At 45.5% G+C, this 121,896-nt stretch overlaps 3 protein-coding genes and 1 pseudogene across 3 annotated transcripts; 1 reads left to right on the plus strand and 3 right to left on the minus strand.

Annotated features, from left to right (window-relative positions):
* Positions 1-23,969: 23,969 nt before the first annotated feature.
* On the minus strand, positions 23,970-29,102 carry LOC112214973 (G-protein coupled receptor 26-like). The gene is made up of 3 exons (XM_024374002.2): positions 28,017-29,102; positions 27,711-27,824; positions 23,970-24,584 (listed from the first exon to the last, which is right to left on the minus strand). The coding sequence occupies exons 1-3, from the start codon at positions 28,682-28,684 to the stop codon at positions 24,347-24,349; spliced, it is 1,020 nt and encodes a 339-aa protein (XP_024229770.1). The 5' UTR covers positions 28,685-29,102; the 3' UTR covers positions 23,970-24,346.
* A 34,141-nt stretch (positions 29,103-63,243) lies between these two features.
* On the minus strand, positions 63,244-81,618 carry LOC112214890 (annotated as a pseudogene).
* A 78-nt stretch (positions 81,619-81,696) lies between these two features.
* On the plus strand, positions 81,697-96,690 carry LOC112214751 (activated CDC42 kinase 1). Its single transcript, XM_024373742.2, has 15 exons — positions 81,697-81,997; positions 87,498-87,682; positions 88,106-88,176; positions 88,265-88,450; positions 88,711-88,863; positions 89,153-89,283; positions 90,016-90,162; positions 90,339-90,465; positions 90,703-90,849; positions 91,075-91,169; positions 91,579-91,818; positions 94,517-94,590; positions 94,784-95,298; positions 95,393-95,488; positions 95,691-96,690. Exons 2-15 carry the CDS (start codon positions 87,520-87,522, stop codon positions 95,892-95,894), a joined length of 2,349 nt encoding a protein of 782 aa, XP_024229510.1. The 5' UTR covers positions 81,697-81,997; positions 87,498-87,519; the 3' UTR covers positions 95,895-96,690.
* A 2,529-nt stretch (positions 96,691-99,219) lies between these two features.
* Positions 99,220-114,488, minus strand: LOC112214752 (phospholipid scramblase 2). The gene is made up of 8 exons (XM_024373744.2): positions 114,331-114,488; positions 109,164-109,244; positions 106,765-107,123; positions 106,565-106,607; positions 106,219-106,439; positions 102,990-103,151; positions 102,621-102,782; positions 99,220-102,464 (listed from the first exon to the last, which is right to left on the minus strand). Exons 2-8 carry the CDS (start codon positions 109,174-109,176, stop codon positions 102,405-102,407), a joined length of 1,020 nt encoding a protein of 339 aa, XP_024229512.1. The 5' UTR covers positions 109,177-109,244; positions 114,331-114,488; the 3' UTR covers positions 99,220-102,404.
* Between the last annotated feature and the right edge of the window lie 7,408 nt (positions 114,489-121,896).

Consider the following 121,896-nt stretch of genomic DNA (forward strand, 5'->3'; position numbering starts at 1 on the left):
GCTGCTCAACTTACCCTGTCCCGTGCTCAACCTACCCTGTCCCGCTGCTGTTTCAACTCACCCTGTCCCGTGCTCAACTCACCCTGTCCCGCTGCTCAACTTACCCTGTCCCGTGCTCAGCTTACCCTGTCCCGTTGCTCAGCTTACCCTGTCCGTGCTCAACCTACCCTGTCCCGTGCTCAACTAACCCTGTCCCGCTGCTCAGCCTACCCTGTCCTGTGCTCAGCTCAACCCTGTCCCGCTGCTCATCTTACCCTGTCCATGCTCAACTTACCCTGTCCCGTGCTCAACCTACCCTGTCCCGTGCTCAGCTTACCCTGTCCTGTGCTCAACTCACCCTGTCCCGTGCTCACTTACCCTGTCCGTGCTCAGCTTACCCTGTCGGCGTGCTCAGCCTACCCTGTCCCGTGCTCAACTTACCCTGTCCCGTGCTCAACCTACCCTGTCCCGCTGCTCAGTTCACCCTGTCCCGTGCTCAACTCACCCTGTCCCGTGCTCAACTTACCCTGTCCTGCTGCTCAAGTTACCCTGTTCCGTGCTCAGCCTACCCTGTCCCGTGCTCAACTTACCCTGTCCCGTGCTCAACTTACCCTGTCCCGCTGTTCAACTTACCCTGTCCCGTGCTCAACCTACCCTGTCCCGTGCTCAACTTACCCTGTCCCGTGCTCAGCTTACCCTCCCCTCCTGTCCGGTGCTCAGCTTACCCTGTCCCGCTGTTCAAATTACCCTGTCCCGTGCTCAACCTACCCTGTCCCGTGCTCAACTTACCCTGTCCCGTGCTCAACTTACCCTGTACCCCCCTGTCCCGCTGCTCAACCCACCCTGTCCCGGCTGCTCAACTTACCCCTCCTGTCCCGCTGCTCAACTTACCCTGTCCTGTGCTCAACCTACCCTGTCCCGCTGCTCAGCCCACCCTGTCCCGCTGCTCAACTTACCTCCCCTGTCGCTGCTCAGCCTACCCTGTCCCGCTGCTCAGCTTACCCTGTCCGTGCTCAGCTCAACCAACCCTGTCCCATGCTCAGCCCACCCTGTCCCGCTGCTCAGCTTACCCTGTCCCGCTCTCAGCCTGCTTACCCTGTCCCGCTGTTCAGCTTACCCTGTCCGTGCTCAGCCTACCCTGTCCCTGCTCAAGCTCACCCTGTCCCGCTGCTCAGCTCACCCTGTCCCGCTGCTCAACTTACCCTGTCCGTGCTCAACTTACCCTGTCCCGTGCTCAACTTACCCTGTCCCGTGCTCAGCCTACCCTGTCCCGTGCTCAACTTACCCTGTCCGTGCTCAACCTACCCTGTCCTGTGCTCAACCTACCCTGTCCGCTGCTCAACTTACCCTGTCCCATGCTCAACCTACCCTGTCCCGTGCTCAGCCTACCCTGTCCCGTGCTCAGCTTACCCTGTCCGTGCTCAGCTTACCCTGTCCTGTGCTCAGCTCACCCTGTCCCATGCTCAACTCACCCTGTCCGCTGCTCAGCTTACCCTGTCCGTGCTCAGCTTACCCTGTCCCGTGCTCAGCTTACCCTGTCGCGTGCTCAGCCTACCCTGTCCCGTGCTCAGCTTACCCTGTCCCGTGCTCAACCTACCCTGTCCGCTGCTCAATTCACCCTGTCCCGTGCTCAGCTCACCCTGTCCCGTGCTCAACTTACCCTGTCCTGCTGCTCAGTTACCCTGTTCCGTGCTCAACCTACCCTGTCCCGTGCTCAACTTACCCTGTCCCGTGCTCAGCTTACCCTGTCCCGCTGTTCAACTTACCCTGTCCGTGCTCAACCTACCCTGTCCCGTGCTCAACTTACCCTGTCCCGTGCTCAACTTACCCTCCTGTCCCGCTGCTCAACCCACCCTGTCCGCTGCTCATTTACCCCTGTCCCGCTGCTCAACTTACCCTGTCCTGTGCTCAACCTACCCTGTCCCGCTGCTCAACCCACCCTGTCCCGTGCTCAACTTACCCTGTCCTGTGCTCAGCCTACCCTGTCCGCTGCTCAACCTACCCTGTCCCGTGCTCAACTTACCCTGTCCCGCTGCTCAACTTACCCTGTCCCGTGCTCAACCTACCCTGTCCGTGCTCCTTACCCTGTCCGTGCTCAGCTTACCCTGTCCCTGTGCTCAGCCCACCCTGTCCCGTTGCTCAGCTTACCCTGTCCCGTGCTCAGCTTACCCTGTCCTGTGCTCAGCCTACCCTGTCCTGCGGCTCCTTACCCTGTCCGCTGCTCACCTTACCCTGTCCTGTGCTCAGCTTGCCCTGTCCGTGCTCAGCCTACCCTGTCCCGCTGCTCCTTACCCTGTCCGTGCTCAGCCTACCCTGTCCGCTGCTCAGCTCACCCTGTCCCGTGCTCAGCTCACCCTGTCCCGTGCTCAACTCACCCTGTCCGTGCTCAACTTACCCTGTCCGTGCTCAACTTACCCTGTCCGTGCTCAGCCTACCCTGTCCCGTGCTCAACTTACCCTGTCCCGTGCTCAGCCTACCCTGTCCTGTGCTCAGCCTACCCTGTCCCGCTGCTCAACTTACCCTGTCCCGTGCTCAGCTTACCCTGTCCCGTGCTCAGCCTACCCTGTCCCGTGCTCAACTTACCCTGTCCCGTGCTCAAGCTCACCCTGTCCTGTGCTCAGCTCACCCTGTCCGTGCTCAGCTCACCCTGTCCCGCTGCTCAACTTACCCTGTCCCGTGCTCAACTTACCCTGTCCCGTGCTCAGCTTACCCTGTCGCGTGCTCAGCCTACCCTGTCCCGTGCTCAACTTACCCTGTCCCGTGCTCAGCCTACCCTGTCCGCTGCTCAGTTCACCCTGTCCGTGCTCAGCTCACCCTGTCCGTGCTCAACTCACCCTGTCCTGCTGCTCAACTTACCCTGTTCCGTGCTCAACCTACCCTGTCCCGTGCTCAACTTACCCTGTCCCGCTGTTCAACTTACCCTGTCCCGTGCTCAACCTACCCTGTCCCGTGCTCAGCTTACCCTGTCCGCTGCTCAGCTTACCCTGTCCCGTGCTCAACTTACCCTGTCCCGCTGCTCAGCCCACCCTGTCCCGCTGCTCAACTCTTACCCCCCTGTCCCTGCTGCTTACCCAACTTACCCTGTCCCGTGCTCCACCCTGTCCCGCTTCACCCTGTCCGTGCTACCCTGTCCCGCTGCTCAGCCTACCCTGTCCCGTGCTCAACTTACCCTGTCCCTGCCACCCTGTCCCGTGCTCAGCTCACCCTGTCCCGTGCTCAGCCCACCCTGTCCTGCTGCTCAACTCACCCTGTCCCGGCTGCTCAGCTTACCCTGTCCGCTGCTCAGCTCACCCTGTCCGTGCTCAACTCACCCTGTCCCGTGCTCAGCTTACCCTGTCCCGCTGCTCAACTTACCCTGTCCTGTGCTCAGCTACCCTGTCCCGTGCTCAACTTACCCTGTCCCGTGCTCAACCTACCCTGTCCTGTGCTCAGCTTACCCTGTCCCGCTGCTCAGCTTACCCTGTGCGTGCTCAGCCTACCCCTGTCCCGTGCTCACCTACCCTGTCCCGCTGCTCAGCTTACCCTGTCCGCTGCTCAGCCTCACCCTGTCCTGCTGCTCAACTTACCCTGTTCCGTGCTCAACCTACCCTGTCCGTGCTCAACTTACCCTGTCCCGTTGCTCAGCTTACCCTGTCCGCTGCTCAGCTTACCCTGTCCGTGCTCAACCTACCCTGTCCCGTGCTCAGCTTACCCTGTCCGTGCTCAACTTACCCCCTGTCCGCTGCTCAACTTACCCTGTCCCGTGCTCAGCCTACCCTGTCCGTGCTCAGCTTACCCTGTCCCGTGCTCAGCTTACCCTGTCCCTGCTCCTCACCCTGTCCTGTGCTCAGCTCACCCTGTCCCGCTGCTCAGCTTACCCTGTCCCGTGCTCAACTTACCCTGTCCCGTGCTCAGCCTACCCTGTCCGTGCTCAACTTACCCTGTCCTGCTGCCCTGTCCTGCTGCTCAGCCTACCCTGTCCCGTGCTCATCCTACCCTGTCCCGCTGCTCTTACCCTGTCCCGCTGCTCACCCTCACCCTGTCCCGTGCTCACCTACCCTGTCCGTGCTCTTACCCTGTCCTGCTGCTCAACTTACCCTGTCCCGTGCTCAGCCTACCCTGTCCCGTGCTCAACTTACCCTGTCCCGCTGCTCAACTTACCCTGTCCCGTGCTCAGCCTACCCTGTCCGCGTTCAGCTTACCCTGTCCCGTGCTCAACTTACTCCCTGTCCCGTGCTCGCCTACCCTGTCCCCTGCTCAACTCCCCCTGTCCCGCTGCTCAACCTACCCTGTCCCGCTGCTCAACTTACCCTGTCCCGTGCTCAGCCTCCCTGTCCCGTTGCTCAGCCTACCCTGTCCCGCTGCTCAACTCACCCTGTCCGTGCTCAACTACCCTGTCCCGTGCTCAGCTTACCCTGTCCTGCTGCTCAAGCTTACCCTGTCCGTGCTCAACCTACCCTGTCCGTGCTCAATTACCCTGTCCGCTGCTCACTTCACCCTGTCCGTGCTCAGCCTACCCTGTCCCGTGCTCAACTTACCCTGTCCCGTGCTCAGCCCACCCTGTCCGCTGCTCAACCCACCCTGTCCCGCTGCTCAACTCACTGCCAGCTACCCTGTCCCGCTGCTCAACTTACCCTGTCCCGTGCTCAACCTACCCTGTCCCGTGCTCAACTTACCCTGTCCGTGCTCAGCTTACCCTGTCCCTGTCCCGCTGCTCAGCCTACCCTGTCCCGTGCTCAATCTTACCCTGTCCTGTGCTCAACTTACCCTGTCCCTGTCCCGCTGCTCAACTCACCCTGTCCGTGCTCAACTTACCCTGTCCTGCTGCTCAGCTTGCCCTGTTCCGTGCTCAACCTACCCTGTCCCGTGCTCAACTTACCCTGTCCCGCTGCTCAACTTACCCTGTCCCATGCTCAGCCTACCCTGTCCCGTGCTCAACTTACCCTGTCCCGTGTTGCTGCTTACCCTGTCCCGTGCTCAGCCTTACCCTGTCCCGCTGCCACCCTGCTGTCCCGCTGCTCAACCTACCCTGTGTCCTTACCCTGTCCTGTGCTCAACTTACCCTGTCCGCTGCTCAGCCTACCCTGTCCCGTGCTCAACCTACCCTGTCCCGTGCTCACCTACCCTGTCCCGTGTGCTCAACTTGTCCCTGTCCCGTGCTCACTCACCCTGTCCCGTGCTCCACCCTGTCCTGCTGCTCAAACACCCTGTCCGTGCTCAACCTACCCTGTCCCGTGCTCAACTTACCCTGTCCGTGCTCAACTTACCCTGTCCGTGCTCAGCCTACCCTGTCCCGTGCTCAACTTACCCTGTCCCGTGCTCAACTTACCCTGTCCTGTCCCGCTGCTCAGCCCACCCTGTCCCGTGCTCAACTTACCCCTGTCCCGCTGCTCAGCTTGCCCCTGTCCCGTGCTCAGCCACCCTCCTGTCCCGCTGCTCAGCACTACCCTGTCCCGTGCTCAGCCTACCCTGTCCCGTGCTCAACTCCACCCTGTCCCGCTGCTCAGCTTACCCTGTCCGCTGCTCACCTACCCTGTCCGTGCTCAGCCACCCTGTCCGGTGCTCACCTACCCTGTCCCGTGCTCAGCTTACCCTGTCCCGTGCTCAGCTTACCCTGTCCCGTGCTCAGCCACCCTGTCCGTGCTCAACCTACCCTGTCCGCTGCTCAGCCACCCTGTCCCTGCTCAACTTACCCTGTCCTGTGCTCAGCTTGCCCTGTCCCGTGCTCAGCCTACCCTGTCCCGCTGCTCAACCTGTCCCGTGCTACCTACCCTGTCCCGCTGCTCAACTCACCCTGTCCGTGCTCAGCTCACCCTGTCCCGTGCTCAGCTCACCCTGTCCCTGCTCAGCTTGCCTGTCCGTGCTCAACTTACCCTGTCCCGTGCTCAGCCTACCCTGTCCCGTGCTCAACTTACCCTGTCCGTGCTCAGCCTACCCTGTCCCGCTGCTCAACTTACCCTGTCCGTGCTCAAGCTCACCCTGTCCGTGCTCAGCTTACCCTGTCCTGCTGCTCAGCTTACCCTGTCCCGTGCTCACCTACCCTGTCCCGTGCTCAGCTTACCCTGTCCCGCTGCTCAACTTACCCTGTCCCGTGCTCAGCCTACCCTGTCCCGTGCTCAACTTACCCTGTCCCGTGCTCAACACCTTACCCTACCCTGTCCCGCTGCTCAACCCTTACCCTGTCCCGTCCTGCTCAGCCACCCTGTCCCGCCTACTCCCTGTCCCGCTGCTCATACCCACTACCCTGTCCCGCTGCTCAACTTACCCTGTCCCGTGCTCAACTTACCCTGTCCCGTGCTCCTTACCCTGTCCCGTGTTTCAGCTTACCCTGTCCCGTGCTCAGCCTACCCTGTCCCGCTGCTCAGCTCCCTGTCTGCTGCTCCTACCCTGTCCCTGTGCTCAACTCACCCCTGTCCCGTGCTCAGCTCACCCTGTCCCGTGCTCAACTTACCCTGTCCCGCTGCTCAACTTACCCTGTCCTGTGCTCACCTACCCTGTCCCGTGCTCAGCTTCACCCTGTCCCGTGCTCAACCTACCCTGTCCCGCTGCTCAGCTTACCCTGTCCCGTGCTCAACCTACCCTGTCCCGTGCTCAACCTACCCTGTCCGTGCTCTTACCCTGTCTCGCTGCTCAACTTACCCTGTCCGCTGCTCAGCCTACCCTGTCCTGTGGTGTTTCAGCTTACCCTGTCCTGTGCTCAGCTCGCCCTGTCCTGTCCTGTGCTCAGCTCACCCTGTCCGTGCTACTCACCCTGTCCCGCTGCTCAACTTACCCTGTCCCGTGCTCAGCTTACCCTGTCCGTGCTCAGCCTACCCTGTCCCGTGCTCAACCTGCCCTGTCCCGTGCTCAACCTACCCTGTCCGTGCTCAACTCTACCCTGTCCCGTGCTCAGCTCACCCTGTCCCGTGCTCAACTTACCCTGTCCCGCTGCTCAACTTACCCTGTCCGTGTTTCAGCCTACCCTGTCTCCGTGCTCAACTTACCCTGTCCGTGTTTCAGCTTACCCTGTCCGTGCTCAGCTTACCCTGTCCTGTTTCAGCCTACCCTGTCCCGTGCTCAACTTACCCTGTCCGCTGCTCAACTTACCCTGTCCGCTGTGCTCAACTTACCCTGTCTGCTGTGCTCAGCCTGCCCTGTCCTGTGTTGCTCAGCCTACCCTGTCTCGTGCTTACCCTTGCTTACCCTGTTCGCTGCTCAGCCTACCCTGTCTCCGTGCTCAACCTACCCTGTCCGTGCTCAGCTTACCCTGTCCCGGCTGCTCAACTTACCCTGTCCCGTGCTCAACTCACCCTGTCCGTGCTCAACTTACCCTGTCCTGCTGCTCAACTTACCCTGTCCGTGCTCAGCCTACCCTGTCCCGTGCTCAGCTTACCCTGTCCCGCTGTTCAACTTACCCTGTCCCGTGCTCAACCTACCCTGTCCCGTGCTCAACCTACCCTGTCCCGTGCTCAGCTTACCCTGTCCGTGCTCAGCCACCCTGTCCCGCTGCTCACTTACCCTGCCCTGTCCGCTGCTCAGCCTACCCTGTCCCGTGCTCAACCTACCCTGTCCCGTGCTCAAGCTTACCCTGTCCCGCTGCTCAGCTTCACCCTGTCCCGTGCTCAACCTACCCTGTCCCGTGCTCAACCTACCCTGTCCTGCTGCTCTGTTACCCTGTCCTGTGCTCAGCTTACCCTGTCCCGTGCTCACTTCACCCTGTGCCCTGCTGCTCAGCTTACCCTGTCCCGTGCTCAACCTACCCTGTCCGTGCTCACCCTTACCCTGTCCCGTGCTCAGCTTACCCTGTCCGTGCTCAACCTACCCTGTCCCGTGCTCAACTTACCCTGTCCCGCTGCTCAACTTACCCTGTCCTGTCCGCTGCTCAGCCTACCCTGTCCTGTGCTCAACTTACCCCCCTGTCCCGCTGCTCAGCTTACCCTGTCCGCTGCTCAACTTACCCTCCTGTCCTGCTGCTCAACTTACCCTGTCCCGCTGCTCAACTTACCCTGTCCCGTGCTCAACTTACCCTGTCCGCTGCTCAACTTACCCTGACCCGCTGCTCAGCCTACCCTGTCCCGTGCTCAACTTACCCTGTCCCGCTGCTCAAGCTTACCCTGCCCGCTGCTCAGCCTTCACCCTGTCCGTGCTCAGCTCACCCTGTCCCGTGCTCAACTTACCCTGTCCTGCTGCTCAGCTTACCCTGTTCCGTGCTCAACCTACCCTGTCCGTGCTCAACTTACCCTGTCCGCTGCTCAACTTACCCTGTCCGCTGCTCAGCTCTACCCTGTCCCGTGCTCAACTTACCCTGTCCCGTGCTCAAGCTTACTCCCCTGTCCCGCTGCTCAGCTTACCCTGTCCCGCTGCTCAACCTACCCTGTCCGTGCTCAGCCTTACCCTGTCCCGTGCTCAGCTTACCCTGTCCGTGCTCAACTTACCCTGTCCTGTGTTTCACCTACCCTGTCCCGTGCTCAACTTACCCTGTCCTGCTGCTCAACTTACCCTGTCCTGCTGCTCAGCCTACCCTGTCCCGTTCAATCTTCCACCCTGTCCTGTGTTTGCTCAGCTTCCCTGTCCCGCTGCTCAGCTTCACTTCCTGTCCGTGCTCAACTTACCTGTCCCGTGCTCAACTACCCTGTCCTGCTGCTGCTTGCCCTGTCCGTGCTCAGCCTACCCTGTCCGTGCTCAACCTTACCCTGTCCGCTGTTCAACTTACCCTGTCCGTGCTCAACCTACCCTGTCCGTGCTCAGCTTACCCTGTCCCGTGCTCAACTTACTCCTGTCCCGCTGCTCAGCTTACCCTGTCCCGCTGCTCAACCTACCCTGTCCGTTGCTCAACTTCACCCTGTCCCGCTGCTCAACTTACCCTGTCCCGCTGCTCAACTCACCCTGTCCCGTGCTCAACTCTACCCTGTCCCGTGCTCAACTTACCCTGTCCTGCTGCTCAATTACCCTGTCCCGCTGCTCAACTCACCCTGTCCGTGCTCAACTTACCCTGTCCCGCTGCTCAGCTTACCCTGTCCCGTGCTCAGCCTACCCTGTCCCGTGCTCAGCTTACCCTGTCCCGCTGTTCAACTTACCCTGTCCTGCTGCTCAACTTACCCTGTCCCGTGCTCAGCCTACCCTGTCCGCTGCTCAACTTACCCTGTCCCAGCCTGCTGTCAGCCCTTACCCTGTCCCATGCTGCTCAACTTACCCTGTCCCGCTGCTCAACCTACCCTGTCCCCTGCTCAACTTACCCTGTCCCGTGCTCAGCTTACCCTGTCCCGCTGCTGCCTACCCTGTCCCTCTGCTCAGCTTACCCTGTCCTGTGCTCAAGCTTACCCTGTCCCGTGCTCAACTTGCCCTGTCCGTGCTCAACTTACCCTGTCCTGTGCTCAGCTTACCCTGTCCCGCTGCTCAGCTTACCCTGTCCCGTGCTCAACCTACCCTGTCCCGCTGCTCAAGCTCACCCTGTCCTGTCCCTACCCTGTCCCTGCTCAACCCACCTGTCCGTGCTCAACCCTGTCCGGTGCTCAACTTACCCTGTCCTGTGCTCAGCTTACCCTGTCCGTGCTCAGCTTACCCTGTCCCTGTCTCTGCTGCTCAACTTACCCTGTCCCGCTGCTCAACTTACCCTGTCCGTGCTCAACTTACCCTGTCCCGCTGCTGCTCAACCTACCCTGTCCCGCTGCTCAGCTTACCCTGTCCGTGCTGTACCCTGTCTGCTGCTCAACCTACCCTGTCCGTGCTCAACTTACCCTGTCCCGTGCTCGTGCTTGCCCTGTCCCGCTGCTCAACCTACCCTGTCCTGTGCTCAAGCCTACCCTGTCCCGCTGCTCATCTTACCCTGTCCTGTGCTCAACTTACCCTGTCCCGTGCTCAACTTACCCTGTCCCGTGCTCAGCCAACCCCCGCTGCTCAACTACCCCCTGTCCGTGCTCAACTCAGCTTACCCTGTCCGTGCTCAGCTTACCCTGTCCCGCTGCTCAGCCTACCCTGTCCGTGCTCAGCTTACCCTGTCCCGTGCTCAGCTTACCCTGTCCCGTGCTCCAGCTACCCTGTCCCGTGCTCAGCTTTACCCTGTCCCGCTGCTCAGCTTACCCTGTCCGCTGCTCAGCCTGCCTGTCCCGTGCTCAACCCTACCCTGTCCCGTGCTCAACTTACCCTGTCCCGTGCTCAGCCTACCCTGTCCCGTGCTCAACTTACCCTGTCCCGTGCTCAACTTACCCTGTCCCGTGCTCACCTACCCTGTCCCGCTGCTCAACCACCCTGTCCCGTGCTCAACCACCCTGTCCCGTGCTCAGCTTACCCTGTCCCGCTGCTCAGCTTACCCTGTCCCTGTGCTCAGCTTACCCTGTCCCGTGCTCAGCCTACCCTGTCCCGCTGCTCAGCCCTCACCCTGTCCCGTGCTCAGCCACCCTGTCCCGTGCTCAACTTACCCTGTCCCGCTGCTCAACTTACCCTGTCCCGTTCAACTGCCCTGTCCCGTGCTCAGCCTAACCCTGTCCCGCTGCTCAACCTACCCTGTCCCCTGCTCCCTTACCCTGTCCCAGCTGCTCAATCCTTACCCTGTCCCGCTGCTCAACTTACCCTGTCCCTGTGCTCAACCTACCCTGTCCCGCTGCTCAACTTACCCTGTCCCGCTGCTCAACCTACCCTGTCCCGTGCTCAACCCTGTCCCATGCTCAACCTACCCTGTCCTGTCCGCTGCTCAACTTACCCTGTCCCGCTGCTCAAGCCTTACCCTGTCCCGCTGCTCAAGCTTACCCTGTCCCGTGCTCAGCTTACCCTGTCCCGTTCAACTTACCCTGTCCCGCTGCTCAAGCCTACCCTGTCCCGTGCTCAGCTACCCAACTGCTCACTTACCCTGTCCCGTGCTCACTTACCCTGTCCCGCTGCTCAACTTACCCTGTCCCGCTGCTCAACTTACCCTGTCCCGTGCTCAACTTACCCTGTCCCGTGCTCAACCTACCCTGTCCGCTGCTCAACTTACCCTGTCCGTGCAATCTTACCCTGTCCGCTGCTCACCTTACCCTGTCCCGTGCTCAACCTACCCTGTCCCGCTGCTCAACCTACCCTGTCCCGCTGCTCAACTTACCCTGTCCTGTGCTCAATTTACCCTGTCCTGTGCTCAACCTACCCTGTCCGTTGCTCATGCTTACCCTGTCCCGCGTGCTCAACTCACCCTGTCCCGTGTCAACTTACTCCTGTCCCGTGCTCAACCTACCCTGTCCCGTGCTCAACTTACCCTGTCCCGCTGCTCAACTTACCCTGTCCCGTGCTCAACCTACCCTGTCCCGCTGCTCAACTTACCCTGTCCCGCTGCTCAACTTTACTTCCTGTCCCGTGCTCAACCTACCCTGTCCCGTGCTCAACCTACCCTGTCCCACTGCTCAACCTACCCTGTCCGCTGCTCAACCTACCCTGTCCCGCTGCTCAACCTACCCTGTCCCGCTGCTCAACCTACCCTGTCCGCTGCTCACCTTACCCTGTCCCATGCTCAACTTACCCCCTGTCCCGTGCTCACTTACCCTGTCCCGTGCTCAACTTACCCTGTCCCGCTGCTCAACTTACCCTGTCCGTGCTCAACCTACCCTGTCCCGTGCTCAACTTACCCTGTCCCGCTGCTGCCTACCCTGTCCGCTGCTCAGCCTACCCTGTCCCGCTGCTCAACTTACCCTGTCCTGTGCTCAACTTACCCTGTCCCGTGCTCAACTTACCCTGTCCGTGCTCAACTTACCCTGTCCGTTCAAGCCCACCCTGTCCCGTGCTCAACCTACCCTGTCCCGTGCTCAACTTACCCTGTCCCGTGCTCAGCTTACCCTGTCCGCTGCTCAACTTACCCTGTCCCGTGCTCAACCCTACCCTGTCCGCTGCTCACCCTACCCTGTCCCGTGCTCAACCTACCCTGTCCCGCTGCTCAACCTACCCTGTCCGCTGCTCAACCCTTACCCTGTCCGTGCTCAACTTACCCTGTCCCGCTGCTCAACTTACCCTGTCGCTGTTGCTCAACTACCCTGTCCGCTGCTCAACCTACCCTGTCCCGCTGCTCACCTTACCTGTCCCGTGTTTCAACATACCCTGTCCTGCTCAACCTACCCTGTCCCATGCTCAACCTTACCCTTCCTGTCCCGCTGCTCAATCTACCCTGTCCCGCTGCTCAACCTACCCTGTCCCGCTGCTCAACCTACCCTGTCCTGCTGCTCAACCTACCCTGTCCCGTGCTCAACTTACCCTGTCCCGCTGCTCAACTTACCCTGTCCCGCTGCTCAACTCACCTGTCCCGTGCTCAACTTACCCTGTCCCGTGCTCAACCTACCCTGTCCCGTGCTCAACTTACCCCTGTCCCGCTGCTCAACCAACCACCCTGTCCCGTGCTCAACTTACCCTGTCCTTTGCTCAACTTACCCTGTCCTGCTTGCTTACCCTGCCCTGTCCCGTGCTCAACCTACCCTGTCCCGTGCTCAAGCTTACCCTGTCCCACTGCTCAACCTACCCTGTCCCGCTGCTCAAGCCTACCCTGTCCCGCTTCACTTACCCTGTCCCGCTGCTCAACTTACCCTGTCCCGCTGCTCAAGCTTACCCTGTCCCGCTGCTCAACCTACCCTGTTCCTGTGCTCAACTTACCCTGTCCCGCTGCTCAACTTACCCTGTCTGCTCAGCCTACCCTGTCCCGCTGCTCAACTTACCCTGTCCCGCTGCTCAACTTACCCTGTCCCTGTCCTCAACCTACCCTGTCCCGTGCTCAGCTTACCCTGTCCGCTGCTCAACTCACCCTGTCCCGCTGCTCAACTTACCCTGTCCCGCTGCTCAACCTACCCTGTCCCGCTGTACCCTGTCGCTGTTCTGTCCCGCTGCTCGACCTACCCTGTCCCGCTGCTCAACTTACCCTGTCCTGCTGCTCCTTACCCTGTCCCGTGCTCAACCTACCCTGTCCCATGCTCAACCTACCCTGTCCTGCTGCTCAATTCCCTACCCTGTCCCGCTGCTCAACTTACCCTGTCCTGTGCTCAACTTACTCCTGTCCCGTGCTCAACTTACCCTGTCCCTGCTCAACCTACCCTGTCCCATGCTCAACTTACCCTGTCCCGCTGCTCAACTTACCTGTCCTGTGCTCAACTTACCCTGTCCCGCTGCTCAACTTACCCTGTCCCGTGCTCTCAACCTACCCTGTCCCGTGCTCACTACCCTGTCCCGCTGCTCAACTTACCCTGTCCCGCTGCTCAACTTACCCTGTCCCGCTGCTCACTTACCCTGTCCCGTGCTCAACATACCCTGTCCCGCTGCTCAACTACCCTGTCCCGCTGCTCAACCTACCCTGTCCCGTGCTCAACCTACCCTGTCCTGTGCTCAACCTACCCTGTCCGTGCTCAACTTACCCTGTCCCGCTGCTCAACTTACCTGTCCCGTGCTCAGCTTACCTGTCCGTGCTCAACTTACCCTGTCCCGTGCTTTCTTACCCCCTGTCCCTGTCCCTGTGCTCAACTTACTTCCTGTCCCGTGTTTCAACTTACCCTGTCCTGCTGCTCAACTTACCCTTCCCTGTCCCGTGCTCAACCTACCCTGTCCCGTGCTCAACCTACCCTGTCCCACTGCTCAACCTACCCTGTCCATGTTTCAACCTACCCTGTCCTGCTGCTCAACTTACCCTGTCCCGCTGCTCAGTTTCCTACCCTGTCCTGCTGCTCAACCTACCCTGTCCCGCTGCTCAACTTACCCTGTCCCGCTGCTCACCTTACCCTGTCCATGCTCATCTTACCCTGTCACGCTTTGCTCAGCTTATCTTCCTGTCCGTGCTCAACTTACCCTGTCCTGCTGCTCAACTTACCCTGTCCGTGCTCAACCTACCCTGTCCGCTGCTCAACTTAACCTGTCCCGCTGCTCAACCTACCCTGTCCCGCTGCTCAACCCACCCTGTCCCGCTTCAACTTACCCTGTCCCGTGTTTCAACCTACCCTGTCCTGCTCAGCTTACCCTGTCCCGTGCTCAACTTACCCTGTCCCGTGCTCAACCCACCCTGTCCCGTGCTCAGCCTACCCTGTCCCGTGCTCAACTCACCCTGTCCGTGCTCAACTTACCCTGTCCCGTGCTCAACTTACCCTGTCCCGCTGCTCAACTACCCTGTCCCGTGCTCAACTTACCCTGTCCCGCTGCTCACCCTACCCTGTCCGTGCTCAACCTACCCTGTCCCGCTGCTCAACCCACCCTGTCCCGCTGCTCAACCCACCTGTCCCGTGCTCAACTTACCCTGTCCCGCTGTTTCAACTTACCCTGTCCCGCTGCTCAACTACCCTGTCCCGCTGCTAGCAACTTACCCTGTCCTGCTGTTTCACCTTACCCTGTCCCGTGCTCAACATACCCTGTCCCGCTGCTCAACCTACCCTGTCCCATGCTCAATCCTACCCTTCCTGTCCCGCTGCTCAATCTTACCCTGTCCCGCTGCTCAACCTACCCTGTCCCGCTGCTCAACCTACCCTGTCCCGTGCTCAACAGCCTGCCCTGTCCCGTGCTCAACTTACCCTGTCCCGTGCTCAACTTACCCTGTCCCGCTGCTCAACTTACCCTGTCCCGTGCTCAACTTACCCTGTCCGTGTGCTCAACCTACCCTGTCCCGTGCTCAACTTACTTACCCTGTCCCTGTTTCAACTTACCCTGTCCGTGCTCAACTTACCCTGTCCCTTTGCTCAACTTACCCTGTCCCGCTGCTCACCTTACCCTCCCTGTCCCGTGCTCAACCTACCCTGTCCCGTGCTCAACCTACCCTGTCCTGCTGTGCTTACCCTGTCCCGCTGCTCAACCTACCCTGTCCCGCTGCTCAACTTACCCTGTCCCGCTGCTCAACTTACCCTACCCTGTCCCGCTGCTCAACCTTACCCTGTCCGCTGCTCAACCTACCCTGTTCCTTGCTCAACCTACCCTGTCCCGCTGCTCAACTTACCCTCCCTGTCCCGCTGCTCAACCTACCCTGTCCCGCTGCTCAACTTACCCTGTCCCTTGCTCAACTTACCCTGTCCCGCTGCTCAACTTACCTGTCCAGTGCTCAACTTACCCTGTCCCGCTGCTCAACTTACCCTGTCCCGCTGCTCAACTTACCCTGTCCCGTGCTCAACCTACCCTGTCCCGCTGCTCAACTTACCCTGTCCCTGCTGCTCAACTTACCCTGTCCCGTGCTCAACCAGTGCCTACCCTGTCCCGTGCTCAACTTACCTGTCCTGTCCCGCTGCTCAACTTACCCTGTCCGTGCTGCTCATCTCTACCCTGTCCGCTGCTCAACCTACCCTGTCCCGCTGCTCAGCTTACCCTGTCCCGCTGCTCCTTACCCTTCCCTGTCCCTTGCTCAACCTACCCTGTCCCGTTTCAACCTACCCTGTCCGCTGCTCAACTCACCCTGTCCGTGCTCAACCTACCCTGTCCCGTGCTCAACTTACCCTGTCCCGTGCTCAACTTACCCTGTCCCGTGCTCAACCTACCCTGTCCCGCTGCTCAACTCTACCCTGTCCCGTGCTCAACTTACCCTGTCCCGTGCTCAACTTACCCTGTCCGCTGCTCAACCTACCCTGTCCCGTGTTTCAACTTACCCTGTCCCGCTGCTCAACTTACCCTGTCCCGCTGCTCAGCTTACCCTGTCCCGCTGCTCAACTTACCCTGTCCTGCTGCTCACCTTACCCTGTCCCGTGCTCAACCTACCCTGTCCCGCTGCTCAACCTACCCTGTCCCGCTGCTCAACTTACCCTGTCCCGCTGCTCAACTTACCCTGTCCATGCTCAACCTACCCTGTCCTGTCCCGCTGCTCAACCTACCCTGTCCCGCTGCTCAACTTACCCTGTCCCGCTGCTCAACCTACCCTGTCCCGTGCTCAACCTACCCTGTCCCGTGCTCAACTTACCCTGTCCGCTGCTCAACTTACCCTGTCCCGCTGTGTTTGCCTACCCTGTCCCGCTGCTCAACTTACCCTGTCCCGCTGCTCAACTTACCCTGTCCCGCTGCTCACCCTACCCTGTCCCGTGCTCAACCTACCCTGTCCGCTGCTCAACCACCCTGTCCTGCTGCTCAACCCACCCTGTCCCGTGCTCAACTTCACCCTGTCCCATGCTCAACTTACCCTGTCCCGCTGCTCAGCCTACCCTGTCCCGCTGCTCAGCCTACCCTGTCCCGCTGCTCAACCTACCCTGTCCCGTGCTCAACCTACCCTGTCCCGTGCTCAACTTACCCTGTCCCGTGCTCAACCTACCCTGTCCCGCTGCTCAACTCACCCTGTCCCGTGCTCAACCTACCCTGTCCCGTGCTCAACCTACCCTGTCCCGTGCTCAACTTACCCTGTCCCGCTGCTCAACTCACCCTGTCCCGTGCTCAACTTACCCTGTCCCGTGCTCAACTTACCCTGTCCCGCTGCTCACCTTACCCTTCCCTGTCCCGTGCTCAACCTACCCTGTCCCGTGCTCAGCCTACCCTGTCCAACTGCTCAACTTACCCTGTCCCGCTGCTCAACTTACCCTGTCCCGCTGCTCAACTTACCCTGTCCTGTCCCACTGCTCAACTTACCCTGTCCCGCTGCTGAACATACCCTGTCCCGCTGCTCAACTTACCCTGTCCCGCTGCTCAACCTACCCTGTCCCGTTCTCAACTGACCCTGTTCCTTGCTCAACCTACCCTGTCCCGCTGCTCAACTTACCATGTCCCGTGCTCAACTTACCCTGTCCCGCTGCTCAACTTACCCTGTCTTTCCCGCTGCTCAACCTACCCTGTCCCGCTGCTCAACTTACCCTGTCCCGTGCTCAACTTACCCTGTCCCGCTGCTCAACTTACCCTGTCCGTGCTCAACTTACCCTGTCCGCTGTTTCAACTTACCCTGTCCAGTGCTCAACCTACCCTGTCCCGCTGCTCAACCTACCCTGTCCTGTGCTCAACTTACCCTGTCCCGCTGCTCAATTTACCCTGTCCCGCTGCTCAACTTACCCTGTCCCGCTGCTCAACCTACCCTGTCCCTGTGTGCTCATCTTACCCTGTCCCGCTGCTCAACCTACCCTGTCCCGTGCTCAACCTACCCTGTCTTGTCCATGCTCAACTTACCCTGTCATGTCCCGCTGTTTCAACCTACCATGTTCTGCTGTTTCAATCTACCCTGTCCGCTGCTCAACCTACCCTGTCCCGCTGCTCAGCTTACCCTGTCCGCTTCTCAACTTATCCTGTCCTGCTGCTCAACTTACCCTGTCCTGCTGCTCAACTTACTTCCTGTCCCTGCTGTTTCAATCTTACCCTGTCCCGCTGCTCAACTTACCCTGTCCGCTGCTCAACTTACCCTGTCCCGCTGCTCAACTTACCCTGTCCCGTGCTCAACTTACCCTGTCCCGCTGCTGAACATACTTCCCTGTCCCGTGCTCAACTTCTGTCCCGTGCTCAACTGCCCTGTCCCGCTGCTCAACCTACCCTGTCCATGTTTCAACCTACCCTGTCCCGCTGCTCAACTTACACTGTCCCGTGCTCAACTTACCCTGTCCCTCTGCTCAACTACCCTGTCCCGCTGCTCAACCTACCCTGTCCCGCTGCTCAACCTTACCCTGTCCCGCTGCTCACCCTACCCTGTCCCGTGCTCAACTTACCCTGTCCCGCTGCTCAACTTACCCTGTCCCGCTGCTCAACTTACCCTGTCCCGTGCTCAACTTACCCTGTCCCGCTGCTTTCAACTTACCCTGTCCCGTGCTCAACTCACCCTGTCCCGTGCTCAACTTACCCTGTCCCGCTGCTCACCTTACCCTGTCCCGTGCTCAACTACCCTGTCCCGTGCTCAACTTACCCTGTCCCGTGTTTCAACCTACCCTGTCCCGTGCTCAACCTACCCTGTCCCGTGCTCAGCCCTACCCTGTCCCATGCTCAGCCTACCCTGTCCCGCTGCTCAACTCACCCTGTCCCGTGCTCAACTCACCCTGTCCCGTGTTCAACCTACCCTGTCCCGCTGCTCAACCAACCCTGTCCCGTGCTCAACTTACCCTGTCCTGTGCTCAACCTACCCTGTCCCGTGCTCATTTACCCCCTGTCCCGTGCTCAACTTACCCTGTCCCGTGCTCAACTACCCTGTCCCACTGTTCAACCTACCCTGTCCCGTGCTCAACGTACCCTGTCCCGTGCTCAACCTACCCTCCCCTGTCCCGCTGCTCAACTTACCCTGTCCCGCTGCTCAACCTTACCTCCCTGTCCGCTGCTCAACTTACCCTGTCCCGCTGTTTCCTTACCCTGTCCCGTGCTCAACCTACCCTGTCCCGCTGCTCAACTTACCCTGTCCCGCTGCTCAGCCTACCCTGTCCGTGTGCTCAACCCACCCTGTCCTGCTGCTCAACTTACCCTGTCCCGCTGCTCAACTTACACTGTCCCGTGTTCAACTTACCCCTGTCCGCTGCTCAACTTACCCTCCTGTCCCGCTTTCAACTTACCCTGTCCGCTGCTCAACCTACCCTGTCCCGCTGCTCAACCTACCCTGTCCCACTGCTCAACCTACCCTGTCCCGCTGCTCAACTTACCCTGTCCCGCTGCTCAACTTACCCTGTCCCGTGCTCAACTTACCCTGTCCCGCTGCTCAATCTTACCCTGTCCCGCTGCTCAACTTACCCTGTCCCGTTTGCTCAACTTACCCTGTCCCGCTGCTCAACTCACCCTGTCCCGCTGCTCAACTTACCCTGTCCCGCTTCTCAACTTACCCTGTCCCGCTGCTCAACTTACCCTGTCCCGCTGCTCAACTTACCCTGTCCCTCTGCTCAACCTACCCTGTCCGCTGCTCAACTTACCCTGTCGCTGCTCAACCTACCCTGTCCCGTGCTCAACCTACCCTGTCCCGCTGCTCAACTTACCCTGTCCCGCTGTTTCAACCTACCCTGTCCCGCTGCTCAGCTTACCCTGTCCCGCTGTGCTCAATTTCACCCTGTCCCGCTGCTTCATCTTACCCTGTCCCGCTGCTCAACTTACCCTGTCCCGCTGTTTCAACCTACCCTGTCCCACTGTTTCAACTTACCCTGTCCCGCTGTTTCAACTTACTCTGTCCCGCTGCTTAACATACCCTGTCCCGCTGTTTCAACTTACCCTGTCCCGCTGCTCAACCTACCCTGTCCCGTGTTTCAACTTACCCTGTCCCGTGCTCAACTTACCCTGTCCTGCTGCTCAACCTACCCTGTCCCGTGCTCAACTTACCCTGTCCTGTGCTCAACCTACCCTGTCCCATGCTCAACTTACCCTGTCCTGTCCCGCTGCTCAACCTACCCTGTCCCGCTGCTCAACCTACCCTGTCCCGCTGCTCAATCTTACCCTGTGCCGTGTTTCAACCCTACCCTGTCCCGTGTTTCAACCCCTGTCCCGTGTTCATCTTACCCTGTCCCGTGCTCAATCTTACCCTGTCCCGTGCTCAGCTACCTGTCCCTGTGTCCTGTGCTCAATTTACCCTGTCCCGTGTTTCAACTTACCTGTCCCGTGCTCAACTTACCCTGTCCCGTGCTCAGCTTACCCTGTCCTGCTGCTCAACTTACCCTGTGTCCCGTGCTCAACCTACCCTGTCCCACTGCTCAACCTACCCTGTCCCACTGCTCAACCTACCCTGTCCCGTGCTCAACCTACCCTGTCCCGCTGCTCAACTTACCCTGTCCTGCTGCTCAACTTACCCTGTCCTGCTGCTCAGCTCACCCTGTCCCACTGCTCAACTTACCCTCCTGTCCCGCTGCTCAACTTACCCTGTCCCGCTGCTCAACTTACCCTGTCCCGTGCTCAACTTACCCTGTCCCGCTGCTCAACTTACCCTGTCTGTGTTTCAACTTACCCTGTCTCTTACCCTGTCCTGCTGCTCAACTTACCCTGTCCGCTGCTCAACTTACCCTGTCCCGCTGCTCAACCTACCCTGTCCTGCTGCTCAACTTACCCTGTCCCGCTGCTCAACTTACCCTGTCCCGTGCTCAACCTACCCTGTCCCATGCTCAACTTACCCTGTCCTGTCCGCTGCTCAACCTACCCTGTCCCGCTGCTCAACCTACCCTGTCCCGCTGCTCAGCTTACCCTGTCCCGCTGCTCAACCTACCCTGTCCCGCTGCTCAACTTACCCTGTCCCGCTTCTCAACTTATCCTGTCCCGCTGCTCACCTTACCCTTCCCTGTCCTGTGCTCAACCTACCCTGTCCCGTGCTCAACCTACCCTGTCCAACTGCTCAACTTACCCTGTCCGCTGCTCAACTTACCCTGTCCCGCTGCTCAACTTACCCTACCCTGTCCCACTGCTCAACTTACCCTGTCCCGCTGCTGAACATACCTGTCCCGCTGCTCAACTTACCCTGTCCCGCTGCTCAACCTACCCTGTCCCGTTCTCAACTGACCCTGTTCCTTGCTCAACCTACCCTGTCCCGCTGCTCAACTTACCATGTCCCGTGCTCAACTTACCCTGTCCCGCTGCTCAACTTACCCTCCCCTTTCCCGCTGCTCAACTTACCCTGTCCCACTGCTCAACTTACCCTGTCCCGCTGCTCAACTCACCCTGTCCACTGCTCAACTTACCCTGTCCCGTGCTCAACTTACCCTGTCCCGCTGCTCAACTTACCCTGTCCCGCTGCTCAACTTACCCTGTCCCGTGCTCAACTTACCCTGTCCCGCTGCTCAACTTACCCTGTCCGTGCTCAACTTACCCTGTCCCGCTGCTCAACTTACCCTGTCCCGCTTCTCAACTTACCCTGTCCCGCTGCTCAACCTACCCTGTCCTGCTGCTCAACTTACCCTGTCCCGCTGCTCAACTTACCCTGTCCCGTGCTCAACCTACCCTGTCCCATGCTCAACTTACCCTGTCCTGTCCCGCTGCTCAACCTACCCTGTCCCGCTGCTCAACCTACCCTGTCCCGCTGCTCACCTTACCCTGTCCCGCTGCTCAACCTACCCTGTCCCGCTGCTCAACTTACCCTGTCCCGCTTCTCAACTTATCCTGTCCCGCTGCTCAACCTACCCTGTCCCGCTGCTCCTTACCCTGTCCCGCTTCTCAACTTACCCTGTCCCGTCGGCTGCTCAACTTACCCTGTCCCGCTGCTCAACTTACCCTGTCCCGCTTCTCAACCTACCCTGTCCCGTGCTCAAGCCTACCCTGTCCCACTGCTCAACTTACCCTGTCCCGCTGCTCAACCTACCCTGTCCCGCTTCTCAACTTACCCTGTCCCACTGCTCAACCTACTCTGTCCCGTGCTCAACCTACCCTGTCCCGCTGCTCAACTCACCCTGTCCCGTGCTCAACCTACCCTGTCCCGTGCTCAACTTACGCTGTCCCGATGCTCACCTTACCCTCCCCTGTCCCGTGCTCAACCTACCCTGTCCCGTTCTCAACCTACCCTGTCCCACTGCTCAACCTACCCTGTCCCGCTGCTCAACTTACTCTGTCCCACTGCTGAACATACCCTGTCCCGCTGCTCAACCTACCCTGTCCCGCTGCTCAACCTACCCTGTCCCATGCTCAACTTACCCTGTCCCGTGCTCAACTTACCCTGTCCCGCTGCTCAACCTACCCTGTCCCATGCTCAACCTACCCTGTCCCGCTGCTCACCCTACCCTGTCCCGTGCTCAACTTACCCTGTCCCGCTGCTCAACATACCCTGTCCCGCTGCTCAACCTACCCTGTCCCGCTGCTCAACTTACCCTGTCCCGTGCTCACCTACCCTGTCCTGTCCCGCTGCTCAACTTACCCTGTCCCGCTGCTCAACATACCCTGTCCCGCTGCTCAACCTACCCTGTCCCGTGCTCAACCTACCCTGTCCCATGCTCAACTTACCCTGTCCTGTCCCGCTGCTCAACCTACCCTGTCCCACTGCTCAACCTACCCTGTCCGCTGCTCAACTTACCCTGTCCTGTGCTCAACCTACCCTGTCCCGTGCTCAACTTACCCTGTCCCGTGCTCAACTTACCCTGTCCCGCTGCTCAACTCACCCTGTCCCGTGCTCAACTTACCCTGTCCCGTGCTCAACCTACCCTGTCCCGTGCTCAACTTACCCTGTCCCGCTGCTCAACTCACCCTGTCCCGTGCTCAACTTACCCTGTCCCGCTGCTCACCTTACCCTTCCCTGTCCCGTGCTCAACCTACCCTGTCCCGTGCTCAACCTACCCTGTCCCACTGCTCAACTTACCCTGTGCTGCTCAACTTACCCTGTCCCGCTGCTCAATCTACCCTGTCCCGCTGCTCAACTTACCCTCCCCTGTCCCGCTGCTCAACTTACCCTATCCCGTGCTCAATAAAATGCAAATGAATTACTTAAAAATCATACAATGTGATTTTCAAGATTTTTGTTTTAGATTCCGTCTCTCACAGTTGAAGTGTACCTATGATAAAAATTACAGACCTCTACATGCTTTGTAAGTTGGAAAACCTGCAAAATTGGCAGTGTATCAAATACTTGTTCTCCCCACTGTGTGTATATATATCTTTGTTAGAACACTATATCGCCCTTGAAGGAGTGATGCTGAATGTAAAAAAATACAAATAAATGGCCCAATTTACCTCACTCTCCCCTACATATCCTACTGCTTGACATTCCTATTGTATTATTTGAGGTGTGGTGGCACAAACATTGAACCTCTGGCACCTGCAAAACAGTTGCTGATGAATCTGTCAACATGAAATCCCCAGATTGGCATTAGATATTAGATATGCTTCTACATGTCTTGTCATATGGCCATAAATATATCAAAGGATGCTTGTTATTTGACAGCTTTATTGCACATTTTTCACCAACAGCTTTACTCACACACTGCCAAAGTACAGCAAGTGGCATAGGCCTGCATAATGAAACACACGTGTGCTTGGTGCATCTAAAAAGAATCAGGTTCTGATAAAGCAACTATTGAAAAGCCAAACAGTCATATATTGAATTCTGGCACGAACACAATAACGTGTTTTAAAGCACTTACTTCAACATAACATAACATTCTTCTGCTATAGAACGTCTCTTTTATTTGAAGAGCATTTAAACAAATACATATTATGGTTTCTCATACAGTGCAAAATAGTTTGATAAAGATAACATCCGGTATTTATAAATATCCATATAAACATTTCCAGCAATCACCTGGCAGAATAAAGTATTACAATATACACAATAGTACAAATCCATTTCAGTCAAAATTACCTTAATACCTGCAGTACATTCAGTTACAACACGCTACCATAGTAAACATGATGGCATTTGCCTTTGGCTGTTATAACTAGTAGCTCTGAGAGAAATACAAAGTGCATCAATATCCAGTGATTGATGTGAAATTGTGAGCAACTGCAGTAGTAGTCTAAAACACAGTCCATAGGCTACATAACATGGCTATCTAGTTGGCAGCATTTGCCACAGCAAGTACCATTCATTGAAAAGTTCACATTTTAACTTCAAGAAATGAATTGGTGCCCCTTGAAATTGCACCAGTGCCCGAATGGCTACTGGTCAGCCGCTAGCTAAGCTTTCCCATCTTCCACTCTGTCCAGTTGACAGTACATAACCTCGGACACCCAGAAAGGACATCTTGCGAAATTTGCCAGATCATCCATTAAGTTCTGGGGGAGACGTGTTATAAAATATATTAATGAGACCAGCAAAGTCTCCACCCCTCTATATGAAAACTCTCAGCCAGTTTACGGGCAAGTCTGTGGCCCAAAATGTCCCCTCCCCTTCAGAAATTCGAACGATGCGAGCACCTGCAAAATCGTGATTTGTCCAAGTGGTTAGTGATGAAAAATCAGCGTACCGGAACAAAATTCCTCGTTAGTCATGGCATCCCACAGTCTGTCAACAGCTTCTACTACCATTTATGTTACGTGCATCTGTCCACGAGAGATTAATAACCTTAATAGCACGTTCCTATATTCTATATGGGTATCAAAAGGTCTGTAAATGTGGCTATGACATCTCCTTTATGAAGAGGTTATTATGTTATAAAAGCCCACTAGCATTCAGACTCTTGTGGAGTGATCCCTCCCTTTATGAATCAACCGAACCCCTGGCTGATTCAATAACATTGATTCATTTGATTCTGGCTCTGGGCGTGTGTGTGTGTGCGTGTGCGTGTGTGTGTGTGTGTGTGTGTGTGTGTGTGTGTGTGTGTGTGTGTGTGTGTGTGTGTGTGTGTGTGTGTGTGTGTGGTCTGCCTGCCAGTGAATCATGGATCATCAGACTCCCTTGTTTACCAGTATCGTCTGGAGCAAATGTCCCTGAACGCGATCATTCTCTGTGCAGTCTATCCGTCTTGCCCTCTCTTCCGCTGTCTACCCCGCCTGTTTTTCTGCCTGTCTCCTTCTATCCACCTCATCCACCTCTTCCCCTCCCACAACCTCCCTCTCTCTCTTTTGCTCTCTTCCTTCTCTCGCTCACCTCCCCTCTTTCCATGAGGAAACCTTTATTTTGGGTCTGTCTGTCTGTGGTATATGTGTTATGTCCATAATGGTGACATTAACTGATCCTCTGGAGAGAGTAGTCGTTCTCTGTGTCCAGAGAGCTGTTGTGGCCAGATGAGGGGTACAGGTCACGGCGCAGCAACCGGTTGACAACGGTAACCAGGACCTTCTTGTACTGTAGACGCAGGAGGGAGTAGGCAAAGGGGTCGGACGCCGCCTTGCTGTATGTCAGGCACTTACTGACAATTCCCCAATGGCGGTTGATTCCCACGAAGGGAAGCAGCTCGGTCAACCTGAGGAGAAGGCAGAGGTCAAGTTAGAGTTCGCAAATAGCCTTTTAGAAAGGGCAAAAGTTATCCAATATTCAAAGCATGGTATTTATCTTGCAGGCAGTTGTTCTGTTTGCTTTTGAGAGTGTTTGGTGATAATTCAGTTGGTATTCTATGAAATGCCATGAGGCTCTAAGGTTACAAGGTAGAATAGAATAAATTAGGATATACGGATGGGCCAGAAAAACAGCTATGGCAACAAGCCTTATACATTAGGAAAAAATAATGTATGAATGTATTTCTTCAAAATAAATATGTATAAACTGAACATTGCTACAAAATTCTTGCCCATAGGTACAGTGGGGCAAAAAAGTATTTAGTCAGCCACCAATTGTGCAAGTTCTCCCACTTAAATACATAGAGAGAGGCCTGTAATTTTCATCATAGGTACACTTCAACTATGACATACAAAATGAGAAGAAAAATCCAGAAAATCACATTGTAGGATTGAATGAATTTATTTGCAAATTATGGTGGAAAATAAGTATTTGGTCAATAACAAAAGTTTATCTCAATACTTTGTTATATAACCTTTGTTGGCAATGACAGAGGTCAAATGTTTTCTGTAAGTCTTCACAAGGTTTTCACCCACTGTTGCTGGTATTTTGGCCCATTCCTCCATGCAGATCTCCTCTAGAGCAGTGATGTTTTGGGGCTGTTGCTGGGCAACACGGACTTTCAACTCCCTCCAAAGATTTTCTATGGGGTTGAGATCTGGAGAATGGCTAAGCCACCCCAGGACCTTGAGATGCTTCTTACGAAGCCACTCCTTCGTTGCCCGGGCGGTGTGTTTGGGATCATTGTCATGCTGAAAGACCCAGCCACGTTTCATCTTCAATTCCGTTGCTGATGGAAGGAGGTTTCACCTCAAAATCTCACGATACATGGCCCCATTCATTCTTTCCTTTACACGGATCAGTCGTCCTGGTCCCTTTGCAGAAAAACAGCCCCAAAGCATGATGTTCCACCCCCATGCTTCACAGTAGGTATGGTGTTCTTTGGATGCAACTCAGCATTCTTTGTCCTCCAAACACGACGAGTTGAGTTTTTACCAAAAAGTTATATTTTGGTTTCATCTGACCATATGACATTCTCCCAATCTTCTTCTGGATCATCCAAATGCTCTCTAGCAAATTTCAGACGGGCCTGGACATGTACTGGCTTAAGCAGGGGGACACGTCTGGCACTGCAGGATTTGAGTCCCTGGCGGCGTAGTGTGTTACTGATGGTAGGCTTTGTTACTTTGGTTCCAGCTCTCTGCAGGTCATACACTAGGTCCCCCCGTGTGGTTCTGGGATTTTTGCTCACCGTTCTTGTGATCATTTTGACCCCATGGGGTGAGATCTTGCGTGGAGCCCCAGATCGAGGGAGATTATCAGTGGTCTTGTATGTCTTCCATTTCCTAATAATTGCTCCCACAGTTGATTTCTTCAAACCAAGCTGCTTACCTATTGCAGATGCAGTCTTCCCAGCCTGGTGCAGGTCTACAATTGTGTTTCTGGTGTCCTTTGACAGCTCTTTGGTCTTGGCCATAGTGGAGTTTAGAGTGTGACTGTTTGAGGTTGTGGACAGGTGTCTTTTATACTGATAACAAGTTCAAACAAGCCAGAAATCTTGCTTGTTTGTAGGTGACCATATACTTATTTTCCACCATAATTTGCAAATAAATTCATAAAAAATCCTACAATGTGATTTTCTGGATTTTTTCCCTGATTTTGTCTGTCATAGTTGAAGTGTACCTATGATGAAAATTACAGGCCTCTCTCATCTTTTTAAGTGGGAAAACTTGCCCAATTGGTGGCTGACTAAATACTTTTTTGCCCCACTGTATATGCAGGAGTGCCAATGAAGCAGTTGAGTGAGAATAGTAGAATACACAAGGTGCAATTTGTAAATTTGGTTATGCATCAGCAGTTTTACTCTTGTTATGTCAGTCACTGATAGTCAGTCAATTAGCCCATGTCAGCTAACATTTGTTTGGTTGCTAAGTTACTTTAGTGGCCAGCTATCTAAATTACCGTCCGGGGGACCCCCATTGATTTTGTTAGTCAGTCTCATATTAAAACTGCAAACATTTATTTCCACCCCATGGCAAAATGTGTAGAATTTCAGGAAATTAACTTTAAAATAGCAACATTTTCTCTACAGCCCATGGCAAAATGTGTAGAATTGCACAAAATTAACTCAAAACTAAACAAAATTCTCTCCATTATCAAGAGGGAGACCACTAAACTGTTTTGCGTGCAATATGTGTGTGGGGGAGGGGGGGTGCTGATTTGAATCCCCGAGCTGACTAGGATAAATCTGTCGATGTGCCCTTGAGCAAGGCACTTAACCCTAATTGTTTCTGTAATTATTTATATTTTTTTAACCTTTATTTTACTAGGCAAGTCAGTTAAGAACAAATTCTTATTTTCAATGACGGCCTAGGAACAGTGGGTTAACTGCATGTTCAGGGGCAGAACGACAGATTTGTACCTTGTCAGCTCGGGGATTCGAACTTGCAACCTTTCGGTTACTAGTCCAACGCTCTAACCACTAGGCTACCCTGCCGTAAGTCGCTCTGCATAAGAGAGTCTGCTAAATAACTAAAATGTCAAATGTAAACTACAATGCTGTATTCCCTCTAGGCCAAGCTTTTCCAAACTCGTTTTTTGCTCCATGACTACACAGCTGATTCAAATAATCAAACTTCATGACGAATTGGTTATTTGAATCAGCTGCTCTATGTCATGCTGTGTGTTGGTGGAAATGAATGCCTCTGTGTGCTAACTGTCGTCTCATGGTGGTCCAGTGAAATGACGACAGATAATTGATGGTTTAATGAAGGATGTATCAGATACAGATGGAGATCATAAACGCGCAACAACAAAAAGTTATTGGCAAAGTTATTAAACAGAGTAAACCCTGTGATGATAGCCTTTACCTTTACTGTTCATAAACCCAATTGTATTATCAAAGTGTGTTCACCTGGGGATGTGTTCATCTTATAACCTCTATAATAACCCCTTTAATGATGTGTTTAAGGTAGGTGAACGACACTCCTGTTTGTTCAGCTGCCTGTCTCCCCTTGACTGGAAACCGACTTACCTTGTAATAACATAGGGAGCAAAACAGATGATGAATGACCCAATGAAAATGCTGATTTTCTTGGTGGCTCTCTGTTTCCTTCTCTTTTGTTCTACCAGACACCTTTGTTTCACACTGAAAATAGGAATAAACTGATATTAGTCCAGCAGAATAAATGACGAAACATTCTACATTTGAATTTTAAAAGATGAACACCTACAGTAAGCATGTTTCCCCAGGATTGAATCTATAGCTTACTCTAAAGCTAACATTGCCCATTGTAACGGCAATTGATCGCACACCTCTTAAGTAAAGGAGCATACGTACGATGGGTGAATATCCACCAGCAAGAACAGCGTCTGCATGGTTATAACGTCTATCCTCTTGCAGTGGAAGCGTGCAACTTTTAGCACCTTCAGATAGGTGAAGCACAGGATCAGCAGGGAGAGCATGAAACTACTGGCGTGGAAAACGACGGTGAAAATTGTAAACTTGATCCTGTCGCTCTCCTCGCTCAAATGCAATGTGCACGAGGCGTAAATGTGGCTATAGTCAACCCAGGAGAACAGGAGGGCGATGAGGGAAAACGTGAGGGAGTGGAGCCACGAGTAGCACATCATGATCACCGCATCCTTGTAGCGCATTTTACTGGAGTAACTCAAGGGGAACACCACTGCTATCCAGCGGTCTATACTGAGTGCTGCCATACTCAACATAGTGTTCGCAGTCAAAAAGGTCTCCAGAAAGCTCACTGTATGGCAAAGGCAATCCCCAAAAGGCTGGTGGTTTCTGACAATCCCCACCAATGTCGATGGCATGTTTAAAAGGGTGATAAGTATGTTGCAAAAAGACAGGTTCATGATGAATATACCCGGTACCTGTCGGCGGATCTCGGTGCTCTGGACAAAACATAGCAGCACCAGCAAGTTCGACAACAACGAGACAATTGCGACCACAACAATGAACAACGTGAAGATAATTTCCGCAAAGTCCATGTCTCACTTGAAAAAGTCCACTTGCGTTTTGCATGCACCTGTAGATAAGATACACTTAATATCCACCATGATTGCACCGTCGTTTATCTCCAAGGTCGTCATTCCAGAATTTAACTCCTACAAGTTTCGCCGTCTCCAAGTTGGTGGAGCGCTGTCCAGAGTGCTGAAGTGGGGAGACCGCGCGCGCCCCACGAGCGCCAGACCATTTCGTTTCTTTAACCGTATGGAGTTTTCTACTCCCACACCACACAAGTATTTGTAACAGAATTTGATGGCATGTGTAACTGAGCGTTTGGGTAACACATGGGCAAATGTTTCGTATCTCCGCTCCCTTCTACGACTACCTCAGCATGAAAACAGTGTGACTGCGACGCACGCCACTGCCTTTGTGCGCAGAACATGCGTACTAAACCAGATGACTGTTTGGAGCCTGCCCTGTCTTGTGCAAATTCGTTTGAATGTTAATGTTACAATTAGCTATCACGTGACGAAAAATAGAACGTCATCCATGGAGTTTTACAACATTGGGAAGTTATTTTGGTTCCTCCATTGATTCATTCGTTATTTTAGTCATTTACGAGTGTGTTTGTGAGGTCATACACATCAGAACACAGATATGATTATTTTTAATTCACAGAAACAACTTCCCTTCATCCGTATCTATTGATGACACTTTCCCAAGTCGATAGTGGCGAAGCGACACATGACGCAATGATAGGCCTACATGAGGGATATCCAATAATTTGGCGCGTCTCCCGTTGCCAAAGGGCACCCTGTGCACATTGGAGGGGCGAGTAAGGAAACAGGCTAATATATCTGTTTTACTCTTATGAATTATTCATTAACCCTGAGCAATTGTGTAAGGTTGTTACAATTGAAATATGTCTCACGTGTTTAGTAGTAACAACAAAAATGCATATCACCAATAATGTCCTATAAGGAATTAATGGTTGGAAGAGAAGGCACATAACTTCCTTGCTTAAAACCATGCAGCCACAATAGTTAGATTCCTTCATTATAATATGATGTAGTATTTCACTGGAGATGGACATGTCAAAGAGAGGCATACCAAAAAAATGATGACTCTTACCTCATCTGGAGGGAAAGTAGAGCACATCCCTAGCAGCCTACTAGCATCATTTACATGCCAGAGACTAATTAACTCATCACTGATGCTAATGAAGTAAATGTTATATGGGGATCTGAAAAACCCATCCTGATGATGATGATGATGATGCTGTGCCACCTTACTACTATAAGCCTCATCGGCAGCCTCAATGATGTAAGTACAGGATATTTTATCAAACATAAAGTGAAGTTTAACAGCTTTGTTATTACCAAACTCCAAAATCCAGAATAACAGCACTGTAATGGACAACAGACTGATACCAGCCAATGGGGTCCAATAAAGGTCAGTCTCTTATAGCTCTGGTTTTTGCTAGTCCAATTGTATTTTTAATTTTTGTTATTATTCCACAAGGCATAATCAAATCCAGCCCCCACAGAGTCCATCTGGCTGTTATCATTACAATCAATAATATGGTAAATGTACTGTTAAAATATAAAATACAGTATGCAATACGATGTACTGTTGAAATATAAAATACAGTATGCAATACCATGTACTGTTGAAATATAAAATACAGTATGCAATACCATGTACTGTTGAAATATAAAATACAGTATGCAATACCATGTACTGTTGAAATATAAAATACAGTATGCAATACCATGTACTGTTGAAATATAAAATACAGTATGCAATACCATGTACTGTTGAAATATAAAATACAGTATGCAATACCATGTGGTGTTACAATATAAAATACAGTATGCAATACCATGTACTGTTGAAATATAAAATACAGTATGCAATACCATGTACTGTTGAAATATAAAATACAGTATGCAATACCATGTAGTGTTACAATATAAAATACAGTATGCAATACCATGTAGTGTTACAATATAAAATACACTATGCATTACCATGTACTGCCGCTATTGTATGTATAGGCTCTGCAAATTAATATTAATCTTTTGTACCAGTTTTTATGAGCTGCACTAAGCCAAATTCCCTACCACTTCAGTTGGTATGACAATGAAGTATTCAATCTTGAATCTTGAACATTTCCAGTTCTGAACCAGTCTGCTAGTTACTGTAGACTAGTAATATCACCAGCCCCAATGAGGTTAAGGTACTATAGTTCACATAACTCCTCAATAGCAGTAATGAGACACAATTTGAAGGGTCCTGGGGTAGTGTGTGTGGTATTGCACAGTTCACGTAGTTGGATTTGTTAGCCCAGCTATTTAAAGACAACAGGTCTGAAGTAATAACAGCTCTGACTTTACACTGACGGTGACCTCGTTAAAGGAGGGCTCTGCTATTTGATTGATGGTCTTTCTTCGTTCACAGGATCTATGAGGACTTACTGAAGAGTGAAAGTGCATAAATCCATAAAAGACGGTACATGTTTGACAGGCTAGTCTAATGGGGATTGCACACTTCCCACTGGGCACACACTGGTTGAATCAACGTTGTTTCCATCCCATTTCAATGAAATTACGCTGAACCAATGTGGAATAGACGTGGAATTGACGTCTGTGTCCAGTGGGTTGACATCACCCCACTTATCAATAGTGGATGTGTAATGTCCCCTAAGCAAGCAGGTGGATTCACACAGTTGGCACCAACTAAAAATGGATCCCGGAAATGAAGAGGTGTCTGTCAGTCAATTCAATGCATTGAGTTTGCACTTCTATATTGCTTGCAATGTGCATCACGGTGTTCAGGCTTTCTTTCCATTCAGGTGTGAGACAATGTACTTTAGCTGTTTTGTAACCATGGTTGAGCTTCACACAAACCAATAGACATGGCACCGTAGTAGAGTAACTAAAGTGCTTCAGATGACCAAAAGAAGTGGCGTTATTTCCCTGTTATTCCCCGAAGGCTGACAATGTAACTGGGATGTCAGTTGGTGTGTACCTATACTGTAGCAACCTTAACATAGAAGCCTTTTGTGAAGTACATGAACGTACACTCTAATAAAAAAAAGGGTTCCAAAAGGGTTATTCAACTGTACCATAGGATAACCCTCTGAAGAACCCTTTGTGGTTCCAGGTAGAACCCTTTTTGGTTCCAAGTAGAACTCTTTTGGGTTCCATGTAGAACCCTTTGTGTAAAGGGTTCTACATGGAACTCCAAAAGAGTTCTACTTGGAACCAAAAAGGGTTTTGACATACAATCAACACCATCCTAAGGCACTGATTTGACATACAGTGTATCTTATGCCATTCGAACCTGAATGGAAAGTAATAGAAACGTAGCCAATGGGAGTGCAGCTATAGACCTAGGCTAGGCCAGAGCCATGTACTGTACAATTTATGTAAATATTAGTCAAAAGTTGTCACACCTACTCATTCCAGGGTTTTTCTTTATTTTTTATTATTTTCCACATTGTAGAATAATAGTGAAGACATCAAAACTATGAAATAACACATACGGAATCATGTAGTAAACAAAAAAGTGTTAAACAAATCCAAATATATTTTAGATTTTTCAAAGTAGCCACCCTTTGCCTTGGTGACAGCTTTGCACACTCTTGGCTGTATATGTATATATTTAGCATATAAATATATGGCTCTGGGGTAGGCTAATGTTTATTGGCAGCTCTGTGTATTGTTTACAGGAAATAGCAGCCAGGGACAGATGGCCTGCCTATAGCATATCTACCTTACAGAGCAGTGTATGACACCATACCTGAAACCCCAGACACTAGAACAATAAACTCATAACAGCTTCCAAGTCTAGCATACTGACATTTAACTGCCTATACATAGATGTGTGACACTTTATTTAACCTTTTGTTTATTTGTCACTTGACTGTGAACAAGACACCGGGTTGTCATTTTTAATAGCTACCTTGAAAGAGGCAAATGGCATAACAAAGACTTGAAGAAAGACTGGAAAATAACAATCCATTAAAAATAATGAGGTCCTTGCATTCTATATTTAAAGGGGAACTCCACCCCAAAATTGGACTTTGATCTGGGCCACATTCAACAGGGCACAACCATTTGAAATGTTCAGACGGATAGATATTTTGTGTAACAGCCTTGGCTCTCTGATATGTGGCGTGAGAAATCCTGTCATGTTCATTACATGTTCGCCCTCCTTTGACTGTTGCTTCTCACCTTTTGAGAGTACTTCGTATCATTATTTTACCCCAAACTGTCCTAACTAGCCTAAACAATCATAGAACAGCACAGTACCTCAGCTCACAGAAAAATAGTCTTAATAGCCATATAACCTTCACTCCAGCCAGTAGTTTTGGAGTGAGTGTCTCTTCTGTGTTTTATGAGACATCTGGTGTGAAATGTTATTGAAAATCAAAGCTTAGTACTGCCTAACAGTGTGCTGGCAGACAAAGCAGTGTGAAAATAGCTCTCATGAGTCGCCTCCAGCTGCTACAGGTAAGCTGTGTGAGTTGTTTTGATGAGTCATGTTCCCATGGCAACACGGGAGTCAGAGAAGAATTTGTGTTTTGATGTCGATCTAAATATCTTTTATAGTCTTGTTATTCCCACTGAGACAGATTTTGAGACCTCTCTTAGGTATCTCTGTTGTCTCAAATTCCTATGTCACCAGCTCACCCCTCATAATCTTGAGATGGTGAAATTGAAGCAATGTGTGTTAATCTTTACTGTATCTAAGCAACAGGGGAACTTTTTTGACAGTATTCTGTGGCACGAAGAATATACTGTATGTATGACAAGTGGCACAGGTAGAGAAGTTTGTTTGTATGCCACAAGCCTGAAGGCCTATAACCACGCCAATATCTAAACATTACACATCATATTTTAATCATATTTGCATACTGCGTTCATAACAGTTCTCTAATTAAACGGTACTATCACTAGCCTCTAATAAGGCACGATTCTCTCTAATAACCCAATTCGTTTTTTGTAAGTTACATGCATGACTACAGCCTCACTCAACTCCTTGCTGATTGAAAGGTTTGGTCAACCACAGGTGGCCAAAGCCCTGTCAAACCATTGCTTTGTTCACCTGGCAACCCTCTTTTATGTGGAGACCAAACAGAGTGGAGAGAGAGCTAGCAGGTAGGGGTGGGCAGGAGGCATAAATAATGCCTTTTCAGTTGGATCCCTTCGACCCGGCAATAACACAGTGTGGTCACTTTTGAAAGGGATCCTTTTTGTTGTTGTTGATGACTCGGTTTACCTACGTTATTCATTTATTTCTCCATCTGTCTATGTGTTGCATTCTTCAGTCAACTCTGGCTAATACTATACGTCTGCATTAGCCTACTCTCTGCCTTGACTGGTCATAACAGTTGAGTCATCATACAGACAGTCATTTTAATTGGCTAGAATTAGGTCACATTTCTGACTCACCATATTTACTGTGTCCTCTTGGTTCCCTGTGGGGCATTGAGTTGATATAAGTTCATGCCATGATGGACGTTGAAGTGAGTACATTCAGCGACTGACCATTAACAGCAAACATGGAAGTGAACAAATCAAACTATATTCAAAGAGCATTAAAACATTTAGATGATTAAAGGCTTGAACATCCTCATACACTTGACAGGAAAATGGACAACAAAAGACGTTCAAAACACAATTAACACAACTCCGAAGGTAACTGGAAAACCCAGTAGCAGCTACACGGTGAAAGAGGACTATGAGGGCTGAGCTCAGAGCTCAGTGAGTTTACAGTAACAGTGTGTAAATGGAGATTGTGGGAACAGATTGACAGTGGGCCATAGCACAGAGAGGCAGACACGCTGCATTCATTATCACCAGGAGACAGGAGCTCTTTGAAGCCAGCCCAGGCACCAACTAGCAGACAGGAGTGGCATGCAGGCAGGCAGTGCAAACAGCTTCTGCAGAAGGCAACGAAAAGGGCCTCATAAAAAAAAAATAGACCAGTGATGGAGAAAACACCACTAAACAGCTTTAAAAAGGGGATGGTGTAATGACATAATGAGGCACTTGGGATTATGTATGTCTAACGCTATTTGTGTGGGAGTGACAACGTTTTGAGAGTTTTATTAACGGTCGCACGGAGACCGTCAAAGTTTGATGTGTTTGTTTGAATACAGATTGAAATACCGATTGTCCACCTGAAATATTTGGCAGATGTTAATTGCCTTTGAAGAAAGGTTCAGTAGGCTATATTACATCTGGGGGTGCAACAGAGGGAGTGGAATGCAAGTGCGGGATGTCAACGCTGTTATCTTCTTCATGATACTGATCCCATTCATATTATGACTTAATGACTTATGGCCTAACAACCCCCTGCAATTATATCATTATGTCGAACGGAGCTCCATGTAACATAGATGAATGTTGTTCTTCTGTCTGCATTACATCATAGAGTCATGTTTTTTTAAGCATAGAAATATAATTCTATGATTGGAAGACTGCAGATTAGATTTAATGGTGATTGATTACTTATGCCTGACAGGTGTCATTTCATTATGATTGAGTACTAATGCCTGACAAGTGACATTTGATGATGTTACCTGAGCACTGGTTTCTGATCACGGTCCTCGATAGTCTAGCGTTGTTTTCTGTGGGCTCGTTGTTCTGAGAAATTCTGTTTTATTTGGCTTTTACAACCTCTGACAGTAAATTGTCAAGGGGAACAAAGGCAGAGCAGGTGTGCTTTGAAAGAGCCCTCCTCTCACTTCTCTGTTGTTCAGCGGAGATGTAGGAGTGTTATCATTTCACCACCTGTTTACCCCCACATTCACAGGCCCACACAAACACACACACCACACACACACACACACACCACACACACACACACACACACACACACACACACACACACACACACACACACACACACACACACACACACACACACACACACACACACACACACACACATATTTACTGGGCTGCAGAGTAAAAAAGAAAAATGATAAGAAACATCCCTCAGCTCTTCCCATAATAAGCATTTTGCACATCTGCTCTGCTCGTTCTCCCCCCATCTCCTTCTTTACCTTTTCACAACGTACAGTATACAACGCCACCCAGGGGGAGGAGATGTCCTAGCGGGCACTTATACACTGGCCTGCATCTAACACAGAATAACTCCATTGACAGCCACGCCACTTAAGCCATCCATCAAGATATCCATCAACGCCACAGAGACATGGCCACTCTGTTCCTGGGTCCGACTGGCCCCTGTGAAGTGCTGGGCCACTGTTACGTAACGGGGGAACAATGCACAAGTCATATCCCAAAGCCACGGGGCACCACTCACTACTATACAGACTTCAACGCTACCACTCCCTACTATAAAGACTTCAACAGTACCACTCACGACTATCAACACTTCCACTCACTACAATACAGACTTCAACACTACCACTCACTACAATACAGACTTTGTTGGTTCCGTTTTTCTGTGCTCCGTTTTATTTACTTAACAAATAAGGAACACTCAAAATGTGCACTTATAAATCATAACAATTTTTATCAAAATACAGCTGTAGACAGATGTCAAAGATCAAACATCACACATACAACTGATGTCTCTCATGAGTTCTGCCCCATAGGAAAAGTCCAAGTTGCTTTTATCATGCTTGTAGTCAACCCCCATGTGATGTCATTGCATACGTCATTACCTGCTGCTCCTCACACAAGCCCATGAATACACAGCTATACAAACTTGCAAGAGAATAGTTCGAGTTTTCTAAGACCTCAGCAGTAAATGTCCACTCCCCCAAGTTGATTTATAGAGGTATGTCTGACTAGCCTCTTATCTCTTCTACTCCCCTGCAGGGCTCTTTGTTTATCTTTGAAATGCTTTCTCACAGACCCCCCATTTCTTAATAAGAGGCAGAGACGTAGACTGTGGAACAATTCTAAAACCTTACAATGAATATATATATTGTTAATCTGTAGTCTAGGGCCCTATAAATGTAGAGGAGCAGTGTTCCCATAGCCCCTCCCCTTCTATTAATACAACATAAGCATAATCAATTATTATAATACATCAAACATTTTGTGCAGCCCTTATCATGACCCCAATTTGACCCCATCAACTTTAACACTACCACTCTCTACTATACAGACTTCAACACTACCAACACTTCCATTCACTACTATGCAGACTTCAACACTACCACTCACTACTATACAGACTTCAGCACTACCAACACTTCCAATCATTACCATACAGACTTCAACACTACCACTCACTACTATACAGACTCGACACCACCACTCACTACTATTGTCACGACTTCCGCCGAGGTCGGTCCCTCTTCTTGTTCGGGCGGTGTTCGGCGGTCGACGTCACCGACCTTCTAGCCATCACTGATCCATTTCTCATTTTCCATTGGTTTTGTCTTGTCTTCCTTCACACCTGGTTCCAATCCTATCAATTACATATTGTGTATATGTCCTTGTCGGAGATTGTTTTGATTTGTATGTGATGTGCTATTTAGTGTTGGTGTGCGACGGGTTTTGTACCCACTTTGTTATTTTGTACATTTTGGTTGTTTTGGAGTTTTGTCCGTACTTATTAAACAACTCCGTTTATACCAAGTTCACTCTCCTGCGCCTGACTTCCCTGCCACCAACACGCACCCCTTACAGAATCTCCGACCACCGCACGAACAAGGAGAAGGTACCCCGGCCATGGAGGTGGAGGAGCGCGTCCAGGAGCATGCGGTTATGCTTCACCATCTGGGCGCTGCCATGGATTGCGTTGTCCAGACAATGGACCGCTGGGAGAGACGGGGAGTTCTTCCAGCGCCTCCACCAGCACAACCGGGGTCTCTCCTGAGTGCCCCTTTCCCGCCTGAGCCCAGTGGGATCCGTCTCTCCTTGCCACAGGAGTACGACGGGAGTGCTGCCAACTGCCAGGAGTTCCTCCTTCAACTAAACCTCTATCTGGCCACGGTCCACCCAGCTCCATCGGACCATGAGAGGGTGTCTGCCCTCGTCTTGTGCCTCACCGGGAAAGCCCTGGAGTGGGCCAACGCTGTGTGGAGAGAGGGAGATGCGGCTTTGGACCATTTTGAGGAGTTCACCCGCCGTTTCCGGGCAGTCTTCGACCACCTGCCCGAGGGCAGAGCTTCGGGTGAGTGCCTCTACCATCTGAGGCAGGATATGAGTTTGCCCTGGAGTTTAGAACCCTGGCTGCCGGCGCGGGATGGAACAACAGGGCCCTGATCGACCACTACCGCTGCAGTCTGCACGAGGACGTCCGTCGGGAGCTGGCCTGCAGAGACACCACCCTCACTTTCGACCAGCTGGTGGACCTGTCCATCCGGCTGGACAACCTGCTGGCTACTCGCGGATGTCCAGATCGGGGTCTGGTGGTTCCATTCTCCCGCACCCCCTCTCCGATACCCATGGAGCTGGGAGGGGCGGTGCGCAGGGAGACCGTAGGGGGTTTCTGCTCGTGCACCATCTGTGGCCGCAGAGGTCACACTGCTGGTCGGTGCCGGGTTGGTTCCTCTGGGAATCGAGGCAGCAGGCAGGGCGCTCTGGTGTCACTCCAGGTGAGCTGGCACCATTCTCACCCAGAGTCCTCTGTTGCACATATGTTTGTATCTGTCACTTTTTTCCTGAGTTTTACCCGCATTTCCAGCATAAGGCGCTCATAGATTCAGGCGCGGCAGGGAATTTCATTGATAGAGCGTTAGCTCATAGTTTAGGGACCCCCATTGTTCCCGTGGATGTGCCCTTCCCCGTTCACGCCTTAGATAGTCAGGGTTAATTAGGGAGGTCACCGATCCTTTGGGCATGGTGACGCAGGGAGGCCACACAGAGAAAATGTGTCTTTTCCTTATTGACTCTCCTGCGTTTCCCGTGGTGCTGGGCCTACCCTGGTTAGCTTGTCATAACCCCACTGTTTCTTGGCCACAGAGGACTCTCACAGGGTTGTCGCAAGAGTGCTCAGGTAGGTGTTTAGGGGTTTCCGTTGGTGCTACTACGGTAGAGAGTCCAGACCAGGTCTCCACCGTGCGCATTCCCCCTGAATATGCAGATTTGGCTCTCGCCTTCTCTAAAAAGAAGGCGACTCAATTACCACCTCATCGACGGGGCAATTGTGCGATAGATCTCCTGGTAGACGCTGCACTTCCCAGGAGTCACGTGTATCCCCTCTCACAGGCGGAGACAGAGGCTATAGAAACATATGTCTCCGAATCCCTGCATCAGGGGTACATTCGGTCTTCCTCTTCACCCATCTCCTCAAGTTTCTTTTTTGTGAAGGAGGAGGGAGGTCTGCATCCATGTATTGACTACCGGGGTCTAAATCAGATCACGGTGAGGTATAGTTACCCGCTACCGCTCATAGCCACAGCAATAGAGTCAATGCACGGGGTGCGCTTCTTCACCAAACTAGATCTCAGGAGCACTTACAATCTGGTGTGTATCCGAGAGGGAGACGAGTGGAAGACAGCTTTCAGTACCACCTCTGGGTGCTGAGTACTTTGTCATGCCATACGGGTTGATGAATGCGCCATCAGTCTTCCAAGCTTTGGAAAACAAGATTTTTAGGGACCTGCACGGGCAGGGTGTAGTGGTGTATATTGATGACATTTTGATGTACTCCACTGCAAGCATCTAGCATGTGTCCCTGGTGCGCAAAGTGCTTGGTCGCCTGTTGGAGCATGACCTGTACGTCAAGGCTGAGAAATGCCTGTTCTTCCAACAGTTCGTCTCCTTCCTAGGGTATTGCATTTCCACGTCAGGGGTGGAGATGGAGAGGTACCACATTGCAGCCGTGCGTAATTGGCCGACTCCCACCACGGTAAAGGAAGTGCAGCGATTCTAGGGTTTGCCAACTACTACCGGAGGTTTATCCGGGGTTTTGGTCAGGTAGCGGCTCCCATTACTTCACTGCTGAAGGGGGGCCCGGTGCGCTTGCAGTGGACAGCTGAGGCGGACAGTGCTTTCAGTCACCTGAGGGCTTTGTTTACCTCGGCTCCCATGCTGGCCCATCCGGATCCCTCTTTGGCGTTCATAGTGGAGGTGGACGCATCCGAGGCTGGGATAGCGCTCGGGTACGCCACTGAAGCTCCACCCTTATGCCTTCTTCTCGAAGAAGCTCACCCGGGGGAGCGAAACTATGACGTGGGGAACCGGGAGTTGTTGGCTGTCGTCAAGGCCCTGAAGGCGCGGAGACATTGGCTTGAGGGGGATAGACACCCTTTTCTCATCTGGACTGACTACCTCAATCTGGAGAACATCCGGGCGGCGAGGAGACTGAGTGTCCAGCTAGGCGTCTGTAAGTTCTGTCTGCTGTCCGCGACCGGCTGATCTATTGGGCCCACACATCACCCTCCTCTGGTCATCCTGGGATCGGTCAGACGGTGCGCTGTCTTAGTGAGAAGTACTGGTGGCCCACTTTAGCTAAGGACGTGAGGGGTTATGTTACCTCCTGCTTGGTGTGTGTCCAGTGCAAGGCTCCTAGACACCTGTCGGTGGATTTCCTAAACGATCTTCCACCTTCACAGGGTAACACCACGATCCTGGTCGTTGTAGATCTTTTTTCTAAGTCCTGTCCTCTCTTCCCTTTGCCCGGTCTCCCTATGGCCCTACAAACTGAGGAGGCCCTGTTTACACACGTCTTCCGGCACCACCGGGTGCCTGAGAATATATTGTCTGATTGGGGTCCCCAGTTCACATCAAGGGTCTGGAAGATGTTCATGGAACGTCTGGGGGTCTCGGTCAGCCTTGCCTCAGGTTTTCACCCCGAGAGTAACGGGCAGGTGGAGAGAGTTAACCAGGATGTGGGTAGGTTTCTGAGGTCTTATTGCCAGGACCGGCCGGGGGAGTGGGCGGCGTCCGTGCCCTGGGCAGAGATGGCCCAGAACTCGCTCCGCCACTCCACTAACCTTTCTCCCTTCCAGTGTGTATTGGGGTACCAGCCGGTTCTGGCTCCTTGGCATCAGAGTCAGACCGAGGCTCCTGCGGTGGACGACTCGTTCCGGCGCGCGGAAGAAACATGGGACGCTGCCCATGTCCACCTTCAAGCCCACCGTACTGAGCCAGAAAGTTGGCGCAGACAGTCACCGCAACCTGCCCGAAACCTGCCCCTCCGCCTGCCCTGTCGGAAGCTGGGTCCGCGGTTTGTGGGGCCATTTAAAGTCCTGAGGAGAGTGAACGATGTTACAGGTTACAGCTTCCCCCCGATTACCGCATCCATGTGTCTCTCCTCAGGTCGGTGGTGGCTGGCCCACTCCAGGAGTCTGAGGTGCGGGAGGTTCCTCCACCCCCTCTGGACATCGAGGGGGCCCCAGCGTACTCCGTTCGTTCCATACTGGATTCGAGACGTCGGGCGAGGGGCATGGAGCCGCGCATCAGGCGGGGGCTGAAGCTGCGCGTCGGGCGGGGGGGTACTGTCATGACTTCCGCCGAAGTCAATCCCTCTCCTTATTCGGGCGGTGTTCGGCGGTCAACGTCACCGACCTTCTAGCCATCACTGATCAATTTTTCATTTTCCATTGGTTTTGTCTTGTCTTCCTTCACACCTGGTTCCAATCCCATCAATTACACGTTGTGTATTTAACCCACGGTTTCCCCTCATATCCTTGTCAGAGATTGTTTTGATTGTATGTGATATGCTATTTAGTGTTGGTGTGCGACGGATTTTGTACCCACTTTGTTATTTTGTACATTTTGGTTGTTTTGGAGTTTTGTCAGCATTTAAAACAACTCCGTTTATACCAAGTTCTTTCTCCTGCGCCTGACTTCCCTGCCACCAACACGCACCCCTTACAACTATTCAGACTTCAACACTACCAACACTTCCATTCACTACTATACAGACTTCAGCACTACAATTCACTACTATACAGACTTCAGGACTCAGCCCGGAGTGAGTAAGAGGTCCTACTCCAACACTGCTAAGCAACACTGCTGAGCAACACATTATAAAGGCCTACTGTTATAATAATTTGGGATGTGTTATAAATGGTTGAGGAATGTTGGAGTGTGGTTCGCAGTGTGATTTAATATAACATAAATATTGTAGTGTTATTATGAGCATGTTCAGCATATAAATCAATGAACGACTGCGTCCAATAAGGACCAGTGTGTACTGTAGCTTTTCCACTGGCACAAGCTTAGGCTACCTAATTAGAACTGTTGCTTGAGAGAAGAAAAACTGAACCTGTTCCATGCTTCTTGGGAGGTCCTAATTATTTATTCAAAGCAATTTCATAAAAACTGACTAATGTGATTTAGTATTGGCAATGGGACAACTTTAGGTTTCGTACGGACACTTTTTTGGCTCTAAATTTCACACAGGCAGTCATCAGAAGAATGATTCTACCACCGTCTCGGATGTCATTACTTTTTCAGCAGGACCATGCAGTATTAACCAATGTTACACAAGTCTAATCAGGGAAGTAAGTTAAGGCTTCTAGAAACCTCTGCCGCACCACCAACCAATTTCTCGTTAATCTTTAATTAAGCACAAGGTGCAGCATTGATTCATCTGTTCTCGACGGGTGCTATTTCCAGCCGTCGTCACCCACTTTCCTGCACTCTCTAGGGAAGGAAGAGGGGAGTCTGTTAAAACAGGAAGGACTATAAAAAATATCCTGGTAAAATGTGATTGTGTTGAACAGGGCTACTTACAGAAAATATGGACTTATTTCTGGACATGATGGCCAGCTACAAATACAGATTTTGCCCTAAAATCAAGGTGTTGGGAAATGACTTTCAGAAGATGACCCAGTCTGGTATTCAATCCAATCTTGACTGCAGAAATATTGAAGCTAAACAGAGCACATTTTTGCAGCACAGGAGCTATGGAAGTGGTGGGGGTGACTTAACTCATTCCTCGTACCTAACCTATATAATACTGTACATGTCATCATAACTTGATGATTTACATTTGGGTAGGATGTTGGCCTATAGAACAATACCACCTTCTCTACAGTTTAACATCATTATATTTTCAACACCATCTCACGGTAGCCTAATGCAGAGCAGCATATACCCACTCTCCTCAAACTGCACTGAATATTTCTGGGCGTTGCATTCGAACCAGTGTGTGCCCATCTCCTCAGCTATGTTAAAAGAGTGTGTTATGCACCTAAAATGTTTTATACTTCAACATGAAGTGGCCTCAAAGGACCCATTCTCTCTAGCTAACATAATGTTGTACTGGTAGAACATAAAATGTACAATCTCTTTAAACTGCTGTCATATGTTGAATAATTATCTCGGAAAGGGAATATACAGTGGGGCAAAAAAGTATTTAGTCAGCCACCAATTGTGCGAGTTCTCCCACTTAAAAAGATGAGAGAGGCCTGTAATTTTCATCATAGGTACACTTCAACTATGACAGACAAAATGAGAAAAAAAAATCCAGAAAATCACATTGTAGGATTTTTAATTAATTTAGTTGCAAATTATGGTGGAAAATAAGTATTTGGTCACCTGCAAACAAGCAAGATTTCTGGCTCTCACAGACCTGTAACTTCTTCTTTAAGAGGCTCCTCTGTCCTCCACTTACCTGTATTAATGGCACCTGTTTGAACTTGTTATCAGTATAAAAGTCACCTGTCCACAACCTCAAACAGTCACACTCCAAACTCCACTATGGCCAAGACCAAAGAGCTGTCAAAGGACATCAGAAACAAAATTGTAGACCTGCACCAGGCTGGGAAGACTGAATCTGCAATAGGTAAGCAGCTTGGTTTGAAGAAATCAACTGTGGGAGCAATTATTAGGAAATGGAAGACATACAAGACCACTGATAATGTCCCTCGATCTGGGGCTCCACGCAAGATCTCACCCCGTGGGGTCAAAATGATCACAAGAACGGTGAGCAAAAACCCCAGAATCACACGGGGGACCTAGTGAATGACCTGCAGAGAGCTGGGACCAAAGTAACAAAGCCTACCATCAGTAACACACTACGCCGCCAGGGACTCAAATCCTGCAGTGCCAGACGTGTCCCCCTGCTTAAGCCAGTGCATGTCCAGGCCCGTCTGAAGTTTGCTAGAGAGCATTTGGATGATCCAGAAGAAGATTGGGAGAATGTCATATGGTCAGATGAATCGAAAATATAACTTTTTGATAAAAACTCAACTCGGCGTGTTTGGAGGACAAAGAATGCTGAGTTGCATCCAAAGAACACCATACCTACTGTAAAGCATGGGGGTGGAAACATCATGCTTTGGGGCTGTTTTTCTGCAAAGGGACCAGGACGACTGATCCGTGTAAAGGAAAGAATGAATGGGGCCATGTATCATGAGATTTTGAGAAAACCTCCTTCCACCAGCAAGGGAATTGAAGATGAAACGTGGCTGGGTCTTTACAGGCCTCTCTCATCTTTTTAAGTGGGAGAACTCGCACAATTGGTGGCTGACTAAATACTTTTTTGCCCCACTGTAAATACATTTTTATGGTCGATATAGATTAATAATAATTAATACAATTACCAGCACACGTTCAACAATTAGACAGCGATTTCAACAGTGTTAAGATAACTAGATAATCAACTCTATGACAAAACCTATTAAGATCACCTTGGTACAGTTTCTACAGTTAAACCAGGCCTGAACCTTTAGCTGTGTAAAATCTGTCTCAAACCAGTGTTACAGTCACCCCTCATAAGACAAACAGCACAGTGTACAGTAATTGCTCTCTGTTTTGACGTTACTATTTGCCCACCCCTGGTCCACATGTTGCTGTTTGACTTTTCCACACTGGCTGCCAGATGTGTCCACCCCCAAGCAAACACAGCCTGCCTGACCAGCTAAAACACTGTTTTGGGTCAGTGTATTTGGAGAGGCCGTGCTTGATCAGTGGTGTAAAGTACTTAAGTAAAAAATACTTTAAAGTACTATTTAAGTCGTATCTGTACTTACCTATTTATATTTTTGACATATTTTACTTTTACTTCACTACATTCCTAAAGAAAATAATGTGCTTTTTACTCCATACATTTCCCCTGACACCCAAAAGTACTCATTACATTTTGAATGCTTGTTCTGGCCATCTCTACTGCCTCTGATCTGCTTCCTTTGTAAATTATGTCTGACACCATGCCCAAACGTGCACCATCGTGCGTCCGCAAATTGATTTTGTCCCCCCAACAACAAACGAGATCATGACACACAGGTTGAAATATCAAAACAAACTCTGAACCAATTATATTAATTTGGGGACAGGTCGAAAAGCATTAAGCATTTATGGCAATTTAGCTAGCTAGCTTGCAGTTTCTAGCTATTTTGTCCTATTTAGCTAGCTAGCTTGCTGTAATTTGTCCTGGGATATAAACATTTAGTTATTTTACCTGAAATGCACAAGGTCCTCTACTTCAACAATTAATCCACACATAAAACGGTCAACCGAATCATTTCTAGTCATCGCTCCTCCTTCCAGGCTTTTTCTTCTTTGGACTTTATATGGCGATTGGCAACTAACTTTCATAGTAAGGTGCATTAACACAACCGACCTCAGTTCATCTTTCAATCACCCACGTGGGTATAACCAATGAGGAGATGGGAGAGGCATGGGTATATGTTTCTAAAAGCCAATGAGGAGATGGGAGAGGCAGGAATTGCATCGCGTTCTGCGTCACAAATAGAAGCAACTTCTATTTTAGCACCTGGAAACGTAGATGCTCGTTGGAGTGCGCGAGCAGTGTGGGTGCAATGATTGAATAACATGTACTTGTACATTTATTTAGCAACGCTCACACACGCGACGCGATCGTTGTGGTCAGCATGTGAGGGTTGGAGTGTGCCCCTGGCTATCCATAAATCATTTTTTAAATAAAATGGTGCCGTTGTAACGTTCTGGGTGTAGTGGGTGAGAAGTCAGGCGCAGGAAGCGAAGCAGAGAGTTCAGGGTAGTGCTAATTTAATGCACAAAACGGCAAACATAAGCCAACCCCACGAAAACACAGGGCGTACAACAAAACAAACGCCCCAAACACGGGGACTTAAACTGTCCAGCAAAACCCATGAAATGGGAAACGCGTAACCCACAGACGTGCACACAAGTTACATAAAACAATCCCGCACAAAGAGCAGGCGGGCCGACTGGCCCAACTAATCAGCAAATACACAACAGGTGTAACCAATAAACAGACAAGGAGGGGGAGGAAAGAATCAGTGGCAGCTAGTAGGCCGGTGACCACGACCGCTGTAGCTGTAGAACTTTTTGAGGATCTGGGGACCCATACCAAATCTCCATACCAAGTCTCCTGAGGGGGAAACGGTGTTGTCGTGCCCTCTTCTTGGTGTGTTTGGATCATGATAGCTTGTTGGTGATGTGGACACCAATGAACTTGAAATTCTAGACTCACTCCACTACAGCCCCGTTAATGTTAACGTGGGCCTTTCAGCCCTCCTTTCCCTGTAGTCCACTACAATCTCCTTTGTCCTGCTCACATTAAGGGGAGAGGTTATTGTCGTGGCACCACACTGCCAGGTCTCTGACCTCTGATCTGATCTGTTTGTTGACTAGGCTTTCGAAGACCTTAGATAGGCAGGGCAGGCTGGTAATAGGGGTTGCGACAATGGCCACTGTTGTGTCGTCAGCAAACTTAATGATGGTGTTGGAGTCATGCTTGGCCACACAGTCGTGGGTGAACAGGGAGTACAGGAGAGGACTACGCACACACCCGAGGGGCCCCGGTGTTGAGGATCAGCGTGGCAGATGTGTTGTTGCCTACCCTTACCACCTGGGGGTGGCCTGTCAGGAAGTCCAGGATCCAGTTGCAAAGGGAGGTGTTTAGTCCCAGGGTCCTTAGCTTAGTGATGAGCTTTGTGGGCACTATGGTGTTGAACGCTGAGCTGTAGTCAATGAACAGCATTCTCACATAGGTGTTCCTTTTGCCTAGGTAGGAAAAGGTAGTGTGAAGTATGATTGATATTGCGGCATCTGTGGATTTCTTGGGTCGGTATGCGAATTGGAGTGGATCTAGTGTTTCCGGAATGATGGTGTTAATGTGAGCAATGACCAGCCTTTCAAAGCACTTCATGGCTAACGACGTGAGTGCTACGGGGTGGTAGTTATTTAGGCAGGTTACCTTCGCATTCTTGGGCACAGGGACTATGGTGGTCTGCTTGAAATGTGTGTATTACAGACTCGGTCGGGGATTAGGTTGAAAATGTCAGTAAAGACCCTTCCAGTTGGTCCACGCATGCTCTGAGTACATGCCCTGGTAATCCGTCTGGCCCCTCCATCTTGTGAATGTTGACCAGAACATTGCCTATGGAGAGTGTGATCACACAGTCGTCTGGAACAGCTGATGCGCTCATGCATGCTTCAGTGTGGTTGCCTCGAAGCAAGCATAAAAGGTATGTAGCTCGTCTGGTAGGCTTGCGTCACTGGGCAGCTCGAGGCTGGGTTTCCCTTTGTAGTCCATAATAGTTTGCAAGCCTTGCCACATCTGACAAGAATCAGCCAGTGTAATAGGATTCAATCGTAGTCCTGTATAGACACTGTCTGTTTAATGGTTCGTCTAAGGGCATAGCAGGATTTTTCACAAGCGTCCAGATTAGTGTCCCACTCCTTGAAAGCGGCAGCTCTAGCCTTTATCTCGGTGTGGATGTTGCCTGTAATCCATGGCTTCTGGTTGGGATATGTACGTATGGTCACTGTGGGGACGACGTCATCAATGCACTTATTGATGAAGCCGATGACTGAGGTGGTATACTCCTCAATGCCATTGGATGAATCACGGAACATATTCCAGTCTGTGCTAGGATTATTATGTGTCCCTGGGCTACAGGTGGGCGGCACTTTCACCTTACTCACCATGTTGATGTGCCTGTGATTCCACAAGGAATGCAGGTGCAACACTGTTACAAGGTCAATGCAACGTTATTGAACTGCGATGTTTGGGGGAGATGATGTAAAAAGAGCTGTCTACGTCAAAGTGTAGTAACCAGCCGCAGTTCTGATGCCATGGAAACGCCACCCCCAGTCTGGCATCTATGGTAACCCCTTTCTCCGTCCTGCATCAAGTGGATTTAACAAGTGACATCAATAAGGGATCATAGCTTTCACCTGGATTCACCTGGTCAGTCTATGTCATGGAAAGACCAGGTGTTCATAATGTTTTGTACCGACAGTGTATACTGCATGACAAGGTGTGTATACTATGGCATGAAGTGTGTTTGTTACTGTTCTGTGGTCCGCTCAGTTTCTATACTGTCTCCAATGGCCTGGTAGGATTTATGATATTAGGTGGCATCTGGTGGCATCCCAATGAGATAAAAGACCGAGAAAGCGTAGCCTGCTGTCCAAGCGTGAGGTCATCAGGTCGTCAGTGTTGTGACAGGAAGAGTTCTCAGGTTTGCAGTGAGTGTGAGTGTTTGTACAGTGTCTATGAAGGTGAACGTGAGCTGTTCCCGTTTTTCCCCAGAACATTCATTTACATGCATTGGATGGGTAGGCAGTCAGGCAAGCAGACAGAAGGTAGATTGTGAAGTGGCAGAGACAGACTGAGTTTCTTTGTCATCCTTCTTGACTTTCCTCTGTCACCGCTTTCCATTAGAGCTGTCCCATTAAAAAGCCCACCAAGGCAATATGTGACTAGTCTACAGCGCCATCAGAAAGTATTAATATCCCTTGACTTGTCCCACATTTTGTTGTGTTACAGCCCAAATTCAAAATGGATTCAATAGATTTTTTTCTCACCCCTTTACACAAAATACCCCATAATGACAAAGTGAAAGTGTTTTTAGAAATGTTTGCACATTTATTGAAAATGAAATACAGAAATATCTAATGTACATAAGTATTCACACCCCTAAGTAAATACATGTTAGAATCACCTTTGGCATTGATTACAGCTGTGAGTCTTTCTGGGTAAGTCTCTAAGAGCTTTGCACACCTGGATTGTACAATATTTCATCATTGCTAGACAACCATTTTCAAGTCTTGTCATAGATTTTCAAAACAATTTAAGTCCAAACTGTAACTAGGCCATTCAGGAACATTCAATGTCATCTTGGTAAGCAACTCTAATGTATATTTGGCCTTGTGTTTTAGGTTATTGTCCTGCTGAAAGGTAACTTTGTCTCCCAGTGTCTTTTGGAAAGCAAACTCAACCTGGTTTTCCTCTAGGATTTTGCCTATGCTTAGCTCTATTCTATTTCTTTTCATTCTAAAAAAACTCCCTAGTCCTTGTCGATGAAAAGCATACACATAACATGATGCAGCCACCACCATGCTTGAAAATATGAACAGTGGTACTCAGTGATGTGTTGTGTTGGATTTTCCCCAAACATAATGCTGTGTATTCAGAACTTAAAGCTAATTTCATTGCCACATCTTTTACAGTTTTACTTTAATAGCGTATTGCAAACAGGATGCATGTTTTGGAATATTTGTATTATGTACAGGCTTCATTCTTTTCACTCTGTCATTTAGGTTAGTATTGTGGAGCAACTACAATGTTGTTGAACCATCCTCAGTTTTCTCCTATCACAGCCATTAAAATGTGTAACTGTTTTAAAATCCCCATTGGCCTCATGGTGAAATGCCTGAGCGGTTTTCTTCCTCTCTGGAAACTGAGTTAGGAAGGACTTCTGCATCTTTTTAGTGACTGGGTATATTGATACACCATCCAAACTGTAATTAATAACTTCACCATCCTCAAAGTGATACTCAATGTCTGCTTTTTAATTGTATTTACCCATCTACCAATAGGTTCCCTTCTTTGCAAGGCATTGGACAACCTCCCTGGTCTTTGTGGTTGAATCTGTGTTTGAAATTCACTGCTTCTCTGAGAGACGTAAAACCTCTTTGGGCTAGGTAGGACGCTAGCGCCCCAACTCGACAACATCCGGTGAAATTGCAGAGCGCAAAATTCAAAATACAAAAATCGGAATATTAAACATTCATGAAAATACAAGTGTCATCATCATTTAAAAACTTAACTTCTTGTTAATCCAGCCTCTTTGTCAGATTTCAAAAAGGCTTTACGGCAAAAGCATACCATGTGATTATCTGAGGACAGCGCCCCGCATACACCAGCATTAAAAACATTTTCCAAACCACCAGAGGCATCACAAAAGTCAGAAATAGCGATAAAATAAATCACTTACCTTTGAAGATCTTCCTCTATTTGCAATCCCAAGGGACGCAGCTACACAACAAATGGTCGTTTTGTTCGATAAGGTCCTTATTTATATCCCAAAAAAAGTCAGTTTAGTTGGAGTGTTCGATTCAGTAATCCACCCGTTCCACATGCATACAAAGGAATCCCAAAAGTTACCAATAAACTTAGGTCCAAACAAGTCAAACAACGTTTCTAATTAATCCTCAGGTACCCTAATATGTAAATAAACAATACAATTTAAGATGGAATGTAGTATGTTCAGTACCGGAGATAAATAACGAAGTGCGCACCCTCATCCACACGTGCCACAAGACTACAGTCCAAAATGAGAGCCACCTTGAAAAAACACAATTACTTGCTCATTTTTTAAATAAACAAGCCTGAAACCCTTTCTAAAGACTGTTGACATCTAGTGGAAGCCATAGGAACTGCAATCTGGGAGGTATTCCTTTGCATATCCCATAAACAAGCATTTGAAAGGGCTGTGACCTCAAAACAAAAACAATTCCGGATGGATTCTCCTCGGGTTTTTGCCTGTCATATCAGTTCTGTTATACTCAGACATTATTTTAACAGTTTTAGAAACTTCAGTGTTTTCTATCCAATGCTACCAATATATATATGCTACATGCATATCCTAGCTTCTGGGCCTGAGTAACAGGCAGTTTACTTTGGGCATGTCAGTCATCCGATCTTCCGAATTCTGCCCCCTAGCCTTAAGAAGTTTTAACCAATAATTGTATGTGTGGGGTACAGAGATGAGGTAGTAGTCATTCAAAAATTATGAACCACTATTATTGCACATAGAGTGAGTCCATGCAAGTTTTAATGTGACTTGCTAAGCACATATTTACTCCTGAACTTATTTAGGCTTGTCATAACAAAGGGGTTGAATACTTATTGACTCAAGACATTTCAGATTTTTATTTTTTATTAATTTGTAAAAATTTCCAAAAACATAATTCCACTTTGACATTATGGGGTATTGTGTGTAGGCCAGAGACACAAATTCTCAATTTTATCAATAAAAAAATGTGGTCTGTCACACAACTAAATGTGGAATAAGTCAAGGGGTGTGAATACATTTTTAAGGCACTGTAAGGAAGGAAGGAAACTCCAATAGGAAGAATGTTAGCCTAGCAATATTTTTCACATCTTGTAGAGCCTCAAGGGCTTTCTAAACAATAGACAGTCATTTAACAATTTCATCCCGTAAAGACACGTCAATCCATAATCTCAACAGAGCAATTTAATAGGATGAGAGAGACTGCTGGAATAGATGATAAGCAGTTACCCATATTCACTGAGGGAATATTTTTGTGCTGAATGTTTTTTTAATGTAGCCAAGGTTTTCATTTCTGAGTCGAGTTCTCCTTTAAAACACAAAGTAAAAGTGACAATCAATTATGGAATTACATTTGCTTATATTTTTGGCCCCAAAAACGATTTGGAAAGTTGAAAATTAGAACTTCCTACTAGAGCCGTTGACACGAGCAGTGAAGCTAATTGGATGGACGACAGAGAGGTCACTATCTATGAGCCCTGGTAGCGCATCTTAAACAGAAATATGATGCAACTTGGGACACAACCTGTGTCAGAACAACAAACGACCGGGGTTCGTGTTGTGTGCAAGTGTTGCGATTGTTTCTGTGTTTTGTGGTTGTCTGGCTCACAATAATTGTTTGTTTGAGTTAGTGTGGGAGGAGAAAGTTAGAAATTATGATGTGGTGGAGGAACTTGATGAAACTATATAGCTAAAGAGAACCCTTTAGGGCTAGTTGTGTTTTTCAGTCCAGTGTTTCCTCATAATGCAACATATATGCATCTAGGTATTCCATAGATAACACTACTTCCTCTATCTGAACAGTGTTCCTTACCGGTGCTGGTTCTCATTTGAGAAGCAAACCATCTTGAGGTAGCTTGGCGCCAGATCTGCTTGTGCGCTTGCCAACTCCATTGCCCATTGTCAAGCCAAACATGTTTGGCATCATGAGTGAAAAGCAGTTGGCATATGATAGCACTAAAAGACTGTCAACCAGGCTAAACTTGAGGTGTTATTCTCACAAACATGAACAGATGGAGAAGAAAAAGTGTGTCTGTAGCATACTGTACTAATGACATGATGCAGTCCCACTTCACGGTTTATATTCTAAACATAGCACAGAGCCGGAGGCACAATGTTTTGATTCTTCAATTAACATAAAGGACGGGATCGAAAGGAGGAGTGTCTCTCAGCATAACTCTGTACAGTCTCTCTCTCTCTCTCTCCCTCTCTCGCCCTCCCACTCTCTCTCTCCTAAGGGAGAGGGGGGGCACTGTGCAATGGCTACCGCTATAGGTTTCAGGCTGCTTATCACTTTCTCCCAAAATACATCATCCAGGAGGATCCTCTTGATGGGGCTGTGCATTTCGGCAGACTGTGATATGGGCATTTCTTGTAGAGAATCCTTCCCCTCCAGAAGTCTGTCAAACATGATGACAACACCACCCCAATGGGTGTTGCTGGGCAACTTCAATGTGGTGCTCTTATTCTTCTCACTTTGCTTGGTGAGGTAGATTGTTGCTATAACTTGATGACCCTTCACATACCTACGCATTTCCTTGGCTCTCTTGTAGAGTGTATCCATTATTTTCAGTGCCATGATGTCCTTGAGGAGCAGATTCAATGCATGAGCAGCACAGCCAATGGGTGTAATGTGAGGGTAGGACTCCTCCACTTTAGACCAAGCAGCCTTCATGTTCGCAGCATTGTCTGTCACCAGTGCAAATACCTTCTGTGGTCCAAGCTCATCGATGACTGCCTTCAGCTCATCTGCAATGTAGAGACCGGTGTGTCTGTTGTCCCTTGTGTTTGTGCTCATGTAGAATACTGGTTGAGGAGTGGAGATGTAGTTAATTATTCCTTGCTCACGAACATTCGACCACCCATCAGAGAGGATCGCAATACAGTCTGCTTTCTCTATGATTTGCTTGACCTTCACTTAAACTCTGTTGAACTCTGCATCCAGCAAATTAGTAGATAAAGCATATCTGGTTGGAGGGGTGTATGCTGGGGGAAGAACATTCAGAAATCTCTTCCAAAACACATTGCCTGTGAGCATCAGAGGTGAACCAGTTGCATACACAGCTCGAGCAAGACATTCATCAGAATTTCTCTGACTACGTTTCTTCTTTGAGTCAAAAAAACATTTGATTCCAGGAGGACCGTGAGCTGTTGCTATCGATAAGGTGTCTGATTCATCATTTTCAGCTTTTCCTTTTACAATAGCTACAGTGAAATGTCTCCACACATCAGATAGTGCCCATGGCATTTTCCTGTGAAGACTAGAAAAAAATGAGTTAAAAAATAATGACATACAATTCCATGTACAGATAAATAGTTAAGCAGTTAGATTAAACAAGTCCTTTGTAAGATAAATGTTTTAAAATGAAACATGTATGGAAACAAGTGAATTAACACTCCTCAGTTAGCAGGCTCAAGCAAGCTAAAACCCACATGGTAGCTAAAACTAACTAGCAGAAATTGTTAACAAGTTAGAAATTATTTAAATGCACTTTACTGTAGGCTACTATTTACAAGTTACAAAAAAATCATGTATGTCGTATAAAATATATTCACCCCACCCAGTACTGTAATCTAAATTTACCAGAAAGCATGTAGTCCTTGGCTCAGACAGGGTAGTAGTGTGGGCTTAATAGCATCTCATTAGTGTGCAAGATCTTGAGAATCAGCTGTACATGTGATGGAAGAATGCACTGTGCATTGAGGGTTGTAATTCCATTGAATTGGGGATAGTTTAACCAAAATATGCTACAAGACCTAGAATTGCCTTATGTGTATCCCACAAAAAAGGTTCACTGTTATAAGCTAACTTTTTTTGATGAATTTACACAAAATTCCACAAATTCCTGGGCTTAACTTCCCATGGAAAATTTCCGGAAAAATGTAGGAAATTTACCGGGAAGTTTCCGACCCTTTGCCACCCTAGTCCAAGCACACCAAGACAGTTGTGAAGAGGGCACGAAAAATCCTATTTGCATTACTGCTTGGTATGGCATTACTGCACAGGGTTCAATTCTCGGGCAGACTCTCTTCTCTGTATACATCAATGATATCGCTCTTGCTGCTGGTGATTCTCTGATCCAACTCTACGCAGACGACACCATTCTGTATACTTCTGGCCCTTCTTTGGACACTTTGTGCCTACCAGGTACAACCCCCAGACGAGCTTCAATGCCATACAACTCTCCTTCCATGGCCTCCAACATCTCTTATATGCAAGTAAAACTAAATGCATGCTCTTCAACCGTTCGCTGCCTGCACCTGCCCGCCCATCCAGCATCCCTACTCGGTTTTGACTTAGGTATTTGTAGTTGTCCACGTATTCTAAGTGTCTGATTAGACTGGTCTGGTTAGACTGTAAACTCCACTTCCAGACTCACATTAAGCATCTCCAATCCAAAATTAAATCTAGAATCGGCTTCCTATTTCGCAACAAAGCATCCTTCTCTCATGCTGCCAAACATACCCTCGTAAAACTGACTATCCTGCCGATCCTTGACTTTGGCGATGTCATTTACAAAATAGCCTCAAACTCTACTCAGCAAATTGGATGCAGTCTATCACAGTGCAGTCCATTTTGTCACCAAAGCCCTATATACTACCCACCACTGCGACCTGCATGCTCTCGTTGGCTGGCCCTTGCTTCATATTTGTTGCCAAACACACTGGCTCCAGGTCATCTATAAGTCTTTGCTAGGTAAAGCCCAGCCTTATCTCAGCTCACTGGTCACCATAGCAGCATCCACCCATAGAACGCACTCCAGTAGGTATATTTCACTGGTCACCCCCAAAGCCAATTCCTCCTTTGGCCTCTTTTCCTTCCAGTTCTCTGCTGCCAATGACTGGAACGAATTGCAAAAATCACTGATGCTGGAGACCCATATCTCCCTCACTAACTTTAAGCTCCAGCTGTCAGAGCAGCTCACAGATCACTGCACCTGTACATAGCCCATCTGTAAATAGCCCATTCAACTGCCTCATAAAAATACTGTGATTTTTTTGTTGTTGCTCCTTTGCACCCCAGTATCTGTACTTGCATATTCATCTTCTGCACATCTATCACTCCAGTGTTTAATTGCTAAATTGTAATTATTTTGCCACTATGGCCTATTTATTGCCTTATCTCCCTTATCTTACCTCATTTGCACACTCTACATATAGATGTTTTCTCTATTGTGTTATTGACTATGTTGTTTTATTCCATGTGTAACTCTGTTTTGTTGTTTGTGTCCCACTGCTTTGCTATATCTTGGCCAGGTCGCAGTTGTAAATGAGAACTTGTTCTCAACTAGCCTACCTGGTTAAATAAAGGTGAAACATTTTTTTTTTTAAAGGGCTTTGCGATGACCACGCCAATACCTTGACTTTGTTGTCCTTAAGTCTTTTTGCCACAGCTTTGGAAGCATGCTTGGGGTCATTGTCCATTTGGAAGACCCATTTGTGACCAAGCTTTAACTTGATGACTGTTAACTGATGTCTTGAGATGTTTCTTCAATATATCCACATAATTTTCCCTCCTCATGATGCCATCTATTTTGTGAAGTGCACCAGTCCCCTCCTGCAGCAAAGCACCCCCACAACATGATGCTGCCACCCCGGTGCTTCACGGTTGGTATGGTGTTCTTTGGCAAGCCTCCCCATTTTCCTCCAAACATAACAATGGCCAAACAGTTCTATTTTTATTTCATCAGACCAGAGGACATTTCTCCAAAGTACGATCTTTGTCCCCATGTGCAGTTGCAAACCATAGTCTGCCATTTTTATGACTGTTTTGGAGCAGTGGCTTCTTCCTTGTTGAGCGCCATTTCAGGTTATGTCGATATAGGACTCGTTTTACTGTAGATGTAGATATTTTGTACCTGTTTCCTCCAGCATCTTCACAAGGTTCTTTGCTGTTGCTCTGGGATTGATTTGCACTTTTCACACCAAAGTACGTTCATTTCTAGGAGACAAAACAAGTCTCTTTCCTGAGCAGTATGACGGCTGCATGGTCCCATGGTGTTTATACTTGCGTACTATTGTTTGTACAGATGAACGCGGTGCCTTCAGGCATTTGGAAACGTTTCTGGGATCTTTTATTTCAGTTTATGAAACATGGGACCAACACTTTAGATGTTGGCTTTATATTTTTGTTCAGTATAGTTAGGGTATAGTGATACATTTACTGAGGAATTAAAGAAACAGGCTCTTATATTGTTGCACAATTACTAATTATCCCTTTAGGATGTACATACAGTCCGTTTCAAATGAATAAAAACATTTGCATATACAGTGCCTTCGGAAAGTATTCAGACCTCTTGACTTTTTCCACATTTTGTTTCTTTACAGCCTTATTCTAAAATGTATTAAAAAAAAAAATTCCCATCATCAATCTACACACAATAGTCCATAATGACAAAACAAAAGCATGTACAACAAAAAATAAATATCACATTTACATAAGTATTCAGACCCTTTACTCAGTACTTTGTTGAAGCACCTTTGGCAGCGAATACAGCATCGAGTCTTCTTGGGTATGACGCTACAAGCTTGGCACACCTCTATTTGGGGAGTTTCTCCCATTCTTCTCTGCAGATCCTCTTAAGCTCTGTCAGGTTGGATTGGGAGTGCTGCTACACAGCTACATATTTGCAGGTGTCTCCAGAGATGTTCAATCGGGTTCAAGTCCGTGCTCTTGCTGGCCCACTCAAGGACTTTCAGATACTTGTCCCGAAGCCACTCCTGCATTGTCTTTGCTGTGTGCTTAGGGTCGTAGTCCTATTGGAAGGTGAACCTTCACCCCAGTCTGAGGTCCTGAGCCCTCTGGAGCGGGTTTTTATCAAGGATCTCTCTGTACTTGGCTCCGTTCATCTTTGTCTCGATCCTGACTTGTCTCCCAGTCCCTGAAAAACATCCCCCCACATCATGATTCTGCTACCACCATGCTTCCCCTAGGGATGATGCCAGGTTTTCTTCAGACATTACGCTTGGCATTCAGGCCAAAGAGTTCAATCTTGGTTTCATCAGACCAGTGAATCTTCTTTCTCATGGTCTAAGAGGCTTAAAGTGCCTTTTGGCAAACTCCAAGAGGGCTGTCATGTGCCTTTTACTGAGCAGTGGCTTCCATCTGGCCATCTACCACAAAGGCCTGATTGGTCGAGTGCTGCAGAGATGGTTGTCCTTCTGAAAGTTTCTCCTATCTCCACTCTGTCAGAGTGACCATCGGGTTCTTGGTCACCTTCCTGACCAAGGCCGTTCTCCCCCAATTGCTCAGTTTCCATTTAAGAAGGATGGAGGCCACTCTGTTCTTGGGGACATTCAATGCTGAAGCCATTTTTCGGTACCCTTTCCCAGATCTGTGCCTTGACACAATCCTGTCTCAGAGCTCGACAGACAATTCCTTTGACCTCATGGCTTGGTTTTTGCTCTGACATGCACTGTCAACTGTGGGACCTTTATATAGTCAGGTGTGTGCCTTTTCAAAACTTGTCTAATCAATTGAATATACCACAGGTGGACTCCAAGTTGTAGAAACATCTCAAGGGTGATCAATGGAAGCAGGGTGAACCTGAGCTCGATTTCGAGACTCATAGCAAAGGGTCTGAATACTTTATTTTTAATACATTTGCTAAAATTTCTAAACCATTTTTGCTTTGTCATTATGGGGTGGTGTGTAGATTGCTGAGGAATATGTTTTATTTAATACATTTTAGAATAAGGCTGTAATGTAACAAAATGTGGGAAAAGTAAAGGGTCTGAATAGTTCCCTAAGGCACTGTATTTAATGTAATTAATGTGTAACAGGAGGAACTAGGGCCATGTTCAAATGCTATTAAAATGCATCCTTTCTTCCTCAAGGTTTTGGAACAGGGCCTATTAGACCCTACAAACCCTTCACTGGGACCCACAAGGGTGTAAACATTACCAGTCTAGCTGCAATGCAAACGGTCATTGTGTAACAACTTCTGTTGTCTGAACTTTTCTCGACCTCGACCTCTATCTCTCGTGTATCTTTACCACACAAAATGGATAATCATGTTTATACTGCTCCACTTCCTCATTAAATAATGACTAATTGACATTTTGTATTGTTATCTTGTTGGTTTGGATCTGACCCTGGATATCCCGTGTGGAGTTAGCCTATACAGTAAGCCATTAGACTCATGTTTCACATTCAACATTTACTAGGTGTATTACTGCTGTTGCATAAACTGTGGCTAGTCTCATTAGGAAGGGATGAAAACATGAATTCTACACTTTTTCTAAAGAAAAAAAATGTACAAATTAGAATTAGATCTGTTTTAGGAAAAGTGGCTATTTTTATGCTGATGACAGGCCAATTTAAGGCCTGTCAAGCAACAGTAGACTAAATATTTTAGTGATCTTTTTACAGTTGGGATTTATAGATTTTCTGTTACTTTTTGAGGAGGGTTTATTTGTGTGAACGACCTTCATTTCACTCACGAGCCAAACCCCTCAGTCATAAAAACATTCCCCCACAACAACCCAGCCGTAAATCTTGGGGTCTTTTTGGAGTGTGATGTTCACCGTTTAGTGAACCGCTCGGTGCCAATGACCCTCAGTCTGACCACATGGGATCGCTGTGCGTTCCAACTGTCTGAGCGGCCCAGCCAGAGAGTGAGACCTTCTCCAGCTGGAGAAACTTAAGACTCCCTCCTCCACAGTACACAACACACACACGATACTGTAGCCTACAAGTACACGTATTGGGATGAACAGTGAATCGATGTAGGGAGTTAAATAAATGTTGAACTTTCAGCTGCATTGAGGGGAACTTGTCTTAAATACCACATTATTTACTATGTACCACTTGAAAAAAAAAACATATACACTGCAGACAAGACCACTTTCTTCCATTTTGAGAAAACAACATGAAATGAAACTAACTGGTTGCTTGCTATCCTCCAAATAGCAATCATAGAAAAAGTATAGATGTTGATGCGGTTTGACAGTTTATGCCCCTACGAACAAGAGACATTTGTGTGTGCAACATAATGAATAACACATGAAGGTGAAAGTCATTTGTGATCTTTCTTTGAGAGAATATGGCCACTTCTCCCTGACCTACATTCAGGCCTCAGCGCCAATTTTTTCTCTCTCTGTTCTTTTTATTTTTTAAAACATTTTTTACATCATTCTCTCTCTTTCTTCTCAGAAGCAGAGACTGAGTCTCTGGGATTCCTCAAAGCTCAGTGGCCAGACATGTCACACACACACGCACGCACACACACACACACACCCAAGGAGGCTTGGCAATGGCTCATTTGCTGCTATTTGTTGCTATTGTTGTGGTTGGCGTGGTGATGCATTCTTTTAAGCTAGGCTTGTATGCTTTGTTTGTTTACACACCACCGGGACATCAACTCGGTCGAGGGAGCGCCAATCAATCTTAGTTGTGCCGGTCAGAAGGTCGGGAAGGCCATGGGGTCAATGGGTCACTGAGAGAGCAAAAACGGGAGGGTGGGGGGTCTGTGTGCCACTTCCCGACACGTCACGCGCCTCGCCAGGGTGCAGGGTGAGGCAGCGGGTTGATGGGCTGTTTGGATCTTGGCAGACCTGCAATGCAGGCAGGGCTCTTAATTAATTGATTTCTCTCAGGTGTATGGAGGAAGTGAGGAAAATAAGAAGGGGTAGAGGTCGAGATGCTGTGGTGTAGTAGCTTGCTCAGGTCATTAAAGCCCACCCATCAGTGTACAACTGGAAACAGTCATCATTCATGAGTACTACAAGCTTTCACACATCCGCCCCCAGGGCCACTACTATAGTAGTGTAATTCAGCATGATTCTCTCCCCCGGTCCTTCCAGGAAGGTCATTCTCCTGAGGGCTCCTTCACCTACAGGGAGAAGCTCACTGGGTCACAATCATCAGGTTTTGTCCACCGTTGTTTCTTCATGCTCAGCTAGAGGGTGTCTTCATCAACAGACACCATTGGCTTTCAGTGTTGTTTGGTCCCATCTTGTCTCCTGTGGTGACTACAAAACAGACATTACATCAGTGTCTATAGGCCCTCTAGGAACAACTTCATCCTATTATTCCCCTATAAGCAGAATCGTATATATATTTGTTACTATTCAGACACAGCAACAGGCCTCAGCAAGGTTATCCGGCAGGTTGTCCCTTTGAACATCACCTTCAGATCAGGAAGAGAGTGAATAGAACAAATCTGAGCTCTGCACGCTATCGATAACTATGGCTGGGAAAATAAGGTGGCAGGCTTCACATAGATTGATAATAGATGTGTCCTCCATTGGAAAGTCAAGTAGATGTAGTGCTTGTGTGTTTGCATTCATGCTAAATCCCAATAGAAATATTCACACAAAAATTGCTTATTAAACTATAATAGCAGAAGGGGTACTGGTGCCCCCTAAATATAGCCTCATTATTGTTATTGTGTTTCTTTTTCTTTTTTACTTTAGTTTAATCTATTTTCTTAAAACCGCATTGTTGGTTAATTAAGGGCATGTAAGTAAGTATTGCACAGTAAGGTCTACATCTGTTGTATTCGGCGCATGTGACAAATGTGTCATTTCAATGTGATTTTAGCAAGGCTGTAATGCGGTCACAGGTACAAGGCGCTAGCTGACCCAACGATAGCTAAGTAGAAAAGACACTAGCACTCAGGCTGACCTACAAATCAACAGATGTGCAGAATCATTTTTTGAACACAACTGACATACAGGTCTGTGGAGAGACTGCGATCAAATCAAAGCTAAGTTTATTTGTCATGTGCGCCGAATACAACAGGTGTAGACCATACAGTGAAATGCTTACTTACAGGCTCTAACCAATAGTGCAAAACGGTATTAGGTGAACAATTGGTAAGTAAAGAAATAAAACAACAATAAAAAGACAGACTATAAACAGTAGCGAGGCTTTATACAGTAGCGAGGCTACATGCAGACACCGGTTAGTCAGGCTGATTGAGGTAGTATGTACATGTAGATATGGTTAAAGTTACTATGCATACATGATGAACAGAGTAGCAGTAGCATAAAATAGGGGTTGGCGGGACACAATGCAGATAGCCCGGTTAGCCAATGTGTGGGAGCACTGGTTGGTCGGCCCAATTGAGGTAGTATTTACATGAATGTATAGTTCAAGTGACTATGCATATATGATAAACAGAGTAGCAGCAGCGTAGAGGGGTTGGGGGAGGCACAAGGGTAGCCATTTGATTACCTGTTCAGGAGTCTTATGGCTTGGGGGTAAAAACTATTGAGAAGCCTGTTTGTCCTAGACTTGGCACTCCGGTATCGCTTGCCATGCGGTAGTAGAGAGAACAGTCTATGACTGGGGTGGCTGGGATCTTTGACAATTTTTAGGGCCTTCCTCTGACACCACCTGGTGTAGAGGTCCTGGATGGCAGTAGACATCTCCTGACCCCATGGTGGTCCCTGGGTCGGCCCTGTTATGACGTTGGCCTGGGGGGGGTAGGTTTATGACAGTCATAAATACCTCTTCCCACCTTTTTCCTCTCTCTACCCTACTGATGTTACATTTGCAAAACCCTTGGTTAACATAGAGATTCTGGGAACATCAGAAGGTGGGGGGAAATTAACTATATTCTGGTAATCCGACCAATGGAACATATGCGGTGGTACTTAATGAATATGATGTCAGTTCGGTTGTCATCTGAGACATTGTCATCAATGATAAGATGACAAACTCTACAGTGGAAAGTCTACACATCAGAGTTATCGGATTCACATGGAATTGTTGTTCAATTTAAATGTTTGAATATGAAATTATTTGTGATGGGATGAAATGTGATTTTAGCTTCTAAAATGTGAGATTTGGGTTTTAATAAGATAGGGCTCTGCTCAATCAGTGGCCGGTCCTGTGAAGGGACATGGGCTATAAAACTTTTTCATACCCTGATGAAGACAGCTTGGCTGTCGAAACGTTGGTAATTAAATATTTGCATCTGAGCTCCTAGAGTGTGCGGCTCTCTTTTATTTTCAAATTTTCTACTCCGCTAGCCAGCACCTCGTCTTAATAGGTGTGCGTTTCATTTTCTTCTATAAAACTTTTCAAACACGCCCTCCTCTCCCTTCCTGTATAAGCCCTTGACGACAATATAACCTCCTGTTCCGAGGACGTGAGGAAGACGGTCCGATGTCAGAATGGTTCAGATAATAACTACAGAACGAAGCCAACATCAGCGTGAGCTTTGGTTGCAAATGGTATGAACTTTGAACTCTTATTCACTACAGAAGTGATACCTCCTAGCCGCTGAGTTAGCAACAGCCACTGCAGACATTCTTCAAAAGAACAAAGGACTCGGTTGGGCAACACGGCCTTCCATCGACCACCAACCTACCGAAGTGCAGCTCAGAGTAAATATTTATTGCATTTTCCTTTTCTAAATGGGCGGTAATTTAGAATGCATAAGATACTGTATTTACGAAAGCACAGCTTCGCCCTTTGTTCCTCAGTCTTCCCGCTCTTTCACTCAAGCCCAGCCCCTTTTCTTTTGTGTAACAAGCTGTCATATTTGTTCCGCCCGCTAGGGACGTTTTCCTTTACGATGTAATTTGTAATCAAGTTATGATTTAATTAGGTGTATGTGTGATTGGTTAGGTATTTAGTAAATAAATAATTAAACCCAATTTTGTATTGTTGGTTCAACTTGTTAGCCAGGGTTCGTGCAGGTAACCAAGAATTTACAACTTTCAGATGAGACTGAATTAAGATGACGATTAATATTGACTGCTATTGATGTAAAATATTACTAGGTCTTTAAGAGTTTATTCGGAAGATAACAGCTCTATAAATATTATTTTGTGGTGCCCGACTCTCTAGTTATTCACATGATTAGCTCAATCATGTAATATTAATTACGGAGAAATGATTTTATAGAATAGCATGTCATATCACTTAATCTGGCATAGCCAAAGACACGACAGCCCTCTACTGCCTCCATATGACCTTTGAGCCACATGGTTACGAGCCCAGGGGTTAGAAGAACACAGGCGGGAACACAGAGAGCAGCACACAGGACACCCCCCGAACACTACCCAATACATAATTAATGGCCCTGACATTTACAGTTTTAAGCCCATATGTCCTTCCTTCTGACCTGTTTTTGTGAGGTAATAAAGACAATAGGATGTTTATATTTTAGATGTTATATTTGCGATGTGCAAAACAAATAGCAAAGCTTGCTCCCCGATTACAAACTCAAAAGTACCGTATCTAACCAGATTTAGGTCTGAAAAGTCCAATAAATTACAACCAAGTATGTACAAATTACTTTGTAGTTACAGGTGTTTGTGTACCATCGTTTCACGGCATAAATAAAAACAAGTCAAATAAAAATAAAGCAACGGTCTAAACTGAATCGAGTGTTTAATTTGAGTTCTTCATTTTCTTGAGTAGTCTGGTGGAAAGTCGTCGGCTCAACGGGCAAAGTCACACTCCTCGGCCGGCAGGGGGAATCCGTGGGGGTGGTGGGCATGGAACCAGCAGGCCCGGATCTTCAGGACACCAGAGAGTAGGGGCTTCAGCATAGCATCAGCCCTGGTACCTTGCAGCATTCTGGGTCTGTACCCGCCAGTTCCGGATATGGAACATCCCACCTTTACTGGAAGAGAGAGAGGAGGGGGGTTTAATACAAACATTTTTATATTACTAATAGGTTTCAAGAGTTTAGGCAAGCTTTGAGAGACTGCCAAATGAAAATTCCTTCAAGCTGAGAGTGGGGAAGATTCCATCTACTTTTTCAAGCATTCTTATCTGAATGTGACATTCCAATAATCCCTGAATTGCTTCAGTATGATTCATGCAGTTAGACCCAGTACCAGAACCATTGATATAGAGTGCAGCAAACGAAATAGTCATCATGTTCACAACAAACATTCCAAGATAATGAACCTTCATGTGAGAATGCAAATAATAATGTTATTTTCACATGATGTTTGGTGCCAAAATGGGATACTTACCAGATCCACTACATTGAACTGGATCCATACAGTAGGGCAAAAAAGTATTTAGTCAGCCACCAATTGTGCAAGTTCTCCCACTTAAAAAGATGAGAGAGGCCTGTAATTGTCATCATAGGTGCACTTAAACTATGACAGACAAAATAAGAAAACAATCCAGAAAATCACATTTTTAATGAATTTATTTGCAAATTATGGTGGAAAATAAGTATTTGGTCAAGAACAAAAGTTTCTCAATACTTTGTTATATACCCTTTGTTGGCAATGACAGAGGTCAAACGTTTTCTGTAAGTCTTCACAAGGTTTTCACACACTGCTGCTGGTATTTTGGCCCATTCCTCCATGCAGATCTCCTCTAGAGCAGTGATGTTTTGGGGCTGTTGCTGGGCAACACAGACTTTCAACTCTCCAAAGATTTTCTATGGGGTTGAGATCTGGAGACTGGCTAGGCCACTCCAGGACCTTGAAATGCTTCTTACGAAGCCACTCCTTTGTTGCCTGGGCGGTGTGTTTGGGATCATTGTCATGCTGAAAGACCCAGCCACGTTTCATCTTCAATGCCCTTGCTGATGGAAGGAGGTTTTCACTCAAAATCTCACGATACATGGCCCCATTCATTCTTTCCTTTACACGGATCAGTCGTCCTGGTCCCTTTGCAGAAAAACAGCCTCAAAGCATGATGTTTCCACCCCCATGCTTCACAGTAGGTATGGTGTTCTTTGGATGCATTCTTTGTCCTCCAAACACAACGAGTTGAGTTTTTACCAAAAAGTTATATTTTGGTTTCATCTGACCATATGACATTCTCCCAATCTTCTTCTGGATCATCCAAATGCTCTCTAGTAAACTTCAGACAGGCCTGGACATGTACTGGCTTAAGCAGGGGGACACGTCTGGCACTGCAGGATTTGAGTCCCTGGCGGTGTAGTGTGTTACTGATGGTAGGCTTTGTTACTTTGGCCCCAGCTCTCTGCAGGTCATTCACTAGGTCCCCCCGTGTGGTTCTGGGATTTTTGCTCACCGTTCTTGTGATCATTTTGACCCCACAGGGTGAGATCTTGCGTGGAGCCCCAGATCGAGGGAGATTATCAGTGGTCTTGTATGCCTTCCATTTCCTAATAATTGCTCCCACAGTTGATTTCTTCAAACCAAGCTGCTTACCTATTGCAGATTCAGTCTTCCCAGCCTGGTGCAGGTCTACCATTTTGTTTCTGGTGTCCTTTGACAGCTCTTTGGTCTTGGCCATAATGGAGTTTGGAGTGTGACTGTTTGAGGTTGTGGACAGGTGTCTTTTATACTGATAACAAGTTCAAACAGGTGCCATTAATACAGGTAACAAGTGGAGGACAGAGGAGCCTCTTAAAGAAGAAGTTACAGGTCTGTGAGAGCCAGAAATCTTGCTTGTTTGTAGGTGACCAAATACTTATTTTCCACCATAATTTGCAAATTAATAAATTAAAAATCCTACAATGTGATTTTCTAGATTTTTCTTCTCTCATTCTGTCTGTCATAGTTGAAGTGTACCTATGATGAAAATTACAGGCCTCTCTCATCTTTTTAAGTGGGAGAACTTGCACAATTGGTGGCTGACTAAATACTTTTTTGCCCCACTGTATACATTTCTTGTTAGAGCTGGATCTATATCCTCTCTGGTTAGAATTGGATCTGTATCATCTCTGGTTGGAACTGGATCTGTGTCATCTCTGGTTAAAACTGGATCTATATCATCTCTGGTTATAGCCAAATATGGAGCTCAGAGCTTTGTTGAGATAATGTCTGGATTAGGGTAAAAACATTCTAGTAACATTCCCAAAACTCTCAGGTTTTCCTGACATTTTGGTGGGAGGATTCTGGATTTCCTGCGTATTCCTGCCCGATTCCAGTCTTCCAACCGGGACTACTGAAAATCCTGGGAAAGTTGTCATCATTTTTCAACACTAGTCTGGTTGCTGAGTTTGTACTGCATGTACCTCTGAAGACCTGGTGGTTGTTCTTGAGCAGGTGTACAGACCTCCACACTCCTTCTTTAAGACCTGTAGAGTCTCCTACTCCAACACCTCTCTCCCTGACAGACTGCCTGAAGAGGAGAGAGTGAGAGAGTGCATTTGGAATAAAAAAGGAGAAGGTGGTGGTTCAGGGTTCAAGAATGGAGTAGTAGGAGAAGGATGAAATGTAAGAGTGACTGGAGAGACTTTTGGGATGGCACAGCCTGCATCCCAAATGGCACCCTATTTCCTACATAGTGCACTACTTTTGACCAAAGCCAGAAATGGGGCCCTGGTCAAAAGTAGTGCACTACAAAGGGAATACAGTGCCATTTGGGACACAGCCTGAGAGATAAGGGAGTTGTGCTAAATTAGAGCCTCAAAAAAGAACTTGTTCTCTCAGAAAGTTCATCTCAGGTGTCAAGAAAGTCAGAGCTGTGAAGTCAATTAAACTCAGTCCAACATGCTGTCATAAGAGAACATTTCACCACCTAAGTTCCCCAGCATCATTTCAGATACCAACGAGTTAGGAGAGAGGGAGGTATTACAATTAACCCATTCCCCAGGCTGCCTTAGATAATGGGTATGCATGGCCAAAAACTATTTTTGTGTTTCCACAATGTGTGTAAGCCAAGATATGAATTCCCAGTGGAGTTCGCAGCAGAGCAGCTAGCCAAACTTTAAGTTCCATTTCATGGAAATTAAGGTATTTCTGGCTTTACTTTCCCTTCTACATGAAGAATTCAATCTGTTTTGACCTTTGGTTCGTATAAATGACAATCTCATCTTCTCTCTTTGGCATACGGGAGTGCAGTTCACCTTAGGTTCCCCCGTGTTGTTGTTTTTTACATCATTATAGTTATATAGACTACAGTCGCGAGGATAGCCCATGTGTTTATTACATCAGACCCAGAAGTCTGGATAGTGGGCACCCCATTGTGATTTCCCTGCTGTGGAACAGCTATTACCCTCTTACCAACCTTTTTTTATTTAACCAGCTAGGGAAGTTGAGAACAAGTTCTCATTTACAATTACGACCTGGCCAAGATAAAGCAAAGCAGTTTGACACATACAACAACACAGAGTTACACATGGAGTAAATCAAACATACAGTAGAAAAATAAGTTTATATACGATGTGAGCAAACGAGGTGAGATAATGGAGGTAAAGGCAAAAAAAGGCCATGGTGGCGAATATAGCAAGTACAATATAGCAAGTAAAACACTGGAATGGTAGATTTGCAGTAGAAGAATGTGCGAAGTAGAAATATAAATAATGGGGTGCAAAGGAGCAAAATAAATACAGTAGGGGATGAGGTAGTTGTTTGGGCTAAATTATAGATGGGCTATGTACAGGTGCAGTAATCTGTGAGCTGCTCTGACAGCTGGTGCTTAAAGCTAGTGAGGGAGATGTGTTTCCAGTTTCAAAGATTTTTGTAGTTCGTTCCAGTCATTGGCAGCAGAGAACTGGAAGGAGAGGCGGCCAAAGGAAGAATTGGTTTTGGGGGTGACCAGAGAGATATACATGCTGGAGCGCATGCTACAGGTGGGTGCTGCTATGGTGACAAGCGAGCTGAGATAAGGGGGGACTTTACCTAGCAGGGTCTTGCAGATGACCTGGAGCCAGTGGGTTTGGCGACAGGAATGAAGCGAGGGCCAGCCAACGGGAGCATACAGGTCGCAGTGGTGGGTAGTATATGGGGCTTTGGTGACAAAACAGATGGCATTGTGATAGACTGCATCCAATTTATTGAGTTGAGTATTGGAGGCTATTTTGTAAATGACATCGCCGAAGTCGAGGATCGGTAGGATGGTCAGTTTTAGGAGGGTATGTTTGGCAGCATGAGTGAAGGATGCTTTGTTGCGAAATAGGAAGCCAATTCTAGATTAAACTTTGGATTGGAGATGTTTGATGTGAGTCTGGAAGGAGAGTTTACAGTCTAATATTTGTAGTTGTCCACATATCAGAAGCGTCCAGAGTAGTGATGCTGGACGGGCAGGCAGGTGCAGGCAGCGATCTGTTGAAGAGCATGCATTTGGTTTTACTTGTATTTAAGAGCAGTTGGAAGCCACAAAAGGAGAGTTGTATGGCATTGAAGCTCGTCTGGAGGGTTGTTAACACAGTGTCCAAAGAAGGGCCAGAAGTATACAGAATTGTGTCATCTGTGTAGAGGTGGATCAGAGACTCACCAGCAGCAAGAGCGACATCATTGATGTATACAGAGAAGAGAGTCGGCCCAAGAATTGAACCCTGTGGCACCCCCATAGAGACTGCCAGAGGCCCGGACAACAGGCCCTCCGATTTGACACACTGAACTCTATCAGAGAAGTAGTTGGTGAACCAGGCAAGGCAATCATTTGAGAAACCAAGGCTGTCGAGTCTGCCGATGAGGAAGTGGTGATTGACAGAGTCGAAAGCCTTGGCCAGGTCAATGAATACGGTTGCACAGTATTGTTTCTTATCGATGGCGGTTAAGATATCGTTTAGGACCTTGAGCGTGGCTGAGGTGCACCCATGACCAGCTCTGAAACCAGATTGCACAGAGGAGAAGGTGCGGTGGGATTCAAAATGGTCAGTGATCTGTTTGTTAACTTGGCTTTCGAAGACCGTAGAAAGGCAGGGTAGGATAAATATAGGTCTGTAGCAGTTTGGGTCAAGAGTGTCCCCCCCCTTTGAAGATGGGGATGACCGCAGCTGCTTTCCAATCTTTGGGAATCTCAGACGACACAAAGAGAGGTTGAACAGGCTAGTAATAGGGGTTGCAACAATTTCGGCAGATAATTTTAGAAAGAAAGGGTCCAGATTGTCTAGCCCGGCTGATTTGTAGGGGTCCAGATTTTGCAGCTCTTTCAGAACATCAGTGACATCAAATGACAGCACAATACCTGTCAATCAATCACCAAGGACCCTCCACTCTAGATTATCAACTTCAAAACTGTTCTGTTGATTTTGTATAAAAGTGTTAAACATGGCCTATTTAGCTTACATAGATATTATTATTACAGTACCGCACCACATTATGCAACATATTCATGACACTCAACCTTTGTTTTGTTTGCAGCTAGGGATAGTATGCCAAGGTACGTGTGAACAGTGGGCAGCTGGCAGCAGGTTGGCATTTATTGTCAGGAAGGCTCTGTCAGCTCTGCAAACTGGAGGAAGCTCTGCAAAGTGGTCACTAGCTGGCACATGCACAAATTCATAAAATCGGATTTTAAACCTAATGTTAACCCTAACCACATTGCCAACCCTAACCTTTATGATATTGACAATTTTGACTTTGTAGCTGGCCCATCTAGTGGAAATGGCTCAGTTCTGCCTCCAGGGCAAGATTCAGGACAAACTTCAACCTGCGGGAACCCAGGACCCTACTATAACATCATTACAACGTTTACAGCTGCCCTTTTGAGACCATAGCCTACACTGCTAATTGAGATGAATGGGATAACTGGGGCTATTGACAATGTGGAATTAGTCTGGACCTGGACTGGCCTCCTAAACTGTTATTAATGGATTGTCCATAGATACTGTGTTTGTGCACTGCTGTGAGCACAAGGTTGATTGCACATTAACATTTATTTAGTGACTAAGAGGAAACAGAGATCCTGTATTTGTTTGTTGTCTGTTTTAGCCCGTATACTAAAACAGTGAATACTAAGCATTTACTGCCATCTAAAAATACAATACAAAAATGTCACAATACCGGTAAAAATGTAGGCACAAAACCTTTCATCCGACCATACAGTGTTTGTACACAATTAGTATGCTAGTCGACTAGAAGAATGAATTACACAGTATGATTGTGGAAATTATTGCATCTTATGGTTCTTGTGTTTCTTTCAAACTTGCATGAGGCAATTGTTTAGCTTGTCCATTGATTGTCACATCTATTGAGAGAGAGAGAGTGAAATTCGCGGGCTAGTTGCTGTCAGTGTCCCAGCCCCCCCCCCCCTCCACCACTTACCCTCCCTCTTTTCAGAGCAGCACCATAGGAGAACACAAATACAGAGTCATCCATAAAAGATGGATCAGAATGCATTATTCATCTCCATCCCGGGTTACAGGCGCTCTGTCTCTCCATCCTATTTTTCACCCCCCCCTTTTCATTCCCTCCCGACTCTACCTTTCTGTCTGTCTCTCTAATTCCAGTCCTGAAAGAGATTCTTCTGTTTTAATCAGAGTACACTTCATCTCCTTATCTCATCTGTCGTACCTCGGGTGAAGGTGTGTGTGTAGGATGAGGGGAGGGGAGAATCTGGAGGGGTTGATAAAGGAGAGATGGGGGCAGTGTGTGTCGTACACAGGATGTAGCTGGCAGAGGATGAAACACTTCCAGGGTTCAAAGCAGGGTCGCACTGCACCACCAGGGGCCTTGGTGGGGGGGCGAGAAGGACATAAGGGACCTATCATGACCTTAACATTCCTGAATTCCACCGAGTTGTAGTGTACATAAACCCAATATACTTCATTATAGTAATGATCCACAGAGCAGATATGTACTTTTTGTTATTTATTCCTAAACCTAATATGACCTCAATGACAGCTCAATGTTTTGAAGGAGAGATTACCTTGTGATTTGATTGACAGTTTAGTTATTAAGTCCCATTCCCTTACCTCCAGTGCTCCAGGCATCAGGGACATCCCCGCCCTTGTCGGTCGACCAAGCAGAGTGTTGGCCACACGTAAGACTATACCATCTACAAAATCCCGGGGGAGGGCGGCGCAATTCCACACAGTCTCAATCCTCTCTCGGGGCTGGAACCCAGCTCCCCAGTTGTTCCCATGGGACCTGTCAGTCTCAGCTTCCCCCTCGACGTTTGACCCTTGTCCTGTGACCCCGGACCAGGTCTGATGACCCTGTATATACTTGGCTCTCCACTCGTCCGACAGCTGGTAGCTCCTTGACTTTCCTACCAGACACACCTGCAGAGTAAGGGGTTAGGTTAAAACAATGTGACTGGCTATGTCAGCATATTCTGTGTTTTTTCATTTATTTGTATTTTTTATTATTATTTTTGTATTTTTTGTGTTTTAGGAGATGCTCTTATCCAGAGCGACTAACAGTAGTGAGTGCATACATTTTTGTACTTTTCCCAATGGGAATTGAACCCTGATGTTGCAAGCATCATGCTCTACCAACTGAGCCACACGGGACCATGTGTTCAAGTGCGGGTGTTATTTTTTAAAATTGAACCTTTATTTAACTAGGCAAGTCAGTGAAGAACAAATTCTTATTCACAATGACAGCCTACCAGGGAACAGTGGGTTAACTGCCAGGGGCAGAACAACAGATTTTCATCTTATCATCTCTGGGATTCGATCCAGGAACCTTTCGTTTACTAGCCCGACGCTCTAAACACTAGGCTACCTGCCGCTCCATTAGCATATACACTTTGTGGAGGGGATTCTCAGGCAGTCCTCCTCTGTGTTGAATCCACAGGCTGTGCTGATCTTAGAGATGAAGTCAATGTATTCCTTATACTGGGACTTCTGAAACTGTCTCCGCTGGTACTTCCCATAGAAGTCAAAGAAACGGCAGAACAATGTACTGGCCGGAGAAGGATGACCTAGTGTGAGGAAAGTGACAGAAATGACACATCAAAACTATCCTTTATTTCCCTGGTTTAGTCTTAGAGAACCCTGGCCAAGCAGAGGTAGCAGACATCATAGAGGTGAGAACATACTGTAGGAACAACTGAATTAGGCACAACTTACTCAAAGTTGGGTGTAAGAAAAATGAGGACAATTTAAAGCCTATGGAGCTATGAGGCATCGTTAAGCACTGTTGGGAGCTTTCAAACCAGAGACTAACTTCAAGAGCCAAGCTCAACATCGCCATCAGATGGCCGCCGCATCAAACAAGTCCCTTCACACATCAACACACCTCCAATCCCCCTCTCCCCAAACCAACCCAACTCATGAAAGTAACATGATTTCAAATTCAATAGATCAGCTGCCACTTGAGGCGGCTAAGCCAAATTGTGTCTGCTGATGACTTGCCTGGCCGCTATAACGGGGATCCACGGTGAGAGCTCCTCCGAGTGGTTTCCAATCAGCCAGTCTATGTCCAGGAATAAGAAGCCATCACTGGGAGTGATTGCCATTTCCTGGAATAGAACCCACACCCAAAAGCACAAGAGGCTTCTTTAGATCAGAGAGACGCACCGCCAACGACCGTAATTTGATTTTTGAATCATTCATTTTTTTAAATGACAAATGACTTGTGACACACCCAGCCGCTCTCTGTCGCTAAAGAACTCTGTTGCCAACTTTTAATATTGAAGGAGGATAACATCTTGATATTGTTATCCCAGCTCATTTAGTGTTAGGGTGGGTAAAAGGAAGGGTGATCTAAAATAATGACTCAGATGACGTTACAAATTCAATTTATTTGTATTTAATTTAAACCAACATTTTGTGCCTATTGCCATGTAGGGCCTAATTAAATAACTGGTCTTATACAACACAACAAAAGTAAACAAGTAAATAAATGATTTTAGACTAAACCTGTGAACTAGGGAAACTAGATAAAATGACAACAAGGAAAGCCCTTTCAGGAGTTGGAGACCACTTCATGTTCTAGTATACACATCATATCCCATCACCATGTTCTAGTCTAGACACCATCATATCCCATCACCATGTTCTAGTCCAGACACCATCCTATCCCATCACCATGTTCTAGTCCAGACACCATCATATCCCATCACCATGTTCTAGTCTAGACACCATCATATCCCATCACCATGTTCTAGTCTAGACACCATCATATCCCATCACCATGTTCTAGTCCAGACACCATCATATCCCATCACCATGTTCTAGTCCAGACACCATCCTATCCCATCACCATGTTCTAGTCCAGACACCATCATATCCCATCACCATGTTCTAGTCCAGACACCATCATATCCCATCACCATGTTCTAGTCTAGACACCATCCTATCCCATCACCATGTTCTAGTCTAGACACCATCCTATCCCATCACCATGTTCTAGTCTAGACACCATCATATCCCATCACCATGTTCTAGTCTAGACACCATCCTATCCCATCACCATGTTCTAGTCTAGACACCATCCTATCCCATCACCATGTTCTAGTCTAGACACATCCTATCCCATCACCATGTTCTAGTCTAGACACCCATCATAATATATCACCGAGGATAAGGACACCAGAAAGGACAAGGCGCAGATCCTGCCAGAACCCCAAGCCTTTAGTTAAAGGTACAGCGAGTCCCTAACTAAACAAGCTAAACAATTGCCTCATGTAAGTTTGAAAGGAACACAAGAACCATAAGATGCAATAATTTCTACAATCTCATTCCGTGTAATTCATTCTTCTAGTCAACTAGCCTACTAATTGTGTGCAAACACTGTATGGTCGGATGAAAGGTTTTGTGCCTACATTTTTACCGGTATTGTGACATTTTAGCATTGTATTTTTAGATTTCAGCTCTGCTTAGGATTCTCTATTTTAGTATATTGGCTAAAACAGAGGCAACCACAAACAAATACAGTATCTCCGTTTCATGTACAAATTACCTGGACTAACCTGTACCCCCACACATTGACTCAGTACCCCCTGTATATAGCCTCGTTATTGTTATTTTATTGTGTTACATTTAATGTTTTACTTTAGTTTATTTAGTAAATATTTTCTTAACTCTATTTCTTGAACTGCATCGTTGGTTAAGGGCTTATAAATAAGCATTTCCCTGTAAGGTCTACCTGTTCTTTTCGGCGCATGTGACAAATAAAATGTGATTTGATATTAAGCCCTGGGACCCTGCAGGATGACGTTTGTCCTGAATCTTTCCCTGGAGGCAGAACTGAGCCATTTCTGCTAGATGGGTCAGCTGCAAAGTCAAAATTGTCTATATCATAAAGGTTAGGGTTGGCAATGTGGTTAAGGTTAGGTTAAAAATCAGATTTAATGAATTTGTGCCTGTGCCAGCTAGTGACCACTTTGCAGAGCTTCCCCCAGGGCAAGATTCCTGACAATAAATGCCAACCTGCTGCCAGCTGCCCACTGTTCACACGTACCTTGGCATACTATCCCTAGCTGCAATCAAAACAAAGGTTGAGTGTCTTGAATATGTTGCATAATGTGGTGCGGTACTGTAACAATAATCTCTATGTAAGCTAAGTAGGCCATGTTAAACACTTATACAAAATCAACAGAATAGTTTTGAAGTTGATAATCTAGAGTGGAGAGCCCTTGGTGATTGATTGACTGGTGTTGTGCTGTCATTTGTTGGTAAGAGGTTAATAGCTTTTCCACAGCAGGGAAATTCACAATGGGGTGCCCACTGTCCAGACTTCTGGGTCTGATGTAATAAACACATGGGCTATCCTCGCGACTGTAGTCTATATAACTATAATGATGTAAAAAACAACAACAACACGGGGGAACCTAAGGTGAACTGCACACCTGTATGCCAAAGAGAGAAGATGAGATTGTCATTTATACGACGCTGGGGAACTGAGTTGGCAAAATTCTCTCATGACAGCATGTTGGACTGAATTTAATTGACTTCACAGCTCTGACTGTCTGACACCTGAGATGAAATGTCTGAGAGAACAAGTTCTTTTTTGAGGCCCAAATTTAGCACAACTCCCTTTTCTCTAAGGTTATGTCCCAAAATGGCCCGGTATTCCCTTTGTAGTGCACTACTTTTGCCCAGGGCCCCATAGGGTCCGTAGGGGTCTGATCAAAAGTAGTGCACTATGTAGAAAATAGGGTGCTATATCGATGTTATATTAAGGCCCTGGGCCCTAATTGAAATCAAGGCTGGTCCAGACCGGACCAAAAAATTAGATCTGTAGATGTTGACATCAAGGCTAAGGCAGACTGACTAAATTTCAACTTCTTTTCAACGTCCGGTGACGGTTGTTGCTCAGTGGGTGAGGATGTTGGTTACAGTAAAGGGAAAGAGAGCAGCATGTCTTCAGATGAAACATTGAAGGGGTGCGGCAGGGGGAAAGTAAAGCACAGCAGAGCACTGGTTCCCTGCAACGCCACGTGCAATTCCATGTGTGTCTATGGGGGTTTAGACTTAGGCTACATGTGACTTCATTTGAAAAGGTCAATGAAATAGTTCATATATTACCGCTATAATACCTAATGTACACATAATCTGAATTAATTTGGTATTCACAAATATTTCAAATAGTGCAATAGTTTTGGTTTCTTAGAAGAAGAAAAAAATGGGAATTCCAAATATCCACAAAGCCCTCAAAATGAAGTTGATCTTGGGGTCTATTAAAGGGTATTATGAGGCTCATGCAGGATATACACCCTCTAAAGTAACAAGCGCTAACTGATCAAAGCTGAATAAAACAGTGTTTCATTTAGCCCTTACTCACCTCTAGATAGGTTCATGGGCCGTACATATTCCAGATCTTCTGTTTCCTCACATCGATGCCCTTTCCAGGGTGCTGAAACACAAGCAGGTATGACGGTCAGTCAGTCCCTAATCACTTCATCAGCGGGCAGAACTGAACGTTGGGTACACAAAGACACTATTCACCTACCCCCAGTGTGTCATTTCAATCACGGCTATCCAGCGTTTTGATTAGACGTTAAATCACATCACTGATTGAATGGAACACTGGCATGAAATTGGCGCGGATTAAGTCCGCATCCCAAATGGCACCCTGTTCCGTATATAGTGCACTATGGTCAATTCCAATCCATGAGCACCAACATGTTAAGTTCATAGGAGCATGTCAAATGAAAGCTAAGAGTAAAACATTTTATTTATTAAGGTATATATATACATTTTTCAACAACAAATTCTGAATAAGCTAAGACTGATTTCTTGTCAAACAGATGGAAAAGGGGTCTTTCACAACATCTACCAGAAAGTCTTAAAAGGTATTAAAAATACAGCAAACCATAATGAAGTAAAGACCCCTGCCAACTAATAAACACATTTAGTTTAGCAGAATTTTTTGGCCTTTATGAAACATTGCCTTGTGCTTTGAAATTCCATCATCAAAAATCCACTTATCTTTAAGATATTGTAATTTCTCTTGAGGATAATGAAAGTTCACAGAAGTAACAAGTAAAGGTAGATCTATCAATTAGTTAGTGTTTTTACTGATATCAATTTTGTTTATGAATTATTAAAATGAATGTAGACGCAGGGAGTCAGGAAACAAGTGCAGTGAGCTTAATAATAACGAACATTATAAAACAAGAGACAAATAAAACAAGGAAATATAAACAATACTACCTGAAGACTGACAGAACAGAGCGCTAGATAAATTATAATCAAGGTGGTAATGAATTCCAGGTGTGACTGATGGGGTGCAGGTCTGCGTAATAATTGTTGCCAGGTGTGCGTAATGGTCGCAAGGCCCGTAAGTAAGTAAATCGGCGACGTCGAGCGCGTGAGCGGGAATGGACGTGACAAATTTGAAATCCTGTTACCAAATCGTCAACAGAATTTCTGAAACTGAATTGGTTGCAATGGGAAATCATAGTAGTTACAAATCACAGTTGGGTCTTCCTCTTTGTGGTGGTAAAAGCAAGAGTGCGAAAGGTCTGGACTACACATCCCTCTCACTCTTCTCTCCAATTAATATCACATATCTCAGTTCTTACATGTCACCTACCCAAGAACCCCCTCTCTTTCCATTTACTGTAACCAACATCCACACAAACTGAGCACCAATCAACAACTGACATCCCAGGATGTAAAAAAGTAGTTGAAATTTGATCAGTCCGAACTGGCCTTGATTTCAACGTCCATAGACGTAATTCTTTTGTCTGGTCTGGACCAGCCCTGATTTCAACATGCACAGACGTCTGGACCGGTCTTCATTTGGCCCAAATATAGACTTCCATGATTGGTTCAGATTTGGTCTGAACCAATCATAGACATCTGTTCCACAAGTTTGAACAGCACCGTAAAGAAAAGTATAGTACAGTATAGAGCTGGGTGATATGGACAAAAATCAATTTCGGGAAAAATTGCCCTTTTTTTATTATCCTTTAAAGTACTACTACTGGTTTGATGGATGTAGCCATCAATTGTCAATTGTATTTCATTTCAAACTTCACATTTCTTTAGTATAGGCTACTTATCGTAATGAACGGTATCAGCAAATGGCTGCAATAAGTGATTGGTTGGTGTCGATCATTTTCGGTTTATCGTCCCAGCTCTAGTACAGTACAGCACAGTAAAGAAAATTAGAGTATAGTTCAGTAAAAGTAGAATATAATTTAATACAATACAGTCCTGTACTGTAAAGTAGAGTAGTGTACAGTACACACTAGAGTACACTAGAGTTGAGTACACTAATGTACAGTACTCTACTTGACTATACTTTACTGTACTGTGATGTACTCTACTGTGCTGTACCTTGATGTCAGAACTTGTGAAACATAGGCGTTTATTATTGGTTAAGATTGAGTCCGGTGCAGACCAACCAAATGTGGTCTTGTTTGGTAGGGGAGCTCGTTAAAATAGTGTGTAGAATAATACGCAATTATGCAAAGGAAAATATTGCATATTTCTACCTTTGTGTACCTATTGAGGATACAGCACCATGAAGATAATGACACTCACATCCATAATTATCCATTTCTGTGTATTAAAGATCAGGGACCCATGATGAAATTCCGTTACCAGGTGTAAATCCACTTCACTTACAGTAGTTCAATAACCAAAATAGATTTTTTCAAAGTGAATGTACACCACCCGATGTCACAGGAAGGCCAAAAAGATCATCAAGGAAAGCAACCACCCGAGCCACTGCCTGTTCACCCCGCTATCATCCAGAAGGCGAGGTCAGTACATGTGATTCAAAGCTGGGACCGAGAGACTGAAAAACAGCTTCTATCTCAAAGACATCAGACTGTTAAACAGCCATCACTAACATTGAGTGGCTGCTGCCAACATACTGACTCAAATCTCTACTTAATAATTAAAAATTGGATGTAATAAATGTATCACTAGTCACTTTAAACAATGCCACTTTATATAATGTTTACATACCCTACATTACTCATCTCATATGTATATACTGTACTCAACACCATCTACTGCATCTTGCTTATCCCGTTCGGCCATCGCTCATCCATATATTTATATGTACATATTCATTCCTTTACACTTGTGTGTATAAGGTAGTTGTTGTGAAATTGTTAGATTACTTGTTAGATATTGCTGCATGGTCGGAACTAGAAGCACAAGCATTTCGCTACACTCGCATTAACATCTGCTGTGTATGCGACCAATAAAATTTGATTTGATGTCATAGTTGACACCCCATTATTTCTGCAGACATTGCAATTGCAATGCCAGGATAATGGGTTCGATTCCCCTGGGGAACCAATACAAATATGAAAATGTATGCACTCACTACTGTAAGTCCATCTGGATAAGAGCGTCTGATAAATGACAAAGAAAAGTTACTCCCGAGTGGCCCAGCGGTCTACTGCCCGCTCGCCGGGGAGTTACAGCGATGAGACAAGATCAAAATTGGGGAGAAAGAGGGAGTAAAACAAATGTTTATGTAAGAAAACTTTTAAATCAATGTTTTTTGTTTGTTGTTCATTTGCGGGCCCTTGTCAAATGTAGTGCACTATAAAGGGAATACAGTGCCATATGGGACGCATCCTAAAGCTTCTTACAACACACCAGCTACACCGTGTCATTGATTAAGCGTCCAGTGGACATTTGTGAACTAAAAAATATCGGAAACAAAGGTCAGTTTTCCACAGGTGTCCAGGTGTTATTATTCAGCACCAGGGCATATCAGGTTGTTTTATGTAACTGTGTTCTGGAAACCTAATGTAGTGTTTATCATACATAGACCATTTCCATAACCAAGATCCACAAAGGACTGTTTGACCATCAGACCCTTCTCTGCTAGCTCCTCGCCCCATAGGACCTGTGCACTGATAGAACAATGGCGTTATTGTCATAAGAGCTGTCATTTCACACATATTAGCATTCTGTCCATATACTGAGGAGGCCTATCAAAAGATATGTAGCGAAGGCAATATCTTCAAAGGACAAACTTCTCAGGGTCTGTTACTTCAGGCCAAACCTAAACAAAGACAGATATTACAGTATGTTGGGACATTAACATGAAAACAACTTCAACAACACTGCCCCCCCCCCCCCCCCCCCGTCACTGAACCAGTCATCAGGCCGCAGGAGGTGTTACAGAGCAAATAAATGTAGACACTGTCCAATGTGTCCATGCATGACTGGGTTGATGGAAGGCTAGGCGAAGAAGCTGACATTGAGATTAAACATCATAACATGGAAAGACTCACCATTCATCATTGTTCTCAGGCAGGTGTATCTGATAGATGTTCTTCCTTCGAAACGCAGTACCTTCCGCACTCTCCTCAACTGGTATGAAGCTTACTTTACTCTTTGAGATTCAAAGTATGAAAATGTAAAGATTTTTAAAAAGGAACACACAACATTTCACACATCCGACTGTTGTTGTGCACATGCTGTAAAGTCAGCCAGAACTCAATGATAAGCAGCTTATTGTCATTAGCATGTCCTTACTTTTGAGTATGTCTTTATGTACTGTTGTTCCATAAGTTTACTTTAGGAATGAATGTCCTCACAGAAAAATACCAGTCTCTGCTTGTCATATTCAAGTTCAATACCACTATTCACTAAAGAAAGAACATCCTTGGACTCTGACGTATCACATCCATGACGTCCACAAAGACATTTGTTCACAACGTGTGGTTTATTTATCTAAACATTAACGCCAGACCAAAATCCTCCCGGAAGAGAATTACATTTGTCGGTAAACTTAGTTTCAACATGGTTTTGATATAATAGCAAATTGCATAGCAATGAAACATTATACATTGCAAACGTAATTACAAAAAAAAACACTTCCGGTGACTTATATTTTCAAAGGGATTTTGTCGCGGGTTGATGACGCCATGAAAGCGCGACTCAGAAGAAAAAAGCGCCGTTTGAAAAACCAACAGCAGAGAGTGCTGTTGTATTTTTAATCTCAACATCTTGAACGACCCTGTACTGGTGCTGCTGTCTAGTACCATCCAATTGTACATTATTTTATATGCAGAAAATGTGAAATCAGGATGCAAAAAAAATTATCACAAGTTTGACCTTACACCAATGACTAATCTTATTACCCTTCACTATTTTGCCTTTTTATGCTGATTTCCAAACACTCATCACCTTCTTAATGTTTTGATAAACACTTCAGGGGTAGAAGGTCTGATGCAAATTCTGACAACTTCCCTCACATTACTGTTACAGCACCATGAACATGCTTCCTGTGAAACAAAGAGCATCTAAAGATTATGATAATTTACCCCTAAAAAGTTTCCCCTTTCATCTGTGGAGCATCTGAGGTGGATCCTGGTCCCAATTGTCAGGTGAGAAAAGGCTACAGAAAAATGTCACAAGCCCCCAGGTCACACACACATCATAAAGTACGAGCTTCCCATGCTGTAAGCTGACACTAAGAACCTTTTGCTCAAGAATTTGCATTCTGAACCCTGTGACAGATACGTTTAAAGACAAAATTATGGTCACCACTATTCCCACATACTCATGCTCTCTAGAAACGGAATATCACATCGCAACCTGGTATCATTAGGTCGTTATATTTCTCAATCCACTTGGTAAATTAATGTTAATTGAGCAAGGAGTCACTGCTACAAAACCAATACAAAATATCTGATATAGCAATGATCTCTTTTCACAATAACAATGATTTTTACATGAGTCATTATTGATACATAATCATACATTCACATCTACAGTATATATATATATATATATATATATATATATATATATATATATATATATATATATATATATATATATATATTATTTATTTAACTAGGCAAGTCAGTTAAGAACAAATTCTTATTTACAATAATGGGCCTACACCGGCCAAACCCTAACGCGGACAACGCTGGGCCAATTGTGCGGCCTATGGGACTCCTGATCACGGCCAGTTGTGATACAGCCCAGGATCAAACCAGGGTCTGTAGTGACACCTCTAGCACTGTGATGCAATACCTTAGACCGCTGTGCCACTCTGAAGCCCTTTCGGTCATTTTATATCCATGTGATAATGTCATGAAAGAGAACCAGTTTCCACTGTTTTTTAAATGAGAATAGACACTTTGAGTGCCACTCTTGATTGTCCTTTAAATTGAGTGTCATTCCCTTTCTATTGTGTTGTGTGTACCATACCACTAGTACAAGGAAGTGCATGCAGGGGGCACTCCACTTTGTTGCTGCCTGGGTGCACATTCAAATAGGAGGCCATGTGAGAGGCAAAAATCTAGTCAGACTGGCTTGGCAGGAGCAGACATGCACAGTAAAGAGGGAGGGAGAGAGAAAGAGTATAGTTTCTCTACAGTACTTGAGTCATTGCTGCTGGCAAGTTTTGACATCATTCAAACAAAACAAGCAAAATATCAATGGAGAGAAATACCCTGAGGCTGTTATTGATGGAATATAACAGCGATATGATTCACTTTATGCTATGGTCACCTGCTTTTCAACTTAATCTTTAGAATTTACAATGTCCACATTCAGGGCCCTTTGTCCACACATGAAAATATAAATAAAAGGGAGGTTGAATCACTAACGTTTTAGGCAAAGGAGAACACAGGATACAACATACATGATATAACATATTTCTCTTAATTTATAATTGATGCATAATGCGCATTCAAGTTGTTCAAAAGAGCCATGAGAATATATGATAATTACGCAAATGCCTATATAATTGTAGTAGTTTTGGTGTGATTGCGCAACATTATTATGTGTAATATATTATTGTTAAATAACTTACGTCATACATTATTGTAACAAGAAATGTGATGTGTAGGCGGGTGTCTGGGCAAGTGTAGCACAGGTGGACGTTGAAAAGGGGTGGAGTGAAAATATGAGGAAGAGACAGAGAGCACTGTGGACAGGTAGGGCGAAACACACCAGTTTAAGTGAGGATTCTCAGATATTTTGCGATGAAATAAAACAACCGACAACACTAAGAAAAGAAAAATAATGATCATTTGTTGACGAAATGAAGAAAAACAGTATGGCATGTGATGTGGATTATCTCTAGGTCTATCGATCCTATTTGGAATCAGTTAATTTGTTGTTGTCGCGCATAACCGAAAGCTGGGTTCATAAATAAGCAAGATCGTGGCACCAGTAGACTTTCGGTCATTTTGTTGACGGTAAGTATTTACCACTCATCTTTTTTGAACTAGCCTTTGGCATCAATTTACCCCACCAGTCAATACAGTATATTGACAGTATTTATTCTGAAAGGCTAAACAATGGCGTCGACGTTACAGTTAGTGGCGTTCAGTAATTCATAGGCCTACACCTTGATTTACTATCAACTCCAGGGTAACAAATGGTGCAGAGTTACTTTTAACTCTGTTGAGAAAAATGGCAATGACATTTTGATAGGCAAGAATGAATCAAGCATTTGATTTAGAGAAACGCATTTTTCTGTAAACTCCAATGCATGCCTTATGAACCAGATAAATCAAAGCATATTTTCACATTTTTGTTCTAAACTATTTTTTCAATGATCATGGATGATCATTTTAATGCTGACCATACACCAGCAAGCTCAATTGAGGATTAACACAGTTTGACAATGGCAGCGTTTCCCAAACCAAAGGGTGCATGTTTTGTTTTTTGCCCTAGACCTACAGAGCTGGTTGAAATAGTCAACTCAGCATTAAGATTTGATTAATTGAATCCGCTGTATAATGCTAGGGCAAAAACTAAAACTTGCACCCTTTGGGGTCCCCAGGACCGAGTTAAATAAGTATTTTCCTAACAAGGGTCATAGGCAAATAGTTATGTCACTGCTAAGAGAGGTGAGTGTGTATCCAGGATTGTGTATATATATCTATATATATCTCTTTCTCTCTGAAATAATTACTCAACTTCCAGGCTACTTCATTGGGATTGCATGAAGGCACTCCCAGAGATTGCTTGAAGGCACTCCCTTTGTTGACTGATGTAGATTGGGGACAGTTCTGGTTGTTATGAATCAGACCGAGTCAGTCAGGCCATGCATTCTGTTAAAAGAGCCCTTCTCTATGAGATGTTATCGTGAAGCTTTGTCAAACTCTCTCTTTGTTAGAATCCCAGCTCATCAGGGATCATGTGTCCAGTAGGTTTTTCAGACTCCAGTTATCAAATCAAAGTTTATTGGTAGCGTACACAGATTTGCAGGTTTTATGGCAGGTGCAGCGAAATGCTTATGTTACTGGTTACCCCATTAGTTTGTCTTTAATTGATCGAGTGCACTCACCCAATCAGCACCAAAAGACGTAGCCTCAAAACAAAGCCTCCCAAATGCATCATTTAGCTACCTCCCTCTTATAACATTCATTATCCGGTAACTGAGTGGGTTAAATATGCATTCCTGTGCACATAAATCTGAATAACCTCAAAGCAATGGCATGCATGAGAAATGACCCGTGATTGGTTGCTCGCATGTTTTTACTGCAGACTTGGCACATGATTGTGACTTTCATGAAATAGTTGGGTGTGGGTTTGGGAGTTGTCCTTGGGAATCTCTTTTGACAGGAATAGTGCTTGTCCGGGCTAGCCCCTTCTTGCGTCTGTCTGCATCAATGTGTTTCTGTCGGTCTTTCTGTGGAAATACAAAATGGAAATGGCCTTCATCTGTTAACCAAGCTACAGTCTGCACCCACATCATCAGCTATGACATAGACATACACACATGTTATATCTGATATGTCAGACAGTTGATGTGAGAACTGGTTTGGGTTTCCCAGAATAGTTGACACAAGAATGTAGGCCTCTGATTCACACCCTTCTCTGTGATTGTTTTATAGCGGCAATTCCCTGACGCGGAAGTCCACACGCAGACAAGGACATGAAATGACGTGTGTAGTTAGATAGACGTTAAGTAGTTGTTGGAAATTACAGCTTGGCGTCACAGGTTGCGCCTCTTTTTGTGAATTGCAAAATTTGAGTTCAAGACAGAGAGAAGAACATGCACTTCCAGTAGTCTCTGAGCAACAGACGTGTGGGCTTGCTTGCTTTGAGATTGCAAAAAAATACTATTTCAAAGTTGATGTAGGAGCTGGACAAAAATACGTCACTTGATTTAAGAACCGAAGGATGGGCACCAATGTTGCGGTATGATTAGCTTTATATGTGGTAGCAGTAAACAGTGAGCAAATGTATTTTGAAACTAAGTGACTAACACCCACTGGCGTATTCTATTAGCACCCACTTGCTTATTCTTATTCTAACACACTTTCATCTCTTTGTTTCCTGTCCCACCCTCTCTTCCCATCCTCCATTGGTTAATTCTTCTCCTCAATCGTCGCCTTTCCCCTCTGTTTCTGTAACTGGTTCTTTGTCCATGTCAACAGGGGTGATAGGATTTCCTCCAACAAATGTGATATAACAAACTTGATTCAGCTGACACTGACTTTGGTGCCAGGTAAAAAAAAATGTTGCTCATTAGGGTTGTTTTATGGTGTTGATTTGATACAAAACAAAGGTCTGTTAAGTGTTTGGCTGGTACTGAAAGCAGTCACACTCGGCTCCCTCTTGTGTTAGACAGCGCATTAACTCAGGACTTTTATTGATGAATTCTTGTTATGGGTGTCCATAGCGACCAGAAGAGGCCGGTATGTGAACTTAACATAATTACGGTAAAACAGGCTGGCTCATTGTTGAATTGAGGCTCAGAAAAGGTACTGTCTCCTTTGGTTACAGCTCTTTGACTTTCTCTGATGTTCCTCCACTGAACAAAATCTGTGAATTCCCAATTCAATTATGCATAATATTCCAATGGTGAAGCTGCTGGGAATTAGATACAAGGCAGTGTTTACGCTGTATCTTGGAATTGGCTTGAAATGCTTCCTCCCTTAACTCCCTTAAGGTGATCACTAACTGGACTGGGGAAAGCTATACCCTTGCGTACTTACCTACCCATTCTAGTTAGATCAGAAACGACTTTGATAAAGGAAGGATATATTGTTCTACTAATGGAACCGGACCATCCTGATACATTATTTGGATCTCCATTAGCTTTTTCAGAAGCAGCAGCTACTCTTCCTGGTGTCTGCACAAAACACAAGTAACAAAACACTGATGCACCCTTAAGGGCAAGGTGTGCTGCTCTGTTTTGAGCCAGCTGCAGTTTTGCTAGGTCTTACTTTGCTGCACTTCACCATATTGCCGGACATGTAGAGTGTGGAATCATCCACATACATAGTCATTCTAGCTTTGTCTAAGACCAGTAGCAAATCATTTGTACAAAAAGATAAGAGTAACGGCCCAAGGCAACTGCCCTAAGGGACACCGCAATGTACATATCTGATGTTAGAGAAGCTTCCATTGAAGAACAGATAAGGTCTCTCTGGGTTCTATTGGATAAATGACTCTCCAACCATGTGATGGCAGGTGATGTAAAGCCATAGCAAAGTGACAATTTATGATCAATAACATCAAAGACTGCACTGAAATATAACAATACAGCTCAACTATCATCTTATTATTAAGTGATTCATCAATATTACATTTTGGCCGATAACGATATTTTCCTTGCTAAAATAAATATAACGATAACCGATATTGAAAATGTTTGCAGCCTTTTAAGCATTCTAGTACATTTAAATAGTTAGACCACTGCGTCTATGTGTGTGTTAAGGCATTGCATCTCAGAGCAAGAGGTTTGAATCCAGGCTGTATCACACCCGGCCGTGATTGGGAGTCCCATAGGGCAGCGCACAATTGGCCCAGCGTCGTGTGGGCTGTCATTGTAAATTAGAATTTGTACTTAACTGACTTGCCTAGTTAAATAAAGTTTACACACACCACACTGACCAAAAAGTTATTTTGTTGGCATTTACCTATGTCCCCATTACCAGTAAAACATAATGAAAACCTATTTCTTTCACTTACTTGCTGTGCATTTTTGTTGTTCATTTGTTCAGTCGTTTCATTCTCAACCAGGATTTCTTTGGGACGCCGTTTGGGTCTTTGCAAATAACACAACATAATCTGTTTCAGTAGCTGTAGTTAACTAGCTAACTATATAGCTAGGTGTCATCTAAAATAGCCCTAATTTATAAGACAGTTCTTATTTGATTAATGGTGGTCGGACCCATCTATGTGAAGCTAGGCACAATAAGGATGAACCACAATAGTGAACTTGCGGTTAGCCTTCAAAATAAAAGTCTGGCATAATTCTATTTGTATTCATTTGCATCACTGTCAATGACATACTTTTAATTTGAAGGCAACCCGCAAATTCCACTATTGTGCCTAATCCTTATTGTGTCTAGTTTCGCAAACACATAACCCGGCCCGTTCGAGCCTCATTAAATGAAATCAGTTTATTTGTCACGTGCGCAGAATACAACAGGAATACAACCTTACAGTGAAATGCTTACTTACAGGCTCTAACCAATAGTGCAAAATGATGAAGCTAGCTGGCTGCTTATAATGTTAGCTTTGGACCACAGGGTTAAGTAGCTGGCTAGCTATTTATTTATTTGAATGAACTGAAGTTCAATAGGTGAACAAGTGGCAACCTAGCTAATACTTACTCACAAGGATCCCTAAATCATTGCTAAGAATATTCTACAATGTAGGAAAAATAAAGAAATAAAGAAAAACCCTTGGATGAGTAGGTGTTATAAAACTTTTGATCGTGTATGTACATGAGATATCATCAGTAAATTTGCTAAAATTCTGAACATGTTTTCACTTCGTCAATATGTGGTATTGTGTGTAGATGGGTGAGAATCTAAAATTAATTTAATGTGGAATAAGTCAAGGGGTATGAATACTTTCTGAAGGCACTCTAATATGGTAAAATGTAATAAAAACATAGTTTATCAGCTCTGTGGGATGTTAGGCTGAAGCTACTGACCCTGAAGCTTGGCTCTCTCATTCCTCCCAGGCTTTAGGGAGGGAGGGTGGACAATGAGCTTGTGTCCCCACGCTCTCTGGTAGCTTTCATAGCTAGGATGGGTTATTTCCACCTCTGGCGCACAGCTCTAGAGAAGTCCTTGTTGAGGAAGATGTCGGTTCCTCTCAATTTCTTAGCTCTCTCCAGAACAGCCGTCTTGTTCTTGAACCTTAGGAACTTGACGACTTTCCGCCTGGGTCTGTCACCTGGGCTGGTTACAGGTGTTCCAGACCTGTGGGTGTGGCTCCACCTCAATCTTCCTATGATCCATCTGCACTTTTTTGTGATAATTCTTCTCACATTCTCCTCAGAATCCATCCATGTCTCATGATTCACACACAGTGCTGATGTCATCTCGAGAGAACTTAGTTTTTTTCCATCTTGCGGAATGTCTCTTTCAGGACACTCACCTCTCCCTGGGAGAACTGCAAACTGTTCTGAAGGTCCTGGACCTCTGGGCAGATCGTCCATTCTTTTGTTCGTTGAGTTAACTAGTATTTGGAAAAAGTTATTGAAGCTAGTTTCTTGTTGCTGTAACAATTGTTTGTAGATATATTTTTGTTGATTTTTGAAAGGTCTGTGATCGCGAAATACTGTCCACTCCATTACTCCAACCTTTAACTTTGGGTAGCATGATGGTAGCAATATAGGCTAATTCCGGTAATCCACGCAATTCCAGCCAGCACCACTGACAAGGCCGATGGAAACAGCACCTTTACATGACTCTTCCCCTCCATCCTCTTTGACCCCACTAGTGCTGTGGTGCCCTGTAGGGTCATGCTGATGGACCAGGACACTCAGTGGCTGTACCACCTCCTGGCCGAGGTCCAGTTGGAGAGGTTCTACCTGCGTGTCCGGGACGGCCTCAACATCACCCGCATAGAGCACTTCAACTATGTCAAGGAGTCTGATCTCGAGCAGATCGGCATTAGCAAACCAGGTCAGTGCTCGACGCAGTTGCCTCCAAATGATTTGTATCAGAGTTTTGCTGTTTTGACCAGATGGTATACAGTTACGGATTAAAGTGACTTTTCGTAGCAATTTAGGCAGCAGGTTAGGATAATTAACGCAGCAGGTTAGGATAATTAACACAGCAGGTTAGGATAATTAACGCAGCAGGTTAGGGGAATTGGGTTAAGGTTAGGAAAAGGGTTTGTATTAGCTAAAATACAAAAATTCTAAGTAACATGAACTTGATTAATATTATTATTATTTTTTTACCATGGCAGTATACCATCTAGCCACAAGCAAACTATCCTCCATGTTGGCACTACCGGTAGATTAGTGGGTTACGGTAGAATTGAGTTGTAAGTGCTGTTGATCTAGTTTGTTTTATGATCTATGGGTATTTGTTGACATGTAGGACAGAGAAGATTATGGGATGCTGTGAAACGGTACAAGATCACCATGAGACCAAAGTCATGGATCACCAAGGTAAGACATGTACACCACCTCCCACAATGTATTTTTTTGATGATTGTAAAACATTTTATAATTTTTTTAATATATTTTTTTCTCCCAGGTCTTCAGTGGCCGTGGTCCGGAGGGCGGTGACCAATGGGGCAGTATGGGGCAGGGCCAGGAGACAGGAGGGCGGGCACTCACCTGTCTGATTCAGGACAGTGAACTATCTCTAGGGGAGAAGCTAGGCATGGGCTCCTTCGGTGTGGTGAAGAGGGGAGAGTGGCAGACCCCCACTGGGAGAGTGGTGAGTGTTTCTATTGGGACACTATTTCCCTTATTTTACTCACCAAGTCCAATGTTATGAATGTAGATATGCAGCAGTACTAGTGAAAAGCCAGAGCTAGGTTGCCTGTTTGGAAAACACACAGGGCAAGATATCTTAAAGATCAATAGCAATTGCATTACAGTATATTCCCGATCAATAGAAATTGCATTATCTATTCCAAATGTTATTAATCAGTACACCTAACTCATCCATCCTTCTCCTTTCTGTTGCCGTGACAGCTGCCAGTTGCGGTGAAGACTCTGAGGAGTAGCCTGTCCAGACAGACAGACACGCTGACAGACTTCCTCCAGGAGGTGACCACCATGCAGTCTCTAGACCACCCCAACATCATCCGCCTCTACGGAGTAGTGCTCACACAGCCCCTGAAGATGGTGAGACTGCCATATTCTTTCCAACCTCTGAAAGATGGAGTATAAAACATATTTATTATTTCTCATATTTCTACATTGAAATCCCGTCACCTTTAATTCCTGGGCCCAATAGGCTAATATTCTAATCAGAAGATTGGTTATTCAAATACAGCCATTCAAATTCAAAGAAACTTTCAGTGGTCATTCAGATGTTATGTTTTTCAAAGAATTCACTTAGGGAATTTGAGGGGGGAAAGTAAAATCCTCAGAGCAAATAAGTCCCTTTAAAACCGTATTATCTTTCCCCCAGGTGACAGAGGTGGCATGTCTGGGATCCCTGTATGACACGCTGCGCTCTCGTCAGTACGAGTACCCCCTGGCACGCCTCTGGCTCTTCGCCACCCAGATAGCAGCAGGCATGGAGTACCTGGAGGGTCGCAGGTGAGACACAAAACAGTCCCACTCTACAGACTACAACCACAGAGAACAATGAGACCGATATTTCACTGGATGTATAAATGTGAAGCATTCGCTTGGTGTTTCCACTCACTGCCACATATGGTAGTGAGAGGAAGCCTAGTGGTGGGCAGTGGAAGAAGATGGAACGAGAGATTTTGGCCTACATTCTGCTAATACATTTGATCCCAATACCGTTTTCTGTTCCCAAAACTAGAATCGGTTACAAACAGTGTGGACTAAGTTTTGTAGACTTTACCCTTTGTCAAAGTTGTAAAAAATAGCATTGTTTTATAAGGAGTGCAAAGGCAAATTGAGTTATTGCACACTTCAGAGTAGGCATTCTCTAATGGAAATATGCAAATGTTTGCTAGAATTCTGCAATAGGATCTCGCTAGCTTGCGCTTGGCTCTGCCCAACTCCTTGCTTGTTCTGCCCACTATGACTCGTTTGTTCCCATTTGGAATGATGGGCTGTGGTCTCTTGGTTTAGTTATAAAAATCTTTGCTACAACCACATATGCCATTTTAACCACTAACTTTACTGTAACCCTCACCGTAACCCTAAATGTAAACAATTCCTCTGACCAACGTAATACATTTCCTGAAAGCCAATCAAATTTGACCAGAGGCGGATGAAGACACTTCTTACCAATGAAAACCCAGTATCATTTGTGGTTTTGGCTGGTAAAGTGTGCCTGTGTTATATCTCCTCCAGGTTCATTCACAGGGATCTGGCTGCCCGGAACGTTCTCCTGGCATCCAGGGAGATGGTGAAGATCGGGGACTTTGGGCTGATGAGGGTCCTGAGTCAGGAGAAGGACCACTACATGATGACGGCCCACAGACGCATCCCCTTTGCCTGGTGAGCTGAGGAGGAAATGTCAAGGAGTGTGTGGGGGGAAATGTTATTTGCAAGTCATTGATTGTTTAGCAGTGTAACCTAATGGAAGCCGATGTGGAGATATCACTACTGTGGAATTTTCTTTGCTGGATGATTGTCAGTTTGTAGTAATTCCATCTCTCTCTTGCGCCCTCCAGGTGTGCCCCAGAGAGTCTGCGTTTGGGCTCCTTCACCCATTCCTCTGATGTGTGGATGTTTGGGGTCCTCCTCTGGGAGATGTTCACCTATTGTGACGAGCCTTGGCTGGGGTTATCTGGCAGACAGGTATGTGTAGAAAAAGTTTAGAAATTGAGTATGGAGACAGTTTTGTACACTTTTAAGATAAACCATGACTCACAATGACTCAAGGCTCCAAGCATCTGTACGACTTCTGAAATATTTGAGCCCTTTTTAGCAAAAAAAATGTTCAGTATTGTGTGTGTGTGACCACAACAATTGCACTATAGAGATATTGAATATGTCTTTGTCATTAAATGTTCCTCTCTTTTTTTCTCTCCTCAGATCCTGTGGAGGGTGGAGAGGGAGGGAGAGCGTATGGAGAGACCCCCTGACTGTCCTCAGGAACTCTACTCTGTGATGAGAAAGTGTTGGGCCTGCACCCCATCCGACCGACCCACCTTCTCCCAGCTCACCACTCTGGTGACAGAGGTAACAGACTATACATTTCTATGTACATTTGTTATGCACTGTATACAGTTACATTATACTCACCAAAACGTGCACCCGGGGGGGCAGGACTGAGTTTGGTGATCTCTGCTCTAATCCAGTTGTTCCTTAACATGTTTACTTTTTTAAGCATGTCGGCAGTGACAAGAATACAGGCCATTTTCACTTTGAGACGTGCTTAAATAGTTTTCCCCTCCCTCTATCTAGGCTCAGCCTATAGAGGTGCGTGCTGTGAGGGACTTTGCGGAACCTAGGAAACTCACTCTGCTATCCAACGACCTAGTGACCGTCATAGACCATGGGTGAGTGAGGGATAGGAAGAAAGAGAACATTTATGGACACGAAAGATGGAATCATTTGTTAAACCTGCTCCTTCAAAGAGCTCCATTCATGAACCGCATACCAACCCTGATTTGATGGTTAACCCTAATCCTCACATTCTTGCCCCCTTGTGGTAATTCTTGAGAGGGGGGTATTATCAAATTCTTTATCACGAAAATCTTACAATTACTCCACGCTCTGTCTGCTTTTCTTAACTTGGCTAACACTACATTATGCAGAGTCTTATGTAAAAGTGTCAAGAGGGTTGTTAAGGACTGATAAGCGGTTTATATTTTTAGTTAAGTCTATAAGTCAGTATAAACGGTTATAACTCACTGGTTGGAATTGTACAATGGTCACTCGTTTCTTAATGTGATTCTTCCTCTGTAGTCTGGAGCTGTGTGAGTGGAAGGGTCAGAACCAGAGGACCCTGACGGTGGGCTGGTTCCCCCCAAGCCTGGCTGCCCCCAGCAGCACTCCTGCTCCTCCCGCTGCCCCTGGTCCTCCCGCTGCCCCTGGTCCTCCTGCCTCCAGCCTCATCTCTCCCCCTCTGAAGGGCAGTCTGCAGCACACAGGGCATGGAGACACCCACCCCGACCGTAGCTGGGGAACCCCGGAGCGCCTCGATGAGTCAGTCAAGATTTAATTAGGTTTCGATAAGGCTTGGATAATGTTTTGCTGCTGGGACTTAATCATGCTGTATGCTAACCTTGGTTCCTGCATTCAACAGCGCTGTTTTCTTGCAATGTTTGACAATGATGAGTTGGTTAAGTTAGAAACTGCCTGCAGGAGGGTCTTAGCTGGAGGAATTAACCACCTTCCACTTAGTATTCAGCACTTTTCTTTTGTAAACATTCCACCATGAGGTAGTGTAACAACCTACTCAACCCATGGTTATATGATAAATATAGTATGACTTTGAACCTTTGAGTATACATCCCATGACCATTGTTCCCTTTAAATGTTTTCATCACTGAAGAAATTTCAGGTCTGCTGAGCGCAAACTGTAGGCCTACAGAGACTTTTGAACAAAAAAAAAAAAACATGCAGGGCTTGACATGAACCTTTCTAGGGCAAGCATTCCGCTAGCGGAACCCCTCCACAACATTCCGCTGAAAAGGCAGCGCGCGAAATTCAAAAATATTTTTGGGAAACATGTAACTTTCACACATTAACAAGTCCAATACAGCAAATGAAAGATAAACATCTTGTTAATCTACCCATCGTGTCCGATAAAAATAAAAAAAAGAAAGCACAACATAAAGCACAACATAAAGCACAACACCGAAAGCACAACATATGATTATGTTAGGTCATAGCCAAGTCAAAAAACACAGCCATTTTTCCAGCCAAAGAGAGGAGTCACAAAAAGCTGAAATATAGATCAAATGAATCACTAACCTTTGATCTTCATCAGATGACACTCATGGGACATCATGTTACACAATACATGTATGTTTTGTTTGATAATGTGCATATTTATATCCAAAAATCTCAGTTTACATTGGCGCGTTACGTGCATTAATGTTTTGATTCCAAAACATCCAGTGATTTTTGCAGAAATACTCATAATAAACATTGATAAAAGATACAAGTGTTATTCACAGAATTAAAGATATACTTCTCCTTAATGCAACCGCTGTGTCAGATTTCAATAAAACTTTACAGAAAAAGCATAATCTGAGAACAGCGCTCAGAACCCAAAACAGCCAGAGGAATATCCGCCATTTTGGAGTCAACAGAAGTAAGAAATTACACCATAAATATTCACTTACCTTTGATGATCTTCATCAGAAGGCACTCCCAGGAATCCCAGTTCGACAATAAATGACTGATTTGACTGTTCCATAAAGTCCATCATTTATGTCCAAATAGCCATTTGTTGTTAGCGTGTTCAGCCCAGTAATCCATCTTCATGAGGCTCAGACAAAAACTCAAAGTTCCGTTACAGTCCTTTAGAAACATGTCAAACGATGTATGGAATCAATCTTTAGGATGTTTTTAACATAAAACATCAATGTTCCAACCGGAAAATTCCTTTGTCTGAAGAAAAGCACTGGAACAAGAGGTAACTCTGTCGGGAGCGCGCGTCATGAGACCAAGGCACTCTGCCAGGCCACTGACTCAGAGGTTTCATGAGCCCCTCCTTTATAGTAGAATCCTCATTCAAGTTTCTAAAGATGGTTGACATCTAGTGGAAGCCCTAGGAAGTGCAACTTTATCCATATCTCAATGTGTATTCGGTAGGCCAACCTTTGAAAAACTACAAACCTCAGATGTCTCACTTCCTGGTTGGATTTTTCTCAGGTTTTCGTCTGCCATATTAGTTCTGTTATACTCACAGACATCATTCAAACAGTTTTAGAAACTTGAGTATTTTCTATCAAATACTACTAATAATATGCATATATTAGCATCTGGGACAGAGTAGGAGGCAGTTCACTCTGGGCACGCTATTCATCCAAAAGTGAAAATGCTGCCCCCTATCCCAAAAGAGTTAACCTGTTTATCCACTTGTCCTTCAGACAAAGAGGTGACTGAAAATGTTGTTTGATGCAAGAATTCACTTTAAAATTGCATCATTATTCCCATACAATTATGCTACCCCCTGCATATTGGCAACTTATTCAAGCCCAAAATACAACACTGCCGCTTTAAGACAAAAAAAGCTCTTTACTTGACTCACTTTTCAAAGTTTTGTGCTCTTGTAGGAAGCAATCACTCCCCTATTGCTGACTACACATCATCTATAACTGGGCTAATAACTCACTAACTAGCAAAGGATATTAACAAAATGTACACACGTGGCTTCATGCAGCTCACGCTTTGATCTCAAAACAAGCGCATCTACTCACGACCGCTCATGCGCTAAACACAGTCCAGTTCAAAGTGAATGCCACAGATCCATATATGGCAATTGTGTATTTGCATATAGGCCTACTGCAGCTCTGATTTGTTATGGCGCACCGGTCTGTAGAATGTGGGCCTGAGTCGTGCATGTCAATGCAATAGAATCCTACTCAGATGCATTCTGCCGACAACATCTCTTGCATAGTTAGTTTTGCATAGTTTGTTTTGGTATGTTGCATTGAAAGTGGCTAATATTGCATTGATTCGATCACAATTGCCACAGTAAAGGGAAATGTTGATAGTGTTAACTAATGGGGAAAACTCTAGAAAGTTGAATCTCATGCTTCTCTGTGCGCGCTGATATTTCTTCTGCGCAGCAGTCCCGGGGGAGCTGCGGCCCGCACTCAGCTTAGAGGCTGTGACCAGTGTGTGTTTGGAGAGTGTGTTTACCTGTGTTTTGTTATCTGCCGTTTTTCAGGAGCGTAAACTGGAGGAGCGGCCCAGCAAACAGAGATCGCGAGGAAGAGGGCTCCAACTTACAGAAAATGTCAGGTAACGACGTCAAGCAGAGCTCTTTGAACAACATATGGCTGATATGAACATGTTATCCATGTTCTACTAGCATTGAGAGCAACGGGTCGGAAGTTCGATACCAACTAGGGATAACCACCCCCCAACATGCTGTATACTGTACATCTTTTGTACACAATAAATATATTAAACATAACTATCCTTTTGTCCCCAGGTATGACCAGGAGTCTGGAGTCTGTTCTGAGCGATCCCCAGAGCTGGACTCAGACGGTAGTAGGGGTCAGGGTGGACCCCCGTCGTGGACCCGTCCCCGCCATGGGGGCCCACAGTGTGGGGATGCAGCAGGACATCCGTAGGTTCAGCGAGGCCAGCATCAACCCCCCGGCTCGCCCGCCCCCACCCAACCCCAAAAACTTCAAGATCCCCCAGGTGGTGATCCGAGATCAGAGGCCTACTGCAAATCCAGCCCCAGGCACCTCATGGCCTCCACAGCCTCCAACACATCCACAGCAGCAGATGCTACAGCCAGCCCAGCCTCAGCCCCAACCACCGCAGACCATGGGAGGAAGCAATCTGGGCAAGATGGCCCACATGGCACGGTCAACACCAACACTGGATAACTATGGGGACAATGAGAGGGATCAAGAAAAGGAGAGGGTGGTGAGGGAACGAGAGAGGGAGAGGTACCCGCCTCAAGTGCAACGCACCAGGGAAGCCGTCATAGCACAGGTATGGAATTGATGTAGGGTCTTTAGTTCTTGAGGTGTTAGACTAATTAAAGAGCCTGAACTGTCTAACTTACTAAGGTATTCTGATTGGTCAGGTCATGGAGGCGGTGCATGGAGTAACCAATGAGGAGGTTCGTAATGCACTTCGCCGCAATGAGTGGAACCCTGTTAGGGCCCAGCAACAACTAAAGGTAAGACAGAATTTCTCTTATAATTCTTATGTAATAATTCCGAAATAATGCATATTTTATTTACATATACTTAAAATGTATTCTCCATTGACCAAAATAGTTAACTAAGAATACTAAAATTAAGTATTTGGATCAGTGTTTATGTAATTAATACTAAATATGATGCCCCAACCTCACTTCTCTCTCTCTCCTTCTCTCTCAGATGGAGCAGCTGTACTCTCTGAGCCTGTGTTCTCGTGACGACTGTGTCATGATCCTGTCCCGCTACCAGTGGAATCTACAGCTGGCCAGTCGCTACCTGATCAGAATGGTACGGGAGGACAGGACTGGAGGAGGAGAGAGGAAGAGGAAGGATGGAGAGAGAGGGACACCCCCTGTTGCCATGGCGAGACGAGGAGGAGTATGAGAGGTGGAGGGATACTGGAAACAACAGACAATAAAGCTTTACAACATTTAAGAGGAACTGACAAGGAATTTTAGGAATTAAATGGATGGGAGGAGGATAAAAAAGGAATTGAATATATATGGAGTGAACCATAAAGACGTTACAGTCCTTAAATACTATTTTATCCTTTTTTTTACAGTTCTGTTAAACATCTTTTTTTGTGACGAACTGCCCACATCCTCTCTGTTCTCAAAAATAGTTGTATCATGATAAATATGTATATATTGTATTAGCATTGATTATATTTGTTGAATAAATTGTTGATACAAAATGTGCATGAGCTAGTGGTGTACATGTGGCTCATGCCCCTCAATTTTACAAATCATTAGAGCTGGGATGTCGTAGAATCAAGAGAATATACAGTGTGATGTAATTTCCTTTCACAGGAAGTGTTTGGCATTTCTCACTGCCTTGACTTTCTAATTGACCTCTGGTTGTGAGCTTCCCATTATGCTGTCTATAAAACTGGAGCAGGAGGAGGTTACATGGGGCTGGAGAATCCAGCACTACTATGGAGCTGGCCTTATGTTAAACTGTACTTCAGCATGCTTCCAGCAAGGGGGGTAATGAGAACACCTCCCTTATGTTGTGAAACTGCCTTACTCCTTTCAGGCCCCCCTGGAACTTTGCCACTATTTTGTGTTTGAGGTTTGAACCGTCAACCTGGTGACCAGGATCTCTTTCAAATCAAGCACGACTCTGTGTAATTGAGATTGACAATCACAATAAACGAATTGATCATGCTTTGAAACCACAAGACAATTTCCCATTGAGCCGAAATATGCAGCATTTAACCGTGAACGCAGGAACATAAATAAAATACCCTTTTTTTTCTCGGCTTTAAATATAGACTATAAATATAGAATATTTAATATTAGAACTTGGGGTGTCACGTTCACAAAGATGAATGCCTACACAAAGTGTTTGAACCCAGGTCTGTTTGGGATCAGGGCATCTGTCATGTATTCCTAGTGTCATTTATTTGTTTATGGGGTGAGTATGAAGTTGACTCTATGCCAGGGTTAGGCAACCCTGGTCCTAGAGTGCTGCAGCAGTTCATGTTTTTGTTTTAACTGACATGGAAGACCAGGTGTGTTGAATTTAGGCAATCACTGAACTGATCAATTAGCTCAGTGTGGTGCCTACTGTACATGTAATTATGACAATCCTACTGTACCTGCAGCACTCCAGAAACAAGGTTTCCTACCCTGCTTTGTGTAAAATTTGGGGAAAGTTTTTTTGTATTAGGTCAAACAATTATTCTTTGTGGTAAATAGAGCAGTTTGGGATCTTTCGTTCAGTGTGACCTGTAGTTTTACACTAGTGCCGAGATTCAATATGTCAAGTTCTAGGCATTGCAGCTTTTATGGTGGATTGAGATGCAGCCCATACAACAACAAAAACATCTCTAGCTTTAAAGGCAATTGCCGACTGAGCCAACATATGCAGTGTTTACTGGTAATAAGATTATCCTTTCAAAACCACAATGTCTATAACCTGCGATTGGATTGAATCCCGGCCTAGGTTTTGTGAGTGCCAGAGAGAGCTAGGCCACTGAGGGTGGGGTGGAGAGCAGTGTTTATGAAGCCCTGTTAAATAAATGACATGTGTTACTAATTGGAAAAATGTATCCTGCCTTATAGGCTTTTATTCTCTCTTTCACCAGTCTCCACCCAACATTTTTTAAAGTCATGGGCCCAATTCCATTATTTCCCCTAGTCTCCTTCCCTAGCTCCTTTCCTTAAAAAAGGCTATGGGTTTAAACCTTGCCGTTGCTTTATTCTACGTTGCTATCTAATTATTTTTGATGTTTTTGCACAATTTTACATCTAAGGTGTTTGGTGCAGTATTTCGGAAGTAAAATATGCAACGTGTTGTCTGAAATTCGGAGCTGCTGGGCAGGTCTGTCTCACTGTCTATGCTATTGGATAGAGAGCAATCACCACAGCTGTTCACCCCGTGTTAGTGGGCAAATGAACATCAAATCAAATTCCAACCCATTTACCTGTTGTGATGCACAGATGTTCCAAACGAGACTGACTTTATGACCAAAATAATTCTATTTACACTTTGTAGTCAGTTTTGGCACTAGAATAACCTGATTCATATGGATGCTGTTTTCAAAGGTATTCCTTGCTTCTTAAAGGCAGTCACTCTTTAAAGTAATCCATTTAGTTCTATGTGTCAATTTTAAAGCTACAAACAGATGTGCAACTTGTATGAAGAAGGCACTGGCTGGCTCATGGCTTGTCACCCTGCCTTTCAACCAAGAGGTTTTGGGTTCACACCTCACCTTTCGCTTTAGTCAATGTTTCTGCAACTGTTGAGGTCTCACATGAAAATGAGTACAATTTATGTGGAGGCAGTAGCTCTGGGGTTTGGTCCCTCCCTTGTAACCTAAAAAGGTTATTGGTTCAATCTTATCTCTTCTGCAACTGTTGATGTCAAACATAGAAATGTCAAATCAAAAATGTTAAGGAGTCTGTAGCTCCCTGCCTTCCATCCAAGAGGTTATGGGTTTGATCCTTGTCCTTTATAGACTACTGCAATTGTCAAATTTACAAAGAAAAGTGTAAGATGTGTGAAGGAGTCTGTTGGCTCTGGTGTAAGGATCTCGACCCATAAGCATGGGGTTGTTCGTTCGAACCCGGCACTGGAGCAAGGTTATGTGGACAACATGGACTCCTGGTCAGTGAGCCATGGCTACAAAGATGGCTGAAGGGTGCAACAAGTAGGGGTGGTTAAATCCTGGGGTTTCCCCCATGCAATTCCAAAACAGTAATGAGCAGTGGTTATCGGGGAACCCCTATTAGTCTTCCAACCCCTGCAAAGTCAACACAACCACACTCAAGTGCTGAGCCTGGGATCTAACCCACATCAGGATTCAGAGGCAAGCTCCTTATATCTGTGCCACTTATTCCTTCACACATTTCTTCCTGGTCAGAAGCAGAACACACAACTTCCTTGATGAAAGGTCAAACACCGGAGCCAGGCTTTTGTTGACAAATACTGTCTACGCGCTGTCAACAATGCTGAGATGGCATTCAAGGTTTAATGCTGTAGATGTCGACTCTGGAAACTACCTCTAAATGTCAAGTGAGCTCCTACTCGGTTGGGATTGAATCCCACCCCAACTTTGAAATTAACTGAGGTTGGACAAATATTGCATGTCCTTTCCTCCTGTTCTCTAAAAAACAACACGAGAACCAGAGGCTTCAAGGAGAGCAAAATATTTCCTGCTAATGGTTCCAGAAGGTGAGGACAGGACGAAAAAAAACAAGGAAAGGCTGAGGTGTAGGTTTAATTAGTTGCAGTATACTGTAAATCCTCCAGGTGGAGATTGGTTACTTTTATGCAAGCAATCTCCCAATCGCATTAGTTTCTGCCTCAGAACAAGATTGGTTTTCTTTAAAAAAAACATAACATTTGGAAAAGTTTCCCAGGAAAATGTTCAGAAACAAAAAATGGTACAAAACATCTCCACTTGCCCCAAAGAATTTAAATGTTTGACATATTTGCCTAATGCACTATCCACAAACAATGCAGCCTCTAGACATCCGGGTTGCCTCCCACGATTTTCAAATGTTCACCTCAACACATCTGTACGTAAAATGCCAATTTGACATAGAACTACATCACTTCATATTTCACTACCCTATCCACTTGAATAAAATACAAAATAATAGCTAGCAAGATGGAGATCACAGAGGTCATTTTTAATGATTGCATTTTACAATCATTAAATGTAGAAAATGCACTAGAAACACATCCATTGGCTATTTCCTTGATAGGGGTCATGCTTACACACAAACAGAACATTAAGCTATCGCATACAGAGCACAGTAATTACAATAATACAAAGTATAGCCTATATTAAATTGAAACACAGCAATATGACACTATTTCAATGCTTCCTGATAGTGGCTTTTTAGAAGTCATCGAAAGATACTTTGTCTGTCCAAAATGGCTCCCTACTCCCCATTTAGACCAAAGTAGTACATTACAATAGGGAAACAATTGACATTTTGACAGTGAAGATAGTTGGGATGTGAAAAGGCACTTTTGTGAACCACAGCCACACCCCATTGAGGGACACGATATCCATTTAGACCATAGAGACTGATAGAGGACTCTTTGTATCTGTCCCAATCTGGCATTTGTGAGCGCATGGGCATCTCCATTAAAGAGCTACTGAACACATCGATTAGCACATTTTTTTTCTGTTGCTCATTAGAAAAATGTGATTTCAGTCTTGGAGGTGCGTTTCCTGACCGAAAGTATTCAGTATTTCGCAAGTAAAATATGCGACGTGTCGTCTTACTTTAAGTCAGAGCTGCTGGACAGGTCTGTCTCACTGTCTATGCTTATTGGATACAGAGCAATCAATGAAGCTGTTCACCCCATGTTAGTGGGCAAATGGACATCATCAAATCCCAAAATTAATTTACCCGTTGTTCCAAACTCAGTTTTAGACGAGACTGACTTTATGACCAAAATAATCCTATTTACACTTTGTAGTCAATTTTGGCACTAGAATAACTTACTCATATGGATGCTGTTTTCAAAGGTATTCCTTGCTTCTTAAAAGGCAGTCACTCTTTAAAGCAGTCAAATGTCTTTGTCTACTCCTATGAGTTGGTAAACAAACTGAAAGGGTACTGCAACCTGGAATGTGTTTTTAAACAGGTATAAAGCAAATATTTGCAATTTACTGTCACCTGCAGCTGTGGAATGTTTTCTCACGAGTATAATTAACTGGCTGATCCCTCCTGATGACCCAGATGGAATTATGTGATCCTTCCTTAACCCATAGGAAGTCCCACCCCGTTAACTACTGCAACTGGTGAAAGTCAATGGCACTGCCCATGCTAAAACAGGCTTTGGGGCACAAGAGTCCTCTATCTATCTCTATGGTAACTTGAGACACACCAATAAGTGAAATAAAGGTTAAAGACTTAACGCTTTGTTCCAATGCTTTGTTCCAAGGACGACTGCTCTTCGCAACATTTGCGCCACAGTTCCACTGATCTGTTAATATACTCCTCCCAATCACATGGTAACGTGCCAATGTCCATACTACTTATAATGAATTAATGTATTGGCCATGCATTCTAAGTAGTATGCAAGTGGACATTGAAACAGACATTCAAATCTGTTAAACAACCATTAAGGATCTATGCCGGGTGAGTACAGTATACTTCCCAACACAATTGGTAAGGCATCATCTCACTAATATAATAGCATGGTTACACAGGAAAGTAAAGTGTTTCCCTGACTCTTATTTTCCAGGCTGTCAAGAGGCTAACCGCCTGACCTCAATGTTCAGTAATGTTCTCTCCCACCCACTATTTCCTTCTAACTACCCACATCTCTTTTTCCGGTTTCCCCCTCTCACCACACCCTCTTCCTTTCAGTTTCTACTGGCACAGACTTCATCTCTAGAGACGAAAAAGGAGTGACAGTCTCCATAGCAACAGAAAAGACCATGCACACCGCAAACAATGCACAAAGTCAGAGAGACAAGCCAAGAGAAAAGAGGCAGGGAAAGAGTAGCCTCGTTGACCCCTACTGCATGTGCTATAGCCAACTCTTCTGTGTGGCATGACAACATAGTTACACATACTGTATGAGACAAGGCTAGAGAAAGAGCACTTTAGAATACATAAACATATCTGTAACTATCTCATTTTCCTACACATTTAGCACAAGCATTCCTAGTCAAAATGAGCCTTCTCCCACTACTGGTAGTGTCCCAGTCTTTCAAACGACTAGTTTTCACCATAGCGCATAAGTATACTTTGTATGGTTACCTGCATGATCGTCTTACAAAATATGATACAGGAGCTAATAACACCATAGCTGGTATAGTTACTATAGTATTGTACATGCAAATTCTACAATCTGTTTAGAAGTACTAGACTAAATCATGAAATTACCTAGATCACTACAGTAATACATTTGATGGCTGGTTCAAGTTTAGAAAGATGGACATGTATTAACATATACATTTGGTTTATGAATGACATGTTGATGCTAAATAAATCAATGCAAAACAGAAATCGCAAAATGTAGAGTAATATTTCTACTTAAACATTATGGTATTCAGGTGGTTGCTGTGGTCTTAAGCATGTCAATTTAGGCTGATATAAAACTGGTACTTTTCCATCTATACTGTACTGAAACCCACACATACAGATAACAAAGAGAAAGAAAAAAAAAAAACTTCCTGATTCTTACATTTGGACGGATAGAAACAGTCCAGAAAGGCAATTTTGACGCAAAGGAAAGCTCATCGTCAGATAAGGTCTCATGCTGTTTCACGCAAAGAGTTCTGGGACTGGCATGGAATGGCAGCTTTGGAATAAGGAAGGCGTTTCATCCGGAATCTGAAAAAAAAGTGGGTTCCGAACAGGAACTGAAAAACAGAGTGCATTGAATCAAGCGCTCGGTCTTTCCCCCCTTTTTCCTTTTTCACGAGAAGACTGTGTTGCGCTGGTTCATGTCGCCAACCTTCTCGAAGAACATGAAATCCTATGAAGCGAAATAGAGGAAAGAAAATGTCAACGAAATTTCCTCCAACAACTGCACATCTTATTAGCTCAGTGATAGGCCTTACTCATCAAGTTCTGTGATTAGAAAACTCTACATTTGAATCGAATATATCTTTATTTAAACAGGTGGACTCACAATGAGGAAGCAGGCGCCCATGAGCACGGCCTTCATCTTGACGTCCATGTCCAGGGGGAACTGGATGCCAAAGTTGTCTGTGTCAGTGAAGACCTCCTTTAGCAGGCCACTCCACTGCTTACTGATGCGGCCGATGGGCTTGCCTCCATCTTTCCCCGTCAGCTAAAGGATTAGATGGGTGTAGACTTTAATACAATACAAATTTTTCCACCTTGCCTGATAAGCAACAATCTTTTCTGGCGTACAAGAGATGTCAAGGTGGATTTATAGTTGGTGGAGAAAAATAGTCAAACCGATGGAAGCTTAACTCCCAAGTGCCTCCATTGGATGACATGAAGTGGTTTAACCCCCGGGTTTATGACCCCTCACCTCAAAGTTGACATCCCCGCAGCAGTTGCAGGCAAAGCAGGGTCCCTCCAGCTTCATCACGGTCTCCTTGTTGGCACCCTTGATGGAGAACTTGGGCACACAGGGGTTCCAGTCCTGGGACACATAGCCTATGGTAGTGCCAGGCGGGGCTTGGACCTCGAGCTGAGGGACACACGCATCGAAAACTAAAGATATTTGAACGTGCTTAAAAATACACACACATACATACATACATACATACATACATACATACATACACATATACATATATAAAATAAATATCAGGCTTCGGTCCTTACATTGTGGCTTGAAATAGCAGGTGCTTTGGTTACTGCAAACTTGCGTCGACATGAAATATGGCACTGATTTGAGAAGTGCATTGGTGTATTCTATTGGCTTAGCAACCATTGCAAAGACAAAAGGTACCATGCTTCACATGGTAACAGTCTCCATAGATGCTGAATTAAAGTGTGAAATTGCAGTCAGAAGGGACGTTGACATCTCATGGGAATGTACTGTAGTTAGCGTGCCAGCAATGGGATTCAACAGAGAGCTTAAAAGATGAAGTGATGGCACCAGATCAAGACAGTCAGAGGGTTTGGACTGACAAATGACCATTCAGTGTCATTCATGAGTCTTTACAAAGCACAGAGACTGGGGAGACATTAGGACAATCCAAAATGGCTTCCAGTCCAATAGTTTGCATGCTTTTATTACCACTTTTATTTTTTAGCAAAGTTGCATGTACAATGCTAACCTGAAGGTAAATAAACCGATATATTAACTTCTTGGATATAGGGGGCGCTATTTTAATTTTTGGATGAAAAATGTTCCCGTTTTAAACAAGATATTTTGTCATGTAAAGATGCTCGACTATGCATATAATTGACAGCTTTGGAAAGAAAACACTGACGTTTCCAAAACTGCAAAGATATTGTCTGTGAGTGCCACGGAACTGATGTTACAGGCGAAACCCAGATAAAAATCCAATCAGGAAGTGCAGCATTTTTTGAAACCGCCTCATGCCAATGACTCCTTATATGGCTGTGAATGGGCCACGAATGAGCTTAGGCTTTCTGTCGCTTCCCCAAGGTGTCGACAGCATTGTGACGTATTTGTAGGCATATCATTGGAAGATTGACCATAAGAGACTACATCTACCAGGTGGTCGCTTGGTGTCCACCGTTACAATTATTGCGTATTCTCTAGCTGCAGTATTTTTCCGTTTGCTTCTGATGAGAAACCAACTGTCACGACTGATATATTATCAAATAGATATGTGAAAAACACCTTGAGGATTGATTCTAAACAACGTTTGCCATGTTTGTCGATATTATGGAGCTAATTTGGAAAAAAGTTTGGTGTTGTAGTGACTGAATTTTCCGGTCTTTTTCTTAGCCAAACATGATGAACAAAACGGAGCTATTTCGCCAACACAAATAATATTTTTGGGAAAAACTGAACATTTGCTATCTAACTGAGAGTCTCGTCATTGAAATCATCTGAAGTTCTTCAAAGGTAAATGATTTTATTTGAATGCTTTTCTTGTTTTTGTGAAAATGTTGCCTGCTGAATGCTAGGCTTAATGCTATGCTAGGCTATCAATACTCTTACACAAATGCTTGTGTAGCTTTGGTTGAAAAGCATATTTTGAAAATCTGAGATGACAGTGTTGTTAACAAAAGGCTAAGCTTGAGTTTGAATATATTTATTTCATTTCATTTGCGATTTTCATGAATAGGAAACGTTGCGTTATGGTAATGCGCTTGAGGCTATGATTACGCTCCCGGATACGGGATTGCTCGTCGCTAGAGGTTAAGACTCAACATAATGATTTTTTTTTTGTGTATGCATGTATATATATATATATATATATATAAAAGTATTTGATCCCCTGCTGATTTTGTAGACCAAAAAGCTCTCCAAGGATATCAGGGACAAGATTGTAGACCTACACAAGGCTGGAATGGGCTACAAGACCATCGCCAAGCAGCTTGGTGAGAAGGTGACAACTGTTGGTGAGATTATTCGCAAATGGAAGAAACACAAAAGAACTGTCAATCTCCCTCGGCCTGGGGCTCCATGCAAGATCTCACCTCGTGGAGTTGCAATGATCATGAGAACGGTGAGGAATCAGCCCAGAACTACACGGGAGGATCTTGTCAATGATCTCAAGGCAGCTGGGACCATAGTCACCAAGAAAACAATTGGTAACACGCTACGCCGTGAAGGACTGAAATCCTGCAGCGCCCGCAAGGTCCCCCGGCTCAAGAAAGCACATATACATGCCCGTCTGAAGTTTGCCAATGTACATAAGAATGATTCAGAGGACAACTGGGTGAAAGTGTTGTGGTCAAATGAGACAAATGGAGCTCTTTGGCATCAACTCAACTCGCCGTGTTTGGAGGAGGAGGAATGCTGCCTATGACCCCAAGAACACCATCAAACATGGAGGTGGAAACATTATGCTTTGGGGGTGTTTTTCTGCTAAGGGAACAGGACATCTTCACCGTATCAAAGGGACGATGGGCAGGGCCATGTACCGTCAAATCTTGGGTGAGAACCTTCCCTCAGCCAGGACATTGATAATGGGTCGTGGATGGGTATTCCAGCATGACAATGACCCAACACACGGCCAAGGCATAAAAGGAGTGGCTCAAGAAGAAGCACATTAAGGTCCTGGAGTGGCCTAGCCAGTCTCCAGACCTTAATCCCATAAATCTATGGAGGGAGCTGAAGGTTCGAGTTGCCAAACGTCAGCCTCGAAACCTTAATGACTTGGAGAAGATCTGCAAAAAGGAGTGGGACAAAATCCCTCCTGAGATGTGTGCAAACCTGGTGGCCAACTACAAGAAAAGTCTGACCTCTGAATGCCAACAAGGGTTTTGCCACCAAGTACTAAGTCATGTTTTGCAGAGGGGTCAAATACTTATTTCCCTAATTAAAATGCAAATCAATTTATAACATTTTTGACATGCGTTTTTCTGGATTCTTTTGTTGTTATTCTGTCTCACATTGTTCAAATAAACCTACCATTAAAATTATAGACTGATCATTTCTTTGTCAGTGGGCAAACGTACAAAATCAGCAAGGGATCAAATACTTTTTCCCCCTCACTGTGTATATATATATATATATATATTTATTTTTTTTCCTCTCTCTCTCATGGTTGGGGTCCTGTTTATAGTCAAAGTAATGAAATGTGTCAGTGTTCAGCACGCCAACATACCTCCTGCAGACAGCAGGGGCACCAGCAAGAGGCACAGCGGAAGGGTCGTATGAGGCGGATGACCTCACGGTCCATGTTGTCCTTGATCTTCATGTCGAAGCTGCGCAGGGCGCCGCAGCAGTTGCGCGTGCAGCAGTCGTTCTTCTCTTTGGCCTTGTAGATCTTCTGACCCAGGCTGTTCTTGATCTCGTACTGGTTGTTGGTCTCAAAGCCGATAAACGCTGAGGAGAGGAAAACAGAGGGAGAAGAGGGGAGGGGGATGGTGAGAAGGGCAAGTTTAAAATGACCACAGTTTATCACCTTTCGTCCTGATCTCTCTATACTAAGAGAAGACTAGCAAGCTCACCTTCCAGCAACTCCACTTTTTGGTGTATAAGGATCTGGTCAATCTGAAACATGGAAAACACAGAAGAGAGAGAGCGATAGATATGGAAAGAGTAGGAATGGAAGAAAACAAACACCAGCATTTACACTGACAACAGATGATGTTGGTGAAATCAGTGGATTTGACAACCTGTTATGTCACTCGTCCCCAGCCTAACCTACCTGTGTTAGGTACTCCAGACCAGGTGGAACGCCGACTGGCACAACTCCTGCAGGGGCTGGGGAGATGGCTGCATGAGGCCCTGAGTTAGGAGCACCGTATTCAGGCCCGGGACCACCATAGCCTGGGCTAGGACCCATCTGAGGTGCACCATATTCAGGCATGGGCATAGGACCTGGGCCCTGGCCTACTGGTCCAGGCTGGTACATAACTGGGTGGCCTGGCTGGGGTTGTTGGTGGTTGTAGCCCATATGGAAGCCAACCGGTGGTGGAGCTTGGTTAGGGTCACCATACCCCACCTGAGGAACAGGGTAAGGGGCCATGGAGTAACTTCCAGGACCTTGGTGAGGGGATGGGTAACCTATAGGAGGAAATACAAATATTTTAATGTTGACAATATATTCATATAAATAAAAAGCTAAACATGAATGTGGAGTTATAGACGCAAGTATGTGGGGTGTGAGAACTGGTGGCTCATGAAGTGTATTGGAGATTCTACATAAAATAAAATTACTATTTTGCTTAACAAAAGTGGGCCGTATTGTTAGACACAAAATGGATTCCCAACACCACAGCCGTTTCAATGGAAACTGCAAGGAACAAAAGTATTGTATCCAGCAAACTCAGTCACCACATGATTATCCCAATAATCATCACACACAGTTCACATCAACATAGTCAGCCTTTTATACGCCAAGCTCTGGTTTCAAATTCTTATCTCGAATACTTTGAAATAACATTATACAAATCCTGGGGGGTATTGCACTATGGTGCAACAGGAAAATTAGGGATTTGTTGCCAAGAATCGGCAGTAGGCCTGCTCTCCTCCTGCGCAGAATCTAATTCCAGTAAAAGCATCTCTAGCACTGCTTACTATTCTCATCAGGCAGTGGCTGGACTGCTATACAGACAAGACATTCAGTATCGCTACAGGAATATAACACATTCAAATCTGTCTGACTGCAATGGTGGGAAGTAAAACTGTAATCATAAATATAACCCATGCAAAAAGTGTGTTAAAAACACCATCAAAAACAGTCCTGTCGGAGCAAGCTTTCAGCCACCATGTCGGTCAGATAAAACCGGTTAATGGTTTGTAAAGTTAAGAAAAACAGTTGCTTGTTAAGGTGTATAACTAATGTACTAAAGTAGTTTGTTTATAATATCTAGAAGACATGTTTGACAGTTACGAGAACACTTCCAGCCCATCAGTGGTTTCATAAATACACACCACGTCTGTGTTGACACCTCAGTGAACCAAAATCCATGTGTTTATGGGTTGGTGTGAACTGCTGCCCACACCCACCCAGACACACAGTGGAAGGAGGTGTATTTGTTTTTATATTCCTCTCTCAACACAACTTTTGTATTACCTCAAGGTTCATATACACTATACTGTCATTAGAGCATTAGGAGATGTAAAAATCTAATTGAAATCTGACTGGCCATGTTTAAAGCAGACTATTACAGACAAGCGTAACCTCAGTTCCCAGGCCAAAAATGTATGTCTGTTAGCAGGCCAGTACCCTGACTCAACAGTGGTTAAACAAGTTATTGAGGGACGGTCAGGGTAGAGACAAACAAAGGCTCCTAACATGAGTCCCTAATGTATTTTGCTAGTCATTTGACTGGTAAATGGAAGAACGCAGCCAGTCAGACAGTAATGGAGTGTCTTGTTTCCTGGCTGCAACCTGGTAGGAGAAGCGCTCTTAAAAAGTAGTGCCTGTGACAAATATCTCCCTTTATAGGAAGACATCATTTGGGGGTTGTATGAATCACAGTGCAGGTGTCATTTTACATTGAATTGGCCTTTTTTTAATGCGATGTGAGCAGAGCAACCCACTGAATAGTATACCAATCACTACCTCCAAGGAAAGAAAACAGACCAAGTTAACTAGCTTTTTACTGAGAAATTTCCCCCAGATTACAGACACCTACAACAAGAATGGGAAGGTCCATAGCATAGATGTTAGCACGTTTTCCTTTTGTAAACAACCGAATGGAAAAATACAAAATGGGAATATTTTTGGGGCATGCAAAGAACATTAGTCATTACGTATTTAAAATGTATCAACATTTTAATTTATTAAAGACATGTGTGTGTGTGGGGGGGGGGGGATTCTTTGAAAGTGTGACCCATTTCAAACATCCTCTATTTGAACACTTTTGGGGAGGATAAGGTTTCAGTGGCGGGCTCGAGGAATGTGGAGTAGGTGAAGTTATCCATTTATTCAGGAGACAACCAAACAAAAGTCACACTCACGAGTTAGTGGTGGCAAACAGAATCACATTAACAATATGGACACATGCAAAAAGATATGCAAAGACGCAATTTATGAGGACATCGCAACAACCCAGTATAATATCTAAAGCAACAGAGACGTAGAGAAGAAAACATTACCTGGGGCTGACATGATGACTTAGTTACTGGACGCAAAGGGGAAAGCAGGCAGACTTCCTCTGTTGTCCACTACCGGGATCGCTATGAGACAAAGAGAACATGGGGGGGGGGGGGGAGTGAATGACACTAAACATGTCCACCGTTCTAGACAATCTATTCACAACAAGGCCGCTATTAAAAAATGTCCTCTAATATTCTCGAACATAAAATCCTAAACATACATAAGTGAATTTGCCACTCTATGTTCAAAAAGAATGTGGTTGGGCAACATGGTTGATGATACACAGTACACACACACACTAAGTCTTTCTTTGAGGCTTCAAGGTGTATAGGGGATATCAGCAGATGCTGGTGGGAGGAGCAATAAGAGGACAGACTCATTGTAATGGCTGGAATGGTATCAAACATGGAAACCACATTTGACTATGTTCCATTTATTCCATTCCAGCCATTGGAATGAGCCGGTCCACCTATTGCTCCTCCCATCAAGCCTCCACTGGAGGATAGGTGTGATGAGTCAGAGATCAACCATTTTCTACTGTGCATTTTCGATCGGGTTCAAGTCTGGGCCACTCAAGGACACAGAGCTTTGTCCCGAAGCCACTCCTGCGTTCTCTTGGCTGTGTGCTTGGGGTCGTTGTCCTGTTTGAATGTGAACTGTCTGGAACAGGTTTTCATTAAGGATCTGTACTCCACTCCATTCATCTTTCCCCTCGATCCTGACTAAACTCCCAGTCCCTGCCGCTGAAAAAACATCCCCACAGCATGATACTGCCATCACCCTGCTTCACCGTAGGTATGGTGCCAGATTTCCTCATGATGTGACACTTGGCATTCAGGCCAGAGTTCAATCTTGATTTCATCAGACCAGAGAATCTTGTTTCTCAGGTCAGTGTCCTTTAGGTGCTATTTGGCAAACTCCAAGCGGGCTGTCATGTATATTTTACAGAGGAGTGGCTCCCGTGGGCAACTATCATAAAGGCTTGATTGGTGGAGTGCTGCAGAGATGGTTGTCCTTCTGGAAGGTTCTCACATCTCCCCAGAGAAACTCTAGAGCTGTGGCAGAATGCCCATCGGGTTCTTGGTCACCTCCCTGACAAAGGCCCTTCTCCCCCGATTGCTCAGTTCGGCCAGCTGTAGGAAGAGAGTCTTGGTGGTTCCAAACTTCTTCCATTTAAGAATGGAGGCCACTGTTCTTGGGTAGCCTTCCCCAAATCTGTGCCTCGACCTAATCCTGTCTCAGAGCTCTACGGACAATTCTGTCAACCTCATGGCTTGATTTTTGCTCTGACATGCACTGTCAACTGTGGGACCTTATATAGACAGGTGTGCGCCTTTCCAAATCATGTCCAATCAATTAAATTTACCACAGGTGGACTCCAATCAAGTTGTAGAAACTTCAAGGATGATCAATGGAAACAGGACGCACCGGAGCTCAATTGAGTCTCATAGCAAAGGGTCTGAATACTGTTTTCACTTTATCATTATGGGGTATTGTTTGTAGATTGAGGGGAAAAAATGTAATTTAATCAATTTTAGAGTAAGGCTTTAACATAAAATGTGAAAAAAGCGAAGAGGTCTGGATACTTTCTGAATGCAAAAACGTGGTAGATTTGGAAAGGCGACATCTGGGAGATGAGGAAATGATCAGAAGATAGGATATACAATTCAGAACACACACTAACATTTACTTGTTATTTTGAAAGTCATCTTTCATTGACAAGCTATAAGTGAATTATTGATGACTAGCGCTGGAAACGCATCAGATGGCTTCCACAACATGTGAACAATATCAGAAAAAAATGGGATTGATAGACCTAACAACTAGAAATGGGCAGATGTTTTAGTAAGTGGTGTCAGGTGAGGTCACGGGACATTTCCAAGTCTCCCAAAACCTCTCCAAAGTGGCATATGTCTGTAAATTAGACGATCCCAGTGCTATTACATATTTGCAATCCCTGGTTTAAATAATGCAAAAACAAAGTGTTGGAGAAAAAAGTAAAAGTGCAATATGTGCCATGTAATAAAGCTAACGCTTAAGTTCCTTGCTCAGAACATATGAAAGCTGGTGGTTCCTTTTAACATGAGTCTTCAATATTCCCAGGTAAGACGTTTTAAGTTGTAGTTATTATAGGACTATTTCTCTCTATACCATTTGTATTTCATATACCTTTGACTATTGGATGTTCTAATAGGTACTTTAGTATTGCCAGCCTAATCTCGGGAGTTGATAGTGCTGTTTGAATGTATGCTTACGAGCCTGCTGCTGCCTACCACGGCTCAGTCAGACTGCTCTATCAAATCATAGACTTAATTATAATAACACAGAAATACGAGCCTTAGGTCATTAATATGGTCAAATCCGGAAACTATAATTTCAAACAAATTTCAAACAACATTTATTCTTTCAGTGAAATACGGAACCGTATTTTATCTAACAGGTGGCATCCCTAAGTCTAAATATTGCACAACCTTCAAAGTTATGTCATAATTCTGGCAAATTAGTTCGCAACAAGCCAGGCGGCCCAAACTGCTGCATATACCCTGGCTCTACTTGCACAGAACTCAAGAGAAGTGACGCAATTTCCCTAGTTAAAAGACATTCATGTTAGCAGGCAATATTAACTAAATATGCAGGTTTAAAAATATATAACTGTGTATTGATTTTAAGAAAGGCATTGATGTTTATGGTGAGGTACACATTGGTGCAACGACAGTGCTTTTTTTCGCGAATGCGCTTGTTAAATCACCTGTTTGGCGAAGTAGGCTGTGATTCAATGATAAATGAACAGGCACCGCATTGATTATATGCAACGCAGGACAAGCTAGATAAACTAGTAATATCATCAACCATGTGTTGTTAGTGATTGTTAAAATTGATTGTTTTTTTATAAGATACGTTTAATGCTAGCAGCACCTTACCTTGGCTCCTTGCTGCACTCGCATAACAGGTAGACAACCTGCCACGCAGTCTCCTCGTGGAGTGCAGTGTAATCGGTGTCCAAAAATGCCGATTACCGATTGTTATGAAAACTTGAAATGGCCCTAATTAAATCGGTCGCCTCTATTACATAGGTATTCCTCTTGTCCAGATGGGCAGACAGGGGATATAGAGCGTAAGCAGGCAACATCATATTTTTGATGCACAAAGACAATCTATGCTGCCATTAAGTCATGCATCAGATATCATTGGCAATAGGCTAGATTTGTTCATATTTAACGCCCCCATGTAGCTATAGCGCAAAGACCGACTGGATCTAAGCTTACCTTGTAAAATGTTAGCTGAAAACGGTGTAAAATAAACATTTGGACTCCGGGGGCTGATTATCAATAATGGTCGGTCACAGGCAGACAAATAAGATATACTCATGATCGGTGGAGTCCCGGCTTTCAGTGTATATCAACATATTCCATGTTTATTTTGTTTGTGCGTCACAACGGTAAACAGAATGTAGGTAGCACCAATCTTGAAATGAGGTCATCGGCTTGGCCTGGCCTTATAAAGTCATTTGCCCATATAATGGTAGTAAGTCATACCAAAGATTTGAAGGCACAAATCAATAGCCAACCATGCTTTTGCGGATGGGGGCTACCGTTCTCAGCCCAGACTGAATTGAATGAACACAAATAATAAAAAAATATGGGGACTTGACATTTAAGAGGTTTAAATTACCACGTTTGCTGTGCTAAACTATATAGATACGAATATTGGCCTGTTGGAAACTACAACTCGCTACTACTAGATTGCACAGTTCCGGCTTGGTCTGAGGTGTGTTCAGTTCACTAGAACGTCTGCTACGTTGCGGAAAAGTTTGTACTGACCGACACGTTGTTTCCCCAAAACGGTTCTTGAACAGACTTGAGGTATATTTGCTCCCGTTCGGTGGAAGTGGCAAGGTGTGGATTGAAGCAATGAGTGACGAGCATAAAAGCGGAGTGGCCATGCTGACAGTGTTCCCCCAAGGGGCTGTATCTCTTTTAAATTCCTCTGTGGTTGATGTAAGTAGCATAGATTTACATTAAAATATATTCATTGGCAATATTAACATCAAAGAAATGTAATAAACAGATTAGGAATATTGTTTGTGATACAATTCCCTCAGCAAGATTCTTTTGGTCAAATATCTTGGTGATATACAATGCGGGAAAGCATGGAAAATTGCTAACAAATATTGTATCAGTAACAAAGTAAAGGAAGTTTAATTTAATGTTACATATAATTTATCATGTGAAACATGTTTTGGAAAGATTCAAGCTGAATAACTGATTTCTGTGGAATGGAGGAGGAGACCATTTTGCCTTTATTTATAGTAGAATGTTTTGGATTGACATACAGAATTTTGTTACAAAAAAATAGAACCGGTTGTACTACAATAGTTTTGATATGATTTTTCAGAAATTGACATAGCATATTTAATTCAACTGCTAATAATACTAGGTAAATTTCATATTCACAAATGCAAATGGTCTAATTCAAAACCTAACTTTTCACTTTATAAATGAGTAAACAATGGCACCACTAACTAAAAAGAAAAACAAAGGCAATGAAAACTTGTATTAGTAATGAATATGATTTGTTTGTTTAGGATTCCTGGCAATGTAAATAGTTTGTATGCATGTGACTAAACCTTTTTTGGATTAGATATTAGATTATATATATTTAAAAAATTAAAAAATTAAAGAGCGTTCCCCAATCCCTCCCCGTTGTTCAACTGGTTATTCAGTACAGTATCGTTTCCTTGAACATTCCACAATGTAAAAACGTACTGAATCCACCCCTGATTTTTCGCTAGACAAACTGCGTAATGTGCGTATTGAGCTCACAGAAAAAAAGTATTAAATGGGATTCAAGTAGTTGAACAGACGTTGGTCAATAAGTTGTTTTTAAAACTGAAATATTAACCGACATTTTGATAAATCGCTCAGCACTACTTTCGATGGAACTTTGTGCTATTGTTGCTGCAAATGTTGATCGTTAGTATTGCTAATATGAACACTGTACAATGGGCTATATTTTCCATTGTTCAATACCTCCAGAAACACTGAAGAAAAGGTTGTAGCCTAATGTTTTCAATCATGTTGAACACCAAACAAATTTTCTAACGTTTGTGGTCCGTTGTCTTTACATTAGTGAAAGTAAGGGAGGGAGATGGCAGGAATGTCTTACCTTTCAGATGACCAAAAAGGCGATGTTTGGTGGTTCTTGGCCCGAAAAACTGAGGACAATTAGAATAGTAGGAAAATTCCTACTTGCTTGCCAGTCTTGTTTGCTATCAGCTACATTCGTCTTCTTTTCGATACCCCGCCCCTTTAGGTGCTGCCACAAGACCCATAATTGAAAGGAGGCAACGTTTTGTGGTATTTCTTTCTGTAGCGTTCGAGAACATTTTCGTACTAAACTTTTGTATTATTACTATTATTGCAATTCCATATTTTTTTTAATGAAAAATGCAAATATTTAATTAAAATCTATACATCCTTAAAAAAAATGTAACAAAACATCATAAACAGATAAACACATACAGGATTTTTACGTTCAAAGAAATTTGAAAAGCTTAAGAGTATCAATTGATTTCAATACCTTCTTATTCTTAGAGTATTCAATGTGGCAAAAAAATGATTTAAGTATAATTTAGCATAGCCCTGGTTTGCGGAAAAAGGGGGGGAAAACATAGGCTAATGCTGCATTCATAACCAAGTGGGAAGGTGTTAAGCTTTTTACCACATATGACTGAGAAAAATCCACTTCAATGTCCCTCAACTGGTAATTATAATATTTGGAAACGTGTCTATCATAACTGAGCTCCAACCTCTTGCTGCCCTAGCAACCCACATACTGCCCTTTGACGCACCTACTAATGAAATGACCTCGATAGCAGCATTTTCTGCAGTTAAATGCAACAAAACATTATTTTTTTAAAGCTATCTATTTATATGATTTTTGAGAGCTAATTTGTTTACAAACATGACATCTTTACTTTTAGTTCATTATTGACGTAGCTCGTGGGTCATTAGCCAATCAGCATTTCTCAACAAGTTCAAAACGCTGAATGCATCCAATTGGTTTTGCGACTTCACAGCTGGTAATTACCACCTTCCCACTTGATTATGAACGCAGCATAATACTTGTTAGAAACGACCCAGTAAACGGCCCGACAATTTTCAGTAGACAAGAACATTTGTAAGGCGCACATACATCTAGGTAACGAGCACTGTAAAGTGAAACATTGCAGCGACGCTCTTCGACTGCGGCTACAATGTAGTGAAGTGAGGCGGTATCTGCTGAAGAGAATATACAGTATTTTCTCGTGCCTTATCATAATAATAATAACAGGTTACTTTTTACAATTAACACTGATTCCTTCAGAATCCTCTCAAAGTTAGGTCGACGTGTAGGGGTTGCATTTCGACAGGTTTTCATGTTTTTCATCAACTGACTACGTCATTAACATTTTCTCAACTTTGACAAAAAAGCAACATCCACAAGAGGGCGATGTCGACTCAATTATGGGCTAATAAATCGTCTACTGATCAGTTGAATAGAATTAGCATGTAGGCCTATATTTGTCCCCCCAAGTTTTCTGTAGAATTTTCATTGTTGGACATAAAAAACTGTAAAACCACCAGGAAATCAACTCCAAGTTATTTTAATTTAGGAAATCTGGGCGGCAGGTAGCCTAGTGATTAAGAGTGCTGGACCAGTAACCACTGGGCCAGTAACTGAACACTTGCTGGTTTGAATCTCTGAGCCGACTAGGTGAAAAATCAGTCTGTGCTCTTGAGTAAGGCACTTAACCCTAATTGTTCATGTAAGTTGCTCTGGATAAGAACATCTGCTGAGTGACTAAAATGTATTTTCACGCATAATAGAGAGACAGGTGATCATATGAAAATGTGGGCAAGGTCAATTTTCAGTCTACAAATTATTTGAAATTATGTTCTGGCCCCCGACCATCCGCTCAAGAAGAAATCGTCCCGCGGCTGAATCTAGTTGATGATCCCTGCTATAGGCTATTATCCTTGTGGATAGAACATGTTATCATATCAAATACATTTTTATTTGTCACATGCTCCAAATACAACAGGTGTAGTAGACCTTACCGTGAAATGCTTACTTACAAGCCCTTAACCAACAATGCTGTTTTAAGAAAATAGAATTAAGAAAAGATTTACTAAATAAACAAAAGTACTAACTAAAGTAACACAATAAAATAACAATATTGAGGCTATATACAGGGGGTACCGATACTGAGTCAATGTGCGGGGTACAGGTTAGTTGAGGTAATTTGTACATGTAGATAGGGGTAAAGTTACTATCCATAGATAATCAAACAGCTGGAGGCAGGGCTTTCTCCTATTGAGCTCCATTTTTATGGAATGGTCTGCCTGTCCATGTGAGAGACGCAGACTCAGTCTCGACCTTTAAGTCTTTATTGGAGACTCATCTCTTCAGTTGTTCCCATGATTGAGTGTAGTCTGGCCCAGGGGTGTGAAGGTGAACGAAAAGGCACTGGAGCAACAAACCACCCTTGCTGTCTCTGCCTGGCCGGCTCCCCTCTCTTTACCGGGATTCTTTGCCTTTAACCCGTTTACGGGGGCTGAGTCACTTGCTTACTGGTGCTCTTCCATGCCGTCTCTAGGAGGGGTGCGTCACTTGAGTGGGTTGAGTCAATGACGTGATCTTTCTGTCCGGGTTTGGCGCAACCCTCGGGTTTGTGCCGTGGGGGAGATCTTTGTGGGCTATACTTGTCTCAGGGTAGTACGTTGGTGGTTTGAAGATATCCATCTAGTGCTGTGGGGGCTGTGCTCTGGCAAAGTGGGTGGGGTTATATCCTGCCTGGTTGACCCTGTCTGGGGGTATCGTCGGACGGGGCCACAATGTCTCCCGACCCCTCCTGTCTCAGCCTCCAGTATTTATGCTGCAATAGTTTATGTGTTGGGGGGCTAGGATCAGTCTGTTATGTCTGGAGTATTTCTCCTGTGTTATCTGGTGTCCTGTGTGAATTTAAGTATGCTCCATCTAATTCTCTCCCTCTCCCTCTCCCTCCCCTCCCAGAGGACCTGAGCCCTGGGACCATGCCTCAGGACTACCTGGCCTAATGACTACTTGCTGTCCCCAGTCCACCTGGTGGTGCTGCTGCTCCTCTTTCACTGTTCTGCCTGCGGCTATGGAACCCTGACCTGTTCACCCGACGTGCTACCTTGTCCCAGACCTGCTGTTTTCGACTCTCTCTCTCTCTCTACCGCACCTGCTGTCTCTAACTCTGAATGCTCGGCTATGAAAAGCCAACTGTCATTTACTCTTGAGGTGCTGACCTGTTGCACCCTCTACAACCACAGTTATTATCTGACCCTAGTGGTCATCTATGAACGTTTGAACATCTTGGCCATGTACTGTTATAATCTCAACTCGCACAGCCAGAAGAGGACTGGCAACCCCTCAGAGCCTGGTTCCTCTCTAGGTTTCTTCCTAGGTTCCTGCCTTTCTAGGAAGTTTTTCCTAGCCACCATGCATCTACATCTGCATTGCTTGCTGTTTTGAGGATTAAGGCTGGGTTTCTGCATAGCACTTCGTGACATCGGCTGATGTAAAAAGGGCTTTATAAATACATTTGATTGATTGATAATAAACAGTGAGTAGCAACAGTGTAAGAGGGGACGGGGGGGTGTTAATGCAAATAGTCCGGGTAGCCATTTGATTAATTGTTCAGCAGTTTTATGGTTTGGGGTAGAAGCTATTAAGGAGCCTTTTGGACATAGACTTGGTGCTCCGGTACTGCTTGCTGTGGGGTAGCAGAGAGAACAGTCTATGACGTGGGTGACTGGAGTCTTTGACAATTTTTTGGGCTTTCCTCTGACACCGCCTGGTATGGAGGTCCTGGATGGCAGGAAGTCTTGTTCATCCTTGGGAGCAATTTCCAAAAGCCTGAAGGTACCACGTTCATCTGTACAAACAATAGTGCGCAAGTATAAACACCATGCGACCACGCAACCGTCATACCGCACAGGAAGGAGACGCGTTCTGTCTCCTAGAGATGAAAGTACTTTGGTGCGAAAAGTGCAAATCAATCCCAGAACAACAGCAAAGGACCTTGTGAAGATTCTGGAGGAAACAGGTACAAAAGTATCTATATCCACAGTAGAACGAGTCCTATATCGACATAGCCTGAAAGGCCGCTCAGCAAGGAAGAAGCCACTGCTCCAAACTAGCCATAAAAAATCCAGACTATGGTTTGCAACTGCACATGGGGACAAAGATTGTGTACTTTTTGGAGAAATGTCCTATGATCTGATGAAACAAAAATAGAACTGTTTGGCCATAATGACCATCATTATGTTCAGGGGAAAAAGGGGAATGCTTGCAAGCTGAAGAACACCATCCCAACCGTAAAGCAAGGGGGTGGCAGCAGCATGTTATGGGGGTGTTTTGCAGCAGGAGGGATGGGTGCCCTTATGTGGATATATTGAAGCAACATCTCAAGACATCAGTCAGGAAGTTAAAGCTTGGACGCAAATAGGTCTTCCAAACGGACAATGACCCCAAGCATACTTCCAAAGTTGTGCCAAAATGGCTTAAGGACAACAAAGTCACGGTATTAGAGTGTATTAGAATTTTCCCATAGAAAATTTGTGGGCAGAACTGAAAAAGCGAGTGTGAGCAAGGAGGCCTACAAACCTGACTCAGTTACACCAGCTCTGTCAGGAAGAATGGGCCAAAATTTACCCAACTTATTGTGGGAATCTTGTGGAAGGCTACCCAAAACATTTGACCCAAGTTAAACCATTTAAAGGCAATGCTACCAAATTAGAATTGAGTGTATGTAAACTTCTGACCCACTGGGAATGTGATGAAATAAATAAAAGCTGAAATAAGTCATTCTCTCTACTATTATTCTGACATTTCACATTCTTAAAATAAAGTGGTGGTCCTAACTGACCTAAGACAGGGAATTTTTACTTGGATTAAATGTCAGGAATTGTGAAAAACTGAGTTTAAATGTATTTAAATGTATTTTAAATGTATTAAATGTATTTTAAATGTAGATGTATGTAAACTTCCGACGTCAACTGCATTTAATCGTCAGCCCCAATGGTGCATTATGTTATTCCACAAAGGCTGATTTTACACAAAGCAACCTGCACGCAATTTTTTAAAAGTTAACTGAATTTTGAGGGGAAACGGTCTCAGGATCAACAGGTTACAAATGACAGTGAGAGATTTTAAAAAATGTAAAAACATTGACACCACATGGCATGTATGCAGCCTGATACTGTAGTTGACCTATGACCTATAGTAATATTTTTATCCTGTCAACTGTTCATCAATTTCTTAATCAGTGCTATTGAGATCAGAGACATACACACTCTGTGATTCATAGGCAAAATTGCCATGGGGGATGGGGGGACATGTCCACCTTAATATTCAGAACATTCACACCCCTTGACATTTTCCACATTTTGTTTTGTCACAGCCTGAATTTAAATGTATTAAATGTAGATTTTGTGTCACTGGCCTACGCACAATACCCCATCATGTAAAGTGAAATTAGTTTTTTTTGCAATTTTGACATATTAATTCAAACTGAAATGTCTTGAGTCAATAAGTAATCAATGCCTTTGTTATGGCAAGCCTAAATACGTTCAGAAGTAAATCTTTGCTTAACAAGTCACATAATGAGTTGCATGGACTCACCGTGTGTGCAATAACATTGGTTAACAGGATTTTTTTTGATGACTACCTCATCTCTGTACCCACACAACAGTTATCTGTAAGGTCCCATAGCTGAGCATTGAATTTCAAACACAGATTCCACTACAAAGACCAGGGAGGTGCCGGTACAGCGTCAATGTGCTGGGGCACCTGTTAATCAAGGTAATTGAGGTAATATGTACATGTAGGTAGAGTTAAAGTGACTATGAATAGATAATAAACAGAGACTAGATCATTAACAGAGTAGCAGCAGCGTAAACAAGGGGTCTGGGTAGTCCTTTGATTCGCTGTTGAGTAGTCTTATGGCTTGGAGGTAGAAGCTATTAAGAAGCCATTTGGGGGGGGGGGTCAAAATGGCGCCATAGAGAGAACACTGTGTTTCAGCGAGCTCCCGTGGCATTCGTAAATGTATATTCTTACATTCATCTCCTAGCTTGAAAAAGTGGTAGAATTGGCTAAATAAGATATCCTACAATGAGTCTTGACGGCTATTTCTCAAAAATCTCTGACAACATGCCCAACAGAACTACTAAGAACTCGACCAAAACCACCATCCCCTGTGCAGGAAGAGCTCGCTAACGTTAACGAAGCTAACACCATTGCGGATCCAGGCACAATGGACCTGGTGATTCAAAAGATGACTGATAACATTACTAAAGTGATCAATGTTAAGATAGGAACGGTCTTGGAAGCAATAGCAGGCCCTTCAGCTGAACTACAGAGGGTTGTCAAACGTGTTGATGAGGCAGAAGGAAGAATTGCTACAGTGGAAACTTCAACTACATCTATGGACACCAAGATAAAAGCACTTGAGAAACAAGTGCACAAAATGGCGGAGCACATTGACGACTTGGATAATCGAGGACGCAGATGCAATATTTCCGGTTGTGGGACTCCCGGTAAATTCTGAAGGGACACGTTCAGTAAAAAATTTAGAGGAATGGATCCCTGGCTACCGACAAATGGACAGAGCCCATCGCTCTCATGCACCGATACCCGGTCCCAACCAGCGCCCACGGCCAGTGGTTATAAAGTTCCACAACTTCACCAACAAGCAGCGCGTCATGGACGCGGCTAGAAACATCGGCTCTGACGGTAGTCAATGTAAAGGTCCAAAGGTCTCATTCTTCAATGATTATTCCACAGAGGTTGTACGAAGACGCAAAGCGTTTGACGAGGCAAAGGCTCGACTCAAGAGAATGAAGATGGCCTACGCACTGCTGTACCCGGCCACATTGAAGATTATGGTCAACGGATCGCCTAAAAAACTCGACACACTTGAAGAGGGTGGTGCGTTTATTGACTCTCTCGGGTAAATAACTCTAAGCTGCACCTCTGCAGCATTGGATAACCTTTTTATTTTTAGTTGAATCTGATCATGAAACTGTGGTGTGAGTTCTCACGTGCCCCTGTTCAGTAATATTCGTATCTTTATTATTTTTCTTGCTAAAGTAACTGCCTCTATAGCTCAGGCTGAGATATGTGTGAATCCATATTGGTGCCCAGGCTTGGTTTTAGGTGGAAGAGCCTCAATCTCCTTCTATTGATTTTCATTTCCATTGATATAAAGGATGAGGCTATTGAGTGGCAATGCGGACTTAAGAGTCTACATTGGAAAGTTGAAATCCCCTGCATGTTAGCTAGTGGGAAAAACCCCTTTTGGATCTTTACATGTTTAATTTTTGGGTTTAGTATAGTTCGAGTTCAGGGTTCATATCGTTTGTTTATGCTCGGTGAGATAGAAGAGAGTTCAACACATGGAAAAAGGTACCAGTCTGGATATTGAATGGTCAAGGCACAATGGCAGGTAACAGACTGCGTGTATGTACATGGAACATTAGAGGGAGCCATAACCCCATTAAAAGGAAGAAGGTACTGTCTTTTTTGAAAAAAGACAATGTTGATATTGCCCTGTTGCAAGAAACTCATTTGGATGATAAGGAGCATCTGAAATTACAACAAGGGGGGTTTGGTCAAGTGTTTTTCTCACCATTTACATCCAGAAGTAGAGGTGTAGCAATT

This window comes from Oncorhynchus tshawytscha, linkage group LG15 (assembly GCF_018296145.1).
Source record: "Oncorhynchus tshawytscha isolate Ot180627B linkage group LG15, Otsh_v2.0, whole genome shotgun sequence".
NCBI lineage: Eukaryota > Metazoa > Chordata > Actinopteri > Salmoniformes > Salmonidae > Oncorhynchus > Oncorhynchus tshawytscha.

What these genes read in the sequence shown, in the direction of transcription:
- LOC112214751 (XM_024373742.2), top strand. Translation starts at nt 87,520, where the DNA reads ATGCTGATGGACCAGGACACTCAGTGGCTGTACCACCTCCTGGCCGAG. An exon ending in GTGACCGTCATAGACCATGG is followed by an intron (nt 91,170 to 91,578) that starts GTGAGTGAGGGA and finishes CTTCCTCTGTAG; the next exon opens with TCTGGAGCTGTGTGAGTGGA. An exon ending in GGGCCCAGCAACAACTAAAG is followed by an intron (nt 95,489 to 95,690) that starts GTAAGACAGAAT and finishes CTTCTCTCTCAG; the next exon opens with ATGGAGCAGCTGTACTCTCT.
- LOC112214752 (XM_024373744.2), bottom strand. An exon ending in AAAAGTGGAGTTGCTGGAAG is followed by an intron (nt 106,440 to 106,564) that starts GTGAGCTTGCTA and finishes TCCTCTCCTCAG; the next exon opens with CGTTTATCGGCTTTGAGACC. An exon ending in TGGGCGCCTGCTTCCTCATT is followed by an intron (nt 102,465 to 102,620) that starts GTGAGTCCACCT and finishes TTCGCTTCATAG; the next exon opens with GATTTCATGTTCTTCGAGAA.
- LOC112214973 (XM_024374002.2), bottom strand. Translation starts at nt 28,684, where the DNA reads ATGGACTTTGCGGAAATTATCTTCACGTTGTTCATTGTTGTGGTCGCA. An exon ending in CTGGTGGATATTCACCCATC is followed by an intron (nt 27,825 to 28,016) that starts GTACGTATGCTC and finishes TCCTATTTTCAG; the next exon opens with TGTGAAACAAAGGTGTCTGG. An exon ending in GCTCCCTATGTTATTACAAG is followed by an intron (nt 24,585 to 27,710) that starts GTAAGTCGGTTT and finishes CCTTCTCCTCAG; the next exon opens with GTTGACCGAGCTGCTTCCCT.